The 121,896-nt window shown below is 42.3% G+C and overlaps 1 protein-coding gene across 1 annotated transcript; it reads right to left on the bottom strand.

Annotated features, from left to right (window-relative positions):
* Positions 1 to 240: 240 nt before the first annotated feature.
* Positions 241 to 89,090, bottom strand: SLCO4A1 (solute carrier organic anion transporter family member 4A1). Its single transcript, XM_060771979.2, has 12 exons — positions 88,977 to 89,090; positions 32,301 to 33,286; positions 27,972 to 28,062; positions 23,715 to 23,836; positions 17,194 to 17,305; positions 11,173 to 11,327; positions 7,845 to 8,040; positions 7,575 to 7,740; positions 5,254 to 5,426; positions 4,416 to 4,480; positions 3,110 to 3,258; positions 241 to 1,535 (listed from the first exon to the last, which is right to left on the bottom strand). Exons 2-12 carry the CDS (start codon positions 33,112 to 33,114, stop codon positions 1,386 to 1,388), a joined length of 2,193 nt encoding a protein of 730 aa, XP_060627962.2. The 5' UTR covers positions 33,115 to 33,286; positions 88,977 to 89,090; the 3' UTR covers positions 241 to 1,385.
* Between the last annotated feature and the right edge of the window lie 32,806 nt (positions 89,091 to 121,896).

Genomic DNA, 121,896 nt, shown 5'->3' with positions numbered 1-121,896 from the left:
GGGTATATATGGTATACAGTAAAATGACTCCCATTGAAACAAGATACCATATCTAATTACCCAAGCAGTCGCCAAAAGAGCCTGTCAGTGGGTTGTTGTAGGTTTTTCGGGCTGTATGGCCATGTTATGGAAGCATTCTCTCCTGATGTTTCGTCTACATTTGTGGCAAGCATCCTCAGAGGTTGTGAGGTCCTCACAACCTCTGAGGATGCCTGCCATGGATGCAGGTGAAACATCAGGAGATAATGCTTCTAGAACATGGCCATACAGCCTGAAAAACCTACAACAACCCAGTGATTCCGGCCATGAAAGCCTTCGACAATACATTGAGCTTATTAGTTTTGGGCAACCAGTAGAAGACCAGGAGATGTTCAGAAGAATTTGCCTTTCATGGAATGTTTCCTTTTCTTCTAGGTAAGTGTTATAGTGCGTGAGAACCTGCTGTCTGAATGAGCACTAAGGGAAGACAATTTAATACAGGAGACAAAATACTGGAAGAAGGAAAAGACAAGAATTGTGCTGTAAGAGGCCTGCTGCAGGTCAAAAGGTGTTGATTCACACATGCACGGTCATCACTTGAGTTATAGTTCAATGACCTGGAGATGAATTATGAATGGCTTCCTTTGGAAATTATGGTGCTTGAGGTGCTGTAGAAAACTGATTTGTGGTACTTTACCTGTGATGACTGGTTCACATATGTGAGTCCATCAAGAACTTTGCAGCCAATGAAAGATGAACAGGAAGGGAAAGAAGTAAGATCCAAGAAAGGCCTTGGAAATTTCTGGCTAGGAACAGCAATGGGCCAGACAAATCTCACATACATTATAAGAAGTTGGCATCGACTTGAATACATGGCCCACAACAGGTGGTATTTTGTCTTAAGTGCTTTGTACAGGAATGGTCTGAAGCTATGTTTAGCCCTTCTTTAAATAAATTAACACTGTGATGCTATAAACTTTTGTGATATTCTGAGGTCACACAAAAACGCAGTGTCTAAAATAAATCCCTCATTGGGCCAAGCAAGAGAAACACAGTCCCCTGCCCTATAGACACCACTGTTTTGACTGTTCTGAAAATTCCAAGATGGTGGCAAAAGTCCTTCTCTGAGATCCTTCCAAGCCCATGACTCTCCATGGGAAAAGGCCTCAAAGCTCTTGGCAACATCTACATTTCAAGGTGGAAAGGCTAGTGCACTTGTTTTGCGGTGTGCTTTTTCTCCACAGAAAAATACTAAATTATACCATAACTGCATTGAATTGTTCACCCTGAAAAGTCTATGTGTATGAACAAAAATAAAATAATATCAATCATTTTACAGGAAAAGACTAATACATATTCTTTTGACATAGTATCTTGATTGAAAGTCACTTGTCACATCCAAAGTGCTATACATTGTCTTGAGATTGATGAGGACATTTGTTCTTCTGGAGGTCACAGTTGCCATTTTCAGATGTGTTGGAACTGCCTGGAATGGATTCAGGTGGAGGAGGTTTGTAGAGCAGGCAGGCGAGCAGAAAGAACAATGATCCCATCACCTGTAATCATAGGAGACGTGACTGTAGCAACCACCTTCTGACTGAACTTTGCCAGCTCCCTCTCCATCCCATTTTCCCTGTGTGCTGGACTGTATAGCAATAAATAGTACTCCGGATGCTAGGTTAGCATTACTAATGAATGCCACAAAGTTGAATTTAGAAATGGAAAAGAAAGAATCTGTGATTATTTTACTCACAGTGGCAAGAATCACAATCGCAAGGAATTGGAAAATAGTAACTAATCTTACAGTGGAAGCATGGCATAGGGAGGCATGGAACATAGCCTTAAATGATAAACTATCAATGGAAATGAGGGTATTCAGGGGGGAAACTAACAGATCAGGTTTTGATGCATATTGGTCGGTATTTATTAAATATGTTTTAGAGAGTGAAAATGGAAAACAGTATAACCTCGTTGGTCAGGAATTTTGGATATGACATTTGATTAATGGTCGACTTATAAATTATATGGCGAAGGAAAGGATACTTGTTCAGGCATTGGTAGTGGGGCTATGTGTTGGTAAAATGTTCACTCTTTTGTGTTTTGTTTACACTCTAAGTTGTTAATGTATGTAAATAAAAAAACCTACAATTTAAAAAAAAACCCAAGAAAGCACACACAATCACAGGACTCCCTGTCCCACAAAATACATTGACTCAATCTCCTCCAACACTGATTTCTCTTGGGGAACCAAGCTTTCTCTGTGTGTGTATGTGTGTGGGCCTTCAAGTTTCCAGTGATCAGACCTTTAGACAGTAGATGTATGTAGCATTTTAGAGGGACATTGACTGGAACGACGATTTGACTGACTGGACTGTTTTATTGGTTTAATGCTTGTTGATATATTGTTTTAATTGTGATTTATGTTTAATTGTGGTTTTACTATTGTAATTGTTTGTATTGGCATCATATCGGTGCCCATCATAAGGCATTGAATCTTGCCGTTATTTATGTGTAAACCGCTTTGAGTCCCCCCAGGGGTGAGAAAGGTGGTATATAAATGCTGTAAATAATAAATAAATAAATAAATAAATAAATAGATAGATAGATAGATAAATAAATAAATAAATAAATTTCTTGAGTTTCATAGAGGTATTCTTAAGCAAGGAATATTCAGAGGTGGTTTTATCAGTTCCTTTCTTTGAAATATAGCCTTCAATACCTGGTCATCATTGACAGTCCTATTCAAGTACTAACCTTGACTCTGCTTAGTTTTCAAGATCAGATGGGAATCATACCTTTGGGCAAAGGAAAAATCAAGTATTGTGTGTGCTGCTTGGTTAGCTTTAACCTCTTCTTTATTCATTTTTTTTTAAAAAAATACTGATATTGTTGTATGTAATCTGGAGGCGCATTTAGCCATGTAAGTCCCAAATACATTCTGATAAATACCATTCATGCACAGGTTTACCACTTTAGTGAGAAAAAGATTTGTTTTGATGTCTAAGCAGCATCAAGGTTTTCCAAGTGACTAGCCTTCGTGTCCTCTATCTCTATGGAACAGGACAAAAAGAACTTGAAAAGCCCTATGCTAAATTAGCTAAGATTGAGCAGAAAGATAATTCTGGATTACCTTGTATATAAGGCCAGCAGTCAGGGTGTATCGACTCATGGCAAAATTCTGATACACAAAGCAAGACCCTTGTTCACCGCATTGGTTCTGCCAGAGGAGACATGATTTGTCAATCATTGACCCAAAGGCAATTGGTCCTGGAATGCCACCTAGATAGAGACAGTAATGAGAAAGATCTGCTGACAAATATATAATTACAAAATTTTGTTCAACAGTTGGACAAATTCCTTCTTTGTAGAACTCAGTAAGATGTTTCCCACTGTAGACATTGGACTTAGATTTGTTCCAAAAGTTTCCATCACTGGCAGTTAGAGAAAGTTCAGTGATTAAATGGAAATAATGACTCAGGAAGTCTTAGACAGAGCAAACTTGCTAGGATCATTTTTTGATATTTCTCAAAGCAGAAGTTCCAGTATCAATGTTTTATATGCAAACACGTAACTCCCTTGAATAACATAATAATTTATATTCTTTGGGTGAAGGCAAGCCTCCAGTCTGTTCATCAACGCTCTGTACAGTATTTTCAGACAGCTAGCACTTCAGAATGCAAAGATGTTCAGTAAAAATAAAATTAATGTTTTGTCCTGATCTCAAAGTTCAACCATCTACAGTTATCTCTAAGACTCAAACTTCTCTGAATGACTGAAGGTGCATAGTATTGAAAATCAACCCACTCCAACTTCTGCTTAAAAACCTCAAGAGAAGGGGACCCCATTTTGAAGCAACATATTCCTCTTATCCTCAGGAAGTACTTCCTAATATTTAGGTGGATTTTCCTCCTTCAATTTGAATCCATTGCTCCATGTCCTAGTCTCTGGAGCAGCAGAAAACAAGCTTCCTCCCTCCTCAAAATGACATCCTTTCAAATACTTGAACATGGCTACCATGTCCTCTCTCAACCTTCTTTTCTCCAGGCTAAACATATCCAACTGCCTAAGGCATTTCTCATGCCTTTGATAACTTTGTTCACCTTTTCTGGACACATTTTAGCTTTTCAATATTTTTATTGAATTTGTGGTGCCCAGAGTTGGATGCAATACTTCAAGTAAGATCTGACCAAAGCCATGGCAGTTCAAGTAGTGTCATGCTGCATTAATTCCAAAGTGTACATGCACTCTAACTATCTGATGAACTCTGATGATCCATATGAAAGCTAAAGCCTTTTATGCCCGTAAGTTTCTAATGCCATAAGGGCCTCTGGTCTTTGTGTATATCCACCAACTACACACATTTATGCTGAGGAATAACTGTGACAGCAACTCTTTTGATTAAACAGTAGATGACCAATTTTGACTATGTACTGTACCTAGAGTCCTTACTACAATCCACTGGATTCCTAGGGCGAAGGACCGCTGCCGGTCAGGAACACACCTAGGATACATAAAATAATAGAATAGCTTTATTTGTCATTGTGCTATTGCAAAATGAAATTACATACCCTTTCCCACACACATCACAAAACAACACACTAATCCCTCCACACACCCCATCACCACCACACAGTTTCCAATGCCACATCTTAAACTGCAGGTGTCCAACCAGTGGCTTCCAAGTCATTGAGGCTGTTTTACATGGTTTTAAATGAGCTATATAAAAGGATGCATCACCTTGTATTGCTCTTTTAAGGTGTAAATTAAACTCAGGGCTGTGGCTTCTTTGACTGAGTTTATCTATTTGTAATGCAGTCTTCCTCTTTCTGTACCGCCTTCTATCTTACTGAGCATTATTTTCCATTGAGGTATATATCTTCTCATTATATATCCAAACTATGATGATCTCAGATTAGTCGTTGTGCCTTCTAGAGAGAGTTCAGCCTTGATTTGCTCAAGGCTCCACTTATTTGTCTTTTTTGGCAGTGTCTGTGGTTCCAGAACTCTCCTTTGGCACCACATTTCAAATAATTTGATTCTTTTCTTGTCAAATTTCCCCACTGTCCAGTTTTTATTATCATACATAGAAATGAGACATTATAATGAATTTGCCTTTGTTATTCAGTAATATAGACTTGCAGCCAAAGGTAAGATGGTATAAGTGCAGAGTAATATGCTGTAAACAACAGTGGAGTTATATAGTGGTTTGGGGAACAAGCATATTGGTCTTCTCTGACATGTTTTGAAAAGCTGAGTCTGATTCCTCTGGCTTACCTTAAAGTAGCTGTAAGAGCAGGAATACTGCTTAGGAATGTGAAGAGAATGACAACAAAGATGAAAATAAGAAGAATTGTCCTCTTTTCACATGAAGATGAACATTTCCCTGCTGTAGCCAAGCCAGATGAAGAGGAAGCAGAACTCGGAATACAGCTACACTCATGGTAAACCTTGGTAAGAATAAAGCCAACAGTATCAGTTTAAAAGAAGCCCCTGTTTTGCAAAGTTATATACTCCAGATCACTAGATCAAGCGAGAATCTAAATAACAATGTGCATCGGAAAAGGTGTCTAGCAAAGGATTCCACTTGTGGAAGGAAATAATACATAACACTGTCCCCAAGTAACACAAAAATCAGGTTTATGCATCAAGTAGAGCAGTGGTTCTCAACCTGTGGGTTCCCAGATGTTTTGGCCTTCAACTTCCATAAATCCTAACAGCTGGTAAACTGGCTGGGATTTCTGGGAGTTGTAGGACAAAACACCTGGGGACCCACAGGATGAGAACCACTGCAGTAGAGCAAAATGAAACAAAAGACTGGCGGGAATGAGAGACAGGGCCTTCTCGGCTGTGGCTCCCCCACCTGTGAAACACGCTTCCCAACAAGATAAGATTGGCTTCTTCCCTCCTGTCGTTTAGGAAGAAACTGAAATCTTGTTTCTGGGACCAGGCTTTTGGACAGCAGGCATAATTAGCACTTTAGATGTGGAATCCGACTGGAATGGCAATACAGCTGACTATGTTGTTTTTATTGTTTTTAATTAATGTTCTATTGTTTTTAATTGTTGTATTATTGCATTGTTATATGTAGTGGCATCAAATTGTTGCCAAGTGTAAGCCATCCTGAGTCCCCCTTTGGGGGTTCAGAAGGACGGGGTAGAAATACTGGAAATAATAAAAAAATAAAATCAGCTTTTCGCATAGTATTTTTTTCTGACTGTAAGTAGGACACACCATTGCTCCTACTGTTGGTGGGCAATTGTTTGGATAAGCTCAGATAACAAATTTAGGGGTGGAAAGAATAGGTTTTATTATTCAGTTCCCTGTCTATCTATCTATAATAGAACAATGAGACTTTTGTGCTGTTTTCTCTAACTATTTGAAGGTATCAAATTTTTGCAGAGGGTTTATTTTGTTTGCATATTTTCGGTATAGAACATATTTTTTATTGTGCACAGAAACATGTTTGAGTTTTTTTCTGAACAGAAAACATGCATTTCTGTGCAACAGATACCTCCTAGTGAAGAAAACCCACATGTTTTGCAACACAGAAAAATCTTCTGTAACATTTCAATGTGCAGAAAATGCTGAGCAAAAACATGATTTTTCTCCCTCAGCAGAAAATTTCAGTAGTGTTTTATTCTTACATATGATGAAAAACTCAAGAATTCACTTGAGAAACAATTTACTCATTCTTTTCTCCTTGGATGAAGAGTCTCCTTTGTTTGGAGATTTTGATAACTACTGTCCCATTTGATGGAAATGACCCCACTCCCCCTAGAACAGGGGTGTCAAATTCATGCTTATCAAGGCCAAATCAGTCTTATGGTTGCCTTCAAAGAGCCATTGAATCTATGGACAAGGAATCCATGGATACAGAAGGTCAACTATAGACTTTTTATACATAGTGCTCTTTAGCTTTTACCCATTTTGGGTCCCCAGATGTTACTGAATGACACTCCCATCACTTCTGATTATCCACCACGTTGACTGGGGATTATAGGAATTGCAACCCAACAGCTTACAGGTTGGTGAAAGCTTAAAGTGCTTTTAAAGTCAGACATATTCACAAGCCTTGTATCTAAATTCAAAGTCCACTATTCTGCCTAAACAGAACAAACTGCAGCTTCCAGATGTTGCTGTATCACAAATCCCATTGGCTGTAGTCATGATGTCTAATGGGATCCCCTAGTGGCACATTAAGTTAAATCCTTGTGCTGGCAGGACTGCTGACTGATAGGTCAGCAGTTTGGATCCAGGGAGATTGGGCTGAGCTCCCTCTGTCAGCTCCAGCTCTCCATGTGTGTACATGACAGAAGCCTCCCAAAAGGATGGTAAAACATCAAACAACCCTTGCAGATGGACAATTCTCTCACACCAGAAGTGACTTGCAGTTTCTCAAGTCATCCTGACACAGAAAATAAAGATGTCTAATGTTGAGGAATACAGGAATTGTAATTGAGCATCTGGAGGGTCACATAAAATGACATGGCGAACCATGCATTTTGACACATGTGTCCTAGAAAATGTTTGGGAGCAGAAATGATTTTTGGAGGGTGTGAAGAACAGGGGAGATGGAAGCTCTCCTCAGAACACACCTTTTTCCCATTCTCCTGATTTGTTGAGACTTGCTTGCAGCCAGCATGGCAAGGGGAGTAGTACATGATGTCATCATTACCGCACACAGGACTGTACATCTCTCGAAGGCAGTCACATTCCGCATTGCAAGGGGAAGACAAGTTGAGGTGGCCCTGTAGTAAGTCACTGAATAAAACATGGCAAACAAACGTTGTTTGGAATGCAGCAAAGGTATCCCCTCCCCATAATTCCACATTACTGCAGGTTCAAAACAGACAGATAATGCCTACCTTCCATCATACATTTGGGTTACTCCAGCCATGGGCATGTTAGGACAATCAATAAAAAAGATGAAAATTGCCAGCAGACTTGACAAGGTGCAAAATAAACAGAACTTGATGATTCCTGAACAACGCAGCTTGAATTTGTTCACAATGAAGCCTCCAAGGAAGGTGCCTCCTCCTCCAGCTGGAACCACAAGGTAGCCTTCCGGAGAAGAAGAAACAGGAAAGCTCACTTCAGAGCATGGATTGCTTTATTAAAATATTTATGAACCACCCAATCCCAGGTATTGTGCACAATAAAACAATAACTGAAACAATTCAAATATTTAAAACAACCAAAGTAATTTAAACAGACTCAAAGAATTGTTTTCTTCCACATTTTAATTGTTTAAACTTCAAGTTCTGTTCATGCCATATATGGAGAATGTGTACATATTAATACAGGGTTAGTCAAAATGCATAGGCCAATAAGCCATTCAATTGAATGGCTTATTGGCCTATGCATTTTGACTAACCCTGTATTTTAAATGTTTCTTTAAAAAATGAAGTGAAACAAACATCTAATCCACCTTTGCAATGATTCCCTCCCACCAGATTTCACAAATATACCAACTTCCCATTCAGAGCCTAGTACATATGATACTTTCATAGTAATCTAGTGGATTTCAGTTCCTCAGCAAAAATATAGATCTAGGTAGATATGGTAAGGCACGATTAATCTCCTAGCAGCTCGAATTCAGACTGTACAGATTTCCATCAGTGAGGGCATCTACCTGTACAATTAATGCAGTTTAACATCACTTTTAACTGTCTTGTCTAAATGCTATGGAATCATGATATTCATTCCTTTGTGACAGATAGCTAAAGATCTTGTAAACCTACAACTCCCAGGATTTCACAACATTGAATCACTGAAGTTAAAGTGATGTCAAACTGCATTAATTTTACAGTGCAGATGCACTCAGTGAGATGATGACTGCATCAACTGCTGTTGCTTGGGAAGCCTGGAAATGTGTCTTCTTTTTCATTACAACCCCCAGAACCCCTCAGCCATGCTTATGGATAGATGAGGGGAGTTGTCATCTCAAAAGGTAATGTTTCCGAATTCTGGATGTGACTAATGAAGCAATCATTTTAAGACCTGAGTTGGGAGTCTACTTTGAAGACCTAAAGTCCCACTGACTGGTCGTGTATCTGGGATATTAGTTGGCCCATGCCTCTTTAGCCCACCACATTGCAAAGATTTCATCTATGGGATGTTTTCACTTGGAAATTTGATAGATCAGGCTTTTTCATTAAGTGTCTCACTATTTATTTATTTATCGTGTCATCAGCAACCATTGTATTACAATTCTAACAGAGCAAAACAAACACAGAGATTAAAAAGAAAAGGAAAAAGAAGAAAGAAAGAAAAAAAAAACCATACAGATTTTGCAAATTTGGTATTTGGTTAAATGTCCTTTGACCAGTATCTGGCCACTTGGAGTGCCTTTGGGGTTGCCGCAAGAAGGTCCTCCATCGTGCATGTGGCAGGGCTCAGGGTGCATTGCAGCAGGTGGTCAGTGGTTTGTTCTTCTCCGCACTCGCATGCCGAGGATTCCACCCTGTAGCCCCATTTCTTAAGATTGGCTCTGCATCTCGTGGTGCCAGAGCGCAATCTGTTCAGCGCCTTCCAAGTCGCCCAGTCTTCTGAGTGCCCAGGGGGGAGTCTCTCATCTGGTATCACCCATGAATTGAGGTGCTGGGTTTGGGCCTGCCACTTTTGGACTCTCGCTTGCTGGGGTGTTCCAGCGAGTGTCTCTGTAGATCTAAGAAAACTATGTCTTGATTTAAGTCGTTGGCGTGCTGGCTGATACCCAAACAGGGGATGAGCTGGAGATGTCTCTGCCTTGGTCCTTTCACTATTGGCTGCTACTTCCCGGCGGATGTCAGGTGGTGCAATACCGGCTAAGCAGTGTAATTTCTCCAGTGGTGTGGGTCGCAGACACCCTGTGATAATGCGGCATGTCTCGTTAAGAGCCACATCTACTGTTTTAGTGTGGTGAGATGTGTTCCACACTGGGCATGCATACTCAGCAGCAGAGTAGCATAGCGCAAGGGCAGATGTCTTCACTGTGTCTGGTTGTGATCCCCAGGTTGTGCCAGTCAGCTTTCGTATGATGTTGTTTTATAGTTGTTTCTATAAAATACTGAGAATGAATATCACAAGGAAGAACTGATAGATTACTTTCCAGTATCTTCCTTTGAAAAGCCAATATGGTGTAGAGCAGCATTTCTCAATCTGCAGATCTGGACCCCTGGGGGGGGGGGTCGCAAGGGGGTGTCAGAGGGGTCACCAAAGACCATCAGAAAACATAGTATTTTCTGTTGGTCATGGAGGGTTCTGTGTGGGCAGTCTGACCCAATTCTATAATTGGTGGGGTTCAAAAGGCTCTGATTGTAGGTGAACTATAAATCCCAGAAACTACAAGTCCCAAATGTCAAGCTCTGTTTCCCCCCAAGCTCCACCAGTGTTCACATTTGTGTATATTGAGTAGTCGTGCCAAGTTTGGTCCAAATCTGTCATTGTTTGAGTCCACAGTGCTCCCTGGATGAAGGTGCTTCTTTTAACTTCAACTCAAAACTCAAGGTCAATGGCCACCAGACCCTTCCAGTATTTTCTGTTGGTCATGGGAGTTCTGTGTCTCAATTTTGGTTCAGTTCCATCATTGGTTAAATTCAGAATGCTCTTTGATTGTAAGTTAACTATAAATCCCAGCAACTACAACTCCCAAATGACAAAATTAATCCCCTCCCCAACCCCACAAGTATTCAAATTTTGACATATCAGATATTTGTGCCAAATTTGGTCCAGAGAATGAAAATACATCCTGCATCTCAAATATTTACATTGCAATTCATAACAGTAGCAAAATTACAGTTATGAAGAAGCAACAAAAATAATGTTATGGTTGGGGGTCCCCACAACATGAGGAACTGTATTAAGGAGTTCCAACATTAGGAAGGTTGAGAAACATTGGCGTACAGGTCTGACCAGGGTTTGAATTCCTACTCAGCCATGGAAACTGCCTGGGTGACCAAGGGGAAGTCACACTCTTTCAGCCTCACTGGGAGCAGGCTGAAGAAATCTTGCTAATTGTGATAGCGTGGTCTTAACTAGGGAATTACTTGAAGTCACACACACACACAAAAAAACTTTTTTCAGTGGTGGTATACTTGACCCAAAAAAGTAACTTAAGCAACTTTGGGAGTACATAGGTGGAAAAAATACGGATAAAGAATTGCAGTAATAATCACATCTAACACATTAAGAACCATAAGCATCACTTCTTACCAAACAAGGTTGCTGCTTCTGAGGCACTTAAACTAAACTGGGATTCAAGAAATTTGGGGCCAAATGTTGACATGCCAGCAATAAGTGTCGCCTCCGTTGCTCCAGCTAAGCAAAGGAAGATGAAGGTTGGATTCTTTAGTAGCAGCAATACTGACCTGCAAGATGTGAAGTAAGGGGAGAAAGGAAAAGAAAGAAGCAAGTTGAAACATACTAATATCCAATAATGGCTCTGAGAACCATTTAATAATAATAATACACTTTATCTATATTCCGCTTTATCTCCCAGAGGGACTCAGATTAAAATACACATATGAGGCAAACATTCAATGCCTTTTATACACAGTAAACAACGACATACAACACAGAGGTAAAGGCCTTCCCCTTTTTCCCTCTCCGGTGTATGGAGGTGATGCACAACTCCAGCCATGTGGAGGTGCTCTTGTTCCATTTTTCCATGTCGGGGAGCCTGTTGTCCATGGATATCTCCGATTGTGTTGCCGGTATGTCTGCATCTGCATGGGTGCCTTTGACCTTCCCTCCAAGGAAGGTGGTACCTATTGATCTAGTTGCATTGCATGCTTTGAAACTGCTAGGTAGGCAGAAGCTAGGGCTGACAGTTGGGTGTTCATCTTGACTTGCAGCTTCAAACTGTCAACCTTCTGATCAGCAGTTTTCCTGCAGTTAGTGGTTTAACCCACTGCGCTAATGCAGCCCCTGCTCCAAAGACTGTTAGACCACTTGGCTTGCCAGCAGTGCCACAGGAAATATTGGAGCAACAACAGCATCCTGATGACAAGGCATGAATAAGACCTCGGTAGGATAAGTGCCAACAGATATTTCATTTAACTATTACTCCTTTATGACTAGCTGCTTTCCTCCTATTTTTTTGTAAGTTTTGTAAGTTTTTTAAAAAAGTTTTTTTAAAAAAAAAGAAAAAAGAAAAGTGCTGTTCTCCAAGGAGGTTAGAATTGGCTTACTGTGAGTTGTTTGGGACTGTATGACCATGTTCCAGTAGCAGTATCTCCCGATGTTTCGCCTGCATCTGTAGCTGGCACCTTTAAAGTGATCTTGTCTATGTAAGCCTTCAACAACCCGAGGTTAGAATTGTTCACATACCTCTTTCCCATAATCCTCACAGCAGTCTTGCAAATTTGGGGTGAAAGAGAGTAACTGATCCAAGATCATTAAATGAGGTCCCTATGGATGAACAAGGATTTGAACTTGGGCATCCCAAATAGAGGGAGAAAATGTGGAGGTAGTGACAAACTTTGTATTTCAGATGTAGACTGCAGCCAGGAAATCAGAAGACATTTACTTCTTGAGAGGACAGCAATGACCAATCTTGATAAAATAGTTAAGAGTAGAGACATCACACTGGCAATGAGGATCTGCATAGTTAAAGCAATGGTATTCCCCATAGTAACCTATGGATGTGAGAGCTGGACCATAGGGAAGGCTAAGCAAAAGAAGATAGATGCTTTTGAACTGTGGTGTTGGAGGAAAATTCTGAGAGTGCCTTGGACTACAAGAAGATCAAAGCAGTACGCACTCCAGGAAATAAAGCTCGACTGCTAATTGGAGGAAAAGATATTAGAGGCACAGATGAAGTACTTTGGCCACAACATGAGAAGACAGGAAAGATTGGAGAAGACAATTAAGCTGGGAAAATGGAAGGAAAAAGGAAGAGGGGCCGACCAAGGACAAGATGGATGGATGGTATCCTTGAAGTGACTGGCTTGACTTTGAAGGAACTGGGGGTGGCCACGGCCAACAGGGAGCTCTGGTGTGGGCTGGTCCATGAGGACACGAAGAGTCAGAAGTGACTGAATGAATAAACAACAACAATCCCAAACAGAGGTTATTATAATTTGGACACGTCCTGAGACAACACGACTCACTGGAAAAAGTGCTTTGGTTTAGTGGAAGGCAGTAGAAACACAGACATTTCAAATGAATTGATTTGATTTTTTAAAGCCACAGCTCCTGAAGAAGCCTATTGCAAATGTAAACCCATCTGTACATCACAATGTACTGAACAAGTTTTGCTTGGCATAGGGTTGCCATGAGTTGAAGCAAAAAACATGGTGGGTCAATGAGAGTTGCAGTGTAAAACTCAGAGTGCATCATCTAGAGTTCTGCACCAAATGGTAGCCCGTCAACAATGATTCACCTCCATGCCTCATCTATCTTCACAGAATATTTGTCATACACCTGCTTTTTACTGGTGCTGCATGAGAAGAGTGAACTGTGATGAATATAATTCCTGTTTTTAAAGACAGCACCACAGACTGTTAGACCAGTTGGCTTGCCATTAGTACCAAGGGAAATATTGGCACAAGTTATTAAACAACAGCATCCAGACGACATAAGGCATGAATAAGACCTCAGCAGGATAGGTGCCAACAGATATTTCAGCATTTCCGACATGTGGCGATTGTTTGTATATTTCTATCTAGAAAATGGTTCCAGCTGTAACCTTTTCTCCTGGGCACAAAAAAGCCCCCTCAGGAGCCAAGATGGTTCTAGTTATCTGTCCCTTTATCGGATATGAAGGCTCATTCAGTTGATAAAGATCCAAGAGGATTTCTCCATGGATGCATACTCAATCTCACAAATAAATCAGATTCTGATTTTTTTTGCCTCCATTCCTTCTGCAAGGAAATAATCAACATCACTCCTGAGAAAGACCTATTGCATCAGTGAATCCATCTGTACATCACAATGTACTGGACAAGATTTGCTTGGTCACCAGCAATTGAAATGGGCCCAGGATCACCTCTTACCAGGGTTGGAGATCTCAAAAACTCCTACTAGGTTGTGAGCTACTGTGATAATTGGTAATGGATAATGAGGATGCATCCACACTGTAGAATTGATACAGTTTGGCACCACTTTATTTGCTGTGGTTCAATGCTATGGAAACCTGAGATCTGTAGTTTGGTAAGCACCAGAAATCTTTGGTAGAGAAGGCAAAAGGTTTTGGAATCCAAAGCATTGAGCCATGGCAGTTACTATGCTTTTTTTTATCTTATCAGAAACGACTTGAGAAACTGTAAGGTGCTCGTAGTGTGAGCAAATTGGCTGTCTACAGAGACATTGCCCAGGGGATGCTTGGATGTGTTACCATCCTGTGGGGGGCTTCTCTCATGTCCCCGCACGGGAAGCTGGAGCTGACAGATGGGAGCTCACCCCATTGCATGGATTCGAACTGCCAACCTTCAGGTCAGCAGTTGAGCCAACACAAGAGTTTAATCCATTGCACCACCGCGGCTCCTGGTTACTATGGTGTTAAACTGCATTAATCCCACAATGTAGACAAGGCACTCCAAGACAAGGCACTAGATGTTCCTGAATTCCGCCTTCCCAGAAACGATTAGGAAATGAAAATGCTTCTGGCAAACAGCTTCAGGTAGAGTTCCAAACACAAAGATCTAGTATTTTATGTTACTCCTGCTCTCTTCTTGGACAGACAATAAACCTTAGCATCCCATTGGATCTATTTGAAAGCCCCCTGTCTTTTTGCTCTTGCTTACAGCAGAACCAGCTGGGAATAAACCATAATTGAGCAGTCACAAAACATATGTTCTGCAAGCAGAAAGCCCCAGGTTCAATTTCTGACATTTCTAATTAGGAGTCTTCAGCAAATCTTTTCTCTTGTGAGACTCTTTTTGTGCCTGAAACTCTATGATGCCAAAACCAGAGTAGATGCTACTGGGACTAATTTGTTTAAACTGGTAAAAAGCCGGCTTTCTGTTTTCCAGTCGCCTATGGGATTTGATAACAGATCACTCCCCTAATACTGTGGATAGGTGTATTTCTGAGTCAGTCCCTAAGCTGGCCCTACCTGGTTCTTGATATTATTCTTGCCTCATCTTTGTTCAAACAACCTTCGGCTAAAACAAACAAACAAACAAACAAACATTGCTATCAGAATCTCAATAGTTACTCTCCTCCTGAAAAGTTTGAAATGAAGTATTCTCCTTCTTAGCCCAACTGTCTCCTTTTTTAAAAGGGGGAAAACAACATACAGTTATTTTGTTGTTCTTTATTGTTGTTAATTGTCATTAGGTGACCCTATGAATGAGGGACCTCCAAAACATGGAGGTCCCATGGAGGTCACCTGCCTTGCTCAGGTCCTATAGGTTTATTGCTATGATTTCCTTAATTGCTTTATATAGTCAGTGAGACTCATATAATGAAGTTAAATTGCATTAAACCTGCATTATACCAGTCTACACTGACCATATCATTCAGTTCCAAGACACATTATGTGGCAGCATAAATAGGACCTGAGGCCCCTTCTAAACTACCACAGAATCTCGATTATCAAAGCAGATAATCCACATTATCTGCTTTGAACTGGATTATATGAATCTACACTGCCATATCATCCATTTCAAAGCAGATAATCTGGATTTTATATGGCAGTGTAGAAAGGGCCTGAGTTTTTCCCTCTTCAAGACTTCCTCTTTTCCCAAAGCCAAACTGAGTTTCCAATGAGTTCATTTCCAAAGCACAATAGCTTCAGTTGTGTCATCTTGGCTTCTAATGAGATTTCAGGCTTGATTTGCTGTAGAGCCCATTAATTTGTCTTTTTGGCATCCCATGGTATTGATACAACTCTTCTATAGCACCACATTTCAAATAAGTTGATTCATTTCCCATTAGATGTTTTCACTGTCCAGGTTTCATAACTATAGCTAGGGTTCAGAAATATTACATCAGCATATAGTTTTCTCCATTATCTATCAAAAACTCATAGAGCGTTTATTAAAACACATCTGGAATATCACAACTACGTGACCAAGTCAAATAAACCCAGGAATCAAATGTCTCTACTTGGTTCTGACTCAAAACTGAACGGGTTGCCTGCTAGCACTAAGGTCTTCTGATAAAGAGGCCATTCACTAAATCTCTTATATAATCTTTTGTCCTCAAGCAACCTGCAGTTCTAGTCTTGGACTTTTTGGCACCAAAAGCCAAAAGTCAAAGTGATGTCCTATTGCTCCAGACTGGAGATAATCACTTTAAAATAAAGAACACACAAAGGCTGGGGACAGGAAATGGATTCCTGGAAAACCTTCATTGCGTTGCTGCCCAGCAGGGCTAACTCTTTCTCCACAATGTACTCAGGTTGCAAAGAATATTCACAATTGTCTTGTTCTTAAGAAGAATGACTGTCTTGATGCCCAGAAACACCCCATCAGAATTTGTCAAGCGCCACAGGATATGCTATTCTTCAGTGAGAGTGGAAAAGACCAGCACCCTTTTCCACGACTGTGCTTAAATTATGTATGTGGTGGCAGAAAACTTTTGGGCCACTTGGCTGGCATCTGTCCAGGAATTACATGATGCAACCCTGACTTACTGTAATTATTTCAATTTATTTTATGTCTGTTGCACAATACAATCACCAAAAATGGCTCCGAAATCTCACTCCCTCCAACAGAGATATTTGTGATATGATGGAGGGCAGGGCAATGAGTAATGACATGTACAGCCCTCTCCTGGTTATGGTCATTGCTGAGACATTCAAATGCAACAGGGCCATGGCAGAGCCTTGCAGCTGCCTCTCAACATGCTCCATAACCAGGACAAAAATTGGTACATTATTACCAATTGTCCTGCTTTCCGGTGCAACAGAAGTGACTGTGTTGGGGCAGGAGAGGGATAGCTTTGTGGATTCAAATATAGGATTTTGGAGGATAGTGTTGAGAGAAGTCATAGCTACTTTGCCATAGCTACATCTCCTAATGTGGGATCTTAGTCACTATATTTTATGGAAAAGACAATGCTTTCAAATAGGGAAGATGTGGTGGCCATGAACTCTCCAGTTAAGCTCAACCCCAATATGGTGAGTCAATAAAAATTCATTTCTGATAGATGGAACAAGGATGTTTCTGAGTTAGAGGTGAACGTAGCAAAAAGCTATGAGGTCTTTCCAGGTCATATACACAAAGAGAAAGACAGGGAGAGAGATACAGCATAGATTTCTCTGTGTTGAGAAGAAGAGGTTCTCACCGCGGGAGGTCTTTAACCGTCTTTCCAAAATCAGGATCCGAAGCTGTTTTTTGGCTGTCATCTTTCAGTTGATGGGCTTCTGAAACTCTCATAACAATGTAGCGTTGGGATCCTGAAATCACATAGTTTGAGATGAAAGTGAATTTCATGCCTTGCAACTAAAGGATTTGACTGGTCATGTGAAAAGGCAACCAGAAATGTCCTTCATTGAGACTGTGTGTGTGTGTGTGTGTGGCAAGAGGAAGGCATAGGTAGCAGGGTCACACCCATATATTCACTCTAAACACACATGCTCCTGACACTTCCAACCTGTGGTGTTTGGGCTTGGGAAGCTTTGTAGAACTAAGGACTTCCACATGGCTCCCTGTTTGATGGGGAAAGGTCAAGGGGAAAGAGGGCAAAAGTCACATCTCAAATCACAACCCATGTATTACATTTCTAGGGGAAGTATTCCAGCGGGAGGGAAGAACAAAGGCAAAAGATAAGGATGAAAACTAGGAATATATTGTAACTTAAAGCTCCTATCGTTAGCAACTTAGTTTTCACTTCCATGTCATAGTGTTCTGTTCCTACTTTAATTGTCATGACTCCATCCTATGACTTAAGTGATTGAGATTTCTGAGCCAGAGTGCTCTAATGCTTCAGTAAATGACAAGCTATAAGAGTCCAGAAGATGATCACATGGCATATAAATAATATCAAATGCCTATAATTCTGTAATGAAGTAAAGACATTAGAAATTTTAGGAAGGCATTTCAGCCTTTTTGAGTTCTGAAACTGAACATTCAAGTTATCCCCTGGTGTACTTGGATTAGAATAAGCAGGTGTCCCTTTTCATTTCATCACTGTTCTGTGTGTTGATCTGCTAGGACTCCTAGATTTCAGGTCTTGGTCCTGAATAGTAGGGCTTCTCTCCTCTCTCATAGTTCCTCAGGCAAGGGGACATGAGCATTGCCTCAAGGAATTATTATTGCCTTGAAACTTATTTATGTGTGCTTATTTACAGTATTTATATACCACCTTTCTCAGCCCAAAGGCGACTCAAAGTGGTTTACAATCGGCATAATGCAATGCCCCGAAAAACATAAAATATAATTCAAAATGTTAACATATCATATAAACCACATGAAAACAATAGGAACAATAAGAACAATAAAACACAAGTCTTCAGTGTCTCATTACTAAAATCATTTTCCAGTCACATTGTCCAATCGTTCCGTGGATCTAAATTAGCCTTTTACATGGCATTTGCAAATACTTGCTCAAAAAGCTAGGTTTTAACTCTTTTTTGAAATGTTAGGAGGGAGGGGGCCAATCTAATATCCCTAGGAAGGGCATTCCATAGCCAAGGAGCCACCACTGAGAAGATCCTATCTCTTGTTCCCGTCAATCACATCTGTGAAGGAGGCAGGACTGAGAGCAGGACCTCCCCAAATGATCTTAGAGACCTAGATGGTTCATAGGAAGAGATACAGGTAAGCCGGGCCGGAACTGTTTAGGGCTTTAAAGGCTAAAGCCGGCACTTTGAATTGTGCCGGGTAGCAGACTGGCAGCCAGTGAAGTTGGCACAGCAGAGGAGTTGTATGATTTCTGAGTGCCGCTCCTGTTAATAACCTGGCTGCCGCCCATTGGATCATTTGAAGCTTCCGAACAGTCTTCAAAGGCAACCCCATGTACAGCGAATTGCAGTAGTCTATACGGAATGTATATTCTACCTTTTTTAAAGCAGAAGTTGATGCTCTAGTTATCAAGTCTTGCCCCATGGCACCATATTTGTAGCATCAACTCAGCCTGCCCTATGTGGCATCACAAGGGGCCATTCCCTATATTTTATGTTTGGACCCAGAAATTTTAGGATTTGAGATAATTCTGGTGTAACAACATTAGCCTGTGCCCTGACTTCCATTCCTCTGTCCTTTTCTCTTTAACTTAGAGAGAAAATCAAATGAATTTGTTTAATGGGCAGTTTTCAGTTTCAGATTCATAAAATGATCAATGGTCTGGAGAACAAGCCCTATGAGGAGTGGCTTAAGGAGCTGGGCATGTTTAGCCTGAAGAAGAGAAGGCTGACAGGAGATATGATAGCCATGTATAAATATGTGAGAGGAAGCTACAGGGAGGAGGGAGCAAGCTTGTTTTCTGCTTCCTTGGAGACTAGGACGCGGAACAATGGCTTCAAACTACAAGAGAGGAGATTCCATCTGAACACGAGGAAGAACTTCCTGACTGTGAGAGCCGTTCAGCAGTGGAACTCTCTGCCCCGGAGTGTGGTGGAGGCTCCTCCTTTGGAAGCTTTTAAACAGAGGCTGGATGGCCATCTGTCAGGGGTGATTTGAATGCAATATTCCTGCTTCTTGGCAGGGGGTTGGACTGGATGGCCCATGAGGTCTCTTCCAACTCTTTGATTCTATGATTCTATGATACTATCTCTCCTCTCTTACCTACTTATCTACACATGTTAACAACACACAAATAGAAATCTTAATGTCATAAAGCAATCAAATGCAAAAATGGAAGAAGTCTGATTGAAGTCCACAAAATCAAAGAGAAGGATAGCACTTCGCTAAGACGTCAGTGACTGTTTACAAACAGTGGCAGAAAATTTGGAAGTCCAACTTCCAGGCAGGGAAGAATTGAATAAGCATTTCTCTGACTTATTATTTGACTGGAAAACTTTGTGATTATTCTCATGCTATTTATGATTTTCCTCCATTTTAAAAAATCTACTCAGATACCATGTTGGATTCCTAATGCATTTCCTTCATCTTGTGCTGTCTTCCTCTTATGTGTGTTATGAGGCTACCTCCCTTTATTTCTGTGTTAGCACCTTCAGAAAAGCTTTGGAGGGAATAATGCTTGCCTGAGTTGGCACCTTCACTTCTTATATTAATCCCAGTTCTTTATTAAGCACTAAGATGATCTTGTTTTGTGGCTCTTGGCCAGCTCAATAACATTTCTAAGACTTAAAAGAGCATGAAAATTCACTTGGATTAGACTAGCATGAATATTTCTAAAAAATCATGGGATAGTTGCCCATGAAAAGAAAATTGATTAATGGCCACACAAATGTAATGATTATGCCAGTGAGCAAATGCAAAAGAGTGGAAGAGAATGGTTGTCAGAAAGGCTGATTTCATATCCTCCAACTATTTCAGTTTGGAAAGCACAGACCAGTCAATCCCCTATTATTCCACATCCCAGTTTTTTTATCCTCCTCCCACTTTGCCCCTTTGACCTCAGCTTATTTCAGTTCCTGCAAATTGAATTTAAAATACAGAAGTCGTTTGCTCACAATGAATAGGAGGAAGGGTTGGAGGGAAAGACATTGAAAGCCTCCCTTCGCAGTAGACTCAGGAAAAAGCAGATTGCTGCAACCCTTTTCTTAGCTTGCACATTCTTCCTTATTAATAACATTTGCCAGTGATATTGCTTCGCATATCCTTGTATTTGTCTGTGAAACTCAATCTCCACTTACTAAGCTCTCCTCAGGCAGAGGATAGTTCTCCTCTTTAATGTACTATCTTTTGTCTGCCAACCCCCGAAGTAAAGACTCACGAATAAAGACACAACAACCAAGTCAATGGGTTCAAATTGGGCAACTTTTATTTAACGTTACCTATTTAAGTGCTTAACCTAACTCAAAGGGGTGTCGGGAACTGGTATAACAAACCCAGGTAGAATCACTACCCAATCTTAAGACAACAATTTTCGGGCGAAGCACCTGGGTTTCCTGGTAATAACCCCGGACCACCAAGCAAGGGAAATGAGTGAGGAGTCTCTTCTAAAGATCTTGCAGCCTGACTCCTCTCATTTCACGGCCATTTGACTTCACTTCACCTTTTAACTAAACAGTAGGTGAGTGTTTAACTTAATGGCCTATCACCCCTTAAGGGGGTGCCTTAGGTGCACACCGACTAAAGGATTTCCCTAACTATTTTACGCTAGCCTATTTAGCGATAGTCCATCATTCTATCTAGCCCCTAAACAGTATAGGGTAGGCAAAAAACCCTCCCCTTGAAACAAGAAGGGAAAAAATTCCTACCCGGTTCCATAGGCAACCTAAATTATACTGTTGATGGGCGGGAGTGGTGGGCAGCTTCCAGGGTCAGAATGAGCCTGGGTGGGGGCTGGCTTGTATAAACAGGCCACACCCCCTAGTCCTCTGGAAGGTTCCATTGGAACCCATCCCTGCCTCGTAGGAGGCAGACAAACCATTTTCTCTCTCCCCATTTCACGGGGAGAGGAAATTTATTATCTTTGTCATTTTCTTTAGGTAAACCAAGGGGAAAAGCCAACCCCAAGTTAAAGCCCTTTAAAATGAGGCTGATCCATAAAGTTAGGTGTAATTGCATCATCTTTGTGTTGACACCATTTCTGGGTGATCAACATTTCTGCAAATGGACCAATTACTATTTTGAACTGGTCTCATTTCTCATTTAACATCTGTGTGTGCTGCATCACTTGCTCAACAGGCCTTTAGCCAGGATTTTGATTCGGGGGGGGGCTGAGTTTGATGGGGGGGGGGGGCTGAGTCTGAGTGAAAGAGGGTCTACTCCATGCATTTGGGATATATTGAGTATGGTGATCAGCTCATGATATGAATTTGTTTGTTGTTCATTTGTTCAGTCGTCTCTGACTCTTCGTGACCTCATGGACCAGCCCACGCCAGAGCTCCCTGTCGGCTGTCACACCCCCTGCTCCTTCAAGATCAGTCCAGTCACTTCAAGGATGCCATCCATCCATCTTGCCCTTGATCAGCCCCTATGAATAAACATGTTTAGATAATGCACCAGTAAGGCCTTATGCTGGGGAAAGTGGAAGGCAAAAGGCAGAGGGGCCGACCAAGGGCAAGATGGATGGATGGCATCCTTGAAGTGACTGGACTGACCTTGAAGGAGCTGGGGGTGGTGACGGCCGACAGTGAGCTCTGGCGTGGGCTGGTCCATGAGGTCACGAAGAGTCGGAGACAACTGAATGAATGAACAACAACAACAAGGCCTTCTGTGGATCACCATGAGAATTTGGGGGGGGGGGGCTGAAGCCCCTCAAGCCCCCCCTCACCCCGGCTACATGCCTGTTGCTCAAGTTAAAGCAGGCCGCTGAGGTACCTCTATTGGTCACAGCACCACTTTCGGCTCCTTGAAATGCCTGATCAAAAGGGAACTGTTGTAATTTCCATTAGGAAGAATTTCTTCATTGTAAGAATTGATTGAGAGAGGGATGGAATGGCTTGGAGGGTGACTGACTCTCATACTTATGAGTCTTTAAAATAATCGGATAGGCATTTTTCAGGAGTGTGTTTCATTTGGAACATGGTCTTTTCCAACTGACTTCTTGCTTATCAAGCATTGTTGTCATTTCTAGTGAGTCATGTCTTCTTATGATTTGTCCAAAGTCTGGCAATCTCAGTTTAGTAATCTTGACTTCTAGGGAGAGTTCAGGCTTGATTTGTTCTAGGACCCATTTATTTGTCTTTTTAGCCATTCATGGCAACCGTAGAACTCTTCTCCACCACCACATTTAAAATGATTACCTTACTAGCTTTCTTTAATGTCCATGTTTTCTGCTGCCCCGGAGATTAGGACGTGGAACAATGGCTTCAAACTACAGGAAAGTGGATTCCACCTAAACATAAGTAAGAACTTCCTAGCTGTGAGAGCTGTTCAGCAGTAGAACTCTCTGCCTTGGCGTGTGGCAGAGGCTTTTAAACAGAGACTGGATGGCCATCTGTCAGGGGGGCTTTGGATGTAATTTTTCTGCTTCTAGGCAGGAGGTGGACTGGATGGCCCATGAGGTCTCTGTCTGAACGTATCTCCCCTTATGAACCATCTAGGACCTTAAGATTGTCTGGGGAGGCCCTGCTCTCGTTACCACCTTCGTCACATGTACATTTGGCAGAGACGAGAGACAGAGCCTTCTCGGTGGTGGCCCCTCGGCTGTGGAACACTCTCCCTTAAAGATATTAGATCAGTCACCACCCTTTTAACATTCCGGAAAAAAGTCAAGACGTGGCTTTTTGAACAAGCGTTTGCAAATGCAGAATAACTGACATAGAAAAATGGAACTACTAGATAATGAGTCCGGACAACGTTTTTAACTGTGAATTTATGTTTTATTGAATTGTTTAGTTTTTATTATATGTTATGTTTTTAAATGTATTTATGACACTGTAAGCATTGAAGTTTGCCCTGTTAACCCCCTTGAGTCACCTACGGGCTGAGAAAGGCGGTGTACAAATACAGTAAATAAATAAATAAATACATTATTGGCAGAGTCAAGGTATGGAAAATTTATTTCAATGTCTTAATCACTACCCGAGATCTTCTAAATTAAGCATTCTAGAGATTTAAATGGGGTACCTTCAATATACAACTCATATGCTCTACTACTGAGTAATCCATCTTTCTGCACATAAACAGGATGTGGTGAAGAAGATTCTTGCCACTTGGCCTTTTTCAAATCTCTCAGGAAAGACATGGCTTGCTTTGTAAATTGGTTTGGTTGGAACATTTTTAACATACCTGGCAAGCGATGCGGATAGCCCAAGATGGGGATTGCGATCAAAAGGGAACCAGCCCCAGCACCCAAGAATCCGATCCACCAAGCTCCAACCCATAGGGTATTGTCTGGGGTCAGATCAATTCTGCAAGTAAAAGACACGAGAAGAGTTGCTCAATGCTCATGGGTGAAAATCACTTCACAATGGTTCTCTCCTGATCTTGTCGCACATTAGTATTACTCAAGGCAAGGTACATGCAACTTGCAACCTATAGTGAGTACAATGGTGTTTTTCAGCAATCAAAATCATGCAACCCGTCCTGTCCATCCAGAGAAGTGTGGCAACCTCCCTTCCCTGGATGGGCATTTCCATGTTATTGGAAAATGGGGAGAAGAGCAAAGAAATAGACTTTGGAGATATGATAGCCATGTATAAATATGTGAGAGGAAGCCACAGGGAGGAGGGAGCAAGCTTGTTTTCTGCTTCCTTGGAGACTAGGACGCGGAACAATGGCTTCAAACTACAAGAGAGGAGATTCCATCTGAACATTAGGAAGAACTTCCTGACTGTGAGAGCCGTTCAGCAGTGGAACTCTCTGCCCCGGAGTGTGGTGGAGGCTCCTTCTTTGGAAGCTTTTAAGCAGAGGCTGGATGGCCATTTGTCAGGGGTGATTTGAATGCAATATTCCTGCTTCTTGGCAGGGGGTTGGACTGGATGGCCCATGAGGTCTCTTCCAACTCTTTGATTCTTTGATTCTATGATTCTATGACTCACTCTGGAGAACCTATAGATGTTCTCTTTGGTTAAAAAAAACACCTAGCAAGTTTTATTTACAGATTTCTTGTTGTTCTGGACTAAAATCCAGAGCGGATTAACCATTCCAGTGGTAAGGAATTCCCCAGTCCATGACTTTGGTTAGTGTCATCTTAGCCTTTTCGATAGTGCCATATAATTCAGATTATCAAAGCAGATAATCCACATTATCTGCTTTGAATGGGATTATATCCATCTATACTTCCATATAATCCAGTTCAAATCAGATAATCTGGATTTTATATAGCAGTGAAGAAGGAGCCCTTAACTTGAGAGGAAAGAAGGGTATCATTTGTTGGTTCTCCCAAAGGGAACAAAATGGTATGGAGTAACCTTTGATTCTGGCACATCTTCCATAAACTTCAAATACCATTTTACCTTTAAAGAAACACAAAGCTTGGCATGAACAGTATTTCTGTTTGAATTGTGCAGCAATTTATGGTAGGGTTAATATTTCACATTTCAGATGGGGAGGGGACGAGGTTATGGAGAGTCTGAGCGGCTCTCCTCAAAGCTCACAAACCCATTCTGGGATTAAAAATTAAATCACAAGCTTAGTTCTTTAAATTAATTTAAGATTAACACTTTTGTTCAAGTTGAAAGTACCAAAACATTTGAACAAATTTATTATAAGAAAGAATGCTCACTGAAAACTTGTGCAAAGGTATGAACACTGATCGAACCTTTGTCTCTGTCTATATGCTTTCATTTTGCCTGGTGACATATAGTGACCCCATGAATTTCATAGGGTTTTCGTAAGCAAGGCATCCTCATAAGTGGTTTTGCCAGTTCCTTCCCCTGGAATATACCTACAGCACCTGGTATTTGTTGGCAGCTTTTCATCCAATAACCACGGATGACTCTGCTTAACTGGGATCAGCCTTATTTGTGATTAAGGTTCTATACAGAAAGTGAACTTGCCTTATGAATACACTAAATACAAGATTGGCAGCTTGTAGTTGCCTAAAAATAACTCCAATGATCAATGTATTGTCGAAGGCGTTCATGGCTGGAATCACTAGGTTCTTGTGGGTTTTTTTGGGCTATAGAGCCATGTTCTAGAGGCATTTCTCCTGACGTTTCGCCTGCATCTATGGCAAGCATCCTCAGAGGTCTGTTGGAAGTAGGAAAAATGGGTTTATATATCTGTGGAATGGCTGGGGTGGGGCAAGGAGCTCTTCCCTGCTGCAGTTAGGTGTGAATGTTTAGCTGATCACCTTCATTAGCATTTGAAGGCCTGCCTGAGCCTGGGAAAATCTGTTGCTGGGAGGTGTTAATCTGTGCCTGGTTTTTCCCTCTCTGTTGTTTAGCTGTTATAATTTTAGAATTTTTTAATATTGGTAGCCAGATTTTGTTCATTTTCATGGTCTCTTCCTTTCTGTTGAAATTGTCCACATGCTTGTGTATTTCAATGGCTTCTCTGTGTAGTCTGACATGGTGGTTGTTGGTGTGGTCCAGCATTTCTGTGTTCTCAAATAATATGCTGTGTCCAGGCTGGTTCATCAGGTGCTCTGCTATGGCTGACTTCTCTGGTTGAAGTAGTCTGCAGTGCCGTTCATGTTCCTTGATGCGTGTCTGGGCAATGCTGCGTTTGGTGGTCCCTCTGTAGACTTGTCCACAGCTGCATGGTATACGGTAGACTCCTGCAGAGGTGAGAGGATCCCTCTTGTCCTTTGCTGAACGTAGCATTTGTTGGATTTTCTTGGTGAGTTTGTAGATTGTTTGTATGTTGTGTTTCCTCATCAGCTTCCCTATGCGGTCAGTGGTTCCCTTGATGTATGGCAGGAACACTTTTCCTCTGGGTGGATCTTCATCTTGACTCTCGTGGCTTGTTCTTGGTCTTGCAGCTTCTTTTTGCAGACCGTGCAAAAAGAATCTGCGAACCCCACCTCCTCCAAGATGAACTGAACCACCTCAACTGGGCTCTCCAGGCCAATGGATACTCCACCTCAGACATCAGAAGAGCTGCAACCTAACTCCAATGATCACTTGCCATTGTTTGTACTGGCTGGGATCAATGTAATAATCATTATTTGGTATCCAGAATGCTGTGATTTATTTATTTATTTATTTAAAACATTTATATTCTGCCCTTCTCACCCCACAGGGGACTCAGGGTGGAGCACAATATATATACGGCAAACATTCAATGCCGAGACATAAAACCATAAATATGTACAAACATTAAAATCACTTATATTCACATTAAAAGTTGCTTAGAGTCTTGCTTATTCAACATTTGCCCATCCAACGTTCTGTATTGTCCAACGCAATCTGGCTCCCACCAAGATCCACAGCTGTTTCAATAGATTGCGATGTGTTGCGATTCATAAATACAGTAATTACTACATAACGTTACCGTCTATAGAGCTGCTTTTTCTGTCAATTTGTTGTAAAACATGATGTTTTGGTGCTTAATTTGTAAAATCATAATGTAATTTTGAGTTGAATAGGCTTTTCCTGACTCCCTCCTTATTATCCAACATTTTCGCTTATCCAACGTTATGCCGGCCCTTTTATGTTGGATAAGTGAGATGCTATGGTATTTGTGAATCCACAATAGCACTGGTTTTATAGCAGTTGGCTCTGTACACTTTACAGAAGGCACTTCTCTGTTGGAAGAGCTTTGAGAGATCTACTTATAAGTATCTTATCACTGAGTGCTTGTCTCATCAACTCCAGTTTAAAGCTTTAACAAAGGATGAGCAGTGGCCTTGAGTTTGCCCATTTCCAGTTATCACAGAGACATGTGATAGAGCTGAAGGCACTAATTATGGTTGGTGATGTCCATATCAGAAGGCAGAAAATCCTATTGGAGTTTTAATCCAGATTTCAAAAAACATCCCAGATCCAGAATCCTGTGTTCAGTAGGTTCAGTACAATGGGCTGGCAGGACTGAAGACCAACAGGTCACAGGTTTGAATCTGGGGAGAGGTGGATGAGCTCCCTCTATCAGCTCCAGCTCCTTATGCGGGGACATGAGAGTAGCCTCCTACAAGGATGATAAAACATCAAATCATCTGGGCGTCCCCTGGGCAACGTCCTTGCAGATGGCCAATTCTCTCTCACCAGAAGCGACTTGTAGTTTCTCAGGTCGTTCCTGACACACACACAAAAAGGACAATGGGCAGCTCTTTTTAAGGTTTGGACTAAAACAGAGAGCAGATGCATTGCCCCACTAACATGGAAATGACTTGCCATCTCTAGCAAGTACAAGGAGCCTCTGATCACAGACTTCACCACCAAAAGGTCTTGACAAAGGTCTTGAACTGTTTTTTATTTGTGGGTGGGGGTGGGTTTGGGAACTATCTTAGAGGTTGGATTCCAGATGTGAGCAAAATGCAAAGTAGGCATGGCTGAATTTGACAAAATACCACAATAAAGTTTATATATGTATAAATCACATGGTTGTTAAAGAGAAAGAAAGAATGATTAAAACAAACAAAGAAATTGGTGGTTCACTTACTGTCTTCCAATTTCAGTGTAAATATTTAGAAAGACTCCTCCAACCAGATAACCAGCTGCAGGACCCAATATGGCAGCAGTGTAGAAAATGGCTGAAAATTAAAAACATTGAGATGGATATTTGATAAGTGGCAAAGTGCAAAAATGCAAAGTTTGTATTCTAAAGTTTTGCTGAATTTGAGAAATGTGCAGAATAAATAAATAATTGCTGTTATGCTCTCAGTTCTTCCATGGTTTCATTAATCTTTTGCACTCCTTCAGCAACAGATCTTTATACACCTGCATTTGGAACACTAAAGCAATGCTATTTTTATTTGATTCCGCAGGGCAGAATGTGGATTTTAGTCCTTGGTGGCTTTGTAACAGAGACAATTTCTTCAACCTGATGACCTACATTGTCTCTGAGCAACCTACCAATTATATTATGTCGCCATGCATCATAGCTAGGCTAAAACAATCGATGGTGCTTAACTATGAGGAAATCAACACCATTCCACCACCAATACCACCATCTCCATCATTTTGTGATAGCTAAAGTAGTAGTAAGTCCCAGCTTGACTCAGAGCAAGCCAAGAGAAAGGCAGCGAACATCTGCATCCAGTTTAGTCAGTACCCCTCATAGTCTGATATAAGAACACAGTACTGGGCATCAGTACCAGCATGGTGTACTGGTGTGAATGTTGGACTATGATTCTCGGAACTAGGGTTCCAATCCCTGCTTGGCCATGAAACCCACTGAGTGACTTGGAATAACCCACATTCTTTCAGAGGACAAAAAAGTCAAACCCCCTCTGAACAAATCCTGGCAAAAGAAGGGCTGCAATACATTAGCCTTAGGGTCACCACAAGCTGGAAATGACTTGAAAGCATACAACAACTTGGTTACCTAGTAGAACATTAAGCTGGAAAGGAGAGAAGGGATGCAGTTGGGAAGTAAAGTCTTTATTTCAGCTGCTGATATCCAATTGACCATTTTGAACCTACAAGGCTCTCATTTGTGGTCAGAGAAAGTTTTCCAAACCTTGGAGTTCAAAAGGTTTTAGTCTGCAATGGTCCTGTATCAGTCCCTGATTGATGATTTGGGTCTCAAGACTTGGTTCTCTACATATTTGGAGAATTTATATCCATTCACTGTGCTTGCTGAGATTCTTGGAAGCTGAAGTCCCAAGCCTCTGTTAGAGCAAAGACTAGAAAAGCTGGCATAGGCTATAGAGTCCTATTGAGCATCTTCCTTATTTAAAGAGTGGAAGGCAAATAAGTGTGAGTTCTTGTGATAAACTTTGTAATGTATTCCCCACTTGGATATCTTATTATAGGTAAGCTGAAATCAAAGAAGGAAGATTCTGGAAACAAGCGTAACATTCCCTTATGTGATTACATTTCCATTATTATTGTTCTCTTGTTTACTGTTGCTTGTTCTATAGCAGAAAAAACAGTTGTGCCTATGGGAACTTCCATGGCAAAATTAGTGATATTTTCTATTGTTTCTAATATTTTCAGGAGTAATGATTTATTGAAAATATATTTCTTAATTGTTTTTCAACACTTTAAGTTAACCTACAATGGCTGGACTGCTGTTAATTAGTTCCAAGTAGATTAGAGACTTTGAATCAATTGTTGAGTGGTGAGTCAACACATAGATAAACTGAACTGATTCATTTTCTAATCTAGTTGGGAGTCAGCTCAATCTTCAAACAAGATTTGGTGGCAGTATTCACTACACCATTATTATGTCAAGAACTGAAGATGTGAAATAGGTTTAAGCCAAGATAAGCTGTTTTGGTTGTTTGTGTTGTATCAAAGTAACCTTTGTCTGGATTTTCCCACACATTTTGTAAGGGTTAAGCAATGATATAACTTAAGCATTGCTATACCATGCAATACTTGTAAATTTACCAGACAGTCATCGAGCTTGCGTTATCCATTCTGGCAGTTAGTTACTATATGTTATTGTTTATAAATCACCTTCATTTGTAAGCATAGGGCAAGCTTTGGGGCTAATATTATAGATTTTACTTTAACCCATGGATAAATCAAGGGTAAAATGTAGGGATATGAAAAAACAAACCTTTTCCCTTTCTAAAAAAGGAATATGTAAATTGAAAAGATGTTTTTCATGTGGTCTGTTGGCTTCTGGCTGATGATAACCCCATGAATTTCATAGGTGTTGCCATAAAGGTTTCTTAAAGGTTTCTTAGAGTTCTCAGAGGTTATTTTGCTGGTTCCGTTTGCATCAGTGGCCATTTTTAATAGGGGCTTACTGTAGTCTCCAGTCCAGCCTCACAAGGCTTGTGAGAGGCTGTTAAGTCTCACAAGGCTTATACAGTAAGCTCCTATTAAAAATGTCTGCTGCCTCTCTGTTTCATTTCAAGTACCAAAAATGACAGGATGTATAAACATTTTCAGCATTGAATTTCAAGTTGTGCATTTCATGGTTTAAACATCTAAAGTAAGTGGTGTACTTTCATATTTCAGTTGAGCCTAACAAAGCAGGCCTGGGGAAATTACTGCTCTCCAAATGGTAGACAACAAGTCCTAGCCACCATAGTAAGGAATGCTTGGAGTTCCAGTCCAACAACATCTTGAAGGACCACATAATTCCCACCCCTATAGCAAAAAGATTTACTATCTGTGGATTAGAGATTTTGTTTTATTTCTTAGAGTGTCTCTCCTATTTTTCATCCTGGCTGTTTAATTCAGATCTCACATAGCTATTAGCATGATCTTTCACATTTCGACAATCAATGGATGGAAAAGGCCACTGATTTGCATGAGATTACATGCCAATATAAGTGGATAGATGTAAAATATTAAAACAGTTGCTGGAATTTAAACACAAAAAACAGTGCATCTCACTTTAAGGAGTGTGGATTTTTGATGCACAGCCACAATGGTTTTTTTGAGTTCCCCAAACTGGAGCCCTTTCAAAGAAAGGGCATCTTCAAAGAGACACAAAGCCACCCCTAGAAATGTTTGTTGTGACATTGTTTGCTTTACAAGTTTACGGACAGAACTTTTCAGGATTTACCATAAAGGCATGTAGCAGGTCTTCATCTAACTTCTTTCTCAAACTCTGCTTTTCCAGATGTTTTGGACTTTGGTTCCCACAATTCCTAACAGCTGGTAAGCCAACTGGGATTTCTGGGAGCTGAAATCCAAAACATCTGGAGGAGCAGAGTTTGAGAAACACTGATCTGATCCAAGGAAGTGGGTAGAGGTAAAGGCTAGGTTGTTCCTAAACAGTCGTGGTACAGTGTGCCCAAACACAACACAGGTTTTCTTCTATACAAAGAGAATGGAGGAGAACTCTTTTGTGTTGGCGCAAAGAAGTGGAGACAAATGTTAGCATTAGAGAGGGAAATCATTAACAACCTTGTGTGATGTACCTAATAGCTACATCTGTGACTAATGTTCCCTTTTGTGTGAAATATAATTAATAGAACAAATAAGAGCTGTGTGTGGCAAGACTGAAAAGTTCAGGTGCGCATTTCCCTGTAGAGGAAGGGAGCACAATTGTTTTACATCTCCCATCGGCAGGCAGAGTAGGATTTGTCTGGCATAGAAAACTCCCCTTCAGTAAATCTCCCCCTCTTCCATGGTGATTTAAATCTCTGCAAGAATGTCACAGCCAGTTTAGAGCACTGTGGGAGCTCCATACAGTTTGTGTGGGATCGCTTCCTGCAGGTAAATCTTGCTAGTAGATACTTTGAGACTTCCCACTGTTTCAAATCCTAACTGCAAGGCAATTGCAAGCACTGTGATCACACTAATGGATTTCAGGTTGCTTTTAAATCAGCAGACCTTGCAAACCTTGCAAAGAAAAAAGTATTTTTTTTATACCACAACCCACTAGACAACATGATCATTGACCATAATGCCCAGGGTGTTCTTTAAGCTGTGATCCAAAACACAGTTGGATAGTACTATTGATGCTAATGCATTGAATCATTGGGTTTTAATCTTCAAGTCATTTTTTACTTATGGTGACCCTAAGCAAAATTACTATAGGGTTTCATTGGAAAGATCAGGAGCCCCAGTGGCACCATGGGTTAAACCCTTGTACCGGCAGGACTGAAGATTGACACGTCGTAGGTTCAAATCCAGGGAGAGCATGGATGAGCTTCTTCTTTCAGCTCCAGCTCCCCATGGGGGGACATGAGAGAAGCCTCCCACAAGGATGGTAAAATATCAAAACATCTGGGTGCCCCCTGGGCAACATCCTTGCAGATAGCCAATTCTCTCACACCAGAAGTGACCTGCAGTTTCTCAAGTTGCTTCTGACACACACACACACAATAATGGAAAGATTTGTTCAGTTTGGATAACTTACCAATATATACAGGGGAATAGTTGGACTTGACATTTTCATCCAAATAAGTCACTCCCAGGGTATAAAGTGGTGTTGCTCCGATTCCATGAAGGAACTGTCCAAGCATAAAGACAAAGCGGTAATTTGAGAGGCTGGAGACGCTCTCTGAGCACCCCACACTCTGATTGGAGGAGCACATGCCCAGGTCCTCTGAAAAGTGTACTTCGTATTGGCTGGTGGTGAACTGGGGCAGTGCAAAGACAATGGACCCAATCCCCATGATCAAGACTCCCCACCCAAGCCACCGCGGTTTATGCCCATTGCCTCCAAAGTAACTGACAAACGTCAAGCACACACAGGCAGCAATGTCATAGGAGCTGGCGATCAGCCCACTTTCATAGCTCTGCAGGTCAAATCGCCTCTCTATTGAGGTGATGACAGTATTGATGAATCCGTTCACTGTCATTCCTTGGAGGAACGAAGCTACACAAAGGAAGAACAAAACTCCTTTGGGTTTATTGAAGAACTGTAAACAATTTGGAGTGAAGCCACCCCACCCACACACAAGAGCCTCTCCTTCTGAGGAGACATATTTAATGCCTGCATTGAAGTGGTTGTCATTTTCTGATGTCACATCACAGAGGGGTTTAACACAAGAGTCCGAAGGGCTGTTTGCATTGGAGTAGAAAGTGCCATTGCTCAGAGGGGTATTACAAGAGTCCTTGGGGCTGGAGGTATCAAAAGAAAGGTTGTTCTCCATTGGATTGGATGTGTTAGAAAAAATAAGCTTCTGGGTGCAGTTGAAGCCATTTTCTCCCACCAACTTGTGAGGCATTTCCACCAAAGAAGCTCCAACTAGTGTGTTATGCTTTCTCTCTCCTTCTCTACACAAAGGCTGGTTCTCGATTCTTGCAATTGTGGAGTGACTTGATCTTCAAGAAGAAAGAATTTGTTGTAAATGCATAGTTAAGTAGGTGGGCAAAGATGAGACCCTGAGCCACTTCATTCTGTAAAGAAAATGACACCAAGAGTTAGTAGAGCATAGCTTGGCCAAGATCTTACAATGGGATTGTGTAGTCAATATCTGCCTATGGATTTATACATTGTGCTATGCAATGATGGATGGCAATGCTGTGCAGCTAACCAAGACACAAAACTTGCAAACTTACTCAACAAAATATGCATGTGATATGCAATACACAACATATGCACTCTAGGAGTTGTAGTATTTAGCCTTCTCTGGCAAAGAGTGCTGGTATCTCATAAAACGACAACTTCCAGGATTCCACACGTGTCATGGCATTTAAAGCGATGTCTAATTGCACTATTTTTAAAGTGTAGATTCACCCAAAAGTCTCTTTTATCTTATAGCCAAAATACAGCAAACAGAGTGAGGGCAACACAGGGGAGATATTAGACTTTTGTTCCAGGGGTATAAAGTGGCATAAGGCAACAAACAACTCATCCAGTGCTATTCCTTAGACTAATTGATACAAGAAGACCACTGTTGTTGCTGATTCCAGTACTACCAAAAAATCACATCAATCACTCACAAAAATGCAAACACTGTCTCTGAGACCTGAAAGAGAACTTTTGCGAACATTTCCCTCTTACCACCACATGAAGTGGATCAAATGTGTTTTTGCAGCCCTAAGAATGCCATGATGCAACATTTTGTTGCAACCCCCACTTTGCTTCATTTCTGTCCCTCTTCTTTCTTCTCTAAGGACCCTAATTCCATACAGGGATGGGCATGTGCTGTTCTTTTCCTCTTCTTTCAATCACAGAAGAACCGCTTGTAAATTGCTACTAGTCGTTCCCATTGTCAAAATAATTTTATTCCAGGCCTTCACATCTGTTTACCACCACACAGCACAAACTTCTGAGTAGATAATTAAACTGTGTGCACTCTATAAGAAAAACTGCTTGGAGACAAATGCAGCTGTATGGTGTTTTTTTTAAGTAGCTGATTTTTCTGCTTTTTGGATTTCTCTCTCTCTGAAAATAAAAATGGAGGGTACTCCTGGATCTACAACCAAGCCACATGTGTTGACTGATTTCATGTTAGTTTAATGCCAACCATGAATAAAAAACTAGATCCTTTTTCAAAGTTCAGGTTTTGAAGCTTCTGTAGTGGACGCACTACATTTTGTTACTTGGTGTTAGACAGATATTAAACAAGGTGTGCCAAGTCATTTTGGGAGCTGATGAGGTGGAAAATTCCCCATTAACCTCACACTGGCAATAAAATATAAACATTAAATCCAGGATAGGTGTCACACACACACACAAAAAGAAATGTCTGTTTCACAAGCTTACATTCGACCACAGACAATCCCTTCTGGGATGCCCATTCTCATCCTCGAACCCTCTCCCCTTCCCAAAGCCCTTGATATCTAGCAAATTGTTTTTTACATGCTTCTGGCCTTCAATGTTGGGAGGTTATATGGAACTCCACTGTTATATCTTACCAGCAATGGTAAATATTAGGATTCCCCAGAAGTTGGAAAAGTTACCTATTTTGGACTGTAGCTGAAAGAAACGCCTGGACAGCTCAACTCTTAGACTTGGCTCCATATGGTGTAAATGAGGCATTGAAAAGACCCCCAGATCTTTAAAAAAAATACTTCTATGGACCAGAATTTTCAGTGGGAGTTACACCAGTGAAATTAATTTTTTTTTAACAACTGTAGTTCATTAGCATTTTCTCACATCGGGGGATGCCACTATCCCATTTTCAAACTCTACTCCAAGTTGAGGACTTACTTGGTGAAAAATTAATACATGATTCGTTCCAACCAATTTTCTGTCATCCCATATTTTCTGCTACTTTGAAAATATCCTGGTTTCATTCCCTTCCTTCAGTGTTCTCCCTTTGACTTTACTTCATTTGGTGCAAACTGAGTTAAATTAATGCAAAATAGATGTTTTGAATGAACTCATCAGGGATGGAAAACAGGAGGAATTTTGCCTTTCCCAGTATTCTCAGGCAATAGCAAACTTCTTAATAGACATGTGTGTGAAATTTGCTCTTACCATTTCTACCGCTTCTTTTGTGTCTTCTGTTTCTTCAGAAGCATGAAATGGGAAGCCCCCTCCTCGCATGGAAATCTGCTCAACACGAATGCTTGCTTTCATGTCTACCTGAAATTGCCTCCTTGCCTGCATGTAGCCAGGCCCATAGCTCAGCTGCAGGTGCGCTCCAGGCCAGCCTGTAGGCCCTGCCATACTCTCAGAGAGTGCATGGCAGGATGTATGTGGTGACTGGCAGGGTATGTAGGCAGGCCCGGTGCTTAACTGCAGGTGCACTCTGGTCTGGGCCTGCCTACATGCCCTGCCACACACAAACTCTTGGAGAGTATGGTGGAGCATGTGTGGTGGGGTGTGTGTGGTGGGGTGTACAAGCAGGCCCGGAGCTCAGCTGCAGGAACACTCTGGGCTTGCCTATGCACTTTCAGAGAGTATGGTGGGGCATGTGTGACAGCTGGTGCGGCATGCAGGCAGGTCCAGAGCATGTTTGCACAGTTGAGTGCATCTTACTCTAGAGCAGAAACAACAGGTGCCAGGTAAGAAGAATGCTGGGAAATTGAGCCAGTGGGTGGGAAGTCCTCCTCAATAATGATCCGAATTTTGGGGCTCTGAACCAAAAAAAACCCCTCTCATATCGGTGCCCGCAGTAAAATCCGGGACACGACATGGGGCTAAGCTTACCCTGAAAGCACAAGTCTACTGTTTAACTCTTTTCTAGCTTCTTCATTAATAACTTCTACCATCTTGGCTATGTTCTGATGTTGCTTGGCCACACGTATCCCAGTTTCCAACTTGGAAATGTTGGAGGGTAAGGTGCAGGGAGAGAGAGATGAAGCCTGCGAGCTGTCCCTCCCCTTCTTTGACACTACACTTGTTCCTACTGTACCTGCGGTAAAAACTTCTACTTCATATTTGTGAGGATGTTTATGTGAACTATCCCCTGTGATAATAACTCAACTTTCATTTCATTCTGACTCCATCCCCTCAACTGTACACACTACACATTTATGCCTGATCTTGAATATTATACTCCAAGCTTCTGAGGAAGAAGACTGCAATCTAGAAAAGTGCCTGCTGAAATAAATCTATCAACCTTAAAGGTAGCACTAGCCTCTTTCATATTAGCATGAAAAGTAAGGCTGTTATTACAAGCCGGTTCTCATTTAAGGAGCGTTTTGTTGAGGAGATGCCTGTATTTCTCCTTTGAAACACATCAAGCTAATCCCACGGGGAAAGTTCTAACACAAGGACACTGTCGGTAGAAGCATATTTTTCCCCACAAAAGGAGAAGGATGAAACAAAAGTGAGAAGAAAGGAAACAATGTTCAGAAGACATGCCTTGATGGAATGAATGCATATTGTTTGGGAGAAAAGGCGAGCTCATATCATATGCACAGAACAACAAGCTCTATAACAGTAGCAATTTTCTTTTTTGAAATAGCATCTATGCTGTACATTGTAAAGATCATCCTTGTCTTTCATCCCTCTTTGTTGCAATTTTCATGAAAAAACAATCTTATTGGGGTGAGAATTGTTTAGTGGCAGTGTATAATTACTAAGTTTTTTTCAATTAGAAGATAGGAGCAGAATTCAAATGATCTTAACAGATTCAATAGATGAGCCAAAACCAACAAAATGAAGTTCAGCAGCAACAAATGCAAGAGACTCCACTTAGGCAGAAAAAATGAAATGTGAAGATAAAGAATGGGGGAGGATGCCTGGCTCAACAGCAGTACGTGTGAAAAAGGTCTTGGTGTCCTCATGGACAACAAGTTAAACATGAGCCAACAGTGGCAAAAAAAAAAGCCAATGGCATTTTGGGCAGCATAAATAATATAGTGTCTAGATCCAGGGAAGTCACGCTACCCTGCTATTCTACCTTGGTCAGACTACACCTGGAATACTGTGCCCAGTTCTGGGTACCACAATTGAAGGGAGATGTTGACAAGCTGAAATGTGTCCAGAGGAGGGCAACTCAAATGATCAAGGGTCTTGAAAACAAGCCCTATGAGGAGCGGTTTAAAGAGCTGGGCATGTTTAGCCTAAAGAAGGGAAGACTGAGAGGAGTCATGATGAGGGCAATGTATAAATATGTGAGGGGAAGTCATAGGGAAGAGGCTTGTTTTCTGCTGATCTGGAAACTTGGACACAGAACAATGGCTTCAAACTACATGAAAGGAGATTCCACCCGGACATCAGGAAGGACTTCCTAACTGTGAGAGCTGTTCAGCCATGGAACTCTCTGCCCTGGAGTGTGGTAGAGGCTCCTTCTTTGGAGGTTTTTAAACAGAGGCTGGATGGCCATCTGTTAGGGGTGCTTTCAGGGGCGGCTCAAGCATTACGCGAAGTAAGCCCTTGCGGAACACTTTATTTTGCCCTGGGGCGCCGCGAGCGAGGGACGCGGGAAGCTAGCAGAGGCCAGAGAGCCTGCTGCTCCTCCTCCTCCTCCCATCCTCCTCCTTCTCCGCCTCCACTAGCAGCAGCAGCAGCAGGGTCCCTCTTCCTCCCCGCCCCCACCGAGCGGCGCAGCCTGCTGCTCTTGCCCTGGCTGCTCTTGCCCTGCCCCTGTGGATGGCCCCTCTCACTGCCGGCACCCCCTGTCACTCCAGGCTTGAGAGGGAGACAGGGGCGGGGACAGCTCAGCTGGCCACCACCCCCGCCAGTCTCCCTGGTCATGGGGCCTTCCATTCCTCCTCCCCGCCCCCCATCCTCTGTCCCTTTCTCTTCCTCCTCCTCCTCAGGCCGCGCCGCTCAAAGATGCCGAGGGCGAGGGGGGGAGGAAGAGGAGGAGGAGCGGCAGGCTCGGTTATCAGGGAGACCGGTGGGGTGGTGGCCAGCTGAGCTGTCCCTGCCCCCGGCTCCCTCTCAAGCTTGGAGTGACTGGGCAGCGGCGGCAGGAGGGCCCATCCATGGGGGCGGGGCAAGAGCAGCCGAGGGCGACCTCTCCCACCGACCTCCTCACTCCACTCCCAGCCACCCACTCCCCGTGAGTATATGGCAGTGTAGAAGGAGGTTTAGGGCCCTTCTGCACACCTACATAATCCAGAATATCAATGGCAGGGGTTTGGGGGGTGGGGCCTGCAAAAACCCCAGAGTTGAGTTTTTTTTCTTATTTTCTTTTTCATATTATCTGCTTTGAACTGGATTGTCACAGGGCCCTTCCAGGCAGACCTTATATCTCAGGATCTGATCCCAGGTTGTCAGTTTATCCCAGATTATCTGGCAGTGCAGACTCATATAATCCAGTTCAAAGCAGAAAATCTGGGATCAGATCCTAGGATATAGGACCTGTCAGGGACCTTCCACACAAACATATAACCCAGAATATCAAGGCAGAAATCCCAAAATATCTGCTTTGAACTGGGTTATCTGAGTCCACACTCAGATAATGTGGGTTTTTCTGCCTTGATATTCTGAGATATGGGGCTATGTGGAAGGGCCCTGAGTCTACAGTGCCATATAATTCGGTTCAAAGCAGAGAATCTGGATACAGCTGTGTAGAAGGGGTTTTGGACCTACACTGCCCTATAACCCAGGATCTAAACCCAGATTATTTTCTTATCCCACATTAATAAATAAAGCTTATTATTATTATTATTATTATTATTATTATTATTATCATCTGGCAGTGTTTAAACCAGTTTAAAGCAAATAATGTCAGTTCAGATCCCAGGGTATAAGGCAGTGTAGAAAGGGTTTTCAGCCCCATCTATGCTGCCATATAAAATACAGATAGAATCATAGAATCCAAGAGTTGGAAGAGACCTCCTGGGCCATCATCCAGTCCAACCCCATCCTGCCAAGAAGCAGGAATATTGCATTCAAATCACCCCTGACAGATGGCCATCCAGCCTCTGTTTCAAAGCTTCCAGAGAAGGAGCCTCCACCACACTCCCTCCGGGGCAGAGAGTTCCACTGCTGAACGGCTCTCACAGTCAGGAAGTTCTTCCTCATGTTCAGATGGAATCTCCTCTCTTGTAGTTTGAAGCCATTGTTCCATTGCATCCTAGTCTCCAGGGAAGCAGAAAACAAGCTTGCTCCCTCCTCCTCCCTGTGGCTTCCTCTCACATATTTATACATGGCTCTCATCATATCTCCTCTCAGCCTTCTCTTCTTCAGGCTAAATATGCCCAGCTCCTTAAGCCGTTCCTCATAGGGTTTGTTCTCCAGACCCCTGATCATTTTAGTCACCCTCCTCTGGACACATTCCAGCTTAGAGTCAATATCTCTCTTGAATTGTGGTGCCCAGAATTGGACACAATATTCCAGGTGTGGTCTAACCAAAGCAGAATAGAGCATGGGGAGCATGACTTCCTTAGATCTAGACACTAGGCTCCTCTTGATGCAGCCCAAAATCCCATTGGCTTTTTTTGCTGCCACATCACATTGTTGGCTCAAGTTTAACTTCCTCCCCACGAGGACTCCAAGATCTTTTTCACACGTACTGTTCTCGAGCCAGGCATTGCCCCCCATTTTGTATCTTTGCATTTCGTTTTTCCTGCCTAAGTGGAGTCTCTTGCATTTGTCACTGTTAAACTTCATTTTATTAATTTTGGCCATTCATCTCTCTAATCTGTCAAGATCGTTTTGAATCCTGCTCCTGTCCTCTGGAGTATTGGCTATCCCTCCCAATTTGGTGTCGTCTGCAAACTTGATGATCCTGCCTTCTAGCCCTTCATCTGAGTCATTAATAGAGATCCTGAACAGGACTGGGCCCAGGATGGAACCCTGCTGATGGCCCTCCGCTTGTCACTTCTTTCCAGGATGAAGAGGAGGAAGCCTTGGGGAGAATCACCCTCTGGGTTCGTCCTTTTAACCAATTCCAGATCCACCTCACCGTAGTTTTGCCTAGCCCACATTGGACTAGTTTCCTTGCCAGAAGGTCATGGGGGACCTTGTCGAAGGCCTTCCTGAAATCCATTCTCTGCTTTGAACTGGATTATATGGCAGTGTGAACTCAGATAACCCAGTTCAAAGAAGATAATGTGGATTATCTGCCTTGCTATTCTGGGTTACATGGCAATGTTGAAGGGCCCTTTGATACTTGATGAATTGCACTTTGTTATGTTTGCCTTAGGGTACCCATAAATTGGAAATGACTTGAGGGCACACAACAACAACAACAATTTAAAACACTTTAATCTGATCAGAGGATAACCTTGTTAGTCAGATAATGTAACAGAGCTGCTTATTTGTGCTCCAGCTGCATTTACTTAGATGATTGTTAGTTAGGAAATTCTGCCTCAAATGGATATTTTTGTACTGCATGGCCATCCAGACCAACTCCCTTCACCAGAGCAAGAAAACATAATCAAAGCCCTCCTGACAAAGAGCCATCCAGCCATAGATATAGATCTATATGATTCTCTCACACACACACACATATGGAAGATGTAATATCATAGATTTGAAAGGGATCCCTAAAGAAGAACAATGATATGTTGCATGTTCCAGAGTAGGCAAACCAGACAATCTCCATATCAACACTGACAAAGAAACAAGAAATACTGTTTACCCACAAGCAGAAAGGCATTACATAGATTAGAAACCAACTTTCTCATTACTTTCTTTTCAAGATCACCAGACTGGATCACAGCAACATGTGGCAGGGGACGGCTAGTGTGTGTGTGTGTGTGTGTGTGTGTGTGTGTGTGTGTGTATGGATGGCATAGGCCAACTTTGGCCCTCCATGTGTTTTGGACTTCAACTCCCACAAATCCAAACAGCCAGTAGGAAGTCCAAAATACCCGGAGGGCCAAAATTTGTCCATGCCCATATGTGTGTGTGTGTGTGTGTGTATCGCAGTGATTGGTTTGGGGGGGGGGGGGCGCCAAAATATTCTTTGCTTACCATTGAAAATTACCTAGGGCCGCCTCTGGGTGCTTTGAATGCAATTTTCCTGCTTCTTGGCAGGAGGTTGTGCTGAATGGCCCATGAGGTCTTTTCCAACTCTATGATTCTAATTATTATTTATCACTCATTTCTATGTTTAATTTACTGACACATTTCAAGAGACTTGTCACCAAATGTTCTCTTAAAACTCAATTCAAAGCAAACATGAAGGCCCTTTCTCAGTTATCTCAAAATAACTTTGAAGGATGTTAAAAGGAGCAATGAAATTTCTTACAGGGGTTTCACTTCTTGCTTTTAACCACCAACAAATTGACTTTGACTTATGATAATCCTATGAGTGAGAAACCTCGAAGTTTCCCCATCCCCAAAAGTCCTCTCAGGTTTTTTGCACATTCAAGGATGTAGCTTCTTTCATTGAATCTACCCATCTGTAATGTGTTCTTACATGAGGCTTATTGTCTTCTGTCTTACAATGCATCATTGCTTTTTTAATGAGTCAGGTCTTCTCATGGTTTGTCCAAAGTACAACAGTCTCATCTTGGCTTCTGGAGAGAGTTCAAGCTTGATTTGCTCTAAGGCAGTGTTTCTCAACCTGGGGGTTGGGACCTCTGGGGGGGTGGGGGTGGGAGTTGCAAGGGGGTGTCAGAGGGGTTGCCAGAAACATGTTTCTGTTGGTCATGGGGGTTCTGTGTGGGAAGTTTGGCCCAATTCTTTCATTGGTGGGGTTCAGAATGCTCTTTATTGTAAGCTAACTATAAATCCAAGCAACTACAACTCCCAAATGTCAAGGTCTATTTTCCCCCCAAAATCCACCTGTGTTCACATTTAGGCATACTGAGTATTTGTGTCATGTTTGGTCCAGATCCATTATTGTTTGAGTCCACAGTGCTCTCTGGATGTAGGTGAACTACAACTCCAAAACTCAAGGTCAATGCCCACCAGACCGTTCCAGTATATTCTGTTGGTCATGGGAGTCATAGGAGTTCTGTGTGCCAAGTTCAATATAGTTTAGAATGAACTATAAATGTCATAACATCTGTATGGTTCAGATCCCGCCTATCTTCACAATCACATTTCCCTCTGTGAACCGGCACGAACGTTAAGATCTTCCAGGGAGGCCCTCCTCTTGCTCCCACCACCGTCACAAGCATGGTTGGTGGGAACACGAGAGAGGGCCTTCTCGGTGGTGGCCCTCCACCTCTGGAACACCCTTCCTAGAGAAATGAGACAGGCCACATTCCTCCCCTCTTTTCATAAGGAGGGGAAGGATGGTTGGTTTAAACAAGCCTTTGAGAGCGACTAGATCTAATTCAACCCCCGATATTGTTGAATATGGCCATATCTTTTTCTACCACTTATCCAGGTCACTTCATCCTATTAGGCCCAGGAAATGAACAGCCATTGACTATACCTATTATTTGTTGTTGGCTGCTATAGCATTGCACCTAATTTCCCAGACCCTCTAGAAATTGCACTAGCCTCAGCCCGGCCTTTTTAAATTGTTCTGAACAGGCAGGATTATTTTAAATATATATGTGCTGTTGTGGTTTTTTATGCTTATATTGCTTTGTTTATTTTATGTTTATGTCGTTTACTCTGTATGTATTGATGATGTTACTTGGATACCACTCTGAGTCCCCTCAGGGAGATAGAGTGGTATACAAATAAAGTTTTGTTGTTGTTGTTGAGTGGAAAGTTTAACCCTGGCCTGTCAGAGTCCGAGTCCATCATTTAATTTACTACACCATGCTGGCTCCTCAAGCCAACATTGCATCATTGTGTGAGAGACAGAGAGCTGGTATGAGTCAGTAAGGCATCTCTTTGTGAAATCAAAGATGTGCTGTCGCACGCTGGGCCTGTGCATATGACTGTAGACAGGACATATATTCTGTGTGCCCAATGGGACGCCGGGGCTGCCTCAGATTAAAGGCCCTTGGATCTCTCCAAAACAAAGTTCTGTAGAGGCTTAAAGTAAGTCCAACAAAGTTCTTTATTGATGAAAACAATAAATAGGTACTTTAAAGCTTTCTTAACAGTCTATTGGCTCTTGCAATCTTGTTCACTGGGAACAGGCACTATCTTCATTACTGTATACTAACTAATGGGGAAATCCTTAACTTCTAATCTGGGCAGTCTGTACTTGCCTCTGTTGGCGTTGAGCCACTGCACCCGGTACCAACTGCGTCTGGCTTCCGCGAGCGACCCTTACCAAGCAGAGCTTTGTAGACTTCCAGGGGAAAAGAAGGAATTCAGATTGCTATGATGGCTGGCTGAAGTCCCTCAGCAAAGGATCGGTAAGGCTACAAAATCCATAGCCAAGCTGTGGGGCCTTTTCTCCCTGGCCAAGCTGTAGGCTGTAGGCTGTATATCTCCCCGGCCAAGCCATAGAAGACGAAGCTTTCTACAGGAGCTCTTGGTATTATGTCCTGCATGAAAGCGTCTCTGTGTGGACTGACTCAAAAAGGCTCCTATTCCCTCCAAAACTCAAAAAGGGGCGGGACCAGGGAACCTAACGATAATTGACAGGTGGCTTGCCCTATGATTGCAGCCAAAAGAAGCCACCTATCTGCAGAGTCCCTGAAACTTAGGACTGCAACAAACATTCAATGCAAAGCAAACAAAATTGGAGCTCCTGGTACAGCTGTACCAGCACAAAAGAAGTGGGGAGACATTGGGAGCAAGGCGGGAACTCCCCCTAGGGGTGCATCTACACTGTGGAATGAATGCAGTTTGACACCACTTTAACTGCAATGCTTACATGATATGGAATCTTGGGATTTGCACTTTGGTGAGCAGGGAAGGCTAAAAACGAGAGCTCCCATGATTCCATAGCATTGACCCATGGCTGTTAAAGTGGTGTCAAACTGCATTAATTTTGCAGTGTATATGTAAACCCAGTCAGTATAGGGGTGTAACTATAGTAGGGTAGGGGGGAAATGAGGGCTTTGCCCCCAAATAAGGATTCTGCCTGCCAATGAAACTTTCTTCTAGTCTCCAAATTATTAGCATCGCAGAGTGGAAATTGCTCACATCTAGACCTTTTCGGTTGGCGGTGCTCATATTCCCTTGGAGATTTTGCTTTCCTCATTTTGTTTGGATGACTAAACTGCATCTCTAAAATTTCAAGGGAGAAGGAGGAAGCAGAGTTTTTATTTGGTAGGACAGTGTTCTCATTTTGTGCCTCCCCTACAGTCAGCTACACCTCTGGGTCAGCCGATTGTAGAAACAGAAATGAGGGCAGTCAAATGGGTCTCGAAGTAGGACAATCAAAAGGTCCCAGAATGAGGCCAGTTTTTAAAAAAGACCTCAAAGTATTTTTAGCAGCTGAGTAGGCAATAAAATGTACCCAGCAGTTGAAGCAGTTGTTAACCTTCCTGGTAGGGCTTGCCTTTCACATAGCCTGGCTTACAACATACATAGCACACTAGGAGGTTTTCCAGGCCTTCTACTATTACTGGGATGATTTAGAGATGGTATTCTTAGGTCCTTGAGGTGTGACACCAGTACTCAGCTCCTTCTCCCTCTACAAATCTAAATTTCCCTATATGAACTTGCCATGCTTTAAGATGTCTAAGGTAAGGAGAATCAAAGCACCCCTGACAGATATCCATCCAGCTCTGTTCAAAAACTTCCAGAGAACAAATCTCCACCACATGCCAAGGCAACATATTCTACTGTCAAACAGGTCTTCAGGAAGTTCTTCCTAATGTTTAGGTGGAATCTTTAATGTGTTTTACCTTAATGTTTTATTTATTGTTTTAAACTCTTGCTATATGTGTGTAGAGAAGACAATTATGCTGGGGAAAGTGGAAGGTAAAAGGAAGAGGGGCCGACCAAGGGCAAGATGGATGGATGGCATCCTTGAAGTGACTGGACTGACCTTGAGGGAGCTGGGGGTGGTGACGGCCGACAGGGAGCTCTGGCGTGGGCTGGTCCATGAGGTCACGAAGAGTCGGAGACGACTGAACGAATGAACAACAACATATGTGTGTAATGTGTATATTGTATTACACCGCGGCTTCGAATTGTGGCCGGTTTGTAAGCCACCCTGAGTCCCCCCCCCCCCCCCGAGGGATTGAGAAGGGCAGGATAGAAATATTGGAAATAAATAAATAAATAAATCTATTGTCCTGCAACTTGAATCCATTGCTCCATGTCCCAGTCTCTTATTTAGATAAGCCTTTGAGTATTAACTAGTTGCTTGAGAAAACTCTTTCAAGGGAAGGCATCGGCTGTAGTTTTAGCCTTACTGTTATGTTCCAAATGCTTTTCAATGGTTTTGAATTATTGTTGTTGTAATAGGTTCGTTTATTTAACTTTTAAAAACTAATTTTATGATGATGATTGGTTTTGGCTTGTTTTAAAAATCAGTGTTAGAGGATGTAATGGTTGCTTATCTTAATTTCTTATTAATATTCATAAGCAGAAGGTGATGTATTGATGTTGATGTTTAATTAATTGTGATGCTATGGCTTTTAAATGTCTAATGGTTCTGTATTGTGTACTCTGAAACTATTGTTGTTAACCGCTCTGAGTCACCTAAGGGCTGAGAAGAGCAGTATACAAATGAAGTAAATAAATAAATAAATAAATAAATAACAGCAACCAGTCACATCACACCACTGGTACAGGTTCTAATAGTGAAATATAGTGTGCTCTTGGTATCCACTGGGGTTTGGTTCCGGGATACTCCATGCATACCAAAATCCGTGGATGTTCAAGTCACATTGTATACAATAGCATAGTAAAATTCTTTCCCTTATATAACATAGGAAAGGAATTTTACTATACCACTGTATATAATGGCATATTAATATTATTTCTCTTATCTAACATAGGAGCCCCCTGTGGCTCAGTGGATTAAAGTGCTGAGCTGTTGAACTTGCTGACCAAAAGTTTCCAGGTTTGAATCCGGGGAGCGGGGTGAGTTTCTGCTGTTAGCCCCAGCTTCTGCCAACCTAACAGTTCGAAAACATGCAAAGGTGAGTAGATGAATAGGTACCACTCTGGTGGGAAGATAACGGCACTCCATGCTCTTATGCCAGCCACATGACCTTGGAGGTGTCTACGGACAATGCCGGCTCTTCGGCTTAGCAATAGAGATGAGCACTAACCCCAGGAGATGGACACAACTGGACTTAATGTCAGGAGAAAACCTTTATCTTTACCTTAACTAATATGGATAAATTAAGCTTTACTTTTTGGATTTTGTTTGAATATTTTCAAGCTGTGGATAGTGGAATCCATGGTTACAGAATTTGTGGATGGCTGTAACTCAAAATATATATAGTAGGTTGACTTACAAATAATGGTTTCACAACATATCATGGTAAGAGGCTCTGTGACATGTGTTCTTCAAATACAGAAGCGAGAAAACGGCAGATCAAAAAAAGAAAGAAAGATGCATACATTGAGATTAACTACATACAAACTGATGTAGAGAGAGGAAGAGAGAGGATGTGGCTAAGACCAACAAAGAGGAAATAACATGAAGACATGCTATGCCTAGACAGACACGCAAACAAGCAATGAGTGAGTATGGGCAGACTAAGGTTGCTAGCTTTAAAAACACACCACTCTTTAGAGAAAGCCACATTATAACTTAAATGAATGTTATGTAGACTAGAAATTTTAGTCAGAAATTTGACTCCAAAAAAACTGTGTTGCCTTATCTATGGATCAATGAAAGTACTGTATCTCAAATTCAGAGAGAGAGGGAGATATATCAAGGCTCCCTCTCTCTATTTACATGGAGCCATTCCCTTCTCTGAGTGAATAGTAAAAGCAAAAACTTAATCTCTCCTGGGAGAATCTAAAGGAAAGACTGACTCCTTTTACTCTCTCTTTACCACAATGCTGCTTCTGATCTTTCTGAATGCCACAGGTTGTATCAAAATCCATAATTTTGGCCCCTAAAACTGTCCTCGATTTATGCATGAGGTTGACTCACACACAAGTATATATGGTATATGGCATAAGGAAGCCATCTGCATTCATTCACACTCTCCCCCGAGTTCCACATCCCATTCCTCTCCCTCTTTTGCTTCCCTTCCCCTGACATTGGAGAAGCACAGCACACAATAATAACACCTTCATGCTGAGCCAATGAACCCTAGCACTATTTATTTATTTATTTACAGTATTTATATTCTGCCCTTCTCACCCCGCAGGGGACTCAGAGCAGGTCACAATGCACATATACATGGCAAACATTCAATGCCATAGACACACAACATATATAGACAGACATACACAGGCTATTTATCTTTCCAGCTTCATGAGGGTATGCTTTGAAATTCCAGCCACTGGGGGAGCTGTTACTTCCACTTGTGACACCTATGAAGTACTTCCTTATTCTTTTGCATGCTGCTGGAGATTTTTATGGCATCATTAATAAGTTAAATATGCCTCCCCGCATAAGTGGTACCTAAATTTCCTACTTGACAGATGCAACTGTCTTTCAGGTTACAAAGGTCGACAGCAAGCTAAACAGATGGTCAGGACCTTACTCTAACACAGGCTGGCTTCAAACTCATGACCTTTCGGTCAGCAGAGATTTTAATGCAGCTGACTTCCAACCAGCTGCACCACAACCCATTTTAGCCATTCTTGTAAGCCGCTCCGAGCCCCAGGGGAGTGGCGGCATATAAGTTCAAATAATAAATAAATAAATAAATAAACCCAGTCCACTAGCACCACAACCCAGTCCACTAACAAAGAAGTCAATTTGCATCCAAAATCTAGGAATAGCTTCTTCTCCAGTGCTATTACTTTGAGGCTTGCACCCTGAGACATGGAAAACCCAGATAAGGCATGTCTTGGACTATCAGCTGCAATACAGTATAAAAATGAAGACTACACGATGGCAGAAATAGATAAAACACTGAAAAACCAATAAATAGTTTTCAAAGATCACGTTCCCCATCCCACGAAACTACAAAAAGCAGGAAAGCCACTAAAGGCTTGAACTCTCATTTGATGGTGGGGTCTGTCAAAGTTCAGGGCATCAAAAGTAATGGTTGAAGAAACAATATGCCACAGCCTTTCATCAGATTATCATTTTAATCAGCATAAGAAATCACAGGGCCAATTAAGAGCGCTGCGTGGAAACTCAGCTGCAATGACTGGCAAGATGAATGTTATGACTTGGCCGCCAAATGGCATGTAAAATAATCCTATTTCTCAAGGCAGAGCTCAGTGGGAGGTAATCTTCTCCTTCACTCTCACTGGCTTTGCGGGACTTCAATAAGGAATTACTATAGCAAATGAGATTCACTTTTATCTTGTGCTTTCTCATAATCAGAAGCAGCTTAGGCCACACAAAGTGAAATTAGTTACTTTTATAATGCTGCATAATATACGGAGAGGTATGAAAAGAAATGGAAATATAACCATATGTGAAAAGATCACAGGCTCTCAGTGCAGACCATATATTATACACTATGGTAGCCAAAGAACCATGGGAATGTTGAGGGTGTTAGGACCTGAAAACCACCATAGGATCTTTTAGAAGATGGTGGTGATCTGTTTTGAGTTTCAATCTGCACTTTAATGAAGTTATCCAAGAAGCAGAATCTATTTTCAAGATGGAATCCAATACCTTGGGCAGCTCCTTCAAAAGTTCAAGATTAAAGTGAACTTATCACTCCACTAAAAAAGCAGCCACTTAACTGCCACTTGGGCTGGATCTACACTGCCATATAATGTAGCTTCATAATGTGCAGATTGACTGCATTGAACTTCATTATATGGCAGTGTAGACTGCACTGAGCTGGATTATATGGCAGTGCATATCCACCCTGGGAAAATCATCTCATTTATTTATTTATTTTTATTTCCTATATTTATACTCCACCCATCTCACCCCTGGGGGGGACGGGACTCAGGGTGGCCTCACAACAAGCACCATACGGTGGCATCATAACCATAAAACATTTCAATAAATACATTAAAACAGTTAATTATAACAACTTTAAAAGTTAAAACCAGTACTTTGAATTGTGCTCAGAAGCTGATTGGCAGCCACTGGAGCTGACGTAACAGAAGGGTTGTATGCTCCCTGTATGCCACTCTGGTGAGCAACCTGGCTGTTGGCGGTTGGACTAGTTGAAGCTTCTGGGCAGTCTTCAAAGGCAGCCCCACATAGAGTGTGTTGCAGTAGTCTATTTGGGAAGTAATAAGAGCATGGATCACTTTTCATGCATTCTTCTGTTTTGCCTCTTGCAATTGGTCTAAGTTGAATCCCCAGTTTTTCTGATGGGGACGGTTTGTGGTGAGCACTGGGTGATTACTCTGGAGACCAAGGTTCAATTCCTACTAAGCCATGGAGTATATTTAACAGCTTTTTGTCTAGTATAAAAGGGCATGAGACAAACTTATGGACATTGAATCATCAGAAAACAAAAGTATGACTATTAGCCACTCATGTGAACCATTTTGAATTTTGGATTAATTCTGATTTTGGAATTCCAGCCTTACAAAGAGCCCTGAAGTACTAAATTGCTCTGATCTGGCCAAGGTGGTCCACACTCTTGTTACATCCTGAATAGAATACTGTAACGCACTCTACGTGAGGTTGCCTTTGAAAACTGTTTGTAAATTTCAACTAGTCCAAAGAGCGGCAGCCAGATTACTAACTGGTGCGACATACAGGGAACATATTTATTTATTTACTTACTTTATTTATATACCGCTTTTCTCAGCCCTCAGGTGACTCAAAGCGGTTAACAACATCAGTACAAAACATCACAAGACAAGTATAGGGCAGTTAAAAACAATTGTAACATAAACAATTAAACATCAGAATAACAATCATTAGCACCTCAACAGTAAAATCAGAATCCAGTCGCATCCCCCCCCCCCCCCCGTTGTGTCAGCTCCACTGGCTGCCGGTCCAATACCGAGCACAATTCAAAGTTCTGGTCTTAGCCTATAAAGCCCTATACAGTTCCAACCCAGTTTACTTGCCCAAATGTATCTCTCTCTATGCCCCGCCTCACAGTTTAAGATCATCCGGGGAGGCCCTGCTCTCGGTCCCGCCAGCTTCGCAAGTGTGACTGGTAGGGACAAGGGACAGGGCCTTTTCAGTGGTGGTCTCCCATCTGTGGAAGTCACTCCCCAGCTAAATTAGGTTGACTCCTTCCCTGATTTCTTTTAGGAAGGAGTTAAAATCTTGGTTCTGGGTCCAGACATTTGGACACCAGGATTGGCAGCACTTGTAATGTGAAGAATTGACTACGGACTATGGACATGCTCTAAATCGGGTCTTTGGATGTTGAATTGGACTGGAAATGGCAATTGTTTAAATTGTTTCAACTTAATGTTTTATTTATTGTTTTAAATTGTTTGTTATATTTGTTGTATGTTAGTGGCATCAAATTGTTGCCAGTCTGTAAGTTGCCCTGAGTCCCCCTCCGGGGGTAGAGAAGGATGGGATAGAAATGTTGGAAATAAATAATAAATATTTTAATGATTATTTTGCCATTGTAATAAAGGTATTACTCACATTGGGTTTAGATTATAGATACCACAGTTGTTATTGCTCTCACACACTCGCTTTCCTTATATAACTATTTTTTTGGCCTCATATTTTCACCATTTAATGCAGCACTCCTTTCCGCTCTGACTGTTTTCTCTAACCAATAGGTTTCCTTTAGTCGCTTTATGACTTAGTACATTGCCTATAAGGATGATTCTCTCCAGTTCAGTTCAGAGCTAATTAATAAGACTCTTAAAAGCTATTTTCTGCACATATCTTTGGAAAGCAATGTTTCCCAGGTCAGCCTGAACACAGGCTACATATGTGCAGAGTCTGATCTCAAAAAGAACACCTTGGGGAAATTGTGCTCTGTTTGTAATGCATCTATGAGCACTAATTATGAGCTGCACAAATCTGTTAAAACCCTATTATAAACTTTGTTGATATATGTGCTTCCAACTGCTGTTAGTGGATGGAGGGAGAGAGATATCTGTATCTTCTATTCATAACATCCAAGCACTTGGTGTCTCTTCTTCCTTTGAAGAGTAGATAGATTTGTCATGCATGGAAACTCACTTACTGCCATCCAACAGCTACCTTTATTTCCAGGTTTCAAGATAGAGTCTGGGGCAGATGAGATTTGCAGCCTTATTTATTCATTTATTATCCTTTCAACCAAAAGAATTCCCAGAGCAGCTTACAAATTGTTGTTTTGACAGTTCTCTGCCCTTGGGCATACAATCTAAAAAGAGACAAAACATAAGAAAAAGGGCTTAGCAGTGAGGGGAGGGGATTGAATTTGCACTGCTCTTCTCTCCCGCAGTTGGCATGAATGTTGGGAAGCCTCTCTCCCATGAACAAGGAATGGGCTCAAGTTATCACCAACATCAAAATGATTAACCATTTTCAGGACTAGATGTCAATTCCCTCATCAGCAGAGTGGTGTCATGTTTCCAGATTCAGTTCAGTCTGAACTCTGAAGGAGCTTTTCGGTACTGAATTTATTTTGAAAGCAGAGTGCTTGTCTATGTAAATTAAAAAATGTGGGGTTATTATTATTATTAGGTTTATTTATATCCTGTTTTTTCTCTCCACAGGGAGAATCAAAGTGGCTAACTTTAATAGCATTTCACAGGAGCTCTGTGGCCAGTGGGGAGAAGTGTTGGAGACATGGAGACAAGATAATAGACCAGATCAGGGAGGAATTGGACTATCTGGACACTGGCTGTGGATTCAGCAGGTACATTCAAGATCCAGGGAAGCTTTGGGAACCAAATACCCCAGAGTAACCTGTCCTGCATACAAATAGAAGGAATTTTGTATCTAGAATAGCTTCTCTGCAGTCTACAGTCCTCACAGACAAGGAAGCCACTAGTTGTGACCTACACTCTTAACTGTTTTAGGAGTTATCCAGGGATTGTAAGAGCCAGCATGGTGTAGTAGCCTGGGTGTTGGAATTAGATCATGATTCAAATCACCATTCAGCCATTGAATCTCCTCGGGTGATCTTAGGAAAGTCACACTCTCTCAGCCTCAGGGGAAGGCAAAGAAAAACCTCTCAATGAACAAATATTACCCAGATAACTCCATGATAAAATTGCAATGAATCAGAAACTACTTGAAGGCACACCACAGCTGTGGGTTCTATTTTCTTCTAAAGTAAGTTAACCAACAGAGCAAACAGAATACACAAGTTTTTAACTGCAAAGCCTATATGTCAACAATCTAAACAAAAAATCCCCAGTTCCGATCCCAGCGGTCTCCCATCTTTGATGAAAGGGAAATTTTCACCCCATCCCACCTGCTCAATTTGCATTAGTAACATATACTGGATCTGTTTATGGCACATGAGGATTATCTATATTATTTCCGTCACAGTCAATAAACTCCACATGGAAAGATGTAATCCCATCTTTCATTTATAAAGTGGGAGTTGGGGAGAGAGGGAGAGAGAACGCAAGCAAGCTTCCCAGGAATGTCACAAATTGACAGAAAAATTGAGTAACTGGAATGTTTCTATTCAAATCTACAGTAGAAAGGAAGAGTGGATTAAAATAACTAAAGCATCTGTGCTGTTCACAGTTTTCATCAGGGATCCCAGACCTGGTTTGATGGGGCAGACTAGAGGTAAACTGTCTTGAGTTGTCTTCGGGCTGAGAAAGGCGGTATATAAAAATGATAAATAAATAAATAGATAAATAAAGGCTCATCATTGGCAGCTGAGCTGTGATTAATTTCCCCTATTTGCAGGAACTCGAAAATTTACAGGAACTTGAATTATTTTTCTATCCATCATTAAAACATTCACAAATAGATGTTTAGAAGTACAATATATACATAGAAGTACCCTTCATGTCTTCAGTGTACTTTACTCCCAAATAAATGGACATGGGGTAGGTTGCAGGAGCCTTTTATTATTCCTAGGAGGACTCAACAGCAATTGCTGTCTAATTTTGTGTAATACAATCAAAGAATCATAGAGTTGGCATAGTCCATAAGGGCCACCCATTCTGCCATGCAAGAATATGCAATCAAAGCACTTCTGACAGATGGCCACCCAGCCTTGTTTAAAAACATCCAGAGAAGGAGACTCCACTGAGATCCATGGGTACAACATTAGCATCTAAAATCTATATTGTTTCTGTGAAAACAGGTTTCTCTCTCTCTCTTGCTTCCATTCTCCTTTTGTTCCCAATGCCGCATCCTAGGAGGCAATGCTGAGCATGCTATTTTGGGATATAGTTGAGAAGAGAAAAACTCGAGAGAGTTTACAGCCTTCTCTCACTGCATCTATGACTGTGATTTGATCTGACTGCTTCATTAGAAATCATGAATTGTTGGGTGGGTGTATGGGCAACTTAATGCACTTTTATTGGAAGAATTAGAATGTGTTTGCAATTTTGGCAGGAGATGCCAAGGAGAGAAAATAATCTGACATAAGGGTTTGTGTCTGCATGTGGAATTTTTAAATATTAGCTTTTTACTCCTTTAACAAACAGATTTGTTAATTGTTATTACCAATTCCCCATATACCCATGTTCCAAAGAAATGAGTGGCTGGCCATTCACTAAAATATTTGTTTGATTGTTTAAATCAGGATTGGGCAACAGCAGAAGAGTAGAGGGGCTGATTTACTGCTCCAGGGCACTTTAAAGGGCCACATCTCCCCAAAATCCAGGAAAAAAATGTTGTCGCCAAATGCCACCTAGGTGATCTGGGGTTAGTTAGTAAGTAAGTAAACTTTATTACGGTCAATGACCAGATCATAACAGTGGGGTTATTTTTGTTCTGGGGCCTTCCTGGACCATTTGGGAACAAAGAAAGGCCTTTTAAAACCAGAAGTGAGCAGAAGTGCCAAAGAGCCCAGTACTTATGCAACATAGAAATGCCTATCCAGAGCAGATGGAGAGGAGCAAGAGACCTCTGAACATGGTAGAACAGTGTTTCTCGACCTTCCTAATGCCGCGACCCCTTAATATAGTTCCTCAAGTTGTGGTGACCCCCACTCATAACATTTCATTGCTACTTCATAACTGTAATTTTGCTACTGTTATGAATCGTAATGTAAATATCTGATATGCAGGATGTATTTTCAAATCCCAAATACCCAATATGCCCAAATTTGAATACTGGTGGGGTTGGGAGGGTATTGATTTTGCCATTTGGGAGCTGTACTTGCTGGGATTTATAGTTCACCTACAATCAAAGAGCATTCTGAACACCACCAATGATGAAATTGAACCAAACTTGGCATGCAGAACTCCCATGACCAAGAGAAAATGCTGGGAGGATGTGGTGGACATTGACCTTGAATTTTTGGAGTTGTAGTTCACTTACATCCAGAGAGCACTGTGGACTCAAACAATGATGGTTCTGGACCAAACTTGGCACAAATACTCAATATGCCAAAATGTGAACACTGGAGGGGTTTGAGGAAAATAGACCTTAACATTTGAGGGATTTATAGTTCATCCACAATGAAATAACATTCTGAACCCCACCAACGATCGAATTGGACCAAACTTCCCACACAAAACCCCCATGACCAACAGAAAATACTATGTTTTCTGATGGTCTTTGGCAACCCCTTTGCACCCCCTCACGACCCCCACAGGGGTCCCGACCCCCAGGTCGAGAAACACTGTGGTAGAAGCTTCCTCCACATCCCTAGAGAGCATTTGGCAAGAAAACAAGTTTTTCAAAAAAAAATGACTGCTGGAGTGACCATAGAAGGCACAAAATGGTCTTAGGAGCCACCTGCAGCTCATGAGTCACATCTTGCCCACACCTGATTTAAACAATTTTCCATTCTGTTTTTCATCTACTAGGCTAGGGAAACAGATAGGAGCACCATGCAGTTAGATAAAATAGCTAGAATTAATTGCTTGACTGATTACATTTTTCATGTGTCTGCATTTCTAAAAAATATTCTCTTTTACGCCCTCTCCTTTCTATCTGATGGCTTAATAGCTTTCACAGGCAAATTTACAAGCTGGACTTTGGAACAGGATTTCTCTGTATAGTCAGGCAGTTGTGGTGGCAGCAGTCCTCCAGGAAACCTAGTCTAAAACATACAATGTTTGAAAAGCTAATATTAGTACTTTTGTATCTTATATCATATTCTATACATTTCAGAAAAATGTTGTCTTGTTGCCTTAAAAACTGTTGCATTAGTATTAGAAGGATTGTTTGTGTTCCTTTGACCAACAAGCCTGTCCATTTCAGTTGGGTGATGATTTCTTATTAATCAGACAAAATAGGCCCAGATCCTACATCCAAGAGATAGACTGTAATTTTACCTCCATGCAGTTATATGGCATTTGTGCAAGATTTCCTTGTAGTAAATAACAATATTGCACAACTAAATGTATGACCAAATGTGCATAGGAGTGCTCTCAGATCCATTGCTGCTTCTGCAATGCTAGTTTGCCCATCTTCTGCCCAGCTTTGGCTGGTGTGCCGGCTGCACTCTTTCTTGAGGAAGGCAGATTTGGCTACAGTAGTTCATGCCTTATCTATTTTCCAATTAAATTATGTTAATGTGCTCTGTGAGGCTTCTCTTGAAAAGTGCCTGGAAGCTGCAGCTAGTGAAAAATGTAGCAACTTGACTGATGACAGATGTACATTTTAGAGTCTACATCAGGCACAGTCAAATTTTGGCCCTCCAGGTGTTTTGGTTTTCAACTCTTACAATTCCCAACAGCCTCAGACCCCTTTCTTTCCCCCCTCAGCTGCTTAAGCAGTTGAGGAGGAAAAGGAAAGGGCTTAAGGTTGTTAGGAATTGTAGGAGTTGAAGTCCAAAACACCTGGAGGGCCAAAGTTTGACCATGCCTGGTGTATATAATACCAGATATAGAATCATAGAATCATAGAGTTGGAAGAGACCTCATGGGCCATCCAGTCCAACCCCTGTCAAGAAGCAGGAATATTGTATTCAAAGCACCCCTGACAGATGGCCATCCAGCCTCTGTTTAAAAACATCCAAAGAAGTCTTGCAAGAACTACACACAATCTTCCAATTTCTTCTGATGTTGACCTACAAAGTCCTAGATGATTTAGTGCCAAGATATCTGAAAGACCACCTCCTCCCATATAAACTTTTCAGAAATTGGAAATCTTCAGAGAAGGTATGTCCCAACACCTTATAACATTATGGTGGTGATTATATATAACAAGCCTTTGTGAACTGAAAGGCAATAAGGAAATGCTATTAAGAAATAAAATAAACAACACATGTGTGTAGCATATATATTAACCATGCATAATGCACACATGCATCCATGCACAATGGCACTACATGTGGAGCTCTGCTTCCATAATCTCTTAAAGAAAGAGCACAATCCAATCATTCCATAGGAAACGTATACATGTGTCAAAGACAAATAAAATTGCAGACAGCATCAATACAAATACTGGCCATAGGTATCAAAATGTGAAATCTGTATTGGACAAAACCACCTATGTAGATAATATATATTTTTTGCTCTTAATGTCAATGAGAAACATTTAACATTTATTTCCTGCCTGTTCATGCCAGAGATAAGAGTAATAAAAGTGTACTCCAGAGCAATATCTAGGCTACAGATTACAAAGCATTCTGAACATTCTCAAGATAAGAGGAGGCTGGTTATCCATGTTGTCTTATTGGAAGTCATTTGTTTTCATAGTAATTGTCTTGGTTTGGCATTAGAATGAAACTACAGAGTTTAAATACTCTCAAATTAATGACACTTTGGATGTCATTTAATGATGTTTTATTTGGGAACTGTGGAAGTCAATATCACTTAACTGGGGTGCTTGTAACTATCCTATTAATAATCCTCGCTCTCAGAGACAAATCTGCCCCTTAAAATGAAACAACCACAAAGATACATTTATTTCTAGAGCTCCCTGGTGAGCTCACAGAAAAACCTGATATTTGTGTTGCATAAGAGTTGAAAAACATGTTCACTCTAATGTGTTGCTTTTGAGTGTGAGGGCCTGACAGCCAGGCAGGGGCGGCTCATCCGTTACGCAAAGTAAGCGGTCACAGTACACTTTTTTTTGCCAGGGGCACAGAGGCGCCTCTTGAAATGCCCCTCAACCGCCACTTGAGGAGCGCCCCCTCGGCTCACAACAGCCCTAGCAGTCAGGGAGAAGCCTTGGCAACCCATTACACAAAGTAAGCATTTGCAGTATAGTTGATTTTGCCCAGGGGCACTCTTGAGGCGCTTTTGGGGGAAAACAGACCTTGACATATGTGAGTTGTAGTTACTGGGATGTATAGTTCACCTACAATCAAAGAGCATTTTGAACTCCACCAATGATGGAATTGAACCAAATATGGCACACAAAACTCCCACGACGAACAGAAAATATATATCAATGATTGGTTGGGAGGGGGGGGGGGAAATACTGTTTGCTTACCGTTGAAAATTACCTAGGGCCGCCTCTGCAGCCAGGTATGTCCTGAGTGATGCTCAGTTTGTCACAATGCAAACATTCCCATTCCATGAATTCTATAGTTTCCAGTTTCCAAAGGATTGTAGCCAAGCCTTACTATGTTGTTCTTACTGCATCATGGAAGTGTAGAAAAGCTTTTGAGAGAAGGCCTACATGACGGCCATTCTCCTTCTAAAAAAAAAAAAAAAATACAGTGAACCCTCTACATTCATTTAGGGTTGGATTCACAGGACCCTGTGAAAGTGGAGAAAACAAATAAAACCTGAAAGAACACATCACTAGCAATCTCTAGATCCTACTGTATCTGATGTTGACCACAGAATCCCACTGGAGGGCATGCAAGTGCTCTCCCTAAGAAGGTCCTCCAGCACAAACTCTAGTGGAAGTGAACCATGGAGTTGTATTGGAGAACATAACACTTCCGAGAAAGAACATATTAATCAAAACTGCAAATAATCAAATCTTAATTGAAGTTTGCTAAAAAAAACAAACAAACATAAACCATGGTTTGAAGTTGACTTTTCTTAGAAATCCAAAATTGAAATTAACCCAGTTCAGATGTCACAATTGATTGTGGCTATGAACTTTCTCGGTTATGTTCAAACTCTTTGAGGTGTGCACTGTGCCCCTAAGCCTTCACTCCAGGCTTGAAGAATGAAGTAGCCCTACACTGTAATTCTCATCAGCCCTAGCCAGCACAGCCAATGGTTATAGGAGTTGTGGCATGTTTAAAGAAGACAGGGATTTCTTACAACAATGGGTTAAGATTCTAAATAAATGCTCTTTGGATTTGATGGCCCTACTAATTATGAAATCCAATGCTATTATTAAGGAAGGAGAAACTCAAATTGCTAACCTTATGGAAAATATTATGAAAGACACAACTTCTCCAACCATGCTTGAGACTCTTGACAAAAAGTGTAGTGATTTATATAACCAGGTGAAGGAATTTAAAATTAAAAAATTTGATAGAGATCGTAATGACTATCTGTCCAATCGATGGCTATTGGACAAAGAGCAAGCCCCCTCTAGGAGAAGGGTCAGTTTTCATCCTCAGTTTACAGATTCCTCTACAGAGGAAGACCCAGGAAGGACAACTGAAAGCTCTGAAACCTCTGACGCACCCTCTTTAAGACGATCTACTAGACATAGAAATAGGAATCGACCATCCTCCTCGTCTTCCTCCACTACTTTTTTTCGAAGGGGCCAAAATCGAAGACACCGGACCTGATTGTTAATCTATCTGATTACAAGTTATCTGATTTAGAAAGGTCAGTAGTAAACAAAGGTCTATCATTTGTTCCCACCCCAAAATTTAATGCATTCCGAGCACGCATAGATTTGTTTAAATTGTTCAGAACCATTCGTCTAAGAGAGGTTTTCACAAACAACACACCCAACTCCACCATAGATCCCTTCAAACCTAAGAGCAAGTTTTGCCCCTCCACAGACAACATACATATCTAGTGCTTTGAAAAAGTAGTAGAGAGGGACTTCAATAAGTTAATCACCCACAGACAACCATTCCATTCTAATTTATCCGACATTGAAAGAACCACATTGGACAAATTGAGTAACCTTAAAGAGGTAGTCTGGAAACCAGCAGACAAAGGGGGAGCCATAGTGTTACTCAACAAAAAAGATTACATTAAGGAAATCAACCTCCAGTTATCTAATAGTAAATTTTATAAACCTGTTGCTTCAGACCCCACTAAACACATACAGTCCCTTATCAGGGTTGTGTGCCAAGAGGGATTATCCTTGGGATTTATCTCTTCTTCCACATTTAAATATCTACAGAAAGAATTTCCTAGAATACCCATCTTCTACACTTTACCAAAGATCCACAAAGGTGTTATTCCCCCCCCCCCCAGGCCGACCCATTATTTCAGGTTCATCTTCAGTGCTGGAACCAGTTGCTAAGTACCTGGACTCTTTTTGCCAACCCTTTGTCCCTCTCTGTGACTCCTATATCAAAGACACTAAGCACTTCATTAATGTTATAGAAAATCTCAAAATAGAGGAGGATAGTGTTTTAGTAACCATTGACGTCACTTCACTGTATACCAACATTCCATTAGATGAGGCCCGTACTACCATAGAGAATGTGCTCCATAACAGAACCAAGTCACACCCACCCACACATTTCCTTATGGATCTAGTAGATATAGTTTTGGAGAAAAATTATTTCCGTTTTCAAAATCAATTTTACTTTCAGATCTTTGGTGTGGCAATGGGCAGTCCATTGGCCCCCTCTGTGGCCAATTTATTTATGGCAAATTTAGAGAAGACTGTATTATTAAATCCATCTTTAAATATGTATCACACCAATATCATATATTACGGACGATTCATTGATGACATATTCATGGTATTTAAATCAACCGAGGCCGCAGTAGGATTCTCTAATTGGATTAACACCATACATACGTCTATTAAGTTCACCAGCCATCTCAACCTGTCACATATTAATTTTCTGGATGTTACAGTCTATAAAGATCACAATAAACTTTTGGTCAAGAACTTTAGAAAACCCACAGATAAAAATTCTTATCTTCATTACAACAGCTTCCACCACTTCAGTTTAAAAACCAATCTTCCATTTTCACAGCTCCTCAGACTTAAACGGAACTCAAGCACCAAGGAACAGTTTATTCAGGACTTTAAGCCATGAGTTCAGAAATAGAGGCTACCCCAAACATGTAGTAAGAAAAGCATTAACCAAAGCTGATAAAATAGATAGGGCTACCTTACTGAAAGAATGCCCCAAACCCACAAAAAATCAAATTATTTGGACACAAGAACTATCGCACTATTCCAAACAGATTACCCGAATCATCAAAAAGCACTGGCATCTACTTCAAGATATTCCAGGTTGTCAAAAACCACCCATTTTCGGTAATAGGCGTACTAAAAATATAAGAGACTTGTTAATCCATACAGATTTAACCACGTCTACTACTACACCTAAAAGCACTTTGAGAGGCCATTACCCCTGTGGACGCTGTAAATGTTGTCCACAATCATGGAAAACTAAGGAGGTACACAACTATAGGAACAAAGTGGGCACCACGCTCAAACATTTTTCCAATTGTAACAGCAGTAATCTTATCTACCTTCTAAAATGTGACTGTGGTTTGTGGTATATTGGAAAAACAACAAGACCTCTGAGAATTACAATTTCTGAACATAAATCTAGAATAAAATGTTTATCTATGGAGTCCCTCCTATATTCACACTTTACACAATACAAACATTCATCCAATTCTCTCAAATTTTGTGCTCTGGAATGCATCACACCAAAACCCCATATGAATTTGGAAGAACTATTATCCCAAAGGGAAATGTTCTGGATCTTTAAGTTGAAAACCCTTTCCCCTCAAGGACTTAACGAGTCACTTAATTTTAGCTGTTTCCTTTAAGTTTCTGATTACTCTTTATAAACCTGTGAATGACCCTTCAGAATTACTCGCAGTGTGAATTTACTCCTAGCAGAGTCACTTTTTGTACTAGCTACTTGGCATGATGTGAGTATATGTTATATGTTTGATGTATCCATTATCTTCACTACTGTAATTGTGCTGGAAAATACTTGTTACTCTATGTGATGTTATGTTTTGTTATAGATAAGAGTCTAGAGTTGCTGAATTTATCAACTCCTGAGGAAGGGGATTGCTTTCCCCGAAACAGGGTACAAAAATACCCGGGCACCCCTGTTGAATGCCATTGGGACTTTTCTTTGAAGACTTATTTTGAGAAGCAGTGCTCCATTTTTCACTGGATTTGAGTTGGATCTTTTCCATGAAGATTGTTTTGAGAGTGACGCTTCATCTCCATTATTGTCTTCAGCTTACATATAGCCTCATGACTCTATACTTACTTTGTTTATATGACTTTTTGCATTGAATATATCCCTGAAGCCTATACACAGTGGAATCCCTATCCAAACCCAGAACTGTTATGTTTGAGAGCGGTTGCTCCTTTTGATTTCTGTGTACCACTGAATTGAGCTTTGTACTGGGGATTTTGGTAAATAGAATATTATATGTTTTCTTGATAATACACTTTGACATTACGCATAGATTGTTTTGTGTTTGTACTGTATAGGAGTTGTGGGCCATCAACATCTGGAAGGCCAAATGTTCCTCATCTCACTAGAACAATGGTTCGCAACCTGTGGGTCCCCAGATGTTTTAGTCTTTAACTATTAGAAATCCTAACAGCTGGTAAACTGGCTAGGATTTCTGGGAGTTGTAGGCCAAAACACCTGGGGACCCACAGGTTGAGAACGACTGCACTAGAAGGAACAGTTAGGTGGGTATTATTCATTCTATGTGGGGAATTGCATAGAATCTTGTGAAATATAGTTATTTAATGTATTGTCGAAGGCTTTCATGGCTGGAATCACTAGGTTCTTGTGGGTTTTTTCAGGCTATATGGCCATGTTCTAGAGGAATTTCTCCTGACGTTTCGCCTGCATCTATGGCAAGCATCCTCAGAGGTGAGGTCACAGACCTCACCTCTGAGGATGCTTGCCATAGATGCAGGCGAAACGTCAGGAGAAATGCCTCTAGAACATGGCCATATAGCCCGAAAAAACCCACAAGAACCTATAGTTATTTAGTTACCAAGAATATATACTAACTGTTAGAGTTTTTATGACCAGAACAGCAAGCAGTAAGAGTCAAATCACCTGGCTAGCATTGTGTAATTACAGCCAGGGTGAAGTAACTGCTGTTTTTTGTTTTTTTGTTTGTTTTGGTCATGTCATGAGTGACTTGAGAAACTGCAAGTTGCTTCTGGTGTGAGAGAATTAAGCGTCTGCAAGGATGTTGCCCAGGGGATGCCTGAAAGGGTTTTTTATGTTTTACCATCCTTGTGAGAGGCTTTTCTCATGTCCCCCCATGAGGAGCTGGAGCTGATAGAGGGAGCTCATCCATGCTCTGCCTGGATTCGAACCTGCGACCTGTCGGTCTTCAGTCCTGCCAGCACAAGGGTTTAACCCACTGCGCCATCAAGGGCTCCATACTGCTGGGGTAATAATAGATCAAAAGGCTACCCCTAGCTGAGGTGTTGGAAGGAGTTGGGTTGTTGGAGTTTGCTGAGGTGTTGGAAGGCTGGAGTTCTTAGAAGCTTGTCTTCTGAGGAGACTGAAGGTTGGAGTATCAAGAAGAACTGGACTACAAAACCAGCTTTCTGCAGGAAGTCTCCAGTTATCTGGAAGTATCAGGAAAAGAAGGCTGGAGAAGTATTCCAGTCTTCAGCCACTGTAAATAGACTCTGTATATACATTTTTGTATAAAGTTTGCTGCAAAGACAAATGTGAGAGTTTGCCCTTTGGTTGAAGGGGGAAAGTTTCTCTGACTGTTTGTGACTACACACACTAACCTTCATTGCAACACTAAGACTTAGGAAAAGTGGTGCAAATGTTGAAGATGTTTCCTCTTGGGTGGTAGTAGTAAACCATAAGAAGAAGAAGAACAACAACAACAACAACAACAAAAAGGAATACACTTTCTGTAGGAATGGCCTGGAGACATCTTACAACTATAATAAAGCAGCACACAATGCAGTTCCAACCACTCAAATATAAAGACTGAAACAGACATTCAAAGGCTGAATTCAACTATTCCTAAAAGTATAAAAAAGTCATATCTATAATTACTGTCACCAACCATAATGATTTTTTAAAGTGTACTGGGCAAGCACAGAGTCAAATGACACTCTAGTCCTCCTCTTCAGTTTGTTTCCAGTTCATGATCGATAGATTTACTTTGTCATTCTGTAATGGGAACAGCTTCACAATCCATTTCTGGCTGCACTCCACGAGAGAGAAGCCACAGAGTCTAAGTGCAATTTTGTGCCTACATCCATCAGTGCAAAAATTCTGCCTTTAAAGAGACAGATCCCTTACGAGTCTGATGTTGCAGTTTATAAAGGCTGAAGAAAATCCCAGGTTACCAACTTTGTTACTGTTTTGAGAAAGGTTGGATAAATGAGAGGTATTGTTTGAATTATTCCTTTTGGCTATCCTCCCAGGACAAAGCAAATTATATGGTAATATTCATGTAAATAAAGTATCGGCAATTGAGGAAACACTTGCACATTTTCCAACCATTATCAGTAGGTCCTTTTGTTGATTTGCACTGGTAGAACAATCTATTTTGCTTGCACAACACACTATTTTAAGCAGTATCTAGGAGCCATCCCTTACCATTGTCACAATGCCCATGCAAACTTTGCTTCTACTATCATATTAACAACTTCATTCCTGCTTTCCCCAACATCAGTGTAGTTATGTCTACATACCTTCCAATAATTCACAAATAAAAACTGGAAGGTATTTGACCACACCCCCAGTGGTGCAGTGGGTTAAACCACTGAGCTGCTGAACTTGCTGACCAAAAGGTTGGCAGTTCAAATCCGGGGAGTGGGGTGAGCTCCCACTGTTAGCTCCAACTTCTGTCTTTTTTAAAGTAATTTTTATTGTTTTATCATAATTACTACATTTGTTATACATTTGTTATTGCAGTTACATATTATTCAACACACTCTTTACACACTCCAACTTCTGTCAACCTAGCAGTTTTAAAAACATGCAAATGTGATTAATAGGTGATTAATAGGTACCATTTTGGTGGGAAGGTAAAGGCACTCCATGCAGTCATGCCAGCCACATCACCTTGGAGACATCTACAGACAATGTCAGCTCCGGCTTAGAAATGGAGATGAGCATCACCCCCCAGAGTTGGACATGACTAGACTTAATGTTGGGGAAAACCTTTACCTTCACCTATCTGGCCAATCATGATCAGGAAGACAAAACGATGAATAAGGAAGAATACAGAAGCAAGGAGAGGTTGCTGCAGTTTGCTTTTGCTAGAGCCTATACAGAAGAGCAAAGTTTTTCCCTCTCTTCTTTGCTAAGTTAATTGAGGACAAGCCACTTTTGAACTTTGAAAACATTTACAAAGAGGCTGAGGATAAAGGGGGTGGAGTGGGAGAAAGAGAAACTGTGGCATCTGAAAAAGTGGAATTCCAGACTATAAATCAGGATCATTCCTGACAAATTTGGTCAGTTGACTAACTCTTGTTTAAATGCCAATGTTTTCATGGAAGATATAGTGAAAATCCTAAACTATGGTCTAAAACCTATTGTTAGCCTCAGCTAGAATAGAAGTAGTTACATCAGTGGGATTTACCTATGTATTGACTGAAATTGAATGGGTGTATTTTAGTTGAGACAAACAGGACTTGACCTATCTTCTTAGTAGATGTAGATCAGCGGTTCCCAACCTTTGGGCCTCCTGTTGTTTTGGACTTCAGCTTGCACAGTTCCTAACAGTTGCTAAGCTGGCTGGGATTTCTGGAAGTTGAAGTCCAAAACACCTGGAGGCCCAAAGGTGATGTAGAGGGATGATGCCATTACTTACTGCTCAAAATGCTCATTCTTAATTCAAATCTAGACACATAAAAAGCTTATCTGAGTTAGGAAGCGAGGTGGCTTCCTAACCACAATTTCCAGAAGCAACTTTTTGCATAATTAGAGTTTTTTTTAACATTAGCAGTCTGAAAACCGAACTTTTCCAAGTTTTGCTCGTAACTAGTGAGATGCCATCATGAAAACAGCAAGTGTCTCATCTCAGTGGATTGTCCCATGGTAGAAAGTAGCAGCGACAACAATGTATTTCCTAAAGCTATTTTCCAGCACACATTGCAGAGGGGTGTTCAAATAGGATGTGCTACTGTTGCAATGAGTCTTTTGTTCTTCTTGTAGCAATAAATAAATAGGCTAGAATTATTGCATTATTACACATTTACAGCATTTAAAATGTTGCCCGTTCTCATGACACCTATGATTTCAATAGGGCAAAGGTTTAAGTGATAGATTAGCAACTACAATTCTGAAAATCTGTTTCACACTGAATTCCAGTAAAAATAGTCCAAAAAAGGATTAAAAAGGAGCAAAAATATATTATTTGAGGAGTCTTAAATTTGCACAATTTTTATTTTGGCTGGGGAGAATGTCAATCTAAGCTGAAATATCAGTGTGGGGAGAATACAGGAGAGGCAAATTTAAGCAGCTATATTGCTTCATTTAAACTGAAAAGTTTTAAATGAAAGATTTTTTAAACATTCAAATGTGTCAAGCTTAATACTTTTTTGCATGTTTTTTGTATCTTGGAAAACATTTAACCTGAAACCTGAGTGAGTCAATTTATCTAGTGACAGAGGATGGGAAAGGGCTCTGCTTTAACCACAATGTCTAGCATTCAAATAACACCGAAACTTGCTACTAGCTACACAAGAAAGAGGCTTCCCACAAAAGCAGAACCACATTATCTATGTGTTGCTGACTGCAAGACCAATGAAGTTGATAGCAAAAATTGTTATAAACTATCCCAAACTCCACAAAGTCAATAAACAAGCCATGCCAGAAGTGTCTTAGACCATATTGAGAACCTGATAAGAAGTACTGGATAACAGTCAGCCCACCACATTTGCTGGAGTTAGGGGCACAGGACCCCCACAAAAGTGAAAAAATGCAAAATAAAATAAAAATAATTGCTATTTTTTTTAATCTAAGGAAGCTTCACTCTAAGAACTTTTGGTTTCTTTAGAATTACTCTATGTCAATTTCTGCTGGAGGACTGAGCAATGAGTCCACATTATTTTGGCCATATAAGTACATACTTTATAAGGGCTGGAATTTGTTGGGAACTTCAACTCACATAAATCCTGACCACTTATCATACTGGCTAGGACCTCTGGGAGTTAAAGTCCAAAACATCTAGATCTGTGGTCTGCACACCAAGGACTGTGGGCCAGATGTGGCCCACCAAGGTCATATACCCAGCATCCACTCTAAACTTTAAACTGCCCTAAGTCTGGAATGACTTGAAGGAACACAACAACAACAACCCTAATTAACTAGACAGCAGTCAAAAGCAAGCCCATATTTCCCATTGAAGTAATTGTAAGTTTATGTTGGTTAAAATTGTATTGCTCTTTTATGATTTCTTTGCGCTACAAATAAGATATGTGCACTGTGCATACGAATTTGTCCCGTCCTCCAACAGTCTGAGGGACCATGAACCAGCCCTCTGTTTAAAAAGTTTAGACATGAGAGTCTAGACCAGTGTTTCTCAACCTGGGGGTCGGAACCCCTGGATGGGTTGCAAGGAAGTATCAGAGAGGTCACCAAGGACCATCAAAAAAACACAGTATTTTCTATTTGTCATGAGGGTTCTGTGTGGGAAGTTTGGCCCAATTCTATCATTTGTGGGGTTCAGAATCCTCTTTGATTGTAGGTGAACTATAAATCCCAGCAACTACAGCTCCCAAATGTCAAGGTCTATTTTCCCCACACTCCACCAGTGTTCACATTTTAGCATATTAAATATATGTGCTAAAATTGGTCCAGATCCACCATTGTTTGAGTCTAAAGTGCTCTCTGGATGTAGGTGAACCACAACTCCAAAACTCAAGGTCAATTCCCACCAAACTCTTCCAGTACTTTCTGTTGGTCATGGGAGTTCTGAGTGCCAAGTCTGGTTCAATTCCATCATTGGTGGAGTTCAGAATGCTCTTTGATTGTAGGTTAATTATACATCCCAGCAACTACAACTCCGAAATGACAAAACCAATCCCACCTCAACCTCACCAGTATTCAAATTTAGGTGTATCGGGTATTTGTGCCAAGTTTGATCCATTGAAGGAAAATACATCCTGCATATCAGATATTTACATTACAATTCATAACAGTAGCAAAATGAAGTAGCAACAAAAATAATGTTATGGTTGGGGGTCACCATAACATTGGGAACTGTATTAAGGGGTCGTGGCATTAGGAAGGTTAAGAACCACTGGTTTAGACAATGAGAGTTTGAGAAACACATAACTTTTCCAAGCTCTTGGAGGAAGGCAAAAGACAGACCCAGGGCCTATTAGCATGCTTTTTTCCCAGGATGTCTTTCTGAAACAAAATGGAATTGATTGGGCCACTATTTTTTTCCCAGTACTATTGAGATGGTGGGAAAAGAACCCATACTGCTGAATTGCCAAATGGAAGTGGCATTTCCCCTTAAGATAAAAAGTGAAAAGGAAGGATCATGTTGCCATTGTCAGGCACAAACATCTGTTGGCATTCCAAAGTAGCTCATTTTCCAGCAGCGATAGAAACGGTCATTTACCAATTGGATCTTATATTCCTGAGAAACCCCAGCATTGCATGGCAGCTGTCACAAAGGATAGATTTCCTTGGAAATTGCAAATCCTTCAAAAGGAAGTCCCGAGCCATTAAACTAAAGCACATTTTGCCGTTTGAATCAAATAATCCCACTGTTTGTTTTTTAATGAGAGTTGCTCTCAGCCTTCCCTAGCCATGCTCACCGGCAGCCCAAAACAACATATGATCACAGCACAGATTGAGGATTCATCTACATTGTTGAATCAATGCAGTTTGAAAGCACCTGAACTGGCAAAGCTCAATGCTATGGAGCTATGGGAGCTGTAGTTTTACAAGGTCTTTAGTCTTCTCCTTAAATAATGTTGTTGCCTCACCAAACTACAACTCACCTGATTCCATAGCATTAAGCCATGACAGGTAAAATGGTGTCAAACTGCATTAATTCTGCAGTATAGATGCATCCTGAGTTGGTGTGGTGTTGCAGCTCAGAGTTGATAGGAAAGGGAGTCCTATTAATTGCTGAGTGTTTTTGTTGCCACCTTAAAGACTGACTAGGAAACCTCCAGATGTTGATGACTTCAACTCCTATTAATCATGAGTGGTAACCACATTGGCTGGGACTTCTGGGAGTTGAAGTCCCAAACATGTGGAGGATGACAGATTGAGAACCACTGATAGAGGACCTCTGGACAAGCATGGGCAATTTTTGAAAATGGTCTCTTTAACACACACCTCCAGTCCATATTCCATGTCATTTTGGAGAGAGATCTCATTATTGCATATCATCATCACCATTATCCCACTTGGGACTCAAAGTAGCTCACAATTCAAAATAATGCAATACAAACATACAAAAACTGCACATTAAAAATCTTTAAAATGGTGCAGTTTAACAATACAGCACATGCTAGCCCATTCTTTCAAAACTTTCTGTTTCAAAAGCCTATTGAAATGAAAAGGGTTTAACCTGCTAATGGAAGGACAATCAGGAGGAGACTATTCTGGTCTCCCTGGGAAGGGGCTGCAGAGTCCAGGGGCAGCCACCAAGAAGGCCCCCTCTCTTACCCAAAGTTGTCAAATACATAGATAGATGGGCCTTCTCAGTGGTGTCCCCTCAACTGTGGAATGTAATTCCCTGGGATATAAGATTGCCCCCCTCCCTCCTGACTTTTTGAAGAAAGATTAAAACCTGACTTTTTGAGCAAGCCTTTGCTAACCCAGCATAATTATACGAAATCATGGAACGACCTGACAATGCAACTGAATAACGATTTTACAAGGAGACACTCACGACAATGTTTTTATGGCTCTGTATGGTCCTTTTATATTGTTGTGTTTTTAAGTTCAATGTTTAAAAGTATTTATATTGTTTTATTGTTGAAGCATCAAATGTGCCAACTGTGGACCGCCCTGAGTCGCCTTCGGGCTGAGAAGGGTGGTTTACAAATATGGTTGGTAAATAAATAAATAAATAGGTTGATTGGTAAAATATATACTGTCAGATGACTCAATTCTACCGTGCTGTATATCTCAGCCTTGTCTGAAGGAACAAATGTGGCAGAAGTATTGTGGAAAGTTGGTAAACTAAGCGATAGGCCATAGTAGAAAGGTATAAGTTTTCAAGTTTAACTTTTTGCTTCATCGGCTGCAAATGTTACTTCCTGCCTGATTTCCTGAAGGGGAAGCCATGTGTGACAAACTCTGTTCCACTCTGCTTAATCTCTTGAGCTGGGTCTTGCCACTGTGTCTATTTCACTGACCGCTGTCAATTTTACAGGGAACCTTTTTACCTTTGGGCTAAAGTGAGCAGCCAAACCTGGACAGAGCTGGCTGGAAGGTAGAGCCAGAAGTAGCCAGTTCCTGAAACTTCAAAAAAAATCCCTGTTCCAGAATGACAGGATCCAAAATAACTTCCAACAATGGAGAAAGGAAGGAGGGGAGGGTGCTGATGGAAGATCGAGTTATTACCACCTAAATTCCCTAATTAGCATGGGTTTTAAAAGATAAGCCAACTGAAGATTTTCTGAAAACCATTTAAGATGTTTCTAAGTAATAGCAAAATCTAAAAATGTCATAATGTTTGTTTATGGTTACTAGTGATGAGTAGGGTTATTTAATAGGGTCTGTAGAATAATATACTCTTTCTGTTTTATTTTTCCTCATTACCATTAGTATGGGAAGGGTCAGATTCCCTATTGTGTTTTAGTTAGTGTGTACTGTTTTAGAGTTGAGTTTTGGTTTTAGTCATACGTCCTTTTTCTCTTTCTTTAACTTCCTTTTGGCTTTTTTTTTTTTTGGGATGTGTCTAATGAACATTTTGAATTAGGCTGTTTTAAAAATAACACTATGTAATAAAATTTGAAATATTTTCTATTTCTGGTTTGAAAGTGTTATTCCTATTTAATGGTGTGGGCCTTTGAAAGTAGTTGTTTTCCTAGTTTCCAACAGACCTCACTACCTCTGAGAATGCCTGCCATAGATGCAGGTGAAACATCAGGAGAGAATGCCTCTAGAACATGGCCATATAGCCTGAAAAACCTACAATGACCCAGTTGTTATACTCCAGAAACTTTGTTTTTGTAGCTGCCACAAACTTGGTTGAATGGGGTTGAGACACAATGAGATATTAATTGAAAAACTATAGCAAAATGTCTCACAGGATGTCTCACAAAAACAAAGTTTTTGCAGTTTAATAAACCTCTTCCATGTTTCTGTGATAGAACCAATTAGGAAATGGCATTTATAACCCAGGATCAAAAATAGTGTTACAAAGTGCAATACACACATGATTTAAGAACAAATATAATAGAATAAAATAGAATATCTATCTAATCTATATCTATATCTAGAAAGACAGGCAATGTAGAGCTCATGTAGATCCAGTGACAAATAGGGAGACTATTTGTGGTGGATTGGTGCATCCCACGGGAATTTGTGTCTAAACTTTGAAGGACTTGTCCAAGGTGCTGAATTTATTTGAGGCCTAGGATTCATCATCTTGGATGTCATCTTAATGAGACATGCCACATTATCATGGGGTGTCTGCACCCTACACCACTGGGGAAATTACACTGTTTAGTTAGTATTGCTCCACCTGACATCTGCGGGAAAGTAGCAATCAATAGTGAAAGGACCAAGGCAGTGACATCTCCAGCCCACCCCCATTTGGGTATCAGCCAACATGTCAATGACTTAAATCAAGAAATAGTTTTCTAAGATCTACAGAGACACTCGCTGGAACACCCCAGCAAGCGATAGTCCAAAAGCGGTAGGCTCAAACCCAGATCCTCAACCAATGGCTGATACCAAATGAGAGACTCCCTCCTGGGCACACAGAAAACTGGGCGACTTGGAAGTCACTGAACAGACTGTGCTCTGGCACCACAAGATACAGAGCCAACATTAAAAATGGGGCCACAAAGTGGAATCCACAACATGCCAGTGTGGAGAAGAGCAAGCCACAGACCACCTGCTGCAATGCAACCTGAGCCCTGCTACATGCACAATGGAGGACCTTCTTATAGTAACACCACAGGCACTTCAAGTAGCCAGCTACTGGTCAAAGGACATTTAATCAACTACCAAGTTTGCAAACTTTGTGTTTTGTTTTTAATGCAATACAACCGTTTGGTTCTCTCCTGACACAATAAATAAATAATCTTGGATAGGTCTTTTAAAAAAGAAAACAGGACCAACATCCATAGCAAGTTCATAACTACCATGTGATAGGGATCTCTACTGCATATGACTCCCACAGCAGTGACTTGCACACCTATTTCCAACACCTTCTAAGAAATTGTCTGTTTACTATACAATGAATGGATGTTTATAAATTCAAAATCATAATGAGTTGAACTAGATAATTCTTGGAATCCATCTCGACTTATGATTGATTTCCCTAAGAAGCAGAACAGAATATTAAGCAATTATCAGGACTTTTTTGTGGGGGAGGAGATTGTTACAATAATGTAATGTATCCTCATCTGGCTGGAATCTGAATGGACATGTTGTCCTTTTGCCTTGGGCTTCTCAGATGTGTGGACATTTTGTTCATTTACTTATAAAATCACTTTTAAGCTGCTTTTCATCCCTAGTGTTGGTCAGCAGAATGACTTCTATAAGTGGGTGAGGGAAAGGAGATAACCAGAACACCATCAAAGGACCAAGATGAAAAAGAAAGTCTTTGATCAAGAAAGAGCAAAGTTAAAACCTCGTGTTAGCCATACTGAAGTGAAGGCACCTTGAAATTGGATTATTTGAATATTAGAGCTTTAGATATATCTGGAAATCAGCCTAGTTCTCACCACTAGGTGAAAAACAGTGATAATAATGGGTTGCTGTGAGTTTTCAGGGCTGCAGGGCCATGTTCCAGAAGCATTCTTTCCTGACGTTTCACCCACATCTGTGGCAGGCATCCTCAGAGGTTATGAGGTCTGTTGGAATCTAAGCAAGTGAGGTTTATCCAGGAATATCCAAGGTGGGAGAAAGATAAACCTCCCTTGCTTAGTTTCTAACAGACCTCACAACCTCTGAGGATGCCTGCCATAGATGTGGGTGAAACATCAGGAGAGAATGCTTCTGGAACATGGCCATAAAGCCCGGAAAACTCAGTTACCTAGTGATTCTGGCTGTGAAAGCCTTCAACAAAACAGTGATAAAGCCCTTTCTTGATACGTACATAGTATATTATCGTTGGAATAACACTGAATGGAAACTTCCAAGCTAGTCCAAATTCCCTTCTGTGGCAGAGGTTCTTATATTTTATACCTTCCAGTCCTTCACAGATGAAAACCAAGACATTTGTGGTATATTCAATGCATTTTTCTTTTTGCATACCGATGAGTGATCATATGCAAAGAAGGGCGGGGTGCCTTTACATTAACCTTTTTTGTATCAGGGTGAATTTGAGGTGATGCACTTTTTCCATCTTTCATGCCAAGCTGCACATGGCAGAAACCCCTCATTTGCATGATCACATCTCACCAGTATTCTATTTAGTGGAGTGCATTTAGACCCAGTACATTAATGGTGTACTCTCCCCATTACTAATGAATTACCTTTCCTTGCCGAGATTAGAAGAAATTCCACTGCAGGCCCTTTAGTATCCCAGAAAGGATAAAACGGAAATAAATGAGCAACACCCAATGAATAAAGCAGTAAAGGTATCAACACCACCTGCCACGGAGTAGTGGAAATTCAAAAGAAACAGATGCCACAAGATTGGGCAGGATGAATCATCCAGTTCACTGGAATTCTTCCTAAAGCAAATTCTAACTTCACTTTGAGAATTTATGGGCAGTTGAAACACGAAAAGAAAATTGGGAGAAGAGCCAAATGGATGTCCATAAGGCTAGTACAGGTTGGGTATCGCTTAACCTGAAGTATTTTAGATTTCAGTTTTTTTTTAATATTTGGAATATCTGTATTTACATACATAAACATTATCATGAAGTATCTTGGAGATGGGACCCATGTCTGAAAACAAAATTCATTTATGTTTCATATGTATCTTGTACACAAAGCCTGAAGGAAATTCTGTGCCATATTTTTAATACTTTGGGGCATGAATTGAAGTAATTGGAACCATCACAATGTAAAGATTCCTCTATCTTAGCTCATTTGAACGGATTTTGCAGGATTTTGGATTTCAGAATTTTGGATAAAGGATGTACGACGTTTCTTGGAATCTACACAAAAGACTTAATGTGGCATCACACCATTTCAACTACTATGGCTCAATGTTATGGAATCGTAGGAGTTGTAGTTTTTCAAGATCTTTAGCCTTCTCAGCCAAATAGTGTTCGTACTTTACCAAACTACAATGGTTGTGCAGCTTGTGCCAGCTGAACTGCTGACCTGAAGGTCAGCGGTTCAAATCCGTGAGACAGAGTGAGCTCCTGTCTGTCAGCTCCAGCTTCCTTTGCAGGGACATGAGAGACGCCTCCCACGGGATGGTAAAACATCCAGGCATCCCCTGGACAATGTCCTTGTAGACGACCAATTTTCTCACACCAGAGGTGGCTTGTAGTTTCTCAAGTCGCTTCTAACATGATAAAAAAGAAACCCCAAACTACAACTTGTGTGATAGTTCAAGGAATTTGTGTGGGGACAAATGTTCCCAGGGAAGCTTTGTGCATCTCTGCATACTTCCATTCAGACCCTACAAGATGACACAGAAGAGAATTATATGATATTTCTCTATTTAAAATGTTTGGATAAGATCAACACTGCTCCCAGTGACATTTCAGTTAAGGTCAAGCAGATGACAGATGCTCACTATTGGCTTCCATTGAACATGACCAGATCATGAGACTAGATGAAAATAGATAGCGATTTCTCCAGAGCCGTAGGCATATTTCCATTGGTCATTTGCTTCTACGGTGCTTGAAAAAGTTAATGATTCCTACTCTTAATCAATTGCATGAGTCATTACACTTACAATATAGGATGAATCTACGCAAAGAAGACACATTACCAGTTGTTTGGGAATTAAAGGCTCACTGAACTTATGTAAACATAGATGGCAAAAGTATGAAGGATGCCTGAGGTTGTGTTATCACAATTATTTCTGCTGCAACTACTGTTTTTTAATTAACTTAGAGTGCTCTACATTGTAGAATTAATGCAGTTTGACACTACTTTATTTCGCATGAATCAATGCTATGGAATATACCAGATGTCATTTGTTCAACAGGATTGATTTTCACTCAGGGTTTTGTATATCTACACAAAGTCCTCAAATGTGTTCCTTGTGGATATGGAGGTCTTATTTTTATACAAAAGAGCCCAGATATAGAGATCATTTTGCTCCTCCATCATCTGTTACCATTTCCCATGCTAATTGGGGCTGATGGGATCTGAAATCCAAAATATCTGGAATATCAAATAGCCCCCCTCCCTGAAATACCTGGGAGTCACCCTGGACCGTGCTCTTACCTACAAGAAGCACTGCCTGAACATCAAGCAAAATGTGGGTGCTAGAAAAAATATCATACGAAAGCTGACTGGCACAACCTGGGGATCACAACCAGATACAGTGAAGACATCTGCCCTTGCGCCATGCTACTCTGCTGCTGAGTATGCATGCCCAGTGTGGAACACATCTCACCACACTAAAACAGTGGATGTGGCTCTTAATGAGACATGCCGCATTATCATAGGGTGTCTGCGCCCTACACCACTGGAGAAATTACACTGCTTAGCCGGTATTGCACCACCCGACATCCGCCGGGAAGTAGCAGCCAATAGTGAAAGGACCAAGGCAGAGACATCTCCAGCCCATCCCGTTTGGGTATCAGCCAGTACGTCAAAGACTTAAATCAAGAAATTGTTTTCTAAGATCTACAGAGACACTCGCTGGAACACCTCAGCAAGCGAGAGTCCAAAAGTGGCAGGCTCAAACCCAGAACCTCAACCAATGGCTGATACCAAATGAGAGACTTCCCCCTGGGCACACAGAAGACTGGGCGACTTGGAAGGCGCTGAACAGACTGCGCTCTGGCACCACAAGATGCAGAAACAACCTTCAGAAATGGGGCCACAAAGTGGAGTTCACGACATGCGAGTGTGGAGAGGAGCAAACCACTAACCACCTGCTGCAATGCAACCTGAGCCTTGCCACATGCACAATGGAGGACCTTCTTGCAGCAACACCAGAAGCACTCCAAGTGGCCAGATACTGGTCAAAGGACATTTAATTAACTACCAAACTCACAAATTTTGTATTTTGTCTGTTTGTTTGCTTTGTTCTGTTAGAAATGTAATATAATTGACTGGTCGCCCTGACACGACAAATAAATCCCTGAAATAAACAGATACATGTGCTTAGCTATGTATTCCTACTGTTTCATCCAAGTGCTTTCATCACTAAGGCCTGCGAATAGTATTTCTCATTAAAAAGTGTTTGTTTTTTTTCAAATGTTTGTCTGTGTTTAAGCTCCACAAACAGTTACATCCATCAGCCTCTTGCCCTTTTGCATCACAAGCCCACTCATTACCTCTCTGGTTGCCTCACACATTACTATCTGGACTTGCCAGCATCACATCTGAATTAGTCAGTTTTCTCATACTGATAAACTTTCAGTGTGAATAGGACTTCTCCATGAGTCATAACTAGTTCCTCTCCACTGACAATGGGTGATGACAGTTCAAGATACTTGTGAGGTGCAGGAAAAAGTGTGACGACATAAAGAGGGGCAGTTTGACTAACCTTTCAGAGGTTTTCAGCTGAATCTTGGGTCAGGAAAATCCAGCCTTGAGGGGAAATTAGTTGACAGATAACCCAATTCAGGTAGTCATGTTTAGGAGAATAGTTCTCTTAAAAGCATTAGATGACACACGTCCTTTCCAGATATCACTCTGGCAAGCCGAGATCTAATAAAATTTCTTTACATTTTAACTTTTTGTGACCAGGTTTCTAGAGATATATCACTGAATACAAAAATCAGGCTTGTGCATGCCATTCTGTTCCCAATTTCGAAGTATAGTTGTGAAAGTTGCACAGTGAAAAAAACAAGTAAATCAACTCATTTGAAATATGCTGGAGTTGAGTTGCATGGATACTAGGGGATGTGCATTTGGAGTAAACCTTGACCTGTTTTTGGGGAGGGCCACAATCCATTTTTGGAGCCCCCCAAAATCAGGAGGGCAGATATCTGTTTTCATTCTGGGGAGCTGAAAGATCTGTTTTCTATTGGCTCATTATGGGGCTGGCTTCCCAGGCTCCCCTTCATATCATTTTAGGCATTTAAGCTGTTTTACTCTAGAGGAGAGGTGCTCAGCTGCAGGCAGGCACATGCTTTAAGGAGGCTTCTTACCTGTTTCTACTCTAGAGGAGAGGCTCTTGGCTGCAAGCAGGCACACATGCTTTTTCTCCTGGGCCTGTATGCAACACACACACTCTTTCCAAGGCAATGAGGCAAGTTCTGACTTTTTTTTACTCTAGAGGAGGTGCCTGGCTGCAGGCAGGTGCATGCGCTTTCTGGGCCTGCACACCACACACACAGACTTTCCAAGGCAGGGAGTCATGGAGCACCACATGCTCATGTAAAGCAGGAGAGAAGCTGGGATTGGCTCCCATTTGCTTTACTGTTGAGATGATTTTTGTACTGGGAAGGGCCTTCCTGGTATGTGCTCCTGAAGATAACAAAAGTACGGATGAAGTGAAGGAAAATGGTTCTGTGCACAACTCTAATGCATGCTGTGAATTGTTAAAAAGACAAATCAATGGGTCATGAAGCAAATCAATCATTGAGCTCTCCCTAAAAGCCAAAATGAACAAACAGAGGCTGTTTGGACATATCATGAGGTCGCAGGAAAATTGCATTCAAAGCACTCCCGACAGATGGCCATCCAGCCTCTGTTTAAAAGCTTCCAAAGAAGGAGCCTCAACCACACTCTGGGGCAGAGAGTTCCACAGCTGAACAGCTTTTACAGTCTGGAAGTTCTTCCTAATGTTCTGATGGAATCTCCTTTCTTGTAGTTTAAAGCCGTTCTTCTGTATCCTAGTCTCCAGGGCAGCAGAAAACAAGCCTCCTCCCTATGACTTCCTCTCACACATTTATACATGGCAATCATGTCTCCTTTCAGTCTTCTCTTCTTCAGGCTAAACATGCCCAGCTCTTTAAGCCGCTCCTCATAGGACTTGTTCTCCAGACCCTTGATTATTTTAGTCGCCCTCCTCTGGATACATTCCAGCTTAATAATAATATGATATTATAGTTATATATTTTATATTGTCTATTTATATTACATGTGATATTACTAATAATATTTCAATATAATGGTATAGTACGATATAGTAATATAATACTGATATTGTATTTTGCTAATCATATACTATATATATATATATATTGTGTGTGTGTGTGTTGTTGTTCATTCAATCAGTCGTCTCCGACTCTTCGTGACCTCATGGACCAGCCCACGCCAGAGCTCCCTGTCGGCCGTCACCACCCCCAGCTCCTTCAAGGTCAGTCCAGTCACTTCAAGGATGCCATCCATCCATCTTGCCCTTGGTCGGCCCCTTCCTTTTACCTTCCACTTTCCCCAGCATCCTTGTCTTCTCTGGGCTTTCCTTTCTTTTCATGATGTGGCCAAAGTACTTCAACTTTGTCTCTAGTATCCCTCCCTCCAGTGAGCAGCCGGGCTTAATTTCTTGGAGGATGGACTGGTTGGATCTTCTCGCAGTGCAAGGCACTCTCAGAACTTTCCTCCAACACCACAGCTCAAATGCATCTATCTTCCTTCACTCAGCCTTCCCTAAGGTCCAGATCTCACATCCGTATATATATATTAATACAACACCGCCTGAGCTCTGCGAATGCAGCATTTTCCCGAATGAAGCAGAGAGTGTTTAAGGACCGAGACATCCGTAGGGATACCAAGGTGCTTGTCTATAAAGCTATTGTCCTCCCAACCCTGCTCTATGCCTGCGAAACGTGGACTGTCTACAGACGTCACATGCAACTCCTGGAACGATTCCATCAGCACTGCCTCTGGAAATTCCTGCAAATCTCCTGGGAAGACAAGTGGACAAACGTCAGCATGCTGGAAGAAGCAAAGACCACCAGCATTGAAGTGATGGTCCTCTGCCATCAACTCCGCTGGGCCGGCCACTTTGTCCGGATGCCTGACCACTGCCTCCCAAAGCAGTTGTTCTACTCTGAACTTAAGAATGGAAAATGGAATGTTGGTGGACAGAAAAAGAGATTTAAAGATGGGCTCAAAGCCAACCTTAAAATCTCTGGCATAGACACTGAGAACTGAGAAGCCCTGGCCCTTGAGCGCTCCAGCTGGAGGTCAGCTGTGACCAGCAGTGCTGCAGAATTCGAGGAGGCACGAGTGGAGGGCGAAAGAGAGAAACGTGCCAGGAGGAAGGCGCGTCAAGCCAACCCCGACCGGGACCGCCTTCCACTTGGAAACCAATACCCTCACTGTGGGAGAAGATGCAGATCAAGAATAGGGCTCCACAGCCACCTACGAACCCACAAGGAAAGGCATAATGAAAGACCATCTTACTCGTCCAACGAGGGATCGCCTAAGTAAGTAATATAATATAATATAATATAATATAATATAATATAAATATCTTGTAAGCTGCTCTGAGTCCCCTTCGGGGTGAGAAGGGCGACAGATAAATGTCGTAAATAAATAAATAATAAATAATGCATTATATGGCAGTATGAGGAGGCCTTCGTCTACAGGACACTGACCATATAATGCAGTTTCATGGCGCCCCTGGATTGCAATGAGGGGAGGCAAAGAGGCGTTTCCCGACCAATGCAGCCAGCCTGCAGGTGGGTGACCGCACATAACCCCGGGCGGCTGGAGGAAGGAGGAGGAGACAGCCGCCGGCTCCCCCCGCAGTGGAATTGGGCCCTTCCAAGCCACGCCCCTTCCTTCATAACCGCGCACCTGCTCCCGCGGCTCCCAGGAGACGCCAAAGACAAAAAGAGGGGCGCGTCTAATGTGGTGTGCAAGGAAAGCGCTGCGGAGGCGGCACCGCAGTGACTTCGGATCCTCGCAGCAGCCTGGCAGCAAAACAAGCGGGCATCCCCCGTTTCCCTTCGGAGGCTCCCGCTCCCACCTTCCCGCTCCCTCCCGGGGGAGAGAGGCCTCATCTATTTTTGAAGCAGGAGGGGGGGGGGGGGAGAGAAGGCTTTCAAGAAGCACGCCTATTATTTTTTTATGCCTTCCCTCTTTAATGGAGACTGGAGGGCCTTCTTTCATAAGAGCACTGCTCGGAAATTCTATCAAGAGGGGGCTGGAATCACTTTGGGGTCTTTTTTTTTTGAAACCCCCCCCCCCCATTTAAAAATAGTGTTTGCTTTTTATAGCAGTTCTAGGGAGATAGCAGTAAATGAATAAACAATAATCCCTGCTGGAGGGCATCCTTTGGAGCCCATCCTTGGCAAATCCCAAGACAATTTGCAAGGGAAAGAAAGAAGGAGGGAGAAAGATGGAGAGATGTCATTTCCATATCTCAGGAGACACTCTTTCTTTGGGGGGCAGAGAAAGAAAAAGGCAGGAAGGAAAAAGGGAAGGAAAAAAGGAAGGGAGGAGCAAAGGAAGGGAGGAAAGAAAGAGAGAAGGAAGGAAGGGACAAAAGAAGGAAAGAAAAGGGAAGAAAGAAGGAAGGAAGGAAGAAAAGAAGGGAGGAAAGAAAGAAATAAAGAAGAAAGAGATGAAAGAAGGAAAGAAAGAAGGAAGGATGGAATAAAACAAGGGAGGAAAGAAAGAAGGAATGGAGGAAAGATGGAAGGGAGGAAAGAAGGAAGGGATGAAAGAAAGAAGTAAGGAAGGAAGGAACGAAAGAAGGAAGTAAGGAAGGGATGAAGGAAGGAAGAAAAGAAGTGAGGGAGGGACGAAAGAAGGAAGAAAGAAAAGAAGGGAGGGAGGAAAGAAGGAAAGAAAGAAATAAGGAAGGAAGGAAGAAAAGAAGGGAGGAAAGAAAGAAGGAACGGAGGAAAGATGAATGGAAGGAAAGAAGGGAGGAAAGAAAGAAAGAAGTAAGGAAGGGAGGAAAGAAGGGAGGAAAGTAGGGGGGAAGGAAGGAAAGAAATAAGGAAGGGAGGAAAGAAAGGGGGAAAGTTCTGCTGGACCTCTCAGCGGCCTTCGATACCGTCGACCACGGTATCCTTCTGAGACGCCTCGCGGGAATGGGCCTTGGTGGCACTGCTCTGCAGTGGCTCAGGTCCTTCCTAGAGGATCGTACTCAGAAGGTGTTGCTGGGGGACACTGGCATAGACACTGAGAACTGGGAGGCCCTGGCCCTTGAGCGCTCCAGCTGGAGGTCAGCTGTGACCAGCAGTGCTGCAGAATTCGAGGAGGCACGAGTGGAGGGTGAAAGAGAGAAACGTGCCAGGAGGAAGGTGCGTCAAGCCAACCCCGACCGGGACCGCCTTCCACCTGGAAACCAATGCCCTCACTGCGGAAGAAGATGCAGAGCAAGAATAGGGCTCCACAGCCACATACGGACCAACAGAGAAATCCATGATGGAAGACCATCTTACTCGTCCAACGAGGGATCGCCTAAGTAAGAAGTAGCTGGGGGACAACTGCTCTACCTCACAACCATTGACTTGTGGGGTTCCGCAGGGCTCAATATTGTCCCCCATGTTATTTAACATCTACATGAAGCCGTTGGGAGAGATCATCCGGAGTTTCGGGGTGCGGTGTTATCTGTACGCAGATGACGACCAACTCTGTCACTCCTTCCCACCTACTACTAAGGAGGCTGTTCAGGTCCTGAACCGTTGCTTGGCCGCTGTATCGGACTGGATGAGGGCGAACAAATTGAAATTGAATCCAGATAAGACAGAGGCATTCCTGGTCAGTCGGAAGGTCGAACAGGGTATAGGGTTACAGCCTGTGTTGGACGGGGTTGCACTCCCCCTGAAGACGCAGGTTTGCAGCTTGGGTGTGATCCTGGACTCCTCGCTAAGCTTGGAACCCCAGGTCTCGGCGGTGTCCAGGGGAGCATTTGCACAACTCAAACTTGTGCGCCAGCTGCGCCCGTACCTTGGGAAGTCGGACTTGGCCACGGTGGTCCACGCTCTGGTTACATCCCGGATTGATTACTGCAACGCGCTCTACGTGGGGTTGCCCTTGAAGACTGCCCGGAAGCTTCAGATGGTCCAGCGCTCGGCAGCCAGGTTGCTAACAGGAGCGGCACTCAGGGAGCACACCACTCCTCTGCTGAGCCAGCTCCACTGGCTGCCAATCCGCTACCGGGCTCAATTCAAGGTGCTATAAAGCCCTAAACGGTTCTGGCCCCGCTTACCTCTCCGAACGCATTTCCACCTATGAACCGACTAGAACATTAAGATCGTCTGGGGAGGCCCTGCTCTCGATCCCGCCTGCGTCACAGGTTCGCTTGGCGGGGACGAGAGACAGGGCCTTCTCAGTGGTGGCCCCTCGGCTATGGAATGCCTTGCCAACAGACATCAGACAGGCACCTTCGTTGCTGACGTTTCGGAGAATGGTCAAGACCTGGCTTTACGAACAAGCGTTTGGCTAAGCAATGCAACTAATTAAGGAAGACGGTAATTGAACATAGGAACGGCACAATGACTATGAGAATGGATCTGACTTTAACGGAGGCGTTATATATGTTGTTTGTTGATTTGTCTTGTCTGATGTTAATTGTTGTGGAGCGATGTCGTCGTCCCTGTTGTTGTATTGCTGTGTTTTAATTGCACTGTAAACTGCATTGAGTCGCCTGTCAAGGGCTGAAAAATGCGGTATAAAAGTGAAGCAAATAAATAAATAAATAATAAATAAAGAAAGAAGGGAGGAAAGTAGGGAAGGAAGGAAGGGAGGAAAGAAGGAGGGAGGGATGGAAGGAAAGAAAGAAGGCAGGACGGAAAGAAGGAAGGGGGGAAGTGTGGGTCTTATCATTGCCTTCTATTTGTTCATCTCTTGATTCTAATAATATATTTTTCTAGTCTCATTTGATGGACATTTATTTTCCCCCTTCCTTCCTTCCTTCCTTCCTTCCTTCCTTCCTTCCTTCCTTCCTTCTCTCTCTCACTCTCTTTGCCCTCCAAAACCATCATGTATTTTGAAATATTGAACACTACCTCTTGGACAGAAGCCAAATGCTATCACCCTTCACAAAAATAAGCAAGAATGTTTGCAGAGTGATTATCCGGGGTTCAACTTCAGGTCGATATATAGATATCTCCATATATTTTATTTGCCTTATATATTATATTAGGCTTTGTATGTATTCATGTATTGTATTTTAGTTGATCTGACCTTTTGTATTATATTATGTTTATTTCGTTTATCCTTGGTTAAGCTTGTTGTTTATAAGTTATGTTTATTTTATTTCATGTTTTGTCTTGATAGTTGTGTATTCTTGGCATTGAATGTTTACCATTTTTGCTATACTTTGGAGACCGCCCTGAGTCCCTTCGGGGAGAGAGGGCAGGGTATAAATAAAGTAATAATGTTATTATTATTATTTAATGACACATTTCAGTTTTAGACAATGGGAATCACGATGGTAGCATCCTCCCCCCCCCCCCTTTAAACATAGGATAGGTGTATCTCACTTAGCATTGCTTGCATTTTTGAGCATATGCAAATTTCAGTGATGCCTGCATTATTGATTAGGAGAATAGCACATATCATGGTCTTCTATTGGTTTTATTGTTGCAATGCAGAAACTGATTGTTATTGGTTTAATTGCTGCTATATTGTTTTTATCCTACTGTTATGTTGATGCCGGCATTGAATTGTGCCTTTGTAAGCTGCCCTGAGTCCCCTCCGGGGTGAGAAGGGCGGGGTAGAAGTAACCGAAATAAATAAATAAATGGTGGCACAATGTCTAAGCTACAGAACTTGCTGATCAGAAGGTCAGTGGTTCGAATCCTTGGATGGGGTGAGCTCCCATTGTTAGCTCCAGCTTCTGCCAACATAGCAGTTCAAAAACATGTAACTGTGAGTAGATCAATAGGTACTGCTTTGGTGGGAAGGTAACAGCGCTCCGTGCAGTCATGCTGGCCACATGACTTAGGAGGTGTCTACGGACAATGCCAGCTCTTTGGCTTAGAAATGGAGATGATCCCCAGAATCGGACTCAACTAGACTTACTGTCAAGGGCAAACATTTACCTTTACTGTTATATATTGCTGTTTATTGCTTACATTCCTGCTCAGGTGAAGAGGGCTTCTGGGTGTGGCTCCGTGAGCATGTGAAGAGTGCCTCTTGCCCAGTGTGGACTAGATTTGTTAACATAGGAATAGTGTTCCTCACTCAACATTGTTCCCTTTTTTGAGAATGTGGAAAGTGCACAGCACCTGTCATTGTCTTTATTGTTTCACAAGCAAAGAATGGATTTCAATGTTACTTTCATTTTTGAGCAGGTGAAGAGAGCACCAGGGTGTCTCTCCATACTGAGCCTGTGAAAAGTGAACCCCAGTATTGTCTACCTTTTTGAACACGTGAAGAGTGCATTCCGCCCATTCTTGGCAGCATTTCTTAATTAGACTGCACCTCACTCAGCAATACTTGCCATATTTTTAGTAGTGTATGGATCTTAAGTAAATTGTTCCTCAGAATTATAGAATTGCAGTGATGGCAGAGACCACAAGAACCATCTAGTCCAACCTCCTGCCATGCAGGAAAACACAGTCAACACACAACAAATGGCCATCCATTGCTGAACAGCTCTGACTATTACTCAACATTGCTCACATCTTTGAACATGTGAAGAGTGCATCGCCTCAGCATGGCCATTTTTGAGCATAAGTGCATCTCACTCAGCATTGCTTGCATTTTTGAGCATGTGAAAGTGCATCATATATAATAGTTTTGCATTATTAATAATCTCTTTATCAAGAGAAGAGTCAATTTCATCTGCAACTGCTTATAATTTGAGTATGGGAAGAGTGCCTCTCACTTGGCACTGATTGGACTTTACGAGCATTTAGAATCATAGAGTTGGAAGAGACCTCATGGCTATCCAGTCCAATGCCCTGCCAAGAAGCAGGAAAATTGCATTCAAAGCACCTCTGACAGATGGTCATCCAGCCTCTGTTTAAAAGCTTCCAAAGAAGGAGCCTCTACCACACTCCGGGGCAGAGAGTTCCACTGCTGAACAGCTCTCACAGTCAGCAAGTTTTTCCTAATGTTCAAATAGAATCTTCTTTCTTGTAGTTTGAAACCATTGTTCCGCATCCTAGTCTCCAGGGCAGGAGAAAACAAGTTTGCTCCCTCATCCCTGTGACTTCCTCTCACATATTTATACATGGCTATTATTTTTCCTCTTGGAGACCCCAGTGGCAAAGTGGGTTAAACCCCTGTGCCAGCAGAACTGAAGACGGACAGGTTGCAGGTTCGAATCTGGAGAGAGGCGGATGAGCTCCCTCTATCAGCTCCAACTCCTCATGCAAGGACATGAGAGAAGCCTTCCACAAGAATGATAAAACATCAAAATCATCCGGGTGTCCCCTGGGCAACGTCCTTGCAGACGACCAATTCTCTCACACTAGAAGCGACTTGCAGTTTCTCAGGTCACTCCTGACACAACAAAAAAAAAATCTCCTTTCAGCCTTCTCTTCTTCAGGCTAAACATGCCCAGCTCTTTAAGCTGCTCCTCATAGGGCTTATTCTCCAAGACCTATGAGGACTGCTTGTCTCTCTCTCCAAAATTAGAAACAAGGAGTAAATGGTATGAACACACAAGCTTCTCTCCAATGTTGTCTTTTCAAGAATGCAGTTACAAGCTACAGAATCTGGTAGGCTGAGAAAGGCCATAAACAAGTATAGTAAATAAGTAAATAAATAAATGAATAAATCCCTAAATACTCCAAATCTCAACAATGTCTACATCGAGAGCTGCAATCATAATACATTGGCTTTTGGACAGTTCACTGTACACAACTTTATCTCATGCACAAAAAATATTTTAAAATATCATATAGAAAAGTATCTCCAGACTCTGTTTATGAGATTCATACGAAACAGAAATGACTGTCATGCGTAGACATGGCTCCCATCTCCAAGATAGCTCATCATGTATGCATATACAAATACAAATATTCCAAAATCTGCAAACATCTGAAATCCAAAACACTTCTGGGTCCCAAGCATTCTGTATAAGGGAGACTAACTGTGTACTACTGTCCAGGCAAAACTACACTCGAGAGGGTTCAAAGAAAGCCCAGATATATTATTCATTCCCAGAGGAAGATGTGAAAGAAAGTCAACCTTTCCCCCAAAATGGGGGGCAGGATTATTTTTAGAACTCATCTACACTATAGAATGAATGCAGTTTGTCCCTAATTTACCTCTCATGACTTAATAGTATAAGAGTTGTTGTTTTAGAACAGGCATGGGCAAACTTTGGCCCTCCAGGTGTTTTGGACTTCAACTCCCACAATTCCTAAGGAATCGTGGGAGTTGAAGTCCAAAACACCTGGAGGGCCAAAGTTTGCCCATGCCTGTTTTAGAAGGTATTTTGCCCTCCTTGCAAATGAGTGCTGGTGCCTCTCCAAACTACAACTCCCAGTGCTCTATAGCATTGAGCCATGGTAGTTAAAGCGGTGTCAAATAGCAATAATTCTACATTACATGATTCTACATGATTAAATTCTTCCTCAGAATCATAGAATCAAAGAGTTGACAGAGACCACAATGAGCATCTAGTCCAGGCATGAGCAAACTTTGGCCCTCCAGGTGTTTTGGACTTCAACTCCCACAATTCATAACAGCCTATCAGCTGTTAGGATATGTGGGAGATGAAGACCAGAACACTTGGAGGACTAAAGCTTGCCCATGCCTGATCTAGTCCAACCCCCTGCCATGCAGAAAAACACAATCAAAACACTCCCAACAGATGGCCATTCACTGCTCAAGAGCTCTTACTGTCAGGAAGTTGTTCCTAATGTTTAGGTGGAATCTTATTTCCTGCCCCTTGAATCCATTGCTCATAGAATCATACAGTTGGAAGAGACCTCATGGGCCATCCAGTCCAATCCCCCTGTCAACAAGCAGGAAAATTGCTTTCTAAGCACCCCCCAACAGATGGCCATCAAGCCTATGTTTAAAAGCTTCCAAGGAAGGAGCCTCCACCCCACTCCGGGGCAGAGAGTTCCACTGCTGAACAGCTCTCACAGTTAGGAAGTTCTTCCAAATGTTCAGGTGGAATCTCCTTTCCTGTAGTTTGAAGCCATTGTTCCATGACCTAGTCTCCAGGGCAGCAGAAAACAAGCTTGCTCCCTCTTCCCTATGACTTTCCCTCACATCTTATTCCATGGCCCTCATAATGTCTCCTCTCGGCCTTCTCTTCTTCAGGATAAACATGACCAGCTCTTTAAGCCGCTCCTGATAGGGCTTGTTGTCTAGACCCTTGATCATTTTAGTTGCCCACCTCTGGACACATTTCAGCTTAGAGTCAACATCTGCCTTCAATTGCAGGGCCCAGAATTGGACATAGTATTCCATCATACCGTGCTGCTTGGGAGATCCCATCATAGTCTCCTGAGCAACAGAGAATGTGACATCCTTTCAAATATTTCAACATGGCTATCATGTCCCCTCTCGACCTTCTTTTCTCCAAGATAAACACACCTTGGATACAACAACGTCTGATGTCATCAGAGAATTTCTGATGTCTTTCTGTGGACTTTAAGTGTGAGAAGATAGGGGGGCTTCATACTGCCAGGGATGGGTGTCTGTGGGTAACTGTGTGGGGACCGGGGACCAATTTTCAATGAAGGCAACCTTTGGAGACTGACTCACTTCATGTTCCTTCTCAACCTTTTCTTCTCCAAGCTAAACAACTCCTTATTGACTAGTCCAACCCCCTGCCATCTAGGAAAACACAATCAAAGCACTCCCAACAGATGGCTATCCACTACCTAACAGGAAGTTCTTCCTAATATTTAGGTGAAATCTCTTTTCCTGCATTACTCCATTGTGTTCTAGTCTCTGGAGCAGCTTGCCCCTCCTCAAGGTGAAATCCTTTCAGATACTTAAACATGACTATTTTGTCCCCTCTCAGCCGTCTTCTCTCCAAGATATGATAACTTATGAAGTCTTTCTGTGGGGTTCAGTTCAAGCGTGAGAAGATAGAGAGGTTCCATACTGCCAGGGATGGATGTCCGGCAGATGTGGACAACTCTGTGGATACCAGGGACGAATTTTCCATGAAGGCACCCTCTCAAGACCAACCCACCCACATTTTCCATCTCAATCTTCTCACCTCCATGCTAAACATACTCAACTCCCCAAGCTTTTCCTCATAGGGCTTGGTTTCCAGATCTTTGATTATGTTGATTGCACTTCCATTGACACCTTCTCCTTCCTAAAGTGTTTTGCTTATTCCAGGTGAGGTTTGACCCACACAGAAGAAAGTGGGGACCACGGTTTCCCTCGATCTGGACACTAGAGTTGGAAGAGACCTCATGGGCCATCCAGTCCAACCCCCTGCTAAGAAGCAGAAAAAATGCATTCAAAGCACTCCTGACAGATGGCCATCCAGCCTCTGTTTAAAAGCTTCCAAAGAAGGAGCCTCCACCACATTCTGGGGCAGAGAGTTCCATTGCTGAAAGGCTCTCACAGGAAGTTCTTCCTAATGTTCAGGTGGAATTTCCTTTCTTGTAGTTTGAAGCCATTGTTCCACATCCTAGTCTCCAGGGCAGCAGAAAACAAGCCTACTCCCTCCTCCCTATGACTTTCTCTCACGTATTTAATACATGACTACCATGTCTCCTCTCAGTCTTCTCTTCTTCAGGCTAAACATGCCCAGCTCTTTAAGCCACTCCTCATAGGGCTTGTTCTCCAGACCCTTGATCATTTTAGTCGCCCTCCTCTGGACACATTCCAGCTTGTGTCCAGAGCAGGGTTTAGAAGGACACTACAGTCCTTCTAAGGCAGCCTAGAATCGCCTTGGCCTTTTTAGCTGCCTCATCACACTGTTGACCTTCTCCTCCTCCTCCTCCTTGCTGAGTGCTGAATCATCTCGGGCTTTATTTGCCCAGATGTGCGTGGCTCCTCCGCCAGCTCCACCCCAATGGAGACCAGTTCCACGGTCGCGCGTGGGCTCCGAGACTGACTCCCCGCCGCGCCTTTTCCTCGCATGACAAAGGGAAAGGCCACCGGGCGCGCGCGGGGAGGTCTCCCCACCCACCCTGGACCTTCTCTCTGCCCAGGTTGAGAGGCCTGGCCACCCTCCGTGTTTCTTCCTCTCGTGTCCGTTTCCTCCTGATCCACCCAATCAACCCAAACATCTATCTCGCCTCCTTCCTGAGCTGCTTGCTTGCAAATGGTCAACCCCACGCAACGTCCTATTATAGAATCAATGCACTTGGACACCACTCAACGCGATTGAATGAGGGGCGTTGTAGTTGTATATGATCTCGAGGGGCAAGTGCACAGCCCCCAGCATCCCATAGCATTGAGCCAGGGATCAAACCGAATTGATTCACAAATTGATGGACCTCAAGCTGTGGGCGTTAGCAAGCATCATGCCTTTCGAATACAACCCAGAAAGAAAAAAAAGACAGGTCGATTGGTTCCCACGCGCGTGCAAACACGCATCGCCCCCCCCCCCCCCCCCAAATGCCGAAAATAATCATAATTAGTCAGCTGGGGCATCCTATGCTCCTCTTTGCAACATCAGCAGCCTTGCCATTCCTCCCCTTCATTGATTCCCCCCTAAACATTTTCCCCACGCATAGTATTCCAAAGGTACCTGTCTGTCAAGCCTCTGGGAAGGATCGCCGGTCCCTGTCCGCTCCTTGCATCAGTTTTTTCGCCTCTCCAGCTGCTTTCTCCCCTCCCTTCCATTCAATCCCTCGGTGGTCCCGCCCACCCTCCTTGAGTGATGGCTGAGTGAGCGAATCCGGGCGCTCCTGAGCACCGGTGGCCTTATCTCGTCTCAGCCAATGGGAGGCAAGGCGCGCCTGAGCGCTCGCTCCCGCACACCTTTGAGCATCAGAAGCCTGGAGGGGGGTGAGCAGGGAAAGGCTGATGGAGGGAAAGGCAGCCAGCCAAGAAGGAGAGGAAGGGGTTAAAAGGAAGGAAGATAGGAATCATAGAATCATAGACTCAAAGAGTTGGAAGAGACCTCATGGGCCATCCAGTCCAACCCTCTGCCAAGAAGCAGGAATATTGCATTCAAATCACCCCTGACAGATGGCCATCCAGCCTCTGTTTAAAAGCTTCCAAAGAAGGAGCCTCCACCACACTCTGGGGCAGAGAGTTCCACTGCTGAACGGCTCTCACAGTCAGGAAGTTCTTCCTCATGTTCAGATGGTATCTCCTCTCTTGTAGTTTGAAGCCATTATTCCGCATCCTAGTCTCCAGGGAAGCAGAAAACAAGCTAGCTCCCTCCTCCCTGTGGCTTCCTCTCACATATTTATACATGGCTATCATATCCCCTCTCATCCTTCTCTTCTTCAGGCTAAACATGCCCAGCTCCTTAAGCCGCTCCTCATAGGGCTTGTTCTCCAGACGCTTGATCATTTTAGTTGCCCCCCTCTGGACACATTCCAGCTTGTCAATATCTCTCTTGAATTGTGGTGCCCAGAACTGGACACAATATTCCAGATGTGGTCCAACCAAAACAGAATAGAGGGGTAGCATTACTTCCCTAGATCTAGACACTATGCTCCTGCAACGTGCTTTACGTGGGGCTGCCTTTGAAGACTGTTCAGAAGTTTCAAATGGTCCAATGGGCGGCAGCCAGGTTACTAACAGGAGTGGCGCTCAGGGGAGCATACAACTCCTCTGCTGCACCAACTCCACTAGCTTCCAGTTTGCAACCAGGCACAATTCAAAGTGCTGGCTTTAGCCTTTAAAGCCCTAAACGGTTCTGGCCCAGTTTACCTGTCTGAATGTATCTCTCCCTATGAACCAGCTAGGAGCTTAAGATCATCTGGGGACAGGCCCTTAGCCAGGATTTTGTTTGTGGGGGGAAGGGGGCTGAGTCTGAGTGAAAGAGGGTCTACCCTAGCAAACCTTTTGTATCGTTACCCCAGTACCCCCATGCATATGGGATATATTGAGCATGGTCATCAGATCATGATATGAATAAACATAACAGTTTAAATAATGTACCAGTAAGGCCTTATCTCGTCTCAGCCAATGGGAGGCAAGGCGTGCCTGAGCGCTCGCTCCCGCACACCTTTGAGCATCAGAAGCCCGGAGGGGGGGGGGGGAGCAGAGAAAGGCTGCTGGAGGGAAAGGCAGCCAGCCAAGAAGGAGAGGAAGGGGTTAAAAGGAAGGAAATGTCATGACAGGATGAAGAACTGCTTGGATAGGTATACCTTGGGAAGTCTGACTTGGCCACGGTAATCCATGCTCTGGTTACATACTACTGCAACACGTCTACATGGGGCTGCCTTTGAAGACTGTTCAGAAGTTTCAAATGGTCCAATGGGCAGCAGCCAGGTTACTAAAAGGAGTGGCGTTCAGGGAGCATACAACTCCTCTGTTGCGCCAACTCCACTGGCTACCAGTTTGCTACCAGGCACAATTCAAAGTGCTGGCTTTAGCCTTTAAAGTCCAAAAGGGTTCTGTCCCAACTTACCTTTCCGAACGTATCTCTCCCTATAAACCAGCTAGGAGCTTAAGATCATCTGGGGAGACTTATCTGATCTCTTTTTTGGATAGAGTGGGGAAAGCCCTGGATGGAGCGTATCTGGATTTCAGGAAGGCCTTCCTTCAAGAAGGTCCCCAATGACCTCCTGGCAAGGAAACAAGTCAAATGTGGGCTAGGCAAAACTACAGTTACCTGGATCTGTAATTGGTTAAGCAAACGAACCCAAAGGGTGTTCACCAATGCTTTCTCTTCATCCTGGAAAGAAGTGACAAGTGGAGTGCCATGAGCAAGGTCCTGTCCTGGACCTGGTCCTGTTCAACATTTTTATTAATGACTTAGATGAAGGGTTAGAAGGCATGATCATCAAGTTTGCAGATGACACCAAATTGGGAGGGATAGCCAACACTCCAGAGGACAGGAGCAGGATTCAAAATTATCTTAACAGATTAGAGCAGTGTTTCTCAACCTTCCTGATGCTGTGACCCTTTAATACAGTTCCTCATGTTGTGGTGACTCCCAACCATACAATGATTTTTGTTGCTACTTCATAGCTGTAATTTTGCTACTGTTATGAATTGTAATGTAAATATCTGATATGCAGGATGTATTTTCATTCACTGAACCAAATTGAGCACGAATACAAGATACGCCCAAATTTGAATACGGGTGAAATTGGGGGGATTGATTTTGTCATTTGGGAGTTGTAGTTGCTGGGATTTATAGCTCACCTACAATCAATGAGTATTCTGAACTCCATCAATGATGGGATTGAACCAAGCTTGGTACACAGAACTCTCATGACCAAAAGTATATACTGAAAGGGTCTGGTGGGCATTGACCTTGAGTTTCGGAGTTGTAGCTCACCTACATCCAGAGAGCACTGTGAACTCAAACAATGATGGATCTGGACCAAATTTGGCATGAATATTCAATATGCCCAAATGTAGACACTGGTGGAGTTTGGGGAAAATAGACCTTGACATTTGGGAGTTGTAGTTGCTGGGATTTATAGTTCACCTACAATCAAAGAGCATTCTGAACCCCACCAATGATGAACCCCACCAAACTTCCCACACTGAACCCCCATGACAAACAGAAAATACTGTGTTCCCTGATGGTCTTTGGTGATCCCTTTGACACCCCCCTTGTAACCCCCACAGGGGTCCCAACCCCCAGGTTGAGAAACACTGGATTAGAGGGATGATGGACCAAAACAAACAAAATGAAGCTCAACAGGGACAAATGCATGATACTCCACTTTCTCTCACTCTCCTTCCTGCCTCTGGCTGCCCCCCATTGCCCCTGGAGTGGGGCTCTTCTTCCTCTTCTCTTTAGACTTACCTAACCTCCACCCCAATGAACCTCCACTTGCTCTCACCTTCCATGGGTAACCCCAACTCCCACAATCATCCACCCCCTAGTATCCACAAAATCCTATCTGTGTGTAAGTTTCATATATTTTATTTTGTGTTTTATATACAATCCTTTTTGGAGAATTAAGCCACTGCTGATGGCAGTTGGAAAAGAAGACCACATTAGATATGGATTCAATCAAGCAAGTCATTGATTCGTTCAGTTTGTGTGAAGAGATCAAGGCTATGATGGCCAGAAGTTTGGAGGTCTGTCACTCATTTGTTATTGGTTATTGTGCATTACTCATTCTCTTTGCTCATCGTGACCTGGGAGTCCCCTCCAGTGCTTCCTAGTAGTGACCACCACTCTAATTGAACTCAATCACCCTTCTTCAATGGAATCTCTGGATTCCCATAACCCAGACTGTGCAAAGGATGATAGAATCCATACGCTGGGCCACCCGTCCTTTTGTGCAGTCATCTGGACACAAAGAAACCACTAAGCACCCAGCACTCCTCCAATATGCCAGGAGGTCCTGTTCTGGTCACAATGGTATTTCCCTTTTTCCAGCAAGCGACTTATGGTCCACTCATCGAGAACAATATTTCTGATTTGGAACTCAATGGACACTAGCACTGGAGACTTTACACTCATTAGCTGAGGACTCATGAACCCAGTTTCTCAGCAACAGAATTCATGGAACCTGATGGCCCCTTATTTTTATTTATTTATTTGTTTGTTTATTTATATCCTGCTTTTCTCTCATGGGTGGGATTCAAAGCGGTGTACAAAGCTAAAACAGCAAAGTAAACAAAATAAACAATATAAGTCATAACATAAAACATTAGGAAGTTATACAAAATCAATTATAGGTTATGATGATGCACAATGTTTTTAAACCTCCATACATTAAGAACTAACATGTCAATGACATTATGGCCAAAGCTATAGAGGACATATCAATGTTTCTAATTTTAAGAGGGAAAGGAGTAAAAATAGCCACTTTGTAAGGAACATATGGGGATGCATTTGCTGGGAAAGAGTTCCTTTTTAGAATCTGACAATCATGAGGCTCTGAAATCTCCTTCTTGTGTGAAGACCAAAAAGGACACTGTAAAACCCAGGCTGGCATCCGGTTCATGATATATGTATTCATAAGGCAGGCTGCACACGAGGGGTGAATGATTTGGCATGGCACAACATTCATATTTTGCTGGAAGAGTTGTGCATACAGATATCGCACTGCGTATTGCGATTGCACATGATGCACGTCCAATAGTACCCCATTCATTGACAATTTTGACCTTCTCCATGGGAGTTGCATAGTATTTCTTTGTTCTCGGTATGGCAAATTAGGCAGATCCCAAAGGAGAGGGGATGATGGATAGGGTCTCTGAGGCCCATCTGAGATTCATCTGCTGCCAGCTGCAATGGCTTGAAAAGTAAGTTTAGAAAATGAGGTAAAAAAAAGCTGCTTGTCAAAGAGAGGCTTCTGGCCACAACTGGAGCACATTGTGCCAAACTGTTCCCTTTCGTCATGAAGGAGCTGCCCACCTGAACACGTATCCTGGGGCCACTGGAAAGGGCCCATCCACCCCTCAAAAGCCAGGAAGGACATTTCAGCCCCCCTTCCGATGTTGACAAGTTTCAAAGTCCGTCTTTGTTCATCCTGGAGTTGGGACACAGTAATCCTTTCAGGACACTTTGGATTTCTTTGTCTGAATGGTTGTCATCCTGTCCCCTGTCAGCCATTGGAGAGCAGGAATCTGCATTGGAAGCGGGGAACACTTTCTGATTGGCTGGCAGGCACAGCAGTCCCACTTCTCAAAGGGAATCCTCCCAGCTGGCCATTACGTCAACCTGGCTCCACCAGTCACAGCAATGCCAGCTCCAGCTATGGAGTGAGCGGGGAATACAAAGGATTTCACTGTATCAAATGTATGTTTTGGTTTGTGTCAAGCATTTCGGCTTCCTTATGTGGCTTACATGAGCTGTCTCCTTTCCACCTTGGTGGCTTTCTTCCTCAACTGGTGAGATCTCTTGAGCTGGGAAATTTGGGAAATAGCTTCTAGGTCTCACCGGGCATGGATTCACAAGCGGCCTGCTGCCGATACTGGTTCTCCTCTTAATGGGTCTCAGTATCCATGCTTCGGGATTCTGCCATCCATGGTCCTGATCTCACTATACATGATAGCCACCTCTCCACAAAAGTCAACATTGACACTGAAATACAACACTGCCTGAGCTCTGCAAGTGCAGATTTTTTCCGAATGAAGCAGAGAGTGTTTGAGGACTGGGACATCCGTAGGGATACCAAGGTGCTTGTTTATAAAGCTATTGTCCTCCCAACCCTGCTATGTGCCTATGAGATATGGACTGTCTACAGACGTCACATGCAACTCCTGGAACGATTCCATCAGCGCTGACTCTGGAAAATCCTACAAATCTCTTGGGTAGACAAGTGGACAAATGTCAGCATGCTGGAAGAAGCAAAGGCCACCAGCATTGAAGCCATTGTCCTCCGCAATCAACTCCGCTGGATCTGCCACGTTGTCCAGATGCCTGACCACCGTGTCCCAAAGCAGTTGCTCTAGTCCAAACTCAAGAACGGAAAACAGAATGTTGGAGGATAGGAAAAGAGATTTAAAGATGGGCTCAAAACCAACCTTAAAAACTCTGGCATAGACACTGAGAACTGGGAAGCCCTGGCCCTTGAGCACTCCAGCTGGAGGTCAGCTGTGACCAGCAGTGCTGTAGAATTTGAAGAGGCACGAATGGAGGGCGAAAGAGAGAAACGTGTCAAGAGGAAGGCGTGTCAAGCCAACCTCAACCGAGACCCCCTTCCACCTGGAAACCAATGCCCTCACTGTGGGAGAAGATTCAGATCAAGAATAGGGCTCCACAGTCACCTATGGACCCACCATCAATACACTGATCCTGGAAGACTATCCTACTCACACAACGAGGGATCGCCTAAGTAATCTGTGACTGCCTTACATTTCTCTATTTCAGTGGTGGCCTTTTTATTTTGCTTAGGGTTTTCCAGTTCTTATTTGGCCAGCCACAACTGAGAACAAGATACTGGGTGATACATATTTTAAGTGTTGATTCACAAAAAAATTTCTTATGCTGTATGAATTTTTAGTATATGGAATCCACAACCACATTTTGAAGACTTAGGAATCAGAAGGTGACTAAGACTTGTAGAGGTATTTATAAAGGAACTAAGTAAGTTCCACAAGTACAAAGACATATTATTGAATACTGAAGTCAGGGTTAGCCAGGCTAGAGTATTTCCTATTTCTGGGTATGTATCCAAAAGTTGGACCATTGAGATCATTGACAAGTAGATGGTCAATTGATCTGAAATGTACTGGATAAAAGTTCTATGGAAATCAGGGGCTGCCATAAAGACAAATCAAGAGCAAAATAAGCCTGAACTCTCACTAGAGGCCAAAATGACTAAACTGTGGCTATTGTATTTGAGCAATATCATGAAAATAATAACTCATTAGAAATTATGTTAAAGCTGATGGCAGTTGGAAAAGAGGACCACATTAGACATGAATTGATCCAATCAAGCAAGTCATTGATTCATTCAGTTTGTGTGAAGAAAGCAGGGCTATGATGGCCACAGATTTAGAGGTCTGTCGCGCATTTGTTATTGGTTATTGCGTATTACTCATTCTCTTTGCTTTTTAAAGCATTGTAAGCTCCCTCGATTCTGTAACACTTCAAGCAGTATAGCATATAGATACACTCATACCCTGATTAAACTAGGTTTATACAAACTAAAAGTAGGCTTTTATCTTAAAGTTTTCAGTGTTCAATCACTCTTTGAAATAAACCTGTAAAGTGGGTCAGATAATAGGACAACCCATGTACTGCAGATTGGGGAACAAGATGCTGGGAGAATAATAGCTTTCTATCCATGAAAGGGAAAGTTAGGAGACAGTTAAATCCCCGATTAATAGAGAACTGTTTTGCTGGTCGCCAACACTGCCTCTGTGCAACTGTTAATTAGTAAAACATAAACCAAATAACCGGAGATCCTAATCACCAATCTCCTGCTTAATATCTCATTTGGCCCTGAGAGACTATGCTGCAGTATCTGTGTGCAGTTCAGATAAAGGAAGTATCTGGGAAGCTAGAAAAGATACAAGAGTCAAGAAAGGATTTAGCTCCAGCGTGCGTGAGTCTTTTCACCCATGAATGTGTCTTCATTAAACAATTGTGATGAACATTGATAGTTCTGTGGTTAAGGGATTCTGGGAGACAGGCCCATAGCCAGGATTTCGTTTCCGGGGGGGGGGGGGGGGGGCTGAATTTTTGGGGGGGGGGATTTCGGGGGGGGGCTGAGTTTCGGGGGGGGGGGCTGAGTCTGAGTGAAAGAGGGTCTAGCCTAGCAAACCTTTTGTATCATTACCCCAATACCCCCATGCATATGGGATATATTGAGTATGGTGATCAGATCATGATATGAATAAACATAAGTTTAAATAATGCCCCAGTAAGGCCTTTTCGCGAACCACCATGAGAATTTGGGGGAGGGGGGGCTGAAGCCCCTCAAGTCCCCCCCCCCCCAGCTACATGCCTGCTGGGAGATATTAGTTTGAAATTGCATTGTATGGCTGTGTAGACCCATATAGTGCAGTTTGACTGCACTGAACTGCATTATAAGGGTATACACAGACCATATAGTTCGGCCCACCACATTGAAGGATCAAAGTTTGAGAGCTAATGCTTACTTACTTACTTAGGCGATCCCTCGTAGTCCGAGGATGACGGTCCTCCAAGTTCGGTGTTCTGGCGGTGGGTCCGTAGATGACTGTGGAGCCCTATTCTTGATCTGCATTTTCTCCTGCAGTGAGGGCATCGGTTTCCAGGTGGAAGGCAGTCCTGGTCGGGGTTGGCTTAACACGCCTTCCTCTTGGCACATTTCTCTCTTTTGCCCTCCATTCATGCCTCTTCAAATTCTACAGCAGTGCTGGTCACAGCTGACCTCCAGCTGGGGCACTCAAGAGCCAGGGCTTCCCAGTTCTCAGTGTCTATGCCGGTGTTCTTAAGGTTGGCTCTGAGCCCATCTTTAAATCTCTTTTCCTGTCCTCCAACATTCTGTTTTCCATTCTTGAGTTTGGACTAGAGCAACCGCTTTGGGACACGGTGGTCAGGCATCCAGACAACGTGGCCAGTCCAGTGGAGTTGATGGCGGAGGACCATGGCTTCAATGCTGGTGGTCTTTGCTTCTTCCAGCATGCTGACATTTGTCCGCTTGTCTTCCCAAGAGGTTTGCAGGATTTTTTGGAGGCAGCGCTGATGGAATCATTCCAGGAGTTGCATGTGACATCTGTAGACAGTCCATGTCTCGCAGGCGTATAGCAGGGTTGGGAGGACAATAGCTTTATAAACAAGCACCTTTGTAACCCTACTGCACTGGAGAATTCAAGCCCCTCCCCAAACTACAAATCCCAGGACTCCAGAGACTGGAGCCATGACAGTTAACATCATATCAAACTGCTTTAACTGTGCAGTGTGGATCCTGCAGAATCATAGATTTATACCGTTGGAAGAGGACTTATAGACCATCTAGTCCAATGGTTCTCAACCTGTGGTTCCCAGATGTTTTTGGCCCTCAACTCCCAGAAATCCTAACATCTAGTAAACTGACTGGGATTTCTTGAAGTTGTAGGCCAAAAACATCTGGGGGGTCCAAGTTCAGAATCACTGATCTAGTCCAACTTGCTGCTCAGTGCAGGTTCCCCAGCAGGTAGTTGTCTGGCTTTCTTTTTGAAGATGTCCAAAGAAGGAAGTCTCACCATTTCTAGAAAGTTGGTTCTATTGCTGAACTCCTTTTATTGTCTTATTTCCCCTCCTCTCTGTAACAGGCATTGATGAACTATTTAAAGAATGCAGTCATGTCACTGCTCAGTCTTCTCTTCACCAAGCCAAACACTCCCAGAAGTTTTCAACCTTTCTTCATATGTTTTGCTCTCCGTGCCTCTTATCATCCTTGTGGCCATTTTCTGAACTTGCTCCAACTTAAAGATGTTTACTTCTTGGGAGAAGAACTATGATCTCGATAAAATAGTGAAGAGTAGAGACATCACACTGGCAACAAAAATCCGCATAGTTAAAGCAATGGTATTCCCCATAGCAACCTATGGATGTGAGAGCTGGACCATAAGGAAGGCTGAGCAAAGGAAGATAGATGCTTTTGAACTGTGGTGTTGGAGAAAAATTCCGAGAGTGCCTTGGACTGCAAGAAGATCAAACCAGTCCATATTTCAGGAAATATAGCCCAACTGCTCATTGGAGGGAAGGATATTAGAGGCAAAGATGAAGTATTTTGGACACATAATGAGAAGATAGGAAAGCTTGGAGAAGATAATGATGCTGGGGAAAATGGAAGGAAAAAGGAAGAGGGGCAGACCAAGATGGATGGATGGTATCCTTGAAGTGACTGGTTTGACCTTGAAGGAGCTGGGGGTGGCCGACAGGGAGCTCTGGCATGGACTGATCCATGAGGTCATGACGAGTTAGAAGCGACCAAAAAAATAAACAACAACAATTATTTCCCTTTACTTGGAAACTATGTTTTTATTAATGCAGGTTAAATAGCATTCAGATTTGTTGCTGCAGCAACATATTGCTGGCTCACGTTCATGATCAACTCTTGGTGGAGGATTTTTGGATTGAGTTCCTATGAGGAAAGGAGTAGGACACACTGAAACAGCAATAGTTGTGATTTGAGTGTTCGACAATTCTCTGAAAGTGTGTACATGTGTTCCTGTGAGTCACTTGTTGACTTATGATGACACCATGAATGTTATAGGGTTATAGGGTTTTCTTGGACAAGGAATACTCAGAGGTGGTTTTGTAAATTCCTTCCTTTCAAATATAACCTGCATCACCTGGTATCCCTTAGCAGTTTTCCTATCCAAGTTCTAAACTGGACTGTTTAGCTTCCAAGAGCAAATTGTATCTCATACTTTTAGGATATATAGGTGGTGTGACCAGGATTCAAATCCTTACTTGGTCATGGAAACTTGTTTGACTTTGGGCAAGTCACTCTCTCTCAGTCTTACACAAAGGCAAAGGCAATTTTCCTCTGAATACGTCAAGTAAACCTTATGATAAGGTCATCTTAAGTTGGAGCTGACTTGACACATAAGAGCAATAACAGATAATTTCACCATTATCTTGATGACTTATTTTTTTATTTGGATGCCAGCTGATATTATGTGATTCCTTTTGCACCCAGGTTTACAAGCTGTGCCTTTCAGTCTTCACTAGTGCGGTAATTGTGACATCTTGAGTGACAAGTCCCCTCCTCCCAACTGTCTGTTGTAGAACTATAGTGTGGAAAATATGCTTGTCTGCATGTCTGTTTCTGTATCTCTCCTCTTCAAAGCATGTATGTGCACTTATGTGTTTGGAAGTTTCATTCTGTATTTGTGTACAGGCATACATCTGTTGGTGTATCTGTTACATATGGCAATGAAGAGAAAGGCAAAATAGATAATTTCCTGTCATCTCTGGGAACTAAACGGAGCTCTGCCCAAGGGCATCGGCAAAGGGTAACTGCAACTGCTTTAATCTATCCCAGGCTGATGGGGAAAGGAGGAAGAAAACAAAGGCATTATCATGCCAAGGCTGAGAAAAGGACACACTGCAATTGGTGGCCTTGAAGCCTTCATTCTTTGTTTATCAGGAGCAGCAAGTCCCCATTAACACACACATATGCGCACAGTCTCGCTCGCAGGCTGGCCATCTGCTCTCCTGCACCCTTATTTTGCTCCTTAGTGATTCCTGCTGATAATGAAAGGGGATGTGCACAGGACTACATTGGGTAGATTAGCTGCTCTGAATTTTGCATTACTCATGGCCATATTAGCAGCCATTTAATGATTGGTACGTGCTGAACTCCAGACAAGGCAAGAACAGGAAGCAAGCATCCTTGTATACAGACAATGCTTATTACATAGGTCTAGGTTTTCCAGATCAGGATCATTCAGGTCTGGAGATCTGTGTATCATTCCTGCTGATGTCATGAGATAAAGCTTGGTGATGCTGCAATGACATCACCAGAGGCAGTATCCAGGTTCCTAGGTAACCACTACCAGGGATGTTATCTAGAAAGGACCTTATTTTGGACTTTAGCCTGACTTTGCTTGATGTACCTTATTCCCCTTAACCCATTCTGCAGCGTTCTTTTGTAACACGTGTTTAATAATAATAATAATAATAATAATAATAATAATAATAATAATCTATACAAATAAAAATGTAATGTTCGTTTGTGGGATTAACATAACTCAAAACCACTGGACGAACTGACATGAAATTTAGACTCAATACACCTAGCAAGCCAACAAGTGACCATCACTTATAAAAACACTGAAAAACACAACAGAAGGGACTTAAAAGGCCAAAAAAGCAAAAAGATGCCACAGTGCATGCGCAAAAACAACTCCCCCGGCAAACAAAAGACACAAAAGCATATCCATGCTCTCTTTAGGACTACAGCTCCCAGCATCCCCTAGATCAGGCCCTTTAGGGGAGGAGGATGCTCCAAATGCACTGCTTCCAAGATGCAAGCTTGCTTCCCCTTGGATTTCTTTGAGAGCACCCCAGTCCATATATATTTCCTATTTCTGGACTGCAACTCCCAGAAATCCTCCAGATAGATAAGATATATAGATTAGGTAGAGATAGATATATCAGTCAGGAAGACTGCTGGGAATTACAGTCCAGGAGTAGATAGAGAAGGAAGAAAGGAGAGAAAGAAAAAGGGAGGGGAAGGAAGGAGCGAAGGAAAGAAAAAAAAGGAAGGAAGGAAGGAAAGAGAAAGGAAGGGAAGAATGGAGAGAAAGAGAGAAGGAGAGAAAGATGGAGGGAAGGTTGGCCACAGCAATGCATGGCGGGTACAGCTAGTAATAATAATAATAATAATAATAATAATAATAATACTATGGATCGCTGATGATGCAATCCCAGGTTACAGCAGGATTGAAGAGAAACAACTGGAAAAGCTGACACGATATGAGGATTTAAAGATCGAACTGCAAAGACTCTGGCACAAGCCAGTCAAGGTAGTCCCAGTGGTGATCGGCACACTGGGTGCAGTGCCTAAAGACCTTGGCCTGCATTTAAACACAATTGGCTCTGACAAAATTATCATCTGCCAGCTGGTACCTGCACGCATTATTCGCCAATACATCACACAGCCCTAGACATTTGGGAAGTGTCCGACGTGTGATCCAATATAACAGCCAGCAGAGTGATCTTGTCTGCTGTGGACTCTTCTTGTTGTGTTTTAAATAATAATAATAATAATAATAATAATAATAATAATAATAATAATAAATTTAATTCATACCTGCCTCTCCTCATGGCTCGAGGTGGGTTACAGAATAGTTAAAACATTGTGAAAATTCTATAAATACAAGTATTAAAATGTATTTCTATAAAAGATACATATTAAAACACATTTCTATAAAATACATATTAAAATACACAGAACAGATTAAAACACAGGCATGAGTTTAAAATTCATGATTAAAATTAGCTGGGTAGGTGTGCCAGAAGAGATAGGTCTTTAGATGGTTTTTAAATTCTGGCAGCTCATTTAGTTATCAAAGCTCTTCCAGCAAGTCATTCCACAGTTTTGGGACAGCTGATGGAAAGGTTCCCTGAGTGATGGTCGCCAGTCAGGTTTTGCCTGTCTGGAGTAGCTGCCCCCATTGTGTGGGGTGGATTGTACAAGAGAATGTGATCCTGTAGGTAGCCTGAACCCAAACCATGTAGGGCTTTAAAGATCAAAATCATTACCTTGTCCTTTGTTGGAAACTAATTGACAACCAGGGAAGTTATTTTAGCATAGTTGTAATATGTTCACTCTTGGATGTTCCTGTTATCAATCTGGCTGCTGTGTTTTGAACCAACTGGAGTTTCTGAACTTGGCACAAAGGTAGTCCAATGTAAAGTGCATTAAAGAAGTCCAACCTTGAGGTCACCAGTGCATGCACTACCTTTTTCAGATCCTCCAAATCTAGGAAGGGGCGCAGCTGGCCTATCAGCCGAAGCTGATAGTAAGCACTCCTGACTGTTGCATCCACCTGGGCTGACATTTGGAGAGATGGACTCCCAAGCTGCAAACACAGTCTTTCAGGGGGAATGAAACCCCATCCAGGACTGGTTGACACACCTCCATCCCCAGATTAGAACCCCTAATGGCAAGCACCTCTGTTTGGTCTGGATTCAGTCTCAATTTGATTTTCCTCATCCAGCCCATCACCTCCTCCAGGCATTTGTTTAGAGGAGACATGCTATCCTTAGCTAAGACCGTTTTTGAAGGCATGGAGAAATATATTTGGGTATTATGAGCATAATGATAACACCTTGCTCCATGCCTCCTGATTATCTCTCCCAATTGTTTCATGTAAATGTTAAAAACCATTGGGGATAGAATGGCACTTTGTGGAATACCACACAACAGATTTTTTTTTGAGAAACAGCTATCCCCAAGCACCAGCATCTGGAACATGCCTGAAAGGGATGACGAGAACCACTGCAGCACAGAGCCTCCAATTCCCAAGCTACTGAAAGGTCTAGAAACACCAACAGGGACACACACCACTGTTGTTGTTGAGATGGGGATCAACCACTAAGGAGACCACAGCAGTCTCAACTCTGTATCCTGCTCTGAAGCCAGTTTGAAATGGGTCAAGGAAGTGAGTGTCATCCAAGACTGCCCAACTTAGTCACTGCAGTTTGAAGGTAGCCTCAAACTGCATTGTATGGTCAGTGTGGATGTACCCTAAGTCTCTATTTTCCAGCAGTTTCTGTTATAGGAATTTGCTCAAGGGGATACCTTGGACAGGCCACCCTATTCTACCACTGATCTCTTTAGAGTGGCCAAATCTCAGGTTCCCTAAGACCCCAGTGTTCGGGTGTTACCTCTGAGTGGTATGCATTGGCAAGGATTCATATTCTCCAATTTTGATTAAGCAGCAGTCATATTTGCTTCAGGCACACACACAATTGTTTCCGCACACACACAATTGTTCTGTTTCATATGTTTGCAAATTGCAGCACTTGATTAGAATCTACATATTTTTATAGAATGTAGGAAGTTTCACAGCCAATCAGAAGTCTCTGCCTGGCTGGAGAATTTCATTCATGCAGTTTGGTGTCTTATCTGTAGCTGACCCAATGAAAAGTGGAGGATTTGAACATCCTCTGAAGGGCCTCTTCTGAAAATCTCAAAGCCCAGGCCAATCTAGCTGAGAGAATACAGTTATTTATAAACCCTACTTTTAGTGTTTTGAGTCTAATTCTTACTTAGCCAAAACAGCCCCAACTAGACATGAGAGGAGAATATCAATAGACTCTGTACAAACCATATATATATATATATATATATATATATATATATATATATATATATATAGGAACCTTAAGGGCGTAATTAGGCGGTCAAAAATGGAGAAACCACCGGACGAAATCTCACCAAATTTGGCCTGCTAATACCTCTTCCCCCAAGGAATGACCAACAACCCTCAAAACACCAATATGCAACAACACAAACGCACAATAGCCTAAAAACACGGAGCATGCGCAGAGGCCTTGGGAGGAATACGCTGAGGAGGAAGGACTCCATTTTCCAGCTTCCCCCGTGCCCAAGTCACCCTCCCAATGTGCACTGCCACCTGCCTGCCTCCCTCTACCCCATCGCTCCCGCCGTTGCGGTGGATTTCGACTCCTACGATGACCAGGCCTACAGCAGCTTCTGAGGTGGCCGCGGGTGAGCCAGGGCGGCCTCTCTTCCGAGGCAGAGAGGGAGGCGCCTGGGGCGGGTAGGCCTCAACATGAGGAACGGGGATTGTGATGCTGGAGGCCTCGAGGCCTGCCCCTTGCTCTCTCTTTCTCCCCCACCCCACAAGGCTTTTGGGCCTGCTCGCCTCAAGGCCAACCTTTGGCATGGCAATTGATGCCTTTGGGCACACCTTCCTGTTATTGGGGTGGCTTCCTGGGCCCTCCCACACAGCCAGAGCACAATCTAGAGAAACACAAATGTCACCTTCATTTGTGGGACTAACACAGCTCAAAAACCACTGGGGGAATTGACACCAAATTTGGACACAAGACATCTAACAACCCAATGTATGTCCTTCACTCAGAAAGACACAGAAAAACATAGCAAAAGGAACTTAAAAAGCCAAAACAAAACACCCAAAAATTACAACGCATGTGCAAAACCACATATAGATACACAAACACACATATATGCATATATACACACAAAACACATACACAGAAAGGGGGAAGGAAGGAGGGAAAGAAAGAAAGGTAGAGAAAGAAGGAAGGAGAGAAAGAGGGAAATAAAGAGGGAAAGAAGGAGGGAAGGGGAGAAAGAAGGAAAGAAAGGAAGATAGAGAAGGAAGGAGAGAAAGAGGGAAAGGAGGGAAGGAAAGAAAGAAGGGTAGAGAAGGAAGGAAGGGGAGAGAAAGAGGGAAAGAAGGAGGGAAGGAGAGAAAGAAGGAAAGAAAGAAAGATAGAGAAGAAAGGAGGGAGAGAAAGAGGGAAAGAAGGAGGGAAGGAAAGAAAGAAAGCAGGGTAGAGAAGGAAGGAAGTGGAGAGGAGGGAAAGAAGGAGAGAAGGAAAGAACGAAAGGAAGATAGAGAAGGAAGGAAAGAGAGGAGGAGGGAAAGAAGGAGAGAAGGAAAGAAAGAAAGGTAGAGAAGGAAGGAAAGAGAGAAGGAAATAAAAAAGTGAAAGAAGGAAGGAAGGAGAGAAGGAACGAAAGAAGGAAGGAAGGAAGGAAGGAAGGAAGGAAAGAAAGAGACAAGGAAGGATGAAACCAAACAGCAAAGGAAGCGAGAAAAGAAACAGGTAGAGATGGAAGGAAGAAGAAGAGAAAGAAAAAGAGGGAAAGAAGGAAAGAGGGAGGGAGGGAAGGAGAGAGAAAAAGAAGGAGGAGAAAGAGGGAGGGAAGGTTTGCCACAGCAACGCGTGGCGGGTACAGCTAGTTCAGTATAAACATCACAAAATGGTAGTATAGTAGCTTGAGTGTTGGGCTATGATGCTAAGCTCAAATTCCTGCCTTGCTGGGGAAACTCATTGGGTGACTGTAGTTGAAAAAGGAAGAACAAGGACGTGATAGGACTTCTTCGTGGAAAAGATGAGGCAGTGCTAACAGGGGATAGGGAAAAGGCAGAACTACTTAATGCCTTCTTTGCCTCAGTCTTCTCACAAAAAGAAAGCCATCTTCAACCTCAGCAAGATGGAGTGCGTGAGGGATTAGAGGACATCCAACCCCAAATTGGGAAACAAGTCATTCAGGAATACCTGGCCACTCTAAATATGTTCAGGTTCCCAGGGCCCGACCAACTACACCTAAAAGTAGTGAAGGAACAAGCAGAAGTCATCTCAGAATCATTGGCAATAATCTTTGAGAGTTCTTGGAGAACGGGAGAAATCCCAGCAGATTGGAGGAAGGCAAATGTGGTCCCAATCTTCAAGAAGGGGAAAAAAAGGATGGCCCAAACAATTACTGTCTGGTCAGCCTCACATCAATACCAGGCAAGATTCTGGAAAAGATCATTAAGGAAGTAGTCTGCAAAAACTTAGAAGCAAATGTGGTCATTAGCGATGACATGTGGTCATCGCTAATAGTCAACACCGATTTCTGTCACCACAACCCCTTGATTCGTGTCTTGGTTTGTCCCTTGAATCTTAGGATCCATATGTGCAAATCTGGGATTTATTGCTCCAATGTACAAAGGGCATTGAAGCAGGAACACAAATTAAGCTGATTATATAAACCTGCTTCTTTTTTTTCAGCACAAGGCGAGGTGTGCTGAAGTCAGCATTTTCCTTCTTCAAAATGCTTGTGTGTTCTGCTTTATGCATTCCATTTCCTGTGTAACGTTTTCCTAGCTTAACCAAATGCCTGCATAAGCTGCCCAAGGGGCATGAAAAGGGCTGGTGCTCATTCTTAACACCTGTTGCAAGTCTGTGCCAGTTTTGGGGGTTGCATGACAAGTTCTGAGCAAAACAGAAGGCGGGGGGGGGGGGGGGGGAATCTTATGACGATGCCTCTATTAAAACAGCTCCACTGGTTCAGATACGTTTCCGGTCCCAATTCAAAGTGCAGGTCATCACCTACAAAGCCCTAATTGGTTCAGGTCCCGCCTATCTTAGTGATTGCATTTTTCCCTATGAACTGGCATGGACCCTAAGATCTGCGGGGGAGACCCTTCTCTCACTTTCACTACCATCACAAGCACGGTTGGTGGGGATGAGAGAGAGGCGGCGACACCCTCCCAGCTCTGGAACTCCCTCCCCAGGGATATGCAAAGATACAGAATGTGAGACTCCTGGCTCGACAGCATTACATGTGAAAAAGGTCTTGGAGTCCTTGTGGACAACAAGTTAAACATGAGCCAATAATGTGATGCTGCAGCTAAAAAAGCCAATGGGATTTTGGCCTGCACAAATAGGAGTATAGTGTATAGATTTAGGGATGTCATGGTACCCCTCTATTCTGCTTTGGTCAGACACTTGGAATACTGTGTTCAATTCTGGGCACCACAATTGAAGAGAGATATTGACAAGCTGGAATGTGTCCAGAGGAGGGCGACTAAAATGATCATGGGTCTGGAGAACAAGCCCTATGAGGAGTGGCTTAAAGAGCTGGGCACGTTTAGGCTTCAGAACAGAAGGCTGAGAGGAGACATGATGATGGCCATGTATAAATATGTGAGAGGAAGCCAAAGGGAGGAGGGAGCAGGCTTGTTTTCTGCTTCCCTGGAAACTAGGACACAAAACAATGGCTTCAAACTATAGGAAAGGAGATTCCACCTGAACATCAGGAAGGACTTCCTAACTATGAAAGCTGTTCAGCAGTGGAACTTTCTGCCCCGTAGTGTGGTGGAGGCTCCTTCTTTGGAGGCTTTTAAACAGAGGCTGGATGGCCATCTGCTGGGGGTGCTTTGAATGCATTTTTCCTGCTTTTTGGCAAGGGGTTGGACTGATTGGTCTCTTCCAACTCTATGATTCTATGATTCTATGATATTAGGCTAGCACCCACTCTGATTACCTTCCGTAGGGACCTCAAAACATGGATGTTCAAATGTGCATTTGAAAATGGTTAGGCTCCTGCCTAGGATTGCCATCAGAATGAATCTCAGCATTTTAACCTATCCCTGGCCCTACAATCTGTTTAACACAAGGCCATGCTCAGCCCTCTCTAATTTTTATCTGCCCACCATAGTCCTGGTTCTGGTTATTGAGATTGGCTTTGATTTATTCGAATGATGTTTTTATATTTTAGTGTTTTAATTGTGTAATTAGACTGGCATATGTTTATTGTGTTTTTAATGTGTTTTTACTTGTCTAACTTTACTTCATCACACTAGAGGAAAAAAAATCCACTTTAAATCCGTTTTCTGCCTCCTGCAGAATTCTGGGGCTTGTAGTTTAGTGAGGCTGTTAAAGGCTCCTCCCTAAACTACAAACTCCAGAATTCTTCAGGAGGCAGAAACCGGATTTTAAGTGGATTCATTCTCTAGTGTGATGTTATTGGGCTTGGTCCCGCTTGTAAGCCACCACGAGTCCCTTCAGGGAGATGGTGGTGGGATATAAAAATAAAGTTATTAGACAGGGAACTCTGGCGTGGGATGGTCCATGAGGTCACAAAGAGTCGGAAGTGACTGACTGAATGAACAACAACAACTATTATTATTATTATTATTATTATTATTATTATTATTATTTGATACATAACAAGATTAGTACATGGCAAACAAGATCACTATGTTGGTTTTTGTATTTGATCACACATCGGACACTTCCCAAGTGTCCGGGACTGTGTGATGTATCAGTAAATAATGCATGCAAATTTGAGTAGGGTGGCCTTTTGCAACTGACAGATGGTAATTTTGTCAGTGCTAATTGTTTTTAAGTGCAGGCTAAGGTCTTTCGGCACTGCACCTAGTGTGCCGATCACCATTGGGACCACCTTGACTGGCTTGTGCCAGAGTCTTTGCAGTTCAATCTTTAAATCCTCATATTGTGTAAGATTTTCCAGTTGCTTCTTGTCAATCCTGCCGTAGCCTGGGATTGCAACATCAATGATCCATACTTGTTTTTCCCCACAATTATGAGGTCAGGAGTATTGTGCTCCAAAACTCTGTCAGTCTGAATTCGGAAGTCCCAGAGTAGTTTGATGTGTTCATTTTCCATAACTTTTTCAGGCTTGTGATCCCACCAGTTCTTTGTCACAGGCAGATGGTATTTGTGGCACAAGTTCCAATGGATCGTCTGAGCTATGGTGTTGTGACTCTGCTTGTAGTCTGTCTGAATGATCTTCTTGCAGCAACTGAGGATGTGATCCATCATTCCACCTGCTTCCTTGCAGAGTCTACACTTGGAATCTGTCATCGACTTTTCAATTCTGGCTTTGATGGCATTGGTTCTAATGGCTTGTTCTTGGGCTGCAAGAATCAGGCCCTCCATCTCCTTTTCCAAAGTTCCATTTGTGAGCCACAGCCATGTTTTTTCTTTGTCAGTTTTGCTCTCAATTTTTACCAGGAACTGTCCATGGAGAGCCTTCTTTTGCCAGCTTTCTCTTCTGCTCTGCATTGTATTTTTACGATATTCACTCTTTGTCTTTTGCACTTTAAGCAGTTTTCTACTATTGACTTCCATCAATGTTGGTTCCTGACTTCCTCCTCCTCCTCCTCCTCCTCCTCTCCTCCTCCTCTCCTTCTCCTTCTCCTTCTCCTTCTCCTTCTCCTTCTCCTTCTTCCTCCTCCTCTGGAAAACCAAGAATCTATAGGGAAGATGAGGGCATTACCCCACAAATAAGAATTCCTCCTCCCAATGGAATTTCCCTTCAGTCCTCCAATTTTGAGTACTACAAAAAGTTAGACAATGAAATTAATTCACACCTAGAACTCTTGTTTCTGCATTCACTTGATTGCATTGCCTGGCTTCTTTTTTGGATGTCAAAATTCTAAATACTCAACCAAAGTTTTATGTTACTTCACTGTGAGAAATTTTGAGAGTAAAGGAAAAAAACTGGGCAAAATCTTTGTTAGTGGGTAAAGCATTCATCCTTCCCATATATTGGAAATACTGCAGTTCTCCAGGTAACACTGAAAGGAATGAATGGAGGTCTCACTGCTCCATCATGTGGAGAAAAAGAGGAAAAAACAAAAGGAAAGTATGTCACGTTTATATCACTTAGGGCCCTTCCACACAGCCATATAACCCAGAATATCAGGGTGGATAATTTATTTATTTGCTTTATTTCTATACCGCATTTTTCAGCCTAAATCGGCGACTCAATCCACAATATCTGCTTTGAACTTGGTTATCAGAGTCTACACTCCCATATAATCCAGTTCAGTGTGGATTTTGTACAATTGTGTGGAGGGGGCCTTAGAGATGCATTTAAATTGACCAAAAGAGACAGATTTTTTCCTGTCCCCCCCCCCTCCCCTGTTTTTATCCAGGTTGATCATTCTTTCTACACTGCCCTATATCCCAGATTATCTGCTTTAAATTGGATTATGAGTCTCCACTGCCAGGTAATCTGGGATAAGAAGATAATCTGGGATCAGATCTTGGGATATAGGGGCAGTGCAGAAGGGGCCTGAGTCAAATCCTGAAACTTAGGGATGACTTTTGGTGATGCCATTGAGCATTGTGCATTATGTATCAACCTCAGTCACTATTTTTGTGTTCATAACTTGTCATTCAAACACAGACAGACAGACATACACACAAAACATATTTTCCTGTTTGGAAATTAAGAGAGAAATCCTAGTTAAAGGGGCAATTCCTACATCAAGATGAAATGGAAGATAGGGTTAGCCTTCTCACTTAATTAGGGAGATAAGATAAGAAGCATTTCATCTAGATAGCTTGTTTTTAGCCAGAAGGTGAATGCTGGGGATAGTGGATGATGAGTCCTGGTGCCATAATTCCTGTGAGCTGACAAATTGCAGTGACAGATCAATTAAGACTGATGTGCATTGTTTTGATTGTGCATCAGGCACCAGTGTACAACAGGAACTTTCCTGGCTCTGCTACTGGTGATGGAAGTTACACAGCTATGTAATTCTAATTCCTACACATGTAAACTCACCTACAAAGATGTAAGTCCGAATCCTATAAGCTCTGCCTTATTTTACAAAAGTTTTAATAAAACAACAGGCTTTAGCACAGCAGGTTAACTGCCAGCTGCAGTCAATCTTGGCAGTTAAAAAGTTAACAGTTCAAAGCCCAGGTCAGGGTGAGCTCCTGGCCTTAGGCCAGCTTCTGCCTACCTAGCAGTTTTGAAAACAGCAATGTGAGAAGCTAAATAGGTACCACTTTAAGCAGGGAGGTATTTAAGGCACCCCTAAGGAAATTCCAGAAAAATGCCGGCGATTCAATCAAACCCAGCTCTTTGGCAGGGTTTGTAGAGTGACAGCACTCACCCCCCCCCCCATGGCCGGAATTGAGCACAGCCTCTAAGATGCCGAAGGTGGGAAAGCCTGTATATACCTCTATCTATGTACAGTTGTCTGTCTTGTCAGTGTATAATGGTATTGAATGTTTTCCGTATATGTGTTCTGTGATCTGCTCTGAGTCCCCTTCAGGGTGAGAAGTGTGGAATATAAATTCTGTAAATAAACAAACAAATAAATAAAATACCGATGGTTTAAAATAGCTACAACTCATGGGAAACATACCTATTGACAACAAGAAAGAATGCAGCTCCTTCGTGGAGTAAAATTCTAAGAATTCTTTAGAAAAATTAATTTTGAGAAGCCCCTGACCCTTTAACTTATAATAATAATAATAACATTTTATTTGTACCCCGCTACCATCTCCCCAAGGGACTAGGTGCGGCTTACATGAGGCCAAGCCCGCAACACATCAATAAACAAAACATTAATAAAATAAAACATCAATAAACAAAACAATGCAATATAAATCACAATCACATGAACAAAATAGACAAAAGCAATCAACGGTAACATATAAACATTTAAACCAAGACCAGGCCAAATGTGATAGATTAAAATTAAAAAAAAATAGTGCTGATGTGAACCAGGTAGGATATAATTGGGATAGGATTTTTAGAGAGAATAAGGGAATGCAGTCAATCCTTGCATACTGATTTAGTCTATTGTCCAGATGCTTCCTTGTAAAACATACTGGATGAAAGCAGAGAACTGTTCTTCAGGGAGGACACCTGGCCATCCTAGGGCCCTTCCACACAGCCCTATATCCCAGAATATCAAGGCAGAAATCCCACATTATCTGAGTGTGGATACAGATAACCCAGTTCAAAGCAGATATTGTGGGATTTTCAGCCTCGATATTCTGGGATATAGGGCTGTGTGGAAGGGCCCCTAGGCTGGATCTGCACTGAATTCCAGATTCTGATCTCAGATTATCTGATTTAAATTGGATTATGTGAGTCTACAGAGCCCCCAGTGGAGCAGTGGGTTAAAGCACAGAGCTGCTGAACTTGCTGATCAAAAGGTCACAGGTTTGAATCCGGGGAGTGGTATGAGCTCCCACTGTTAGCCCCAGCTTATGCCAACCTAGCAGTTTGAAAACATGCAAATGTGAGTAGATCAATAGGTCTCCAGCGGGAAGGTAATGGTGCTCCATGCAGTTATGTTGGCCACATGACCCTGGAGGTGTCTACGGACAACGGCGGCTCTTTGGTTTAGAAATAGATATGAGCACCAACCCCCAGAGTCGGACATGACTGGACTTAATGTCAGGGGAAAACCTTTACCTTTACCTATATGAGTATCCACAGATGATCTGAGAAAATTAAATAATCTGTGATCAGATCATTGGATAAAGTGAATATCCAGCCCTACTCATCACTTATTGAAGAATCCTTTTTTGGTCAATCCTACCTCGGCCTTTTCTGCTATTGCTGCTGCTTGGTGACAGAGCTCTCCAATGCTTCCACCTACTGGACAAGAAGCTAAGTACAGAGGTAGGAGCTATGTATTTCAGATAACAAACTAATCCAATTGTAGACCTATTTCAGCTTGAAACCTGAAACCAAAGGAAAAGCCAGGAACAGAATCGCTTGAAGGATAGCTTTCTTAGCTGTCCTGTCTAACTGTCTGATTGCCCAACTACCATACATAAACTGGTGCTAGGAGAACTTTATGTCCCTATTTGGAAATTAAGACAGGTGAAATGAGCAGATTAATCGTTATTACCTACTCAGGGAGATGGTATAAGAAACCTTTAATCTAGTATACAGTGGATCTGTAGTATTTGCTGGAGTCTGATTCCATGCTCCTGCCATTAATACCAAAAACTATGGATGTTCATGCCCCATTACTGTTGCAGGGAATAGGGGTATAAGAACCCTAAAAGTGTAAAAACCATGCATAACCATGGGGCAGGGCAAAATCCTCAGACAAGCAAGGCTTGAGAAGCTCTTTGTAAGGAAGACAGTGGCTGCTCTGCCTCACTTGTACGCGCTCTACCTTACCCCTAGACTTTGGTAGTGGCAGAGCAGCTGTGATCTTCCAGGCAAATTGCCTACTGAACTTGGAGAAGTGAAGTTCAAGAAGTAGTTTGCAAGGGGAGATCACAGCTGCTTCATCTCTCCAAAACGTTACAGGGTGAAATGAAGGAGCTGCAGTCTCCCTACCAAACCACCTCCTGAACTCAGAGAAGCAAAGTCTGAGAAGCAGTTTGTAGGAAAGATCATGGCTGCTGCCCCCCCCCCCCCCGACTTTTAGCAGAGACTACAAATTCTGCAGCAAATTGCTTCCCAAACTCAGAGCAATGAGGTTCAGGAAGGGGTTTGCCAGGAAGATTGCTGCTGTTTTGCCTCCCCAAAAGATCCAGGAAGAGCAGAAGAGTAGGGAAGAGATGGCCTGCCTCCTACTTCCCAAAGCCTATGCAGTAGCCATCTTCCAGAGGTGGTTTCCAAGAGATGACATGATTGTGCACTCAGTAGCCTCTGACTTTTTGTTTTTATTTGTGTGTTTTCTCCACTTTTTGTGGGGGACCTGTGTCTCCAGAGAATGCAGAGTGGTAACTATAAAGTTATAGCCTTGTGATTCCATTTTAAGTGCCGTAATTCTTTCCTGTGGAATTCTGGGATTTGCAGTTTGGCAGGGACAATAGAGCTCTGAGGCTCAAAGTCCTCAATACTCCAAATCCCAGTGTCACATGGGATGTTGTCATGACAGTTAAAATGGAAGCGTAGTTCCATGATTGTGTAGTGTAAAAGACACATGAAAGTTCTGAATACCTTCCCTCTTCAATCTGATGACCAGATATGAGTCCTCAAACTGTGGGTCAAAGACTAGTGAGAAGGTTGGATGATGCATGTTTCTTGTGTTGAACTGGTTCTTGCGAGATCCAAGTGCTATTCTTCCCCTTCCTCATTGGGTGACCATGGACTAGTCACTTTCTAGGCTTGACCTTCCCTTATGGATTGTTATATTGAGGAGAGAGAAGGCCATTAGGAGCAGGCCAGAATGAATATAGTTCTGAGCACCTGTTGCTTTGCTATTTAGCCTTCCTTAATCAGGAAGGCTTACCTGGAAGGTAAGAGCCCCTGGTGGCACAGTGGGTTAAACCCCTGTGCCTGCAGGACCGACAGGTCGCAGGTTCGAATGCAGGAGAGCATGGATGAGCTCGCTCTCTCAGCTCCAGCTCCTCATGCGGCAACATGAGAAAAGCCTCCCACAAGGATGATAATAATATATCAAAACATCTAGGTGTCCCCTGGGCAACGTCCTTGCAGACGGCCAATTCTTTCACACCAGAAGCGACTTGCAGTTTCTCAAGTCGCTCCTGACACACACACACAAACAAAACCTGGAAGCTCAGTTCTTGTGGGTTTTTTCGGGCTATATGGCCATGTTCTAGAGGCATTTCTCCTGACGTTTCGCCTGCATCTATGGCAAGCATCCTCAGAGGTGAGGTCTGCTGGAAATGGGAAAAAAGGGGTTTATATATCTGTGGAATGACCAGGGTGAGACAAAGGGCTTTTGTAAGTTGGGCTGGGTGGTTTTTCTATATTTCTAAACAAACCAAAAGGGTTTGTTTAGAAATATAGAATCTCTTCACTCACACACATGCAACCCAAAGTTTTTTAAAAAATAGTGTTTATTGAATTTTTGAGTATACATGAATAAAAATTAAAGACTAACGACAATAGAAAAGAGAATAGAAAAAGGAAAAAAAAACACAAAGAAATTGAACAGATAACCCCCTAATACAAATCTACTACCTTTTAATCCCTCTCCCCCTCCCCTTCCTATACCCTCCCCCATTGCCACTGCTCCCCAGTTCAGGAATCCAACCCAAAAAAACAAATAAAGAGAGAGAGAAGAAAAAATTCTTCTAGGACCTAAGGAAATGGGGTAGGAAAAATGTGGGGGTAGGGTTGTACAATGGTTGATAAAGGGAAAGATTGGAAGGGGTGCTGTATTAAAGGTAAGTTTGAACTTCCAATCTTCTTTATCATGAATAAATATATCGTCTTTTTAGTTTTTCTAAGTTCTTAAAAGTTCTTCTCTTCTTCTTTCTTCTCCCAAATCCGGTGGTGGACCGCTTTGAATGTCTATAACTACATATTAATGTTCAACTGTTAGAAATATTCTTTCACTGGATTCCAGTCTGTTTCTGTTCTACTAACTTCTTTATTTCTTTTTTTAAAAAGTGGGCCAATTTATCCATATTTCTTCATGGATTTTATTTCAATATTGTTTGGCCTTCCTGCAGGTCCACCTCATGTGGTAGAACGAGCCTTTTTCCATAACTCCTATCTTAATATCTTCTCTATAATGTTCTTTTATTTGATTATACTGGAGCCAGGATACAGTTCTATAATTTTTGGGTTGTTGTAGGTTTTTGCAGGCTATATGGCCATGTTCCAGAGGCATTCTCTCCTGACGTTTTGCCTGCATCTATGGCAAGCATCCTCAGAGGTAGTGACAACAATCCAGCCATGAAAGCCTTCGATAATACATTGAACATCTATAATTTTTGTTTATTTCTTCTTAATGCTGTCTCTTCTCTTCCTCCATCAACACGGTTATTTACTGGCTGGAAAATAGTGAAGGAAGGTTATGTAAAAGTGTCCCATAGCTGGATGCACTGCAATGACATTATCCCCCACAAAGGATATTTATTGCTGGGTGCCCATTTGGAGGAATGAGCAGAATACTTCCCCACTGCTGCTGCCTTCCCACCTTTGTACCCACACTGCATTCCCAAATAAAATACTCTAGCAGATCCTAATGCTTCTAACGTGTAAACTCACTCACTCACTCCATTAACTTAAGTGAGATTGATCCCATGCCAAAAGATAAATATTTGCAAGAGCATCTCATTAACCACTAGTATTCTGAAAGGTCTTTTCCTTCTAATCGGTAGCTATGTAAATTTTCATATTTGCAAAGCTGCAGCTGTGCTATATAAAAGAAGATCTGGAATATCTCATTTGAGCAGAAGAGGGCAGCCTTAACCATCGCCAAACCATGCTGCAGCCGGAAAGAGGATGTACCTCAAGGGCATGCCGAGGACGGATGCTACTATGACAAACTACAGACCCTGGGTTGCAGTAGGTGTGACTATGTCAGGAACAGAGAACTACCTAATTCACATACAAAGCAGCAGAGGAAGAGGTTGCAATTCTGAAAAGCAACAGGAATGTCTGATGGAGAAGAAAGCCCTCATCTCCTATCCCAGTTGCAATTTCTTCATTGGTACTGTTTCCAGGCTCCTCCTTCCAAGCTAGGAAAAAGCTAAGAGAAGTGGTGTTGGCTGAGGGAAAAGTGTCTGGGCAGAGGGACTGTACAGAATTAGGTAGAGCTGAGCAAGGATTGAACTGTACTTTCTTCCTTGCAGACTTTATTATTAGAACCTGTTCCTTTAAATTCCCTATTCCTTTGTGACAGATGGAGTTGCTGCTATTTAATTCTGATGTAATTGTTGTCTTTTTTGGTTTACAAGTTATGGTCAACTGCACTGGAAAGGCTGAACTGAAGAGGCAGAGTAAAATGGAATCCAAACTCACCAGACTTCATGAGAAGAGGAACTAAATGTGGAATGTACCAACTTAACTCATTGCTGCTTTCATTCCTGGAAGTCTTCCTTATGGTCCTCCTGTCAAAGGATCAAGTGTCAACAGACAATCGTGCACGAAAAAATGCTTATGTGGCATTTGGAATGGGGACAATGTAAGAGCAACAATGAGTTTTGACAACCCATCCCTCAGTTTGAACACAGCTTGGAAATATACCTTTTTGATGACAATCTTTGTTGACATGAAGACAGTTCAATATTCAAACTTATAAACATGTTGAAACTGTCAAGGGAAAAACATTTCACAGCAAACATTTTCCCCTCAATGGGGAGCTGTGCTGCTACAGTGGAGAAGGTCTTCTCCTGCGCCTCCACATAACATATTTTCCCATTGATAAGATACAGAGCAGGGAGACATCAATACTTGGACAAGAGTAATCAGGCATTCCTTCAAGTATCAAGTCTTTCTTGCCACTGAACTCTCTGAATGCCAGCAGCAGCACCTAAATTCAAATTATAAGTAAGTTTATAGGCAGCCAGTGCAATTCCTTTGTAAATGTTATTATGGTTCTCCTAAAGTGTTCTAGTGGTGAGCTGCTACTAAGAAAATGGCAAGGGCAAATAACCTCTGAGTGTTTCCAGAAAATGCAAGGACAAATCACCTGTGAGTATTCCTTGGAATCACAGTGACATAGTTGGACAAGACCCCAATGGCCATCCAGTCTAACCCCCTGCCATGCAAAAATAAACAATCAAAGTACTCTTGACACATCACACCCAGCCTCAGTTTAAAAACATAAGGAGATTCTACCACATTCCCAGGCTGGGAAAAAATAACTCACTCCATCTTCAGTATATTCCTTTCAAATATTGAAAGATAGCAATGATATCCTAACCTTCTCTTCTCCAAGCTAAACAAGCTAGCTGACATTGCCCCCCCCCCCAAATGTGTGATGGAAAATTGCTGCTAACTGGGAGAGAAATAAGGTTGAACACTGTGAAAGTCATCCACTGCATGGCTATCAGCCTCCTGTCAGTAGACTCAAATCAAGGAAAAGCTTCATGAAAACCACCAGTCCTCTGGGCAGCTAAACCACGAAATCCCAATTGGATGGCCCTCCCAGAAGGTCTTTCTCCAGGGGCAAACCAAGAATGGGCAACTTTAAAGTCCCTTAACAGACTCAGAAGCAGAGCGGATAGATCAAAAGATAACCTGGCAAAATGGCACTACCAAGAAGATTCCCCCACCTTGTGTGACTATGGAGCAGAACAGACAACTCCGCATCTGTATGCTTGTCCACTATGCCCTGCCTCATGTACAGAAGAAGAATGGTTGGAGGCTACAGACAATGCTGGTGCTGTTGCCCGTTTTTGATCAAAAATATTTAACCACTTGTGCTCTTTCTATTTTTTATCAGTTTTATACTAATTTATGAAATGCTTTTGATATGAAATAAATAAATAAATAAATAAATCCAAGCTAAACACACCCAGCTCCTTAAATCCCTCCTCATAGAGCTTGGTTTCCAAATCTTTCACTATTTGGCTCACCCTTGACAAAGCAAACCCTGTGAAATTCATAGGGGAATGTAAGTCAATTGATGACTTGAAGGCACATGGTAGTACTTCTACTACTGATATTTGCAACTAGTAACTTTCAGATTTTGTGTTGTCGTTGTTCTTCAAGGAATGTTCTTTGGTGCCAAGTTGATGTCAAAAAAAAAATCAACCGCAATCCTTCAAAGATTTCTTCTTCTTGACACAATCATCAAAAGAGCAGCAAGTCATAGTGTTGCTAGCTGGCTCCAAATGTTGTAAAGAATATTTGATATTTATACTGTCAGAGTGCAGTAGGCTAGTGATGTGAGGTTATGGCTATCAGATGGGTTTTATAATGTAAAAAGGAAAAACTTACTTTTATTGCTTATACAGCTATAAAGCCATTAATGCAATTCAAGCTGGGAGTATGAAAGGAAAAACAATGACTGACCATGTTCCAATCAGGAATTTTGTAACAACATAAGCCTCTCATCTCATCTCTTTCACCTTCTAAACTCACAATGCAAATTTCACAAGGCCAGCTCCACCATTATGCAGAATGCAGTAGACACCTCAGGTAGCAGGTTGGGGAATGTCATGAATGTCATGCTTTTTAATGTCTTGGTTTTGTATTTTGACTGGCAGGGTATGAGAAAAAGATGCTTGTGGGATTTTCTACCAAATGTGCCAAAATAACTTGGCTGACTTCATGTATACTGTATCTTCACTTGGGTATGTTGTGAGGAGATGAGCTATTTTGCTTCTGGCAGAAAAATGTGTCAGGATGACATGAGAAAGTTTGACTACATCATCTCCTCTTCTCACCACCAAAAGGAGAAGATATCACTGCTTGCGAAAACATTGGGATAAGCTACCAATAAGATAGGTGAAAATGATTAATAAGGCACATTTGGCATCGAGATTGATTTAGGATAACAAAGGAAGTGAACAGGCTAGTCAAAATTCTAATGAACCAGAAGAACTAGAGCAATCACCTATCCCATATAACCCCAAATCACAAATCATAGTTTTAATTCATCCAATAGATTTACTTACTTACTTACTTACTTACTTACTTAGGCGATTCCTCATTGCCCGAGTAAGATTGCCCTCCAAGGTCAGTGTACTGGCAGTGGGTACGTAGGTGACTGTGGAGCCCTATTCTTGACCTGCATGTTCTCCCACAGTGAGGGCATTGGTTTCCAGGTGGAAGGTGGTCCAGGTCTGGTTGGCTTGACACACCTTCCTCTTGGCACATTTCTCTCTTTCACTCTCCATTCGTGCCTCTTCAAATTCTACAGCAATGCTGGCCACAGCTGACCTCCAGATGGAGTGCTCAAGGACCAGGGCTTCCTAGTTCTTGGTGTCTATGCCACAGTTTTTAAGGTTGGCTTTGAGCCTATCTTTAAATCTCTGTTCCTGTCCTCCAATATTCTGTTTTCCATTCTTGAGTTCAGAGTAGAGCACCTGCTTTGGGAGACGGTGGTCAGATATCCGGACAACGTGGCCAGTCCAGCAGAATTTATGGTGGAGGACCATCACTTCAATGCTGGTGGTCTTTGCTTCTTCCAGCATGCTGACATTTGTCTGCCTGCTTCCCAAGACATTCAATGTCATCCAATGGCAGTAGGTATCTCTTGTGTCATAGGGGTACTGCCTCCACTTAAGGTTTTAGATTAGACTTCAAAGTTGCGATTGAAATTTTTGAATCCTTTCTCCAAAGTGGTTCAGCACCTTGGGTTGCTCCTGTAAATTTGAGACTAAAATCCAGAGTGGATTTACTACCCAACTGACACATTTGTGGGCAACTACCATTGATGTATTCCAGCTAAATTCAACAGCTAAGAATCTGAGGTCAAAGAGCAAAAATTTAATGGAAGTGAGGGAAGACATGTGTAGTTGTTGCCCATTCCAAATGGGAAACTGCCACTGGTGCACTTTATAGCTCACAATGCAGAATGGCTTCATCCAGCCTTGTCAGGGTGGGTCACTGCTAATTACTTAGGATGAAATCCAGCCATAGTCTTGTCTTTCTCTTCTTCATTAATAAGAAATGAATATGAAAATTCATTCCAGGAAGATTTCACTCGTGCACACAGTCCTATGGTTTATTTAGAACTCACTGCAAAGACATAAATGTTTGAGCTGTTAACATATTGTTCATAATCCTTCCCAGGAGAACACGGTGCTCTAGATCTTATGATAAGTCATTTAGGTTTATTTATTAGAAGAGGTTTGTTGGTATTAGGCTAGCAGTTACAAGCTGCAAAGCTGCTTGCTAAAAGCAGAGGTTCTTGGGGAATACCTTCCCTGAAAATTGAATTACTGCCAAACTGCATGTTACAGCATGAGCTCAAGAATGGAAGGAGACTCTTCCTGGGTTAGAACAAAAGTCTGTCTGCTCCAGCATCATGTTCCTCATAGTAGCCAAAGAAACCCAGAACCAGGATAATAATGCAACAGTGCCCTCCAATGTCTTGTGATTCTATCAGTGGAGTGATTATTGTGCCTCTCATTTAGTGGAGCTGCCCAGGGTGCTGAAACTAGATCGAGGCTAGCGTTTCAAACTTGGGACAGCTCCTTTGAAGTCCATATTACAATAATCACTGTACTGACACGAAATACATTACCTGTTGCCAGCAACAAACTTAATTATGCGGTGAAATGATTAATTATGGCATTCTGTGGATAACATTATTTTTGTCAAGTCAGCTTTGACTTATGGTAATTTTGTGAATCAGAGACCTCTATGAGCTTCAATCATCAGCAGCCCTTCTCAGGTCTAACAAACTCAGGGCAATGGTTTGCATGATTGAATTAATCCATCTGTAATGGAATCTTCTTCTTTTTCCATTGCCCATTTTCCCCCAGTGAGTTATGTCATCTCACAATGTATCCAAAGTGCAATATCATATTTTTATTCATGTTGGATCTGATGCATACTACCTATTATGTCACTGAAAGGCAGTATTTATTTATTTATTTATTTATTTCGTGCATTTCTACCCCACCCTTCTCAACCCCCGAAGGGGGACTCAGGGCGGCTTACAAAAGGCACAATTCGATGCCAACACAAACAATAGAATAAAACATATATAAACAGCAATTATAAAACAATTTAAAACAATCAATTATACATCACAATCAATAAAACCAATCTAATGCTCAATGTTCGCCAGCTCAGAATCTGTAAGTTCATTCCACAATGTCAAATCCTAACAATTCTAGTCGTCGTTGTCCTTTGTCTATCTGCCAGATTACCCAAAGGCCTGGTCCCATATCCATGTTTTTAGTTTCCTTCTAAAAGAGAGGAGGGATGTCGATGACCTAATTTACCCAGGGAGTGAATTCCACAGGCGAGGGGCCACCACTGAGAAGGCCCTGCTCCTCGTCCCCACCAATCTCACTTGTGAAAGAGGGGTGGGGGAAGATCTTAAACTCCGAGGCGGGACGTAGAGGGAGATGCGTATGCACTAGAAGTAATTGAAAGACAGCATGTTGAAACTGTACAGTTTTGCTTTGAAAAATCCACATGGAGCTAAACACAACCTTGTTCTTCAGAATTGTCTGTCTATCTATCTATCTATCTATCTATCTATCTATCTATCTATCTATCTACCTATCTACTACTCTTTCTCTTTCCTACTTGTGTTTCAGCTGTCATTTTTTCTCCTGTTGAATTTCTCCTTAAGTCATCATGGTCAGTTATGGACCAGACACTAATTGCAATAGTATCAGATCATGATAGTTACCATTCTACATTACATAGTGAAAGTTTCAAAAGAAAGTACAGGAGATGCCTGGGTGGTAGTATCAGGTGGCAGTTTTACAGCTACAATAAGACAGCAGATGTTGCACTCTCAGTTCTTTACACAAAATGCACACACATTTCTATGCAGGGATGGGAAGCAAAGTTCATAACTCAACATGAATGAATTAAGAGTAGGGGATTGCTTTGTTGGGCTCTGCTGCAGGAGGGACCCTGGGGCCAGAATATTGCCATCCAGCTTTGCTGCCTGCTCAGCCCTGGGCTTACCCACGAGCAGACCTGCAGTCACATGCCTCATTCCAGCCAGCTGACCCAGCAGCCGCC

This window comes from Anolis sagrei, chromosome 4 (genome assembly GCF_037176765.1).
Source record: "Anolis sagrei isolate rAnoSag1 chromosome 4, rAnoSag1.mat, whole genome shotgun sequence".
Classification (NCBI taxonomy): Eukaryota; Metazoa; Chordata; class Lepidosauria; order Squamata; family Dactyloidae; genus Anolis; species Anolis sagrei.
Note: the sequence above shows the minus strand (reverse complement) of the source record. Positions and strands in the feature narration are given on the sequence as shown.

Coding starts and splice junctions, on each gene's coding strand:
- SLCO4A1 (XM_060771979.2), bottom strand. CDS start 33,114: ATGCCTCACAAGTTGGTGGGAGAAAATGGCTTCAACTGCACCCAGAAG. Junction 11,328..17,193: donor ACGGTTAAAGACCTCCCGCG/GTGAGAACCTCT, acceptor CACATCTTGCAG/GTCAGTATTGCTGCTACTAA. Junction 7,741..7,844: donor ACCCAAATGTATGATGGAAG/GTAGGCATTATC, acceptor TGTTTTATTCAG/TGACTTACTACAGGGCCACC.